The sequence below is a fragment of the Magnolia sinica genome, chromosome 1 (assembly GCF_029962835.1).
Source record: "Magnolia sinica isolate HGM2019 chromosome 1, MsV1, whole genome shotgun sequence".
Taxonomy (NCBI): Eukaryota; Viridiplantae; Streptophyta; class Magnoliopsida; order Magnoliales; family Magnoliaceae; genus Magnolia; species Magnolia sinica.
The window spans coordinates 25,994,680-26,138,858 of NC_080573.1; the positions used below are offsets into that span (position 1 = coordinate 25,994,680).

The 144,179-nt window shown below is 39.7% G+C and overlaps 1 protein-coding gene and 1 non-coding gene across 2 annotated transcripts; one reads left to right on the forward strand and one right to left on the reverse strand.

Annotated features, from left to right (window-relative positions):
* Window positions 1–41,198: 41,198 nt before the first annotated feature.
* On the forward strand, window positions 41,199–41,272 carry TRNAR-UCG (transfer RNA arginine (anticodon UCG)). The gene has a single exon. It is a non-coding gene; the product is annotated as a tRNA-Arg (tRNA).
* A 13,352-nt stretch (window positions 41,273–54,624) lies between these two features.
* Window positions 54,625–105,362, reverse strand: LOC131243404 (glutamine-dependent NAD(+) synthetase). The gene is made up of 14 exons (XM_058242755.1): window positions 105,254–105,362; window positions 96,011–96,228; window positions 94,813–95,118; window positions 93,518–93,741; window positions 91,649–91,752; window positions 83,966–84,100; window positions 83,613–83,781; window positions 82,627–82,762; window positions 68,334–68,472; window positions 66,734–66,910; window positions 66,155–66,322; window positions 64,336–64,431; window positions 55,565–55,693; window positions 54,625–55,075 (listed from the first exon to the last, which is right to left on the reverse strand). The coding sequence occupies exons 2-14, from the start codon at window positions 96,202–96,204 to the stop codon at window positions 54,851–54,853; spliced, it is 2,202 nt and encodes a 733-aa protein (XP_058098738.1). The 5' UTR covers window positions 96,205–96,228; window positions 105,254–105,362; the 3' UTR covers window positions 54,625–54,850.
* Window positions 105,363–144,179: the final 38,817 nt, after the last annotated feature.

Below are 144,179 nucleotides of genomic sequence, written 5' to 3' on the forward strand. Positions count from 1 at the left end.
ATGCCGTGTCTCGCGCGCCGAGACAATACCCATGCAAGGAGATATGGGCCCGCGTTCAGTTCGAGGAAAATGCCGCGCGTTGCAAAAACCCAAGAGAATCTCTACCGAATGTCACATCCATCAATCAATCAATCCCATCAAGGGTCAAGTACATGTCAAGTACACATCACCTCACACCCATCCCCAAGCAACCCTAAAAGTCAAAAAGTTCTTACACACTCCATACTTTTCTTACACCATCTACCCCTAAAGTCAAAAGTTTCTTACACAGCCATCATTCACCACATCCATCACCCATCTCTTTCTCTCTCTTTACAACCCTCTCTCTCTCTCTTGTTTTTCAAACTTATTTCCAAGCAAGAAAAATATCACACGTCCAAGCATTTCTAACCTCCAAGAGAGCTTTGTGTGTGGCCCACTTCCTACCCTCTCATCTCTCATCTCAACCATCCAAACTCCATCTCCTCCCTTAGGATCAAAGTTAAGGAGCAAAGGAAGTCAAGGGAGCAAGAAGAAGATGGTGGGTGATCTTGGATCTCCATTTCTTTATTCTTTTGTGATGTAAGGGCCCACTTATGGTGGGACCTATCTTGATGTAGGCTTTGTATCAAAGAGGGGCCCATAGTGGCGGGGCCCCTCCATCCTCGCCGATGTCTCTCACTCTCTCTCATGTATTGTGGACCCCATTATGATGTATGATCCACGCTGTCCCATCCATAGGGCCCACCTTGCTGACCATCTTTGGGTGGGCCTGGATGTAGCAGAAACACAAATATTAGATTGATCTAAATCTGGTGGGCCACGTCCAAGTGGGACCCACCATGATGCTTGTGTTGTATGCACACTGTCCAACGTCCAGGGACGCTGGACGTGCACTGACAAGTGAAGTGTGGACTGACAGTGGGTGCACTAACAGTGGAGTGTGGGCTGAAAGTGGAGTCCATGGGACCCATCCACGCCCTCTAGCCCTTTCTGTGGGCCACACCATGGTGTATGGGTTTTATCCAGACCGTCCGCTACCCCTGGACAGTGGGACCCACGTCCGTGTGGGGCCCTCCTTGATGCGTCTGTCCACAGCCAGATCCATAGCTCCAGTGGTAGGCTGAGTGAAAGATACCTCTTTTCAATGCTAGGGTCTTAGCATTGATTCCTTACTGGGAGTGGCTAGCAGTGAAGTGTGATCTGACGTGGGACCCATCCACGCCATCCATCCATTGGGGTGGGCCACACCATCATATATGTGTGGTGTCCACCGTCCTTGGATGGTGAGACCCACCCCACGTGTGGGGCCCTCCTTGATGTATGTGACCGTCCAGGCCGTCCAAGGGCCTGAACGTTGCATTAATATAATATATATATTATTATATTATATATTATATATATTGTATATATATATGCATGAGGGTGGGCCCTACGTGGGACCCACCTCTGCTTTCCTTTATAGCAGCAATAGCTGCATGTATTGACGTCTGCAACTTGTGGGTCCCACCAGGTATGTGTTATATCTAACCCTCCATCCATCTGCCATACCTCATGCGCCCCACCTTGATGTATTGTTCTACCCACACCGTCCATCCACTCATCTAGCGAGCTGTCTTAGGTGGGCCACGTGGGTAGACCCCACCCCTGTTGTATTTTCACATCCATGTCGTCCGTCCGTTTTGGATGAGGACGCCACCTTGATGTATGAGTTTCATTCCATGCCGTCCAACTATTTTCCATCTCAACCGTCCATCTTTTTAGCAAGCTCATTTTATGGCTTGGGGCAAAAATAAGACAGATCCACTTATCAAGGGGCCACCACTGAAAACAGTGGAGCATTGAATGCCTACCATTGAAATCCCCTTGGTATCACAGAAAATCTGGATCAACATGAAATTTGTCTTTTTTTTTAAGGTCTATGTGACCTTATGATCAGATTGGATGGAAAATAAATGTTATGGTGGGCCTTGGGAATTTCAACGGTGAAAATCATTATTACCACTGTTATTTAGAGTGCGGTCCAAATAATCTAGCGTTATGATTTATTTGAAATGCTCTTAAATGATCCCTAAGGTTAGATGGATGGGGAGATGGTGCAACTCACTTGATGTATGTTAGGCCCCTCTTTGTGAGGTGTATTAAGCCATTGGTGCAGCCCATTTGATCGGCCCATTCGATTCGGCCCATTTGATCGGCCCATTCGATTCGGCCCATTTGATTTGGCCAATTCGATCGGCCCATTTGAATTGGCCTATTCGATTCAACCCATTTGATTCGGCCTATTCGATCCGGTTATCCCTTGGGAGCAATGATGGTTTAACATCCACATTGTGGAGTAATGATGGTTAAATGTTTGCATTGTAACTCTTCCGAGGGCCCATTGTTAGGCCCATACTTATAGTGTGTAGGCCGTCTAGGCCCATCTTCGTTACGAACAAGAATCCATCACCATATAACATATTTAGTATAGTTCCATGATTCATTATCATACACATCATATGTATGCTTGATATGAGAAGTGACTGATCATAGCATATGTCTTCGGGTAGATTGTTTATGGGCTCCCGGATAGGCGGTGTTGCCCACATGAGAGCGTGGTACGCGCATGATTGTTGTATGACTGGATAGTGTGATTCATGCATTTCGTATCGTGTAACATGATTACTGTACGCCCTAGCGACATCAAGGCCGTAGCCACCATAAGCGTATCGTGGTTGGCAGGATTGGATACCAAAAATTTTGTTCTACATAGGGTGCTATAGATATCCCTGAGTGAAAGTCCCTAAACCCTTATGTTACCAAGAGGTTGCTTTAACGTCTAGATCGAGTGGATGTATGAGCGTCGAGTGCCGATTATCAGAAGGCCCCGCTTTTCACTATGTCGTGGTTGGTTGGAAGGGGGTGCGGCCTTACCTGCTAGAGATGAGGGGGCAAAGCTAGGCTGAGTCTGACTAGCTCGAGGAATGGGTCCGCTATCAACGATCCGAGCCCGATATTGGTAGGCGAATAGTGAGGTCTCTTCCATTTATCTTATTGCGCACGATGGGGCGGTAATCTGGTTTGGAGTGTACTAGGCCCCGGTTATATTCTAGAGTTGAACTGTATTGATATGTAGACTCAGATGAGGATTTGTATGCTTGAGTTGCATCTTGCATTGCATAACCTTGGTATGACCGACATCATTCATGCCTTGCATTCCATAGCCTTGATACAACTAATGGTATTCATGGATTTATCAGCATATTTCGCATTACTCTGATACTGGATAATTGTATTACTACCTTGCGCACACACTTTCACCACCCTCTAAGCTTTCCATAAGCTTATGCACGACCGTTGCGTGCAGGTGATGTTGGATCGTAGCAGTGCTGAGGCTAGAGCACGTGACAATCATTTTGGAGCTTTTGTCTATCATCATTGTATTTCCCTTTATGTGCTTTGTACTTGTAAATTTTGATCATAGTGAAAATGTGATGAAGTTTTTGGTTGTTGTTTATGGGTTATGCCTTTGGTTATATTTATTACGAATCAAACTGATGTTGAAAATCCTCCTCGTAGCATTCCAGGATTGGAACTTGGCGAATGGGCGCTGGTAGGAGAGAATGGGGTACTACAGAGGCTGTTGGCACTGAATTCGGTGATCGAAAATTTAGTGAACTCGGTCTCCAAGTTTGGGGCGTGACATTAAACTTATATGTATTTATGCGTGAATAAATGTGATGTGGATAAGATTGTTTGTGTTTGGATGAATGTAGTTTATGTTTGGATGGATTTACTAGTTTGGGTTTAGATGGATGTGAATGTGAATATGATGAAATATATTATATAACAGGTGTATATCAGGAAGAATATAATGGAATATTGTAACAGGTGTATATCAGGAATTTTATGCTGGAATTTTTTTTAAAAAGAGACTTTTACCTACGAAAATTGTCGTAGCTAAAAGTCTTGTAATTATTTTTAGCGACGAAAACTATCGCCGCTACAAGTTTAACATTTATTTTCTAGTGACGAAAATATTCGTTGCTAAAAATTTTGTAATTATTTTTAGCGACGATAACTATCGTCGCTAAAAGTTTTCGCGTATTTTTTTAGTGACGAAAATATTCGTTGCTAAACATCTTGTAATTATTTTTAGTGACGAAAACTATTGTCGTTAAAAGTTTAACATTTATTTTTTATTGACGAAAATAGTCGTTGCTAAAAGATTTGTAATTATTTTATAGCGATGAAAATATTCGTCGCTAAAAGTTTAACATTTATTTTTTACCGACGAAAATAGTCGTCGCTAAAAGATTTGTAATTATTTTTTAGCGACGAAAATATTCGTCGCTAAAAATCTTGTAATTATTTTTAGTGACGAAAACTATCGTCGCTAAAAGTTTAACATTTATTTTGTACCGACGAAAATACTTGTCGCTAAAAGTTTAGTAATTATTTTTAGCGATGAAACTATCATCGCTAAAACTTTAACATTTATATTTTATCGATGAAAATATTCGTCACTAAAAGTTGCTAAAAGTTTGTAATGATTTTTTTATCGCTAAAAGTTTAACATTTATTTATATTAAAATTTTTTTAGTGACGAAACAATTCGTCGGTAAAGTTTGCCTATGCTGCTTGCCTATGCCGATGATTCAAATTTTTCGTCAACAAAAACCATTTGCGTCGGTCATTTCGCGACGAATTTAGCGATGAAAATTTTCGTCGCTAAAACTTTTTAACTACGAAAAGTTCGCTTTTAGAGATGAAAATGTTCGTCGGTAATGGTGGGATTTCTTGTAGTGTGTGTGTGTGTGTGTGTGTGTGTGTGTGTGTGTGTGTGTTCAAAACCCTATCGGTCCCTTTCCCCTTTACCCTTCTAGGACAGTTCACCACCCATCTTTGAAGTAACAGTGACTCATCCACCTCACAGACATATAACTTGAACGGCCTAGATTCATCCAAATACAAAAAAGAATTATAATGTCCTGAATAATTAGATTTTTTGTGGAGTCTATAGTTCAACTATCTAAACCGTTGATCGAGGGCCTTTTAATGGGACACGGATTACTTGCTAAAGCCCTTCCCATGAACTTGTTGTAAGGTCCGAAATTGTCTCGAACTTGCTCGATTGTTGATCGGGCCAAGTTCAGGCTGGACAAGTTGGTCCGGTGACCGGGCTAGGCTGGGTGTGGCTAGTGACCGGGCCGGGCCGGGTTGAGCCCAGTTTGACCCGGATTGACTCGTGTACACCCCTACACTTCACTGTTAGCCACCCCACTAGGGATCGATACCAAGACCTCAGTGTAACAACCCATTTTTTTGTGGGAACTAACCCCACCGTCCACTTGCGTGTGGCCCACCTGAGTTTTGGATCAACTTCATTTTTGGCCTTATATCTTCTCTTGGCCAGACTGAGATGATGGACGGAGTAGATTCATATTATCGTTAGTGGGACCCACCATATCTTTAAAAAATAATAATAAAATAAAAATTAAAATTATATCTTCCGCATGCCGACTAAACCACTTTCTCCATTCTTTCTTCCTTTTCGTACGGTAATGAGTGCCGAATCCTCCCACTAAATGAAACCGTCCCATAATCCCCACTCCTCCATTCTATTACGCACCACTTTATAAAAATTTAAAAAAAAAAGAGAGAGAAAGAAATGAAGGAAACAATCAAATAAAAAATAGAGAGAGGGAGAGAGAGAGCTCTGTAGATCAAGAGAGAGAGATTAGAATGGGGCCGGATCATCAGACTTTTAAGGTAGGTGATCTTATCTTAAGATTTATGATTTTCAGTTAATTATTATGCCTATTATTCCAAAATTTTTATAGGAATATTATGGTCAGTTGATTATTATGTTGGGAATCCTACTTATTTATGAATTGCTATTTTATAAATTTCTAATATTTAATGTTGAAATAATTTATATATATATATATGTATATATAAATAAAATAAAATAAATTTATAGAAAAAAATTAATAATTTATCTAAGTTTATATTTTAATTTATTAATTCTTAAATTTTTTTTGTTAAGATTAAAAATTAAATATGAATTATTCCTAAAATTTTAAAATTAATTAATATGAAAGTAAATCATTAAAAATAGATTAAATTAAAATTAATTTATGAATTTATTTAAATTAGTAAATTTAAATTAATTTTAAAATATTTTTAATTAATGAGTATGTTAGTTATTAAATTTAATCGTTTAATTAATCCAAATTATATATATATATATATATATATATATATATATATATGTGTATATATAAAATTTAAGTTAAAAGTAAACCAAAAATTTTAATTCCAATAATTTATAATACTTAGAATTAATTTTATATATATAAATATATAATTAAAATTTGAATGTAAAAAAAAAAAAAAAAAACAATAGTATCCAAAGTTCAAATTAATAACTTCCTTAAACTTATTAAATTTAGATATAAAAATAAATAATAATAAAATTCTGAATTTATATTTAAAATAATTAGATAATTTTTTTTAAAGATGGATTAAATTAAATTATTAAATAATAATTTAATTACATTATTAATGTTATATTATAGAAATCAGTGTAATATTTTTATTTATATAAAGATTAAAATTCAAATTTTAATTCTAAAATTTTAAAGAGTTAATTAATTTAAATTTAAATGAACTTAAGTTTAGGAAATTTTTTAAAAATTTTGGAATTGAAACTAAAATTTCTTGTACATTATTTCACACTAATTCCTAAATTAAATAATAGTAAAATAATATTTTATTTAAGTATTTGAATTATTAAAGTTTTGACAAAATTATATCTAGTATTATTAATTAGAAATAAAAAAATTATATTATTGATATTTTTTATTGTGAAATACTGATTCATCTTACATGTATATTTATCATTCATTGAGCATCGATTTTAACATGTTGGATGTAACCTAAGTAAGTAGGGCAATCATGTCCCTTAGGTGAGAGACCCTAAAGCCAGCAAGTAGGACATTCGTGTCCCTTGGGTGAGAGACCCTAACGCAAGCAAGTAGAGCAATTGTGTCCCTTGGATGAAAGACTCTAGAACCCACTGGATCCTTTGGAGTATCCTTTGTGTACGGCGTATGAGTACAATTATATGCGCGGACATACATCAGAGGTACAACGGAACTGTAGTCTGACCAGCTAACATATAAATGGGTCTATCATCATGAGGTATCAGTGCGTGGGCGTTAATGCAACGTGACCATCCACTTGGGTACTTTGTTGTAAGAAATGATATATATAAATGTTATGAGTATTCATGGAAATTATTACATTCATCGTATTTTCACATTTCTGTTGCTTAAATTCATTATCTGTATTCTATTTTCCTCAATTGTTTAAAATTTTTTTATATTATCTGAACATGTTAAATTTTGAGTAAGAAATGACCCTACTGGGCTGTTATGCTCATCCTACTAAAAAAATGCACGGGTGCAGAGCTGGAATACTAGGAGCAGGTGGACCTCTACTATTAGTTTTATTTTCTAGAAAATTAGGTTTAGTTTTAATTCAATTCAATTTTTTTTTTGTTATTTAGGTTTAGTTTATGTTCAAATTTCGATGTAGAAAAGGAAAGCTATTAAGAGAGTTGAATTTAATGAACATTTCAGTTGTATTTTCTTTTAGATGACGTTGAATATTTATTGAATTTGATTGAATCATGTGGATTGTAATAAATATCATTATATTATAACTCATGAACCTTGGGATTCGGGTCCTGAAGACTTTATTCGGGTACCTGAATTTCGAGGCGTGATATTTGGTATCAGACCCAAGTTAGATTAAAAATTGTGGACCTAGAGTTGTCTTTAGAATTAGTGACCCAAACATAAATCCATTTGCTTTTATGATAGGAAAAATAGAAATACAAATTTAGGAATCATTGCATTATGTTGACATCATATATAATCTTATTTAGACTTGACATTGAACTAATAACCCAAATCTGGACCCTAAGAAAATTTTGGAGTTTTTTGCATACTACGGTAAATTATACATTTATAGTAAGCAGAAAATACTTAACTTACAAAAGTCATAACTAATTAATTAAAACTTTTTTTAAGTTGATTCAAAATCCTAGTCGTAGATTAACAAGTTTAGTTTAAGTAAAAAATAATTCAAAAATATAAATATAGGTTTATCCTTTACAATATTAAGTTATGTGTATACTAGTTAGAAATTATTTTTTTCTGGACAAACCTAATTATCCGAATTTTAGAATTTTCTGTAAAATTGTATTAGGCTGAAATTTTATAAAATTATAGTAAACTCATATATGTATCCTCATAAAAATTTTTAGATCAATCCGACACTTATAAGTATAAAAAATATTAGTGGGAATAGTATCCTAAGAATCTGAATTTTCTGCACTACAACCTTGATACATGTCACTGCCTGAATTCTGTTAATCTTGATGTGTTAGTCTTTTAGATCATCAAATATTTCTTACAATCCAATAAAATTTTCATGCTTCTATAAACCTTAAATAGTATGCACTCCATTAATGATACTTAGAATTCAATTTAGTTACTACAACCTACCTTGGTTGTCACACACTACGCTTACATGTTTAATTAATCATAGATTATGGCGGATCAAAACATTGATGTCGGAGCCACATCAGGAGCTTCTGGTCCCTATACCACTGAAAATGGGTCACTTATGGGTAGAATTATTAGGGCCATAGGTGACCTTACGGCTCTTGTGGGCTATCAGATAAGACAGACTCAAGTGCAAGGTCAAACTCAAACTGTTCACGTAGCTAACGAAGGGATAAGAAATTTATTGGAAATGTTCAAAAGACAGAGACTGCCTATATTTAAGGGTGGGCCTAACCTATCTGAGGTTGAGGTTTGGCAGAAACAGATTGATAAGCTATTCACGGTTATGAAGTGCGATGAATACCAGAAAGTAGAATTGGCTATTTACATGCTAGAAGGGGAGGCGGATCATTGGTGGGACTCAGTCGTTAGGATGAACCCAAGAGTTGAAGTTTAGACCTGGGCCCAGTTTTGTGAGAAGTTTGACAATAAATACTTTCCTTTGTATGTGAAAAATCAAAAGGCATGAGAATTCATGAAATTAGAACAGGGTAATATGACAGTGCGCCAGTATGGTGTTAAGTTCACGGAGCTATCGCGATTTGTAACTTTTTTGGTGTCCGATGAAACTTGTAAGGCACAAAAATTTGAAGAAGGTCTGAGAGCCTGTATTCGTAGCCGATTAGCCCCTTCGTATAGAAGACTTATGCCAAAGTATTGGAGCGTGCCTTAGCGGTGGAGAAAGATATCAACGAATATTGGAAGAATCGTGATAAGAGGAAGGACGTAAAGAGTCGTACTAGAACTACTATACATATATCTCCAGCCCAGCAAGATGCAGCTAAGAGATAGAGAACAACATCGACATCGATGACTAAACCGACGACAACACTTCTTACACCACGATTTTTGAAATTTTGCTATAATTGTGGACTCGAGGGCCACACTTCTCATTTTTGTTCCAGACCACAGCGCACTCAATATCCACAAAAGTCAGAACCTTTGTATCAGTCTTTCATGCCTCCCCAGCATCAGGTGTCGTCGTCTATGTCACATCGACCTCCACTATATCCTTTCGCCTCACAGCCATCCTCGAGACCACCTCATCCATATCCACAGAGGTCGCTACAGTCATACTCGAGGCCACCACAGCAGGGACCTTCATCGATATATCAGAGACCACCTTAGCAGCCGCCGCCATAGGTTAGACCTCAGCAGTACCAGCAGTCGAGGTCGGGAGTTAAGGCATCACGACCACAAGCTCAAGGCCAAGTCTACACCCTAGTACAGTCAGGAGATGACACAGTGCAGCCATACGAGAACTTGGCGCAACAATACGAGGGCCCAATTCAAAGTATGATGTTCTAGCACAGTCTTAGGATGGAACGACCTAGACTTATGATGATGCCGCACCCTTATATAAGGATCTAATACCGCCAACAGATGATATTATTCAGCCTGACATTGAGGCTAGCAACGATGTAGTTAAAGGTACCATCGTCATTTATTCATCTTTAGCTAGAGCGTTATTTGACTCTGGAGCATCGCATTCATTTATTTCTTATTGTCTTTTATGCTCGTTTGGGTTATCTCCTATTCCCTTAGATAAAAGTTAACGGTAGCAAACCCCCTTGGTAATTCAGTGGACTTAAGTCAGATTTGTAAATCCTGTCCGATCATGATCGAGAACGTAAATTTACCAGCTAATCTTATAGTTATGCCGATGCAAGAATACGATATTATATTGGAGATGGATTGGTTATCTTTATATCGGACAAAAATTGATTGTTTTAGGAAGATGGTCATATTAAATATCGATGGGAGAGAGACGCGAAGGAAGGGAGCACCGGTTAGTTTGTCAGCCATCTCGAAAGTTGAACCTCAAGGAGTGGAACAAATTTCGATTGTTAATGAATTTTCAGAAGTATTTCATGATATCCCTGGATTACCGCCAAAGAGAGATGTGGATTTCACAATCGATTTGGTACCTGGGACTGCACCAATCTCCAGAGCATCATACCATATGATACCTGTTAAATTAAGAAGAACCCCATTCTCGGCTCCTAGCGCCCATTCGCCAGGTTCCGATCCTGGGATGCTACAAGGAGGATTTTTAACATCAGTTTGATTCGTAATAAGCATAACCAAAGGCATAACCCACAAACAACAACCAAAAACTCCATCACATTTTCACTATAATAAAAAAACTTTACAAGTACAATGAGCATAAGAGAAATACAATAATGATAGACCAAAAGCTCCAAAAGATCAGCTACGCGCCCAAGCCTCAGCGCTGCTGCGATCCTACGTCACCTGCACGCAACGGTCGTGCATAAGCTTATAGAAAGCTTAGAGGGTGGTGAAAGTGTATGCTCAAGGTGGTAATGTAGCTATGCAGTATCAGAGTAATGCGGAACATGCTGATGAATGCCAAGAATCCCATTAGCCGTACCAAGGCCATGCGGTGCAAAGAATGATGTCGGCCATACCAAGGCCATGCAATGCGAAATGCAAGTCAAGCATACAAATCCTCATCTAAGTCCACATGTCAATACGGCTCAAATCTGGAATATCACCGGGGTCTAGTACACTCCAAGCCAGATTGTCGCCCCATCGCGCGCAATAAGGTGAGTGGAAAAGACCTCACTATCCGCCTGCCAATATCGGGCTCGGCTCGTCAATAGCGGACCCATTCCTCAAGCTGGTCAGACTCAGCCTAGCATTGCCCCCTACTCTCGGGCGGGTAAGGCCGCACCCCCTTCCAACCGACCACGACACAGTGGAAAGCGCAACCGTCTGGTAATCGGCACTCAGCGCTCATGCATCCACTCGGTTTAGACGTTGGAGCAACCTCCTGGTACCATAAGGGTTTAGGGACTTTCACCCAGGGATATCTATCGCACCCCATGTAGAACAGTATTTCCGGTATCCAATCCTGCCAACCACGGTGTGTCTGTGGAGGCTACGGCCCTGATGTCGCTAGGGCGTATAGTAACCATATCACACAATGCAAATGCATGAATCACACTATCCAGTCATACAGCAATCCTGCGCGTATTGTGCGCTCATGCAGGGCAACACCCCCTGTACGGAAGCCCCTAAACAATCTGCCCAAAGGCATATGCTATGATCAGTCATTTCTCATATCAAGCATACGTATGATGCATATGATCATAAATCATGGAATTAAACATGTTATATGGGATGGATAATGTTCCTGATGAAGATGGGCCTAGACGGCCTACACATTACACGTATGGGCCCCAGGGATAATCATAATGCAGACATTTAACCACACTACACTTGCAATGTGGACGTCAAACCAACATTGCTCCCAAGGCACGACTGCCACAAATATCATTACATAAATCATATTAGGATTACACATTGCAATGGACCTTAGGTATATCCCATTGGGCCTTCAATATATCAAATGGGCCGTATCATATGGGCCTCATATTTATCAAGTGGGCCACATCAATGGGCCGCACCAATGGGCCTTATGTGCATTGCAATGGGCCATAACCCGTGGGCCTTAGAATGCATCAGATGGGCCTAATCTTATGGGCCTTATGTGTATCAAATGGGCCACACCAATGGGGCCCCAAATGCCCATCAAGTGGGCCTCAACCCATAGGCCCCAATACGTCTTAACGGGCCTTAACCCATGGGCCCCTAACACATCAAATGGGCCTCGACCCATGGGCTTCTAATACATTAAATGGGCCTCGACCCATGGGCCTTACATATATACCAAGGTGGGCCTCAATCATAGGCCACAAGCAAATTGAGGTGGGCCTTACCTATACCAGTAAATATATATATATATATATATATATATATATATATATATAATATAGTATATAATATATGTATACACAATACATATAATATTATATATAATATAATATTATATATATATATGCATATATATATACCTATATATATAAATATATATACACACGCACACACCACACACGCACGCACGCACACACATACTCACGCACACCACACGCCCACCGTCCCTGGACGGTGGGGAAAACACAAACATCATTGCTGGCCCCATCGTCCGCCTGGACGGTGGCCAAAAACACATACATCACTGTGGGCTCCATGTGGGGCCCACCACAATGTTTCTATGCCATCCAACCCGTTGATAAGGCCACGTGGGCCCAGATGAAGGGTGAAAACAAATTTCACCTTGATCCCAAACTTCTGTGGGCCCAAAAAAGGTTTCAATGGTAAAGTCCAATTCACACTGTTTCCTTTGATGTGGGCCACCCGAATCTTGGATGAACCTCAACTTTGGAGGGTGGTCCACTGACCTCAAGGTCCACCACATGAATGGATTGGATGACACATAAACATCAAGGTGGGGCCCACGGCTACAGCCGTGGGTGACTGTCCGCCAGCCCGTCCGTCCGGACGCTGGTGCGGAGGTTATTTTTTTTATTTTTATTTTTTTGAAAAACCGAGGATTTTACAGGTGGGGTCCACATTCAGTGGATCCACTCCGTCCAGTGGCGTCCCATGGCTCAACACGAGCAAAATAAGTCCAATATTGGACATATTTTGGCATATAAATAATCAGGGAGGGTTTCAATGGTGAAAACCACCATTTGCTATGGTATGGCCCGCCCGAAGGTCTGATTGATCCCATCTTTCGGGTCAACGCCTAAAAGGAGCTTAGAAAAGGAATGGATGGTGTGGATTGGAGACATGCATCAAGGTGGGGCCTACATGAATGGGCCTCCTCCATTAGATTGAACCAAGCTTTTATTTGTGTTTTCAGCAAACGTCCAGCGTCCCTGGACGCTGGACTCTCTGGCCGAGCAAGGTGGGCCTACTCATGAGGGTCACCACTGATGGATGGCGTGGGTACAATACACGCAAAGTGGGCCCCACAGGTAAATGGTTTGGATAACCTACTAACTTCATGGTGGGGCCCATTCAAGTGGGCCACACAATCTCATTAACATCACAAAAATAAAATAAAATAAAACAAAGGAGCGAGAGATAGAGAGTGAGACCGTGTGATGGAGGGACCCCGGCACTATGGGCCCTCCCTTGCACTAAATCATACATCAAGTGGGTCCCATTACATGTGGGCCCATTAAATTAAAATTCAACGGTAGAGATCCCTTCTCCACTAAATTAGACGGTCTAGATGACCCTAAATATGCAAGAAAGTAAACATCATGATGGGGTCCATGGAGAATGGCCCCATCATGGAATGATCATGATGATCCAAGTGGGCCATCGGCCACATCTTAGGGTCCAAAGCGAGATCCAAACCATTGATCGGTTGGCCTCACTTGGCCCATCTCAAAAATAGCAAAATCTACCCTATCAAGACACCCACCGCTTGATCTTCTTGCTCCCTTGGCTTCCTTAGCTCCTTGTGCTCCTCTTTGATGGAGGAAGATGAGAAATGGATGGTTGAGATGAGAGATGAAGGGGTGGGAAAGGTGGGCCTCACAAATGCAATTTTCTCACCATGGGAGGACCATACGTGTGAATTTTTGCTATGGGAGAGTTTGAATGAGAGAGAGACTTGTAAGGGAGAGAGAGAGAGAGAATGATGGGTGATGGAGTGATGGATGGGAGAGAGGGATGGGGGTGTAAGAACTTTTTGACTTTTTTGGCTAATGGTGTAAGAAAAGCATGGGTTGTGTAAGATCTTTTTGACTTTGGGGGTTGCTTGGGAAAGGGTGAAAGTTGATGTGTACTTGACATGATGGGATTGATGGGATTGATTGATTGATGTGATACATTGTAGAGATTCCATCGAAATTCGCACGCGCGGCGTTTCCTCGCACCGAACACTGGCCCACAACTCCTGACCAGAGTATCGCATCAGCGCGCGAGTCGCGGCATTGGAACCGCGGCGACGACGCGGTCGCTAAGGTACAAGCCCTAGGTTGAGTCGACTCGGGTTGACAATACGAGAATCCAGGTCGCGCGCAAATACCGGATAAGGGTCGAAGGTTACCGAAATCAGATCGGGAAGACCGCGGAAGCCTATGGTGGTACGGTCTAGGATACGGGGCTTACAACACCAATCTCCAGAGCACCAAACCGTATGACACCTGTTGAATTGAGAGAATTAAAGAGCAACTTCAGTAACTCTAAGACCAAGGCTTCATTACAGCTAGTATGTCGCCGTGGGGCGCACCGATATTATTTGTAAGAAAGAAAGATGCGTCTTTGAAGCTATGCATCGAGTACCGTCAATTTAATAAGGAGACTATCAAGAACAAGTACCTGCTGCCGAGGATAAATGATTTATTCGATCAGTTGAAAGGAACTAAATATTTTTCAAATATAGACCTATGGTCTGGATATCATCAGTTGAGGATTAGAGATGAAGATATACCTAAGACCACCTTTAGGACTCGGTATGGCCATTATGAATTTCTAATGATGCCCTTCGGACTAACAACGCTCTAGCAGTATTTATGGATCTCATGAACAGGGTCTTCAAATCATATTTGGACTGATTCGTGATATTGTTCATAGATAATATTTTAATTTACTCCAGGACACAAGAGGATCATGCTGAACACCTTCGAATAGCTCTTCAAACTCTAAAGGACAATCAGTTATATGCCAAAGCTTCAAAATGTGACTTTTGGAAGAATGAAGTAAAATTTTTGAGACACGTGGTATTGGAAAAAGGAGTGTCAGTAGATCCATCGAAAGTCGAAGCAATGTTAAATTGGGAGCAGCCCACCAATGTGATAGAAGTGCGCAGTTTTTTCAGATTAGCTGGTTATTATAGAAGGATCATTGAGGGATTCTCTAAGTTAGTAAGGCCATTGACTAACTTGACCAAGATTGACACTTCTTTTAGATGGAATGAAAATTGCGAGCAGGCTTTCTCTGAATTGAAGAAGTGATTAACAGAAGCCCCAGTACTTTCTTTACCAGCAGAAGGGGAAAGATTTATGATATATACTGATGCATCTTATCAAGGGTTGGGATGTGTGCTGATGCAAAATGGTAAAGCAATAACATTCGCGTCAATACAGTTGAAACCTCATGAGCAGAATTATCCCACTCACGACTTAGAGCTTGCAGTTTTAGTGTTTGCCTTAAAAATTTGGAGGCATTATCTTTATGGTGAGCAGTTTGAACTGTACTCGGATCACAAGAGTTTAAAGTATCTTTTTGATCAAAATGACCTAAATATGCGGCAGAGGAGATGGATAAAATTCTTGAAGGATTATCATTTCGACATCTCCTATCATCCAGGTAAGGCGAATGTCGTAGCCAACGGGTAAAGCAGGAAGACGCGCAAGCTGGTGGCGAGTTTAATGATTAAAGAATGAGAGATGCTTGATATAGTTAAAGATTTTGAAGTCAGACTTTGTATCGATGAACCTCGGGCTTATATCGGTAATTTAGTGGTGCAACCCACTCTGGTTAGTAATTTCTTAATTATCCATTTAGATTAGCCCTTTAATTCTTATATTAGGCTGTAATTATTCATGATTTTTCTTTTCTAGGAGCGACGAATAATAGAAGCGCAGAAGAATGATGCATGGCTACAAGAGAAAATAGAAGAAGCGGGAAAGGATGACTCGGAGTGGCGAATAGGCTCTGATGGTGGGGTCAGATTTCAAGGGAGGTTATGTGTTTTAGACATATCTTAATTGAAGCAAGAAGTTTTAGATGAGGCGCACCACACAAAATTCACCATCCACCCAGGAGGAACCAAGATGTACCATGATGTACAACGTCAATATTGGTAGAGTAATATGAAGATGGAGATAGCCAACTACGTTGCAAGGTGTCTTACTTATCAGCAGGTTAAAACGGAGCATTAGAAGTTGTCGGGACTTTTACAACCGTTATAGGTCACAGAGTGGAAGTGGGAGCACATATCGATGGATTTTATTGTCGGACTACCGAAAAGAAGCTGTCATCATGATGCGATATGGGTGATTGTGGATAGGCTAACAAAGTCAGCACATTTCCTTCCTATACGTATTTCTTCATCCCTATACGAGTTAAACAAACAGTATATTAAGGAGATCGTTAGGCTTCACGGCATTCCTGTGTCCATAGTATCCGATTGAGATCTCAGGTTTACAGCACGCTTTTGGGAGAGTCTTCAAAAGGCATTGGAAACGACGCTAAACTACGACACGGCTTTTCATCCACAGATTGACGGGCAAACGGAGCGGGTAAATCAAATCCTAGAAGACATGCTTCGCAGCTGCATTTTTGACTTCAAGGAAAATTAGGACGACCATCTCTATTTAGTAGAATTCGCCTACAATAAAAGTTTTTAGTCCAGTATTGGCATAGCGCCATTCGAAGCTTTACACGGAAGACCTTGCAGATCACCAATTTGTTGGACCGAAGTGGGTGAAAGAACATTATTGGGACGGGAATTAGTGTAAGAGACATCTGAAAAGATTGCCTTCATCAAAGAATGTCTACGTACTGGTCAGAGTCGCTAGAAGAGCTACGTCGACAATCGCCGAAAGAACTCGGAGTTCGCCATAGAAGACCATGTGTTCCTGAAGGTATCCCCGATGAAAGGAGTTATGCGATTTGGGAAGAAAGAAAAATTGACACCACGCTACATTGGACCATTAAAGATCTTACAGAGAGTAGGCCTCGTAGCCTACAGACTAGCCTTACCTCCTCAACTTTTTGGCGTCCACGATGTATTTCATGTATCTATGCTTTGGAAGTACGAGAGAGATGCATCACATATCATTGATTGGGAGCCGCTGAAAATTAGGGAAGACGTTTCATATATAAAGTAACCGATTTGCATTCCCGATAGGAAGGAGCAAGTACTTCGAACAAGATCAATACCACTCGTGAAGGTTCAGTGGAGGCATCATGGCGAGGACGAAGCTTCGTGGGAGCGAGAGGATGAAATCTGCGAGAAGGACCCTCATCTCTTCATATGATAGGTATGTTAAATTTCGGGGATGAAATTTTTGTTAAGGGGAGTAGAATGTAACAACCCATTTTTTTGGTAGGAACTAACCCCACCGTCCACTTGCATGTGGCCCACCTGAGTTTTGGATCAGCCTCATTTTTGGCCTTACATCTTCTCTTGGCTAGGCCGAGATGATGGACGGAGTAGATTTATATTATCGTTAGTGAGACCCAACATATCTTAAAAAAATAATAATAAAATAAAAATAAAAATTATATCTTCTGCACGCCGACTAAATCACTTTCTCCATTCTTTCTTCCTTTTCGTACGGTAATGGGCGCCGAACCCTCTCACTAAATGAAACCGTCCCATAATCCCCACTCCTCCATTCCATTATGCACTCCTTTATAAAAAATTTTAAAAAAAAGAGAGAAAGAGAGAGAGAAAGAAATGAAGGAAACAATTAAATAAAAAATAGAGAGAGAGAGAGAGCTCTGTAGATCAAGGGAGAGAGATTAGAACGGGGCCGGATCATCAGACTTTTAAGGTAGGTGATCTTATCTTAAGATTTATCATTTTCAGTTAATTATCATACCTATTATTCCAAAATTTTGATAGGAATATTATTATCAGTTGATTATTATGTTGGGAATCCTACTTATTTATGAATTTCTATTTTATAAATTTCTAATATTTAATGTTGAAATAATTTATATATATATGTATATATACATAAAATAAAATAAATTTACCAAAAAAATAATTTATCTAAGTTTATATTTTAATTTATTAATTCTTAAATTTTTTTGTTAAGATTAAAAATTAAATATGAATTATTCTTAAAATTTTAAAATTAATTACTATGAAAGTAAATCATTAAAAATAGATTAAATTCAAATTAATTTATAAATTTATTTAAATTAGTAAATTTGAATTAATTTTAAAATATTTTTAATTAATGAGTATGTTAGTTATTAAATTTAATCGTTTAATTAATCCAATTTATATATATATATATATATATATATATATATATATATATATAATTCAAGTTAAAAGTAAACCAAAAATTTTAATTCCAATAATTTATAATACTTAGAATTAATTATAATAAAAAATAAAATTTGAATGTAAACAAAAAAATAATAGTATCCAAAGTCCAAATTAATAACTTCCTTAAACTTATTAAATTTAGATATAAAAATAAATAATAATAAAATTCTGAATTTAGATTTAAAATAATTAGATATTTTTTTTAAAAGATGGATTAAATTAAATTATTAAATAATAATTTAATTACATTATTAATATTATATTATAGAATTCAGTGTAATATTTTTGTTTCTGTAAAGATTAAAATTCAAATTTTAATTCTAAAATTTTAAAGAGTTAATTAATTTAAATTTAAATGAACTTAAGTTTAAGGAATTTTTCAAAAATTTTGGAATTGAAGCTAAAATTTCTTGTACATTATTTCACACTAATTCCTAAATTAAATAATAGTAAAATAATATTTTATTTAAGTATTTGAATTATTAAAATTTCGACAAAATTATATCTAGTATTATTAATTAGAAATAAAAAAATTATATTGTTGATATTTTTTATTGTGAAATAGTGATCCATCTTGCATGCATGTCTATCATTCATTGAGCATCGATTTTAATATGTTGGATGTAACCTAAGTAAGTAGGGCAATCATATCCCTTAGGTGAGAGACCATAAAGCTAGCAAGTAGGACAATTGTGTCCCTTGGGTGAAAGACTCTACAACCCACTGGATCTTTTAGAGTCTCCTTTGTGTACGACGTATGAATACAATTGTTTGCGTGGACATACGTCAGAGGTATAATTGGAGTAGTAGTCTGACCAACTAACGTATAAATGGGTCCATCACCATGAGATACTAGTGCGTGGGCGTTAATGCAACATGACCATCCACTTGGGTACGGTGTTGTAAGAAATGATATAAATGTTATGCGTATTCATGGAAATTATCACATGCATCGCATTTTCACATTTTTGTGGCTTAAATTCATTATCTGTATTCTATTTTCCTCAATTGTTTTTAAAAAATTGATATTATCTGAACATGTTAAATTTTGAGTAAGAAATGACCCTACTGGGCTGTTATGCTCATCCTACTAAAAAAATGCACAGGTGCAGAGCTGGAATACTACGAGCAAGCGGGCCTCTACTATTAGTTTTATTTTCTAGAAAATTAGGTTTACTTGTAATTCAATTCAATTTTTTTTTTTTGTTATTTAGGTTTAGTTTATGTTCAAATTTCGATGTAGAAAAAGAAAGCTATCAAGAGAGTTGAATTTAATAAACATTTCAGCTGTATTTTCTTTTAGATGACGTTGAATATTTATTGAATTTGATTGAATCACGTGGATTGTAATAAATATCATTATATTATAACTCACGAACCTTGGGATTTGGGTCCTGAAGACCTTATTCGGGTACCCGAATTTCGGGGCATGACACTCAGTGTTGAAAGAGGTATCTTTCACTTAGTCTACCACTTGAGCTATCGATCAGGGTGTTCCTCTTATTTAATTTTATTAAAATCAATGGGCCTAAGAGTACATGACTGGAATCATCCGCAACACCTGTTTTAAGTTGTTACCTAAGATTCTCATGCTTTATTAGCCACCATGTTTTGATCTTATATACAAAGATGTAACATCCTGAATTTTCACTGTTTTGGATTTCTGAAAATTCTTGAATTTTTTTATTAATTAACTTATAATATCACTTAATGACTATTAGCACTCAATGTTAGTTTATACAGGGGTGGTACCAGTAAAGAACCGCACAAGTCCGATTAATCAACCGTAGGAAGCCAACGAATCCGCCCGATCACTTGAACATCAGGTGTAGCCCCATGATTTACTCACATAGGACCCAAATCTAACCGACTCATCGCTAACTAATCAAGACAATCATGACTAAATTGAAGATCTAACCGAAGCCGAGTCAGATAAGGCCCGGATCTTGGGTAATAGACCAAATCAACCCTGTTACTCCTTTAGCCTAAAACCGACGGTTTAGAATAATCATGACCAAATCTCCATTTTCACTAGTTATCAATAGGCCACACTATGAACATAATCTAAACCCAAATCATTGCCCACGAGAAATCTCAATACCTAATTTATTCAAGAAATACCTCGATTTTCCGAACAAGCTCTAGACCGCTCGTTGGCGGGCCACTAGTTCCAAAACTATAGAGAAATGTCCGTCTTACTGGGCTTGACGTCCATCGCGGGAGTCGGACCTGGGTACTGTCCAGAACCGCTCAACTTAAGCCAAAAGATGAGTGCATGAGAAGTGCAAATACCCTAAAGGAAGAAGCTGAGACTTAAGTGAATTAGGTCGTCCACTCTTATGCAAAGTTGAGGATTTTAGACCATTGGTTTGTGACCAAACTTCACACATGGGGTAAGGATATTTTCCTGCTCATATCCGTATAGTCGCGGCCCCGATCGACTATTGGTGACAGTTGAATAGACTTCTAATCATATTTATCGATTGATGTATCCAAATAGCGGGCCGATCATATCCATACGCAGATCATCACTAGGGCCAACTATCTAACGGTGGGTATCGACTCCTACACCCTATAGTGGGCCCTAGAGGCTAGAAAAACCCTCCCATAGGGTTAGTATAGTAAAAATCCAACACTTGGGGCCATTGGCACCAAATCTGGCATTATAAAAGGGCCTCATTTGGGGCACCCCTCTTCCCATACGATTTTTCATTTTCAAAGGGGAGAAAGAGAGGAAGAGAGAGAGAGTAAAGAGAGAAGAGAGAGAGAGCTAGGGAGAGTGAAGGTGAGAGCAAGGGTGAACCATAGATCGAGGTGGGCCCAAGGAACCCGATTCTTGCAACTCCTCACATCTTCCTCAACAAATCCTTCACCCACAACCGAAAGAGCCCCTCTCCACCGATTGAGCAGGTAAAACCCTCATCTCTTAGAAATCTCTTATGTTGAGGGTGGATTCACATGAGATTTTAACATGCAAGTACATTGTCTTAGTATTCCGGTTGATCGACACCGAGTTCAGCGTTCTTAGGTCGTTTTCCAAGTCTTCAACGATCCATAGGTGCAGACTATTATGCTTAGGTGGCCTAGCACCAATTTTAGCATGAATATCATGATTATGAGTGTTTGGGTGGAATATTTGAGTAACATAGGGAGAACCTAGTCAAAACCTCACATGATAAATCATCCGAATGATATGAATGATTTTGTATTGCTTGTTGTTCCTCAAACATGTTTGGGCATGAATTTGGTGAGTGCATGTTCATCTCATATATGTATTCTTGTTCCATGTTTCCATGTAGTAGGTATGATACGTTTACCCTTGTTATATTTTTTTGCTATGAAATATATAATTCTTGATCTCTCCGCTAACCCCTCACAATACACACGCACATTCATTTCATAATATTGCTAGTACTTATATTTATAGAAAAATTTGGATTCCTATGTTGATGTATGAGTGCATGCTATTATTTGAGTTTAGATGGTAAACCATGAATTGTTGAAGTGTTACTGAATACCATTAAATCTCTAGGTTGGTCAAAAAAACTGAGGTGAGAGAAGGTGGCCCCATTGGTAGGATTGCCTTGAAGCTAGGCCGATGGATTTGGGCGAGTATGGATGGGCGACAGTAGTTGGACTACATGGGTCGTTGTGCCCGACGTCGTCCGTCTTGTACACACCTGGACTTGTAAAGTCTAGTCCACGTACTGACCAATCATGTTTGTTAACCATGTTTGCCCACACCTGTATGGAACTTGGAACACCCTTCAACCATTGGACCCCATTGCCAACCATTTGAAATCGATCCACTAACTTGAGAGCCGGGCTTAGTGGAATGGGACATTGTGTCTGAGCTGTCGTCCTACGCTGGGGTGACGCGCCTCCCCGTAGTGACCGGGAGCGATCCCACATTTTAGCACTCCCCATGTGCTTGAAGTTGGGGATGAGGGAAACCTGACGGAATCAAGGATCACGGGGTCTCGGCCTCACACGTTGGGGGGCCTTGGCCTCGCAACCAGTTTAGGGCATTGATACGTGGGGTGTACCAGTTTTTCCAATCTGCTGGATGAACTGAACTAACTAAATACCCAGTTAACATTTCTCATGCATTGCATTAGTTAGGATTTGACGACTCGGCAGTCGAGGTCACAATGAGGGAGTGTTGGTCATATGCGATTGTTAAACGGAGTCGCTCGAGGGAGTGTTGTTGTGAGGGCATGCATCATATCATTTCTTATGCACATGTATTAACAAGATTAGTTAGGTGCTCATGAATGTATTGCCTTTCATTAAATTCATAGTATAATTGATGTTTAAGTAACTTAAGACTAATAGCACCCACTGAGTTGATCACTCACTCCCACTCTGGGATGGTATTTTAAAACACCAACCAGACTCTTCAGTAGTCGCAGGTGGTGCAGAGTATGAGGAGCCTGACAGCGTGAGCCTTGAGGAGGAGGACAAGCTGTCCTATTTCTAGCTGATGGACGGTTCCCCGTCAGCCCAGTAGATAGGATTTGGATCGCTGAGTAGTGGACTCAGATCTATTCTTTTGAACATAACATTCTTTTTTGTGATTTGTTGGGCAACGCCTTGTGCGACCCATATATATTCTTTTGGACTTGTATATATTTGATCTCTGTCATTTCAGTAGACTAGTTGTGATTGTGCTTCATGTTCCAAGTAATTCCATGCTACGCATTTAAAACTGATTAAGCGTAAATTAATAAAAATCGTTATAAGTGATACTCGGGAACTTGGGAGTCGAGTGTGTGCACGACCCCCAATTTCCAAGGCGTTACAAAAGATAATCTCAAACAATTATGATGGGCTACAATGATGGGGATTGTGTCATGAGCTCAAAATTGAGGCAGATATAATGTTTAAGTGGACTATACAACAAGGATTGAACAATCACCATTAAAAACTTCTTAAGGGCCACAATTTTTGGATTAAGCTGACATTTGGGTATTCCCTTCATCCATATCGATGTCTATGTGATATTAAGAATAGGTTGGATGGCAAATAAACATTAATGGAGGCCCTAAGAAGGTTTCAATGGTAGGTTTCATTATCACTGCTACGTCACTTGGTGTGGTCCACTTAAACCTTGGATCCATAACTTAAAATGATCCATAAAAATGGATTAATGGTGTGGATAAAACCCATATGCTATAGTAAGCCCCACAGAACTCATGTGTGTACTGATTGCAATCCGCTTTTAATGACCAATGTTAGCAATACTAAAACCTCTAGGTAGAGGTGGGAGGACCCTACTCGACTCGGCCGATCCGACTCGTCCAACTCGACTCGAACAAAAAGGCAGAGTTAGGTTCGAATCAAGTAGCCTCATCCGAATCCCGACCGAGTCGAGTTCGAGTTTCATAGTAACTTGACCCAACTTGAACCGAAACTTTATCCAATCGGACTCGACCAGATCCGAAACCCGACTTGATCCGATATCGGGTAGTATATAAGGTAACTTTTTTACTTTTCATCTCTACCCTAACCTTACTCGCGCCGCACCCGATCGGAACCCAGCAGTCATCTCGTCCCTCCTCTCTCTCTCTCTCTCTCTCTCTCTCTCTCTCTCTCCTCTCCAGTCCACTTCCTCCACCCATCTGGCGGCAGCAATCCACTCGTCTGGCAACATAACAATCTACCAGTTCGGCAGCAGTAATCCACCCATCCGGCAGCAATCCGCCCATTTAGGTAAAATGAAAATTTTATTTTAATTTTTTTATTTCTCTATGGTGGTCCGGCCTTGGTATAGTGTTCCGGGCGCTTGTCATTGACTCGATCCGAATCGTAGCCAACTCGATCCGACTTGGTATCTCTGACCGAGTTAGACTCGGTTCAGGTCAACCTAGTCAAGATCAAGTTCGGATCGAGTCAAGCCTGCTGGACTCAGCCTCGAGTCAAATCGAGTTCAAGTTAGGGATTCGACGAAACTGGATCGAGTCGAGTGGGACCTAACTGGGTCCAACTTAACTCGTTGCCCATCTCTACCTCTAGGTTCACATGATGTGGCTGCCTCATATTTGCATATGGATGGCTTTATATTTTCACTTCATCCCTATCGGATACAACTGATTACACCATGATGTCTCCACCACACAATAAACCTATGGTTGGCATCCATCCTCGTTATTTCCCATGGTGTGGCCCACCTGAGTTGTGAATCTAGCTTATTGTTTGCTCTGGGCGAAGAGCCGAGGATGGAGCATGATGAATGAAGTGGATTTTAAATATACAATATTTTGGGCCTACAACCTTGGGTGTTTGTATGCTATGCTTGAAACGGAATTGCAGTCCTGGGGGTTGGTGCACAAAAACCATTTCTAACCAATCACCTACACGCAACCTTAGGATAGCAAGTGGTGCCGTACAATCTTCCCATGTTGAGAAATGGTACGACATCAGTGCCATAAAAAATGGTAGGCCACACCATAAATATATATCAACCTTCACGGCAATAAGGAGGATCCAATTAGGTGGGTCACACCTGTACGTCGATTCAGACACTGTCCTTTGATTCCAACGGTGCGTGGCACATCTGATGAGTGGACCAGCTTATGTTTTCATGCCGGGCGATCACGTGGTGGGGTCTACTGTTTCAATGGTACACAGGCAAGTTGCATTTTGCTGGGATGGATGGTACAGTACCACAAGGTGTGGGCCCAGGTAAGAGGTCTTTTCGCATTCAGCTGCCTGTATTTTTACTTGTATGAAAGTTTTACCCAAATGGCACATTTGGGGGAGTAGATGGATGAATGACGAATGTTTCGTATGTATACTGTCCATTCATTTTGCAATACCATTTTATGAAATAGGCCCAAAAATAAGGGAGGCGGGATTCCTAAAAGCTTTCCTTTACTAAAATGCTACGTGGAGTTAATATGATGTTTGCCAGGAATTCACTCACTGTTGAAAAATTCATATGGCCACAAAAGCTTTATGTTAAACTTTTTTATTTTTATTTTTTTTTTACTTTATCCTAATAGAAATGATCTTATAAATAGTTTGGATGACATGTAAATATCAAGTAAAGCTTAGGGTTTAGGTTTCAATGTTAGGAAACTCTTTCCACACTTTCCCCTCTCACATGGCTCACTTGAGTTTTAAATATCCTCATTTTTAATCATATGCAAAGATATCACAACATGGATGAATGGCTAGATTTCTCTTAAACATCACTGTAGACCCTACCTAGCATCCCAGTGCTAGAACTACCTGCGAAAGCCTTTCGTAGAAACTGAGGTAAAAAAAAATGAGGTAGCTGCAGACCACGCCAAAGAAAGCAGTGGGGACAATGAAGATAGCTGTTCAAACCTTCGAGGAGTCTACTATGATGTTTATTTGCCTTTCAACCTGTTTATAAGGTCACACAAACATGAATGAAAGGAAAACACAAATACCAGCCAAAACTTCTGTAGCCCCTGAGAAGTTTTCATTGGTAGATATTCAATCTCTATTGCTTACTGTAATGTGGTCCACTTGAGCTTTGGTTCTGCCTCAATTTTGGGCCTATGTCCTATAATGATCTCACAAAATGGATAAATGGCATGAATATAATATATACATCATGATAGGCCTTACAAAACTTGGTGACATCAACACACTACTACTGAGCTATGCAGTGTGTGGCACACACACAATCCTTCCGCTGTCATCAGCTTGTAATCAGTTCTCTATTTTTCGAGGTCTGATCTGCTACAAACGTCAGTAAAAAGAAATTTATTCTGTAACCCTAAAATGTCATTTGGAAATTAAACCATTGTAGATATAACACATGTGAAAATTTTGCACACATGGGCCACAGTTAATCCAGTCATCAATCTAATCAAATGATGTATAGCTTATATTTGAGAGTGGTAGTTGATTAAGTGATGAAGCGGGCCACGGTTGATCTTTTAATCTGAACGCTTCTTAAATAAATAAAAATCAACTAGAACTTGTGAGTCAACCAAATATGGGCATTATGGTTTCTAGGAATCACAATGTGGTAGGTTACCCAAATACAGAAATATAAATAGCAGAAATTAGAATAATCAAGCATTGCGATCATTCACAATTGAAATATCTAGGGCATTTAAATGCCCCCAATTCTAAGGGCCCGTTTGGATGCCATCACGTAAGTTACCTTTTTTACTTACATCAGTAGATACATAACTTATTTGAGATTAATAAGTTTGGTTTAAGATCAATTATAAATAACTCTTTTACTAAAATTTAATCATTTTAACTTAATAAGTAGAAATCAAGATAAGCTACTTAAGGCATAAGTAATTTATCTTAAGTAACACCCCCTGTAGGTCGACAGTATTGCGTGCATGCCATTCAACTGGTGCAATAAGTGAATCCTACTATAATGGCAGTCTACCCTAAAATCAAGTCTAAGCAATTATTAGGTGGGCTGCACTTTAGAAAATAATAGAGTATGAACATTCACTTAAATATTTAAATTTACATGGAGGCCCAAGTGATGGCTGGGTCAACCTTATTTTTTGGGTGTCCCACTTTCATGGTGGGAGACAATGGCCCCACAAGTAAGTTGTAGTACAATTATATCTTTCTCCCATCTTCATGTGGAGAAGTGGAAACAAATATTCAAGGAGTTTAAATCCTTTGCTGGTCACAAATAGAGATATTCTATTTGTTGCAATTAGATTGGGCCACATTATCATTGACTGTATTTAATGCAACAGTACCAGCAATATTAGTGATGATGTGGACCAATCACACTACAAGAAAATAGAAAATTTCTATTTATAGCAAGCAAATCTAATTCATATTCAAAAAGGCACACAAGGATCAGTAGCGACCTACTCATAAGTGACAGCTCATGAGAGATGTATGGCAAGAATCCCCATGACTTTTAAAAATTGAATTCTCAGGAGTCTATATCTAAAACATATGGATGTTATACTTTCCACCTACCACCTACAAAGGGTTTAATGAATCCAATTTCAAAATACACTTTTATAGTATTCAGATTTTAAGAGGTTCGGAATTTTGCTGGAAAGTGAAGCTCCTGTAGTGAACTCCTATGATTCCCAACTCATGTCCTGTTGTAAAATCCCTTGTGCTATCCTTAGGTGGATTGACAGGCGATCTTGGTGAATTTCTGTAGTAACTAAAACCATAATCATGATTATGGGTGCCCAAAAAGGTGGAACGTGTTAAAAAGATCACCATCGGCAAAAACCAAGATGGCCCATTCATATAATCATTAGGCGGGATACACTGCCAAAATCAATGGGACCCAATGGTTTGGGCTAGTATATGCGTGTGGCCTGCCTATTGAGTGGATTGTCTGGTTCACCTTTTACATGTTTCCATCAAGTGGCACATTAGAGGACCTTGCACATGTGAACATTTTGTAGTTATGTATATGAGTGATGTGTGCTGTCCAACATATCTTGTAGGGGTAAATCTATCTCTAAGATAATGACAATGACATGTCTCAACTCTCCTAATTTTCTTTCTTTTGTTTAGTCTCTATTTTTATTTCTACTATATTTCTGTCATTTCAATTGAAAATGTTTGTTCTTTTTTGTTCTTTAACTTTTATAGTTTGCCCAAAAATTAAGAGGCTGCAGTTCTATTAGGGAATTTTGGGGGCCTGGTCCACCCACGTTCGAGGAACCACCTAGTGGCCTAGACAATTACACCATGGGTTCCACTTATCAGAAAGGAAATATTAGTATAAAAAAAATTCAATAATGTTGTGTGCAACTGCCATACATTAAGCATGGAAGCAGCTTTAGAACGAATCAAATATGCAATTAGATAAATTAAAATCAAGCAATCACACAAAAACACAATGATTTTACGTGAAAAAATTCTTATGGAAAAAAACCATGGCAACAAGTGACAAATAATTCACTATGAATAGATAATTACAAGAGATCAACAACTTACAAATTCAAAACCCTCACTTGTACAAGTGAATTTCCCTTATCAAAACTCCAGTTTTCTCTCTAGCACAACTTTTGAATCCTCTAATCATGCATATAACAAGGTTTATATAACCTGGTTCCAAAATTAAAAACAAAACCACACACTTATGCAGAACTTGTACGCACCGTCGATCGAATCCGATCAATGGTCTTCGATCGAGCGATACCGATCAAACATGCAAAAAAGTGTGCAAACACCTAACTTGATTTTTTTTCTCTTTTTTTTGAACTATTTCGATCTACCAAGTTTTGAGATTGAGTAATCGAACATGTCCAAAACTACCAAGAAACTAAACTGATTTATTTGAGATTTTCTTGATCAATCAACCAAGCACTCGATCAATTGAAAACCCTAAATTTCACCAGATTAAAGGCACCTTGATCAACAAATAATAATAACCAAAATAATAATAATAATAAATTTGCTCATAATATTTTAATTAAAGGTACATTTATTTGCACAAAATATCATGAAAATTTGGTGCAACCAAATACACCTAAACAAAATTAATTTCACCAATATCATTCCCATCAAATCAAAAGGCAGAAGTGATAAATCAACTGCAATACAACTGACCAAAATTCTCATTAGATTAACATACCTGAACTTTGCTAGGCCCACCCATGTATACAACCCAGCTAATGACCCACCACATGCTACCATTGTGTCACACAGATGAAATATCCAAGCCATCCATCATCCAGACCTAAACGTGTATATGCCGTTGCCGAAATATAAAGGTAGTCCACCTGACCAGTGGCCCACCTGATTGTTGAGACAGGGAATCTACATAGCGGCACCCTTCAGATGGATAGCTTGGATATTTCACCTTTCTCCCACGTTGGCATGTGGCATGTGCATTAGCAGACTGGTACATGCATGCGGGCTTATCCAAGCTTTAAGTTAGGTATATAACAACATAGTTATAATCTTCCGGATTAACGGATCTGTCCAACGGTAAATGATAACAGAATCATAGGTAGAAATCGGATTGCCTGCTGAGTAAACTCTGTTGGCCCCAATGTGAATTTATGTGATTTATCCACGCCGTCCATACGTTTTAACATCTCATTTTAGTGGTTGAAACCTAATTTTAAGCATATTCAAAGCTCAAGCGGACCACACCAAAAGAAACAGTGAAAATAATGATTTCCACCGTTGAAACCTTCGTAAGGTCCAAAGTGATTTTTATTTGTCATATAAACTGTTCGTAAGATTAAAAAAAAAGACATGGATGAAGGAAAAAACAAAATATCAGCTTGATTCAAAACTTCTGCAAGATTTTTCAATGGTATAAGTTCAATTCAGACAGTTTCAGTGGTGTGGCCCACTGGAGTTTTGTATATGCTTCATGTTTTGAATAAAGCCCTAAAATTATATGTTAAAATGGATGGATGGAGTGGATGAAATGCATAATTCACGGTGGGCCCAACAGATTTTACTCAGTACGCAAGCACATGGTGGAGACGTGCGCATCCACTCTCAGTATGCACTGTGCACATGCCATTCATTCCAAAGCACGTCATATATTTCCAAGGGAAAAATCATTGAAAGGTGAGTTGCAATTAACCGTAGGTGATCAATCCTAGTCTCTGGACATTACTTGCAAGGAACTTTTCTTCACCAATATGCAGCTTGTAGATTACATCCAAACCATTTAAACAGTGGGCCCCACTATGAAGATCACCTGATTCAAAAAGGGGCTGACTGCCACTAATTGGGCGGCCACAGCATCAAAATCAAACGATGGATCAATTAATGCAGCTTTCAACGGTTTGGATTTGGTGAGAAATCTCATTTCCTCCGTTTAGATTTCCATGCACTGCCCATCTACGAATGGTTATTAAAGATCATGCCCTTTCTGTCACAACGATCTCAATGGACCACAAGGTTGCCGTCCATTTGAGTAAATATAACCAACTTAGTATGGGTGGGCCCCACCTTGATGAACGTTGGGCACGCAAAAAAAAAAAAAAAATCATTTAGATATTTAGGTGGTATGGGTGGGCCCCACTCAAGTAATCATAACCTTATGTGGCATTTAAGTAGATATGAGCATTTTCCTCTATTTAGAAAGGCCTTATTTTGATCTCTATAAGGTTGGTGGTGGCTCACCTTGTATTATAACTTCCCCATTTTGGAACTGAAATCCTCTACAATACTTGTTTTACATGGTGCATAAATGGGACCCACCATGTTGTGTAGTAAAATCCACTCGGTCTATTGTATTGTGTCCCCTATGTTAGACCCTAAGGCTTAAAATAACCTATATCCATAACTCAGATTGGCCACACTACGTGAAACAATGAGGATGGATTACCAACCATAGGTTTGTTTGTAGGGCCATTACATTGTATATATTTCATTAAATCCATTAATCAGGTGTAACTCACTAGGATGAAGGGAAGGGAAGAAAATTATTTAGATACAAAACTCAGGCGGACCACACCATGTTAGCATAGTGGTTTTGGCATAAATATTACATTGTTTCCATTGGTGTGGCCCATATGAATTTTTAATAGGACTCATGTTCTATATGTAATGTCTATATAATGGTTCTCGACTGATGGACGGAATGATTTTACATATACAACATAGTGGACCTTGGAGAGCTTGGGTGTAGACCATTGGGGTACCCCATCTTGGGTCCACGACTCCCTTCTTGGATTGGGACCGTTTAGCAAAACCTACCATTTGTATTGGGTCCAAGACTCCCTTCTATGGGTTTATTGTGGGTCCCAGTATGTTGTTTTATTAAGTTATTTATTATTGCTAAAAATTTAAATTATTGTGTGTGTGTGTGTGTGTGTGTATTGTCATCGCATGGGCCATTGTTGGAAATTTATGACTTTGTAGTCATTGTTGGACGATGTGACCATGGCTGAAATTTTAAACTATTGTTTATATTAAGTTGTTTAAACTTGTATTTATTTTAAATTAAGGTATTTATTGTTGCTGAAAATTTGAACTATTGTTTATATATATAAAATTGTTGGGACTTACAAAAGCACACACAGAAGAATCAAGCAAAGTAATTATAATCACATAAATAAATCTAATAAGAAGGCGATCCGAATTTTATGTGTAAAAATCCTTACGGGAAAAACCACGGCACAAAGGGACATATAATGGATTATGAAAGCAATATTACAAGAGATAAATGATCTGACGGATTTGAACAACTCCCGAATCTCTATTGAATCCCTAGTTATGACCTTGAACACTTTACAACAACTTAAAAAGCCATAATCCCCTCCCTAATCCTGATTACACATGGTATATATACTACCCAACCGGAATAGGAAAAAAATAGTGCACTTATGCACTTCTATGCGCGTCTTTGAGTGGTCCTTCGATGGGATCAACAACCATCGAGGATCGGTCGATGAAAATGAAAATCCTTTGATACCATCAAGTACCAACCTCCAAAATTGTCCAACAATCAACTAGGATTTTTATTTTTTTTTTAATTTTTAAATTTTCTCGATGGGATCGGACATCTATTAATGACATTGACATCTGATCGATGAGATCGAGTGGTCTGTTGATGACATCGATAGACTTTGTTATAGACAGATTTTAGGCATTAGACAATAGTTCGTAGCATTCACAGGTCGGATTCCAAGCTCGTTATGGTCTTTTAGTTTAGTGAGAATTCTCCTGTTAACATGGTAAACTTCCTCATTATCTTAGTAATTCAAATGGAAATTCTTTTTTCACTTTGTCAATGATTTTAGCTAAGAGCTTGGCAATGACCATTCTGTAGACTTAATGAGAGGGTAACACAGCAGGAGAGAAAAGTCTGCTTTTCAACCTTGGACTTAGTTTTATAACATTTCTAGCTCCTTTGGGGCCCATTCTCTCTTGATGATCTTGGAGCAGTCAGGATGCTCCATCCACATGGCCTTCGGATGGTTTGATGATCTTGAGCCTACTATTATGGAAAATATTTTGCTTAAAAAATATTTTAAATTTTATATATATATATATATATATATATATATATATATATATATGTATGTATGTATGTATGTATAACTGTTTGTAAAAGACTTGGTTTTTACCTTTAGGAATAGTCCTATATCAGATAGGAGAGAAGAAAAAATTATCTTAATAAGTAAGGTGTTGAGTATCTTAATATTTGCTTGGTGAGATAGAAGAGTATTGAGACTCGAGTGTTCCAGTTTGCACTGAAACACACGCACATGGGCTCGGGCTTAGTGCGAAGGTGTGGGTATGTGAGGTAGTGTGGTTGTAGAAGCGCTAGTGGCTCACTTCGCATGTGTGTATTGTGTCGCAAATGGGTCACTCCCTCATGACCTTACACAAAGCAGTGTGAGGTAGGTAAGATTCGTGGCACGACAGTTGCTAAGAGAGACGAGTTAGGTGGCTAGGTTTGAATTGTTGTGGGTAAGAGGTCAGAGAGAGACTTCTTTGCCTTATATAGGAGTTAAAACTAGTCGTTTAAGAGGCCTGATATAACTGATCATGAAGTAATAAACTAGACCATGTATAAATTGTTGTATATGGCTTTCCCAACAATCATAAACGGCTAGCATGTAGTTGGTCTCCCATATGCAAAACTGTCAGAAACTGCCAAACAATGGCTTCTCACCAACAGTTATAAACAGTCCATTGTAATATTGATCCTATACCAAAACGTCCAGCCACCCTTGCCTATATAAACCGAGCTTGACTGGTTGATTCCATCATCTTAAGCAAACCAATTCATTCTCTCATCTGAACCTGCAAACTCTGCCTATTCTCTGATCAGGCCAACAGGTTCAATACAAACCTAAGACTACTAAGACTAATAGGTCCACAAGAACCGGACCAATGTAGTGGTCTAATTCAGTAAAGTTAAACTTCATTTTTTATTTCTCTTTTCGATTTGAGAAATTTTCTTTTAGTCTTCCTTTACTAGCAAAATTATGTTTACAAAGTTCTATTAGTGGCTCCTTCGTACTTACTTGTAACGCTCCAAAAATCGGCATCCGAGTAAATAGACTCTAATATCGAGTTTTGGGTGTTAACTAAATGAAAATGTACGTGTAACTTATTTTATATTCATATTCATTTCACACACGAGCAATCAGAGTAGCACAATTCAAATTAGTAGATCCAAAACAAGGTAGATATAACAATAGTCAATAAATATAGTACTAAGAGCAAAAATACAATTCTAATAGTAGTGATTACCCAAAATGAGGATTATACAAGTCACAATATACATACCCAAAATGATTAAAGCGTCAAGTTTTCCATTTTCGTCATATCCTTCAAAACATAATGATGGTGGCACAAGTCGATCTATGCCTACCCGTCTGAGGGCTCGCCAGTACTTGCATTAATAATATTACTTAGTTATTGTTTTAAAACATCGTTCCTGGTAGGATTGAGTAGCTAAATCAATGGTTTTATTAGTTTTAAGTTACACATGTTATCAACTCAATCAACGCAGTTAATGATAAATAAGACATCAAGCATTTTTTAGATACTCTTGTTAAATGTATGAATGAGATTATGGAATGATGTATGCACCTCACAATCCAACACTTCCTCACAAGCGACTTCAACGCATATTTTGTAAATGCCAACACTGCCTCATCATGCAACTCTAACACCAAATCATTATATCATATCTAATGCAATGTGATTGATGCGTATGTTAGCTGAGTAATTATTAAGTTCCATTCATCCAGCATATTGGTGAAGCTAGGATACCGAGGTCATATCACTAGTCCTTATCTGGATCACGTGACTCGTCGCGGCACGTAGCGGCTCCTCACCAGTGTCCATTGATCCAAATTTAGGTGTCACCCATTTATCTCACAAATCAACTATTTCAAAGGTATGACATGATATTTAAATGTATGAGGATCAACTCGATATAAGTTGTCACCTAAACCCTGAGTATGATCACTCAGTTCCGAGGTGTGGGCTAATCACATGAAACCAGATTACCATAAGGAAAGGGCTCATCACCCAATTTCATTCATGCCCAGGTCGTTCGAACGGTACTCGGGCACGAAACCATCGGCTGAGTAATTTGATGAGGGCCTTTCGAACAATAATTTCTTACCTTCATCAATGCTCATTGGTCACTACGGGGAGGCTTGTCATCCCAGCATAAGCCAACAATTCGGACACAGTGTCCCATACTACCATGCTTGGCTCATGAGTTTTAGTGGGATTGTATCACACTTACGATTATGAATGAACCCATCCGCTAGGAACGTGGTATCTTAGATTTAATTTGATTGTGTTATATATTATTGTAACGCCCTGAAATTTGGGGGTCGAGCATAACTCAGCTCCCGAGTTCCAAAATATCACTTATGTAACATATGTAATGATGGATGTATGTTATCTGTATGAGTGCATAAAATATGGATTAGATTAAGCCAAACTGCAAACATAATCCAGGGATAAGTGAAAAACGCAAGCGGAAGACTTAAAGAAATATATGTGTACATGTGTAAGTCCCTGTGGTATGTATGCTCTGCCAGGTCATAATACAAGTGTTTATCTTCAAAATACAAGTATCAAAATAAAATTCATCTATTCCCAAAAGAAAATCCAGAATCTCCGTCGATCAGGACACGACTCACATGAACCGGCCTGAGAACTACATAATAGAAAATGCGTCCTCATCATCCTCGAACTCCTGCTCTGCCTCAGGGGTCACGTCATCATCTGCATCTAAGACAGATTTTGGTTGGTGATGGAACACCATCCCAAAATGCGGGAGTGAGTGATCAACTCAGTGGAACTATACAGTAAAAGTTAACATGATATCAAATCAATCAAGCAGTAATGATAAGGCAATACAATTAAACACATCTAAAGTACTCTTGTTAATGCAAGGATGTATGTATAAATGATGCATGCCCTCGCCTGCACTCCCTCAGCGTTTTCATCTTACGGTACGCATGACAACCTCTCGCAGTGCCAACAACTGCTACGCACATGTAATGCGGTGCATGAACATGATTACCAAGTTGTGATTAGTCCTTTTTATACAGCGGGATTGGGAAGCTAAGGTACCTTACTCGTATCAGTTTCCACACAGTGATCCATTCTAGGGTCGTCAGTCCTAGACAATCTCATACGATCATTTGGTTATAGGTCCCTGCAAAGGGCTCGTCACCAATCAATGCACGCCTATCATACCTTAGTTACTACTCTAAGTCTCATCGCCTTAATGCAGTATCATGGTATGCTCGAGGTCACTACAAAGGGCTCGTCACCAATCAATGTAGGCCGACAGCGCGAATATAGTGTCCCATACCACCATAATCGGCTCACGAGTCTGGTGTGCTCACTAGTCACTACGGGGAGGCTCGTCACTCCAGCGTAGGCCGACAGCTCGACCACGGTGTCCCATACCACCATGTCCGACTCATGAGTCTTAGTGGATCAAGGTACAACGGTTAACGGGATTTTATTGGTAAGTTTGATACCCTAGATTCAAGCAATAGTGTCCATACATGGTTAACATACGTCGGGACAATCGGGTTACTTGACGAACTCGACTAGCACGAGCGCACGTTGAGTTGAACGACATAGGGTGCGCAAACACTCCGTGTGGCCAAACCACTGTCGACAACCCTAATACGACTTGGGTTCGTCAAATACGTCCCACGTGGTGAAAGCAACCTCGGCCATGAGCTCACGGTCGATTACCGATTTCCTGGACTATCTCATAGTCCCAAACACATTCAATTATCACAGATATTCATATTAACAATTTAGAACAGTAATGGAACAACAATTCAACTCATACAGTATGTGAGCATTTGAAGAATATCAACTTAACATGGATTTACACATAAGTAATACTTGAAGTTAAACAACAAATAATGTAAATTGCATGTAGGAAATCTTACACACCAATAGGAGAGTTGAGAATCTCTTCTCAATGCCCGTAAATAGGATAATATATTACACTTAATCATTCAGACATTTTTACAAACACTTAGACTACATATTCCAACATACATGATGTATGTTGGTAATACACGCATTTGGACAATTCCTTTTGCCAAGGAGTCGACACACATACAACTAGCACAAATACACGACAGTTAATCATGGCAAGCACAAGTTCGTATTTTATACGTATACGATACTTTATACATACACAAGGAATACACAAATCTCAACATAGTGCATATAGATCATGAACGCAATATAAATATAGCATTTGGCATGTGAAATTACACCCACAACAATAATAAATCATTATCTGATATTGAAAGCCTTAAAAACCATAACCTATACGAATATAGTCTGCACCTTAAACCAGAAAGAACGCACTAAACTGATTCAGATGATATGTCTTCGTCAACGGCGACTAGATAACATAAGGCATGAATAGAAATGAACTACATCAACACATAGACTATTCTAAGCTCTAAAACATATTAGGGTTTGATTGACTTACCCAAGAATGAACTTAGAATCGCCAGAATAACGATTCAGAAGCGATGGTTTAGGGATGTAAAGCAACAAGGAAGAATCTCAAGATGATTCACCAACTTCTCTCTCACTTACTCTCTCTTTTCCTCTCTCTCTTAGATAAGGTTTAGGAAATTCGTATGGAATAGAGAGTGAGGGTTTTAAGGTCTATATATAGGCCTAACATTGATGAAAATAGCCCCAGGGCCAAGGTATACTTAGGTTATAACCAAATCAGGCCTCCCTCGATCCAATGGAGCACTTCCGGTGGTCCTTCTTCCACGAGCGGTCGAACTTAAGCTCACTGACCATGGATCTAGGTCAGACTGAGTTTTCGTACCGATCGGATTTACAGATCAGCCGTGGCGGACCAATCTCAATTCAACGGTCACTGAAACTCGATCAGGTCTACAAGCACTATGACATGCCCGGGCCATCTTCCCTGATCCGAGGGTGAAATTGGGTCAGAATCCAACGGTCAGTTTGCTTAAAATCGTCGCGCAAGCGACATGACTCAGATTTTATAAATTATACTTAATTTCTCACCGTTCTCACACTCTTTACTCCGGACTCAAATAAATCGACCTAGGACATCATCTGGACTTGATTTTTGAGGTGATGGTCAAGCCCAACAAGGTGACCATAACTGTCTAAGATCATCGCTATCGGACTTTCGACGCACAGTCCAGGTCCGATCCAAAGATTCTAAAAATTTCCGAGAGCAACTGGACTTAGCGTTAAATTCCATATTTCAGGATAACATAGCGCTAACGATTCTACAGGTTTTGAGTCCTGCAGATCAAATTTAAAGTGATTGATGCTAATTTCACAAGCAATCAAGCTTAGCGCTAATTAACCCACAATTAACTTCTCAAGAATTAGAGGTAGTACTCGGGTCTTTGTGCGAAATTTTCCGAGTCATTACAATTATAAACATACATGATCAGTCGCCTAGTTGACTAATTTGATTAACTTGGGAGAACCTCGATGCAACCGGCATTGGGTGCAAGCACCCCGTGTAGTCGAGCTACTGTCGATCATCCATGTTCGGCATAAGTCGATCGAACAAGCTTACGGTGGCCGACCTAACTTGGGCTACCCCTTGATTTGGGCGATTTACTGAATGACCTAACATCGTAGAAATCCTAAGTATCGCTATGAATTAAACAGTACATCATGCAATTATAGCATACATTCTACTAGGCAATGACCTATGCATTTCATCGAATATGTAAGCATCAACATAGTCCTGCATCCACTAAAGCATTAAATCAAACATATAAGCATGCATAAGGTAACACAACCACTTAAGCATTTCATTATCGATTAAGCAACACATTCCACTACTTAGACATTTCATCAAACATATGAGCATTCATATCCAACCAATAACATATATTATAGATAAATTAAAATATTAACATATTAGCATGCGTAAATTCATCTATAAGCATCCAATCATTAATTGAAATCCTCAAGGGTCGATAAATGATAACCTAGAAATAATGGTCCACACCTTATGACGATTCGTTCGACTCATGGTGCTCGAAGGGTACGGTGTTAGGGAAAGATCATCGAGAACCTAAACATGCAAGCTTGTAAGGAATTATATACAAGACCTAAACTCACAAACATGACTCAATACTTACCTTCAATTATCGTTGAATCGATACCAATGAAGGGCAATATTGCTATAGAGGAGATGAAAGAGTGAGGGTGTACAAATCCTCACACTTTCAAGCTCTCTCTCTCTCTCTCTCTCTCTCTCTCTCTCTCTCTCTTTTCTCGTTTGTCCTCTTTCTCTCTCTTCAAAGCTAGGCTTAAAATTCGTATGGGGAGAGGGAACATGAAATGAATGGGAGAGGGAACATGAAATGAATGGGTATTTATAATATCAAAAGTGACGCAAATGGCCCTAAAGACCTTTTATTCATTATATTAACTCTTGAGGGGGGTAGTCTCCCACTAATGGGATCCAACGGAAGGCATATGGGTCAATCTAAGTCATGAGATAGGTGTCCCACAAGGCGATCTACGTTTGGACATAACCATCCAATGATCGGACGTGCCGATCAATCAAAAAGGCCCTAACCTAGATCGATAGTCATCGAGCGTCAATCGGGTCTATAACTATACGGATATGTTTAGAAAAATATCTTTAGTCAGTACCTCGACTTTGGCCATGAATTAGTGATCCGAAAGTTACAACTTTACGAAAGAGTAAAGGGCCTAGTTTAACTTAAGTTCTAAATTTTTATCTAAGGTATTCGCACAACTCAAGCACCCTCCCTACAAGTTTAAGTTGAACGATTCGAGATACGATATCGGCTCAATGTCCCGCAATGGACATCAAGCCCACTAAGACGAACATATTTCTATAGCATCGGGTTTAGTGGCCCACTAACGAGCGGTTTAGAGCTTGTTCAGATAATTAGGGCATTTCTGGAATGAATTGGGTAGCAAGATTTTTTGTGCGCAATGATTATGGTTTAGATTAGCTAAGTTTATAGTGTGACCTATCGCAACTAGCGGAAATAATGATTCGATTATAATCACTATAAACCGTCGGTTCTTAGGTTAAAAGGATACTGGGTCAGTTTGATTTATTAATTAAGATCGAACCCTTAGTTGTCTCAGCTTTAACTAGATCTTTATTTAGTCGTGGTTGTCTTGATTAGTCAGTGATAGGTCGCCTAGATCTGGGCTCTACGTGAACAAATCACGTGGCTAAGCCCAAATTTAAATGATAGGGCAGATTCGTTGACTTCCTACAGTTGATTATTTGGATTTGGACGGTTCCTTATTGGTATCACCCACGTGTGGGCTCACTTCGAGCGTTAAGGATCAATTAGTGACAATGTAGGCTAGTTATATCGAAAGTTTTTAAGAATTTTTGAAAATTCAAAATAGCAAAAATTCAGGATATTACATTACTAAACATAGAACGATACACAGACTCATTGTATCTTGGAAGAGATTTGTCAGCAACCTATCAGTAGTCTCAATTATTTTGAAAATGGACGAATGATGCTTTAAGGACAACGAATAATACAACCTGTCCTTGATATTATATTTTTTGATTTTCTATTTCCTCCTATATTGCGGTAATTATAAATTTGTAATAAGAGATTATCAAATTCTCAACGGCTACCACCGGACACCTTGAGCTTAATGAACTCTAGAGAACCCGAGGCCCGCCTGCCAGCCACTCTGAAGCAAGATCTGGCCTATCATGCATGACAAATGAGGGGAAAAAAAAGCATGGCATACATGGACTAGATCAGAACCGCTCAATCGATGGGGAAATAATGAAATATGAGATGGACTAAAAATCATACTAGTCGCAATTTTGTTTTTACGTGTGGTTTACGTGATGGAAAGCTCAAATCTCACACAATTGGTACGGTGTGGCACGTGCCTGCGAGGAACGTGGTTGGCTCCCAGGTAGGTGGGGAATTAGAAATCCTTTAAATGGGAGTTATTTCATGCTCTGGCTGTGTGTGATGCTTGATACGCATGCATTTAGAAATGGTAGATATTAACTCAAATTAAAACGACTTTCTAAACCCACTTCTTACAAGTGAAGAGTCTAAAAATTATATCAATTGAACCGTCTTAACTGGCAGATTGAATGGAGATAACTCGTTTCAACACTTGAGTTCTTAGTATCGATCCCCAGCAGGGGTGGCTAACATGGAGTGTGTGTACTAACAAGCTAACCCAAAAAAACAACAAAAAAAAACATAGTGTGGCCCACCTTTATATATATATATATATATATATATATATATATATATATATATATATATATATATATATATATATATATATTGTATATCCACTCCGTCCATTTGTTTTTCCGGATCATTTTAGGGTATAATCCAAAAAAATGAAGCTGATTAAAATTTCAAATGGACCACACCATGAGAAGCAGTGTTGATTGACTCTTAAAAAATTCTTGTAAACCACGAAAGTTTTGAACTTTCTTTTTCCTCGATGGTTTGTATGATCTTATCAATAGCTTTGATGGAAATTAAACATTACAGTGGTCCTAGTAACTTTTTAACGTGGGGCGTTCAATCACCACCCCTTCTTATGGTATGGTCCACCTGCGATTTTGATCTACTTCACTTCATGCCCTCAAATGATATGAAAAAACAGATGATATACAACACACACATCAAGGTGCACCCAGGGTCAGGAATACACTTAATCCATGTGCATACGTTTGTCAAAATAAGACCATTAGATATATTTGATTTTAACCGCCCAACATACGCGACGACCGCATAGCGCAGTGGATTAGCGCGTTTGACTTCGGATCAAAAGGTCGTGGGTTCGACTCCCACTGTGGTCGACTCAAACTGTATGTTTTATTTTTATTTTTTATTTTTATTTTTTAATTTTAAAATAAGAAGAGAACGCAAACCATACATCCAAACTAATCTTTTAAAAGACTATCAAAGTGACGTCACTATTGGTTGGTGCTCCATGGCCCCCACAAAGATGTATGAGTTTTATCCACGCCGTCCATCCATTTTGGATTATTATTTCAGCGCATGATATCAAAATTGAGATACGTTCAAATATCAGTTAGAACACACCACAGGAAAACATGGTGATTGAACGGCCACCATTAAAAACTTCCTTAGGCCTACCGTAATGTTTATTTGCCACCTAATCTATTAATTAGGTGACAAAGACGTAGATGAAGGGAAAAAAAAAAATCAGCTTGATCCAAAACTTTTGTGACCCTCAAGAAGTTTTTAACGGTGACGTTCAATCACCACTTTTTCCTGTGGTGTGATCTCTCTGAGAATTGGATCTGCCTCATTTCTGATATTATTCCCTAAAATAAGATGAAAAAATGGATGGACGGCGTGGATAAAATTTATATATTATGATGGGTCTCACATTGCCCCGTTTAGGCAGCGTCAGTATGCAATATGCGTCCTTATAGGAAGAACCATGGAGTACGGTGATAGGTTAATCGCTAGGTAACATTGGCTTTATCAGAGCCACATGGGTGGAACTTTAATAAGATCCACCCCGTCCATCAGCTACGTTGCCTCATATTCACCATGGCAGCCAAAGCTTATGATGATCCTTAGGTGGGCCACAATATAGGAAACAGAAGAGATGGACGCCCAATAGGTCCACTGTCGTGTTTACATGCCATCCCATCCATTCATTTTATGTGTCTCATTAGGATGAAGAACTACCCGAAAATGACAGTGTTATTGAACTCTAGTGGGTCATATCATGTGAATTTGACGGTTTTAGATACAATTTATCAGGTGGCCAACCTGATCATGAGTTTTCCAATCAAGACCGAAAAAGGAATGGATGGCGTGGATTCCATGCACGTTAATTCCTTCACCTTAACCCAGACAAAGTACGCAGGCGTCTTCTTTTAATTAAGAGCTCAACGCTCATTTTGCCTCAGTCGCCACTGATGATCCACTGACTATCATCAGTCATCACCTAATGGGGCCCACATGATTAGATGGTTGGATGATTCAAACCACCTGATTTCTTTTTACTCCGTGAATAGCTCATAGACACATTTCATTGATTATCTTATCTTGAGTTGAATAATAGCCATCGAAAATCCTCCTTGTAATGCTCTAAATTCAAACATTGACAGGGATGGTGACAATATCTATTTATCATGACTTAAAAGTGGCCCCTTGGCATACAGTGAGGGGTGTTTCATATCTACATCTGTACCCACGTGATGGTGTAAAGCTCTACGCTTGTGTGGAATTCATCTGGTCTTTGGTTGTTGTGGGAATCCATTTTAATGTTTTTATGTTTCTTAAAGAATGTTTGAGTCACATTCTTATATCATGAGAAATTAATTTTATTTGGTTATGCACTATGTCTTTTTTGAGAAAATCTATAAAAAGTTTAGGTTTCTATTAAATTAAAAGCTGAATCAAGTTTTTTGCAATAGCTAAATAATAAAATTCTTAAGAATATAAAAACTAAAAAAAATGTAAACCCAACATGTAAAAGAATAACTAGACTGAGAAATACAAAAACCAATAATCAAACACCAAAATAGTGATTTTCCGTGGCGACTTTTGTGATAGTTAAGACATGAAAGGTCAATAGATTAGCGGAATGGAAATACAATGAGGTATATTTTGCTAAAAAAAATTTTACAAGGTTCGTATGTTTTAGAAATTTTTGATGTTGGGATTTTTCCTAAAAAATTCCCCCAAATGTTGATTCATCGATAATGCTTCCATGAATCAAATTTACCGGGTAATGGTATTTGGGGAATGGAATTACTAAATTATTCTCATATATATATATAGATTCCCTTAAAGAGATAAAGATGAGAATTATAGGGCCCACGTGGTATGACATCCAACACATCCAACATATGCACCCGCCATGATGATCACTTGAACTAAAAACCGCGTAGATTGAATCATCAAATGAGCTACATGTGAATTTCATTGTTTCGGGTAGTATGTATTATTTCCTATGGTGTGGCCTACCTTTTGGTTGGATCCGTGGGAATTTTTGTTCATCTGATATTCATGATAGGATTCATTTGTTAGATATATTAGATAGGTTGCATGTCATATACATACAACGTGGGCCTCATAATTCTCAACTTTATCACATTTCAAAGAAAAAACAAATAAGCACAAGTTTTTGATTTCATCCCTGACACTCCACTATATTTTTTAATTCTTGGAAGCATTATTTCATAAAATTTAAACTCCCTAGGATGAAGAACTACTCGAAAATGATAATGTTATTGAACTTGAGTGAGTCATATCATGTAAATTTAATAGTTTTAGATACATTTTATCAGGTGGCCAACCTGATCATGATTTTTCCAATCAAGATCGAAAAAGGGATGGATGGTGTGGATTTCTTTTAAGAGCTCAATGCTCATTTTTTCTCTATCATAACTGATGATCTACCGACTATCGTAGCCCAATGGGGCCCTGTAGACACCCATACTTTAGGCTGATAAGTTGATAAAGTTTGAACGGATGGATGAACGACCGAATCTCAATCCTAAAACCTTAACCGTAAAAGCCTAAATCCTAAGAACCCTAGTCCTAAACCTTAAACTCAACCCAGTCAGCATAACCCTAAACCCTAGGAACCTAAAACCCTAGAGCCTTAAGTCAAATCACCCGGTCAACTTACCCAACCTCACAAATTAGTCAACTCACCTAATTAAGCCCAAAACCAATCCTAACTGGAGAAATGGCCAAAACCTCAAAGCAGCAACCCTCACAACCGAGCCTCAACACACTTAGAGGATGTTGCTTGCCAAAGCAGGGACTCCAAGTGGGCTCCGGCGGCTGCCAGGTTGCCACTGGCCATGGCACCCCCATTCTTTCAGGCAGCATTCCTCAAGCATGTGAGTTTATCCTTTTCGAACCTTAAGTGTGCGGTTGATGTGCATTTACTCTGATGCCCATCTTCTTACCCAAAATTATAATTTTACTACATCTAGCTCGTAAGATGATGTCAGGTGGCAATCTCCAATCCCATCCATTCAACCATATTTTTCCCCTATGATCACCAGGAATTACCTAAAAATTAGAGTTGGACACTATAAATAGCCCCCTCCCCTTCTCATTTCAAGTATCCAGAAAACCTAGAAGGACTCTCATCCCCATTCAAGAGATCCAGAAGAGATCTCTTAGCCTTAACTTTAGACATTTAGCCATGTCTCCACCAAGGAGAGTGAGAGTAAGAGAGAAAGCCCAAACTTGGTCCACTCTAGTCTAGCCTAGCCAAAGTCCAAGCCTCTTGAGCCACCTAAGCTCAAATTTGAGCCACTTAAATTTGCCTTGCGACACTACCGTTCATCCTACCATCTAAGTCTCTATCAGTTTCATTGGATCAACGCATCAGCATCGTGCAACACTCATTCCCTTCTCAACCCCTTTGCTCCTCATATACAGCAACATCATAACGCATTTTCATCATTTTCACGCATCTGACTGACAGGTGTATGCTTTGTGACTTGCCAATATAATCGGATCTTGTCCATCAGAAACTTTAGCCAGTTAGTTGTTGTTTTAGCACATACATTGCATCCCGTCATTTTCACCGTATTTGACTGTTGTGCGTATGCTTTGAGACTTGCCGATATAATCACAGCGGGTCCATCAGAAACCTTACGCAGTTGGCCATCGTTTCATCATAAGCATTTATACGGCATCAAGTATCCTTTGCACCCTGCACTTGATCATTTTGAATGTATGCTCTGTGGCTTTCCGATATAATCGACACTTTCCCATTAGAAATTCGGATGGATTAAACACCTCCACTATTAAATCACATTACATTTTTTGCACACAAGAACTGCCCTGATTCTATAGAAATTAGTAAGATCTTGTGAAGTAAAGAGTGTACTTCTGTATGGGCAGAGTGGGTGCCTAACACCTCCCATTTTTGTAAGCATGGTCCCTTACTTGGAATCTTTGCAACGCAAACTCACAAGCCATTTTAGGGTTAAAGATCTTCGGGTTCTTAATCTTAAGCGTTTATACGGGCTCTAACCAACTGTAGAATCATAATAATTGGTTAGTGGCAACTCTTATCAAATATAACATCCTTTACTCCCAACACAAAAAGCCCTTAAGTGAGGCAACCAGTTGAAAGAAGAAAGTAGATCTCCTGTACCTTCAGAGAATTTGCGCTCCAGTGTTCACGTGCCGACATGATTAGATGGTTCAATGATTCAAACCATCTTCTTTCTTTTTACTACGATAAATAAGCCATTAGCATATAATCATACTTTATTGATTATCATATCCTTTGATTTTTCGAGTTAAATAATAGCCATCGAAAATTTTCTTTTTACTGTTCTAAATTCATCAACAGATAGTGATGGTCACAATATCTATTTATCATGACTTAAAAGTGGCCCCTTGGCATACATTACATGGTGTTTAATATTTGCATATGCATCCACTGAAAATTTACCTGTGGTGTAATGAGATTACCACGGTTGGGCATGCAAAAGATTGGTTGAGCTAAGGAATGAAGGCTATGTCCGAGGGGATGATTAGGACCAATTATAATTTTCATCTTTTAAACCATGATTACCTATTTAAACTAATATGCAAGTTAAGCTAAGGAAGACAAGTAACTCTATGGCTTCCAAGCCAATAGTGGGTCTAATCACATAGACTATAAATGATATGCTAATTAAGCAACTAGTCTATAAACATGATAGTGTATATGTGTGTGTGTGATGTGCTAACTATCGATTCATATCATTTATCTAATCATGCGTACATAGAATTAAACATTCGATCACATAAGAATAATTAAATAAGTGTGCAAATATAATCTCAAACACGAGCATGTATAATGGTTCGGTTTCCCTACTCTACTCTCAGCGGACGCACTAACCCATGAGTGTACTGGATTTCATTATCGGATCTTTTAAATCAAGTTAACCTCTAACATTTACAATCCTACATAAGGAATGGCTCCCGTAAGAGACTTTATGTGATTTTATATTGGCTCGCCACAAACCTTGGTCCTACACAAGAACCTATTAACGTACACTCCCGTCGAAGGCTACCATAAGAGACTTCAGTTATTTTTCCTTAGGCTAACCAACAACCACAGTCCTAAACCAATGACTTATGTTTACTCCTGTCGAAGGCTCCCACAAAGACTAACACAAACTCACCCATGTCCAGTGGCCTACATAAGGACTTGATTTAGGCCCTACATAAGAACCGAGGTCCTATACAAGAACCCGAATTTAGACCCCACACAAGATCCAATATTCCACATAAGAACCTAGTCACGTTTGGGTCACAAACTCTTACCCTCAATTCTACACAAGGAAAGATGGTATATTGACTCTTACACTTGACAACTTGTCCGATTAATCTCATTTTATAATGCCTTCTTGGGTAGCTTGATCAATGCTTTCATGTGCTTTAAATAGCTCCTCTTTGCTCTCTCGATCGTGATACCAATTCTTTGTTAAGGCTTTAGCTCCAAGATCGATTACCTTGCATGTAGTACTCCGTTGCAGTGACCAAGGTAATGGGAGGTTACGAAAATCTTCTATAACTAATAGAAAGTTGTAATTCTCGTGGGATTCACCTAAATGGGTCTTTTAGAGGATTTAGATAATGGTATGACTGTAGAGGTTGAGTCTAATCTCTAGAAAATGAAGGAGTTCAATTACATCTTTAAGATGGAGGTTGGAATCCTCATTATAGTATTAATCTTAAGGAAGATAACTTAGAAATCATTGGTTTAGAGGCTTGGGATGAGGAATATGATTATGAAATAACCTAAGCTTCTATTTCACCAAAAATTCATAAAAATGTCCAGGAACATAATGCCTTTTATGTTCGAGTTCCAATAGTAAGAAAACAGGTAAATAATGGCTCTTTCGATGGGATTGAGCATGTCTTTGATTTGATCGAATAGGACTTTGATGCAAACGAGAAAATCAGATAAAATGATTAATTCTTACTGAACGCAACTGACTTACCTATTCGATGCCATCAAGTGATCTTCATTACCATCAAGATGACCCTTCGATGTCATTAAAAGGGACCTCGATGCCATCGAGAAAATCAAATAAAATGATCAATTCTTGCCAAATATATCTAATTTACTTATTTGTCTTCAATGCCATCGAAGACCCCTCGAGGTCTGCTTGATGGGATCGAGCAACACTTGAAAACTATTGTTTTGGCGTATGTTTTCACAGCAACTTCGTACATCTTTTAGCCTTACTTATCATGTTTCAATTAGGCTTCTAAGGCTAATGGATGATTAACAATATTTACCTATTAAGCCAAGATCATCTAGAGGTTCAACGGTTGTTTTAGTTCAAGGGTTAGAGTCACCATGACACCTCATTTATCTATTCTTTGTTCCTTAATGCTCTTATTCTCTTAGGTCTTTGGTCTTCAGCTTCCAAAGACTCAACTGACCATATGACACAAGGACTAGCGTGATTGAAAAATAAAATGCACAAATCAATGCACTAACACCCACATGATGGTATAAGGCTTTACACTCATATAGAATTCACCTACTGTTTGGTTGTTTGGGAATCCATTTCAAGGTTTTTATGTTTCTTGGAGAATGTTAGAGTCATCCTAGTGTTTCAAGAGAAATAAATTTTATTTGGTTATTCGTTAGGTTTTTTTTTTTTTTTTTACTTAGAAAATTTATAAAAACTTAAGTTTTTGTTAAATTAAAAATTGAATCAAGTTTTTTGAAAAAAGAAAAAAAAAGAAAAGAAAAAGTAAACCCAACATGTAAAAGAATAAATAGACTAAGAAATATAAAAACCTATAATCAAACACTGTCCTGCAAAGAGTGATTTTCGGCAGCGACTTCTGTGATAGTTAAGACATAAAAAGTCAATAGATAGTGGAATGGAAATATAATGAGGTATATTTTGCCAAATTTTTTTTTAAGGTTTGTTGTTTTAGGAATTTTTTATGTTGGAATTTTTCTAAAAAATATTCCTCCAAATGTTGATACCTCGATAATACCTCCATGAATTAAATCTATGAGGTAATGGTATCTGGAGAATAAAATTACTAAATTATTCTCATATACTGTTTTCCCTTAAAGAGATAAAGTTGAGAATTTTAGGGCCCACGTGATATGACATCCAACCCACCTAACATATGCACCCTACGATGATGATCACTTGAACTAAAAACCTACTCGATTGAATGTTCTAATGGACTAAATTAAAGTGAATTTCGTTGTTTTGTACTATATATATAGCGTGGCCTATGCCTTTTAGTTGGATCCACCATAATTTTTGGTCACCTGATCTTCATGATAGGATTCATCTGTTAGACATGTTATATAGGTTTCATGTCATATACATACAATGTGGGTCTCACAATTCTCAGACTTTATCACTTTTCAAAGAAAAAACAAATAACTATAAGATCTTAGTTTCATCCCTAACACTTCACTGTGTTTTTTATTCCTGGAAGGATTATTTCATAAAATTCAAACTCCCTAGGAATTTTGTGGTAAAATCCCTACGATATTTGAGTAGATTTTTAGAAAAATAAAATAAAATAAATAATTTTTCAATAATTTTCCTAAAAAAGACATCCAATCAGTTGGGTAAGGCTTACATAATGATGATGATTATTTCGGACAAAAGGAAAACACACAATCCAAAACTTCCATGTAAGCTGGTAAACCAGTCTTCAACCTCTCTTCTTCGGTTTGATCTTTGCAAACCAACATGCTTTTATCCCAAAATGAAATCCTGCTTCAGAATTCAGGTCCATGCCCCTTCCCCTAATGAACAGCTACTACGAACCCCAAGTAATCCCTTTTTGTATAAAATCAGTGGTCATCAAGGGTCCAACCGAAGATGTCAGTTCCCTCAAGTACTGCTTTATACATCCACATGTACTCACAGTCTTCCGTCCAAAAGATGGTATCACATTCATCTGGCTTCAGATAACTTAAGATATACACAGTTTCACAGTTATGTGTGGGCTTAGTAAACAGCTACTGCCTATAGTGTGTTAGTTCTAAAGAGTGTGGAAAGAGGTGCACATATATGGTGATCAACTGAGGATACGTACATTAAGCCCATGCAATGTTGTCAAAAGCAATCACATAATACTATCCATATGGCATATGTGATGGTCCCATATGTCATATGGATAGTATGTGATCGTTTGTTGCATAAAGCGATTTCATATGCGATTATGCAATCGCATAATGGCATATGCGATGGCATGCTTTTCGTTTTTTTCTTTTCTTTTTTTTTAAATTTTCAAAATAATAATAATTGTACAATTGTCTATATGATTGTGTGATTGTATAAGCGATGAGGAATAAGCAATTGTACAAGATCGCTTATGCCGTTTGACAACATTGGGCCCATGGTTAGTGTTTATATGATGGACTCCAATGTAGACGCCACACATACAAAAATCTCCCACACTAACAAGAAAGATCCTAACCATTAAATCTTTGGCCATTTTTAGTTGAATGTCATATCTATTCCATGACACCAATTGAAAGGTTAAGGTTTTCCCAGTTGGTAGATTTTGGTCTATGGTCTATTGGGGGAGTACAGAAGCACACAGAGATAAATATAGAAGAGTAATTCAATCGCACCAAGCAAACACAAAGATAATACAAAGATTTAAAGTGCAAAAACTCTTGCAGGAAAAAACCACAGCACAAAGCAACACATGATCACTATGAAAGTAGAAATTACAAAGAGAAAGAGCTAACCCAATTCAAACAATCTCGAATCTCACCCTTTCTACACCCTTTGAAACCCTTGGATGAATTAGAAACCTTACTCTTCCTCCCAATCCCACTTACACCCATATATATAGCCTATAGAAGGATCCTAAGCAAAATCGGAAACAAATTCTGCAAAATCGCAACTCCGTGTAAATCTGCGCGATTCGATCAATGTCATCGAACACGCTTCGATGTCATCGAAACTTATCATTCGATGGCATCAAAGCCACATCGATGGCATCGAACTAATACATAAACAGTTCAGAGAAAAAACATGAAAATCTGATTTTCTCCAAATGCATCGAGCCATCTTCAATGTCATCGAATACTCATCGATGTCATCGAGAAAGTGCCAAGTTAGTCCAGTGATCAGTAGGAGAAAATCTGAAAAATCTCAATAGGATCAATCACTGTTCAATGCCATCAAAGGTGGCATCAAACAGTCTGTCAATGTCATCGATAGACCCCGTATCTGACTCGATTTAAAACATCAAATACAACATGGACCAAAATAATGACAGTTTGGATTATTGGAGTAGGGTTCCCACTCATACAAACAGATAAAACTTTAGTAAACTGTATACATGCTCGGGTCCAGCATTGTGCAGAACCTCTTATATGAATTGCTTGTCCATCACCGCTTTCAGTTTTTGTTTTTTTTTTTTTTCCTACATCATGAAATTGTCCAAAAGAAATGGTAGAAACCTCATGGATGTTTCTTCTTCTTGTTTTCTTCCCCTAGTTTCCCTGAGTCAACAAGGGAAGGCCTTGTTAGCTACACTTCTCAAAATTCAAGCAATTCACGCCCTGTTATACTGATAAAGATGGAGGATTAAAGAAGTGGAAGAAGAAAATTTGGTGAAGCCAGAGTTCAGCTGCCGATGCAGCCACTTGCATGCACCTCTCAAACTGGCAAACATGTGAGACAATGGAGAGGGTAGATAACTTCACTTATCAGGTGGGAATCACAAGTTGACTGGTCTGATATTTTTCCAGGAAACCACAGTGGGCCCCACTTGATGAATGACTCAGTCGTGCCAGACGAGCCAAGGGCCCAAGAGTCTTTGTGTGATTATACAAGAAAAAAACAAAAGTTGTAATATGAATCTGGAAGATGGCCAGCAAATAAGCGTACAACACACATTCACCGACTTTTTAGAAAAGTGGTCCTTGCGCCGTATTTTTTCCAACCGTTGAAAGTTTCATGGGGCCCACCGTGATGTTTATTTGCCATCAAATCTGTTCATAAGATCAAACAGACTTGGATGAAGGGAAAACACAAATATCAGCTCGATCCGAAACTTCTGTGGCCCTTATAAGAAGTTTTCAATAGTAGGCGTTCAATCTCCACTTCTTTCCTTCTTTTTTTTTTTTTTTTTTTCTGGGGTGTGGTCCACTTGAACTTTGAGTCTGCCTCATTTTTTGTTCATGTCTTCAAATGAGCCGAAAAGAAAAAAAAAAAAAAAGGATGGAGAGTCTAGATATAAGGCATACATCGTGGTGGGGCCCACAGAACCTTGCCATGTGAACATGGTACCTACTTAAATGTCGTGTTCTTACGGCACGCAATCTGGTAGAATGGAGCGGACCACGTAACACGTTAGTGGGTGTTTCCCTGACTGTGGGCCCATCTTGTTGTATGTGCTGTATATCCAAGCCGTCCATCAGTTTTTCCGGATCAATTTAGGACATGTTTCCAAAAATGAAGCAGATCCAAATCTTAGGTGGACCATATCATAGGAATTAGGAAACAGTGGTGATTGAATGCCTACCATTAAAACTTTCTTCTTTTTTTTCTTTTTTCTTTTTTTTTTTTTTTGTCGTCTGGTCCACCAGAGCCTTAGATCTACCTCATTTTTAGGCAAAATGGATGGATGGTGTCGATATAATGGATACATTATGATGGGCCTACAGAACTTTCCCACGCCAACATACACTTCGCAATCCAGGAGCGGATTAGGTGAAACCCCTGATCCACCGAGGTGGGTGGGACCCCCTTGGGGCCCACTGTGATGTATGTGATTACATCCATGCCATTCATCCGTATTAAAAGCTCATTTTATGACATGATCCAAAAAATGAACAGTTTCAAATCCCAGATGGACCATAATACAGAAAACAGTGATGATTGACCATTAAAAACTTCTTGTGGGCCACAGAAGCTTTGGATCAAACAGATATTTGTGTGGTATCTTCATCCAGATGTTCGTGACCTTATCAACAGGTTGGATGGCAAATAAACATTCCGGTGGAATCCTTAAGGTTTGCAATGGTGTGGATTAAATCACAACTGTTTCTAGTGGCACGGTCCACCTAGTATTTGATTCAGCTTCATTTTTTAGATCATGCCCTAAAATGAGCTTTCAAAATGGTTGGACGGTGTGGATTTAAGGCACATACATCACTGTGAGCCCCACAGTCAGTGGTCTCACCTAATCCGCTCCCTGTTTAGGTGTTACCGGATAACAGGATAGTGGGGCTTGCCGTCGATGTGCGTACAGTATATCCAAGCCGTCCATCAGCTTTTTGTAGATCATTCTAAGGCATGTCCCAAAAATGTAAGTAGAGCCAAATCTCAGGTGGACCACACCATAGTAAAACAGTGTTGGTTGAACGCCTATAGTTAAAAACTCCCTAGGACCCTCTGTAATGTTTATTTGCCATCCAACCTGTTGAGTAGGTTGCACAGACATGGATCAAAGGAAAACACAAACATCGGCTTAATCCAAATACTTAAAACTTTTATGGACCAGCAAAGTTTTTAATGGTGAGCGTTCAACTGCCACTATTTCCTGTGGTGTGGTCCACCTAAGATTTAGATCTACCCAATTTTTGGGCTTATGCCCTACATTAAACTGGCAAAATAGTGGGGCAACGAGGATTTCACACATACAACAAGATGGGCCACCTCATTTTGAGAAGATTTTCCTGTCTTGGTTTTGACACATTTGGCATTATTTCTAACATTGGCATAATTAATTCTCTCACCAAATATTTGTTGATGCTCCATCTCAGTATGTGTCATATCTCGATAATTTGATGCTCGATCTAAGTATGGGTCACATGGGCCCATTGGTTTCATGATCAATAATACTATCAACATGGAGGCTCACTGTGAATAGCACATGGAAAAAAGAGTAATAAATAAATATTAAATAATCATAACCATAATATCTGCTTTTATTAGTTAAATATGAGATGTTGAGTTTCTCTCATTAGTTGTCCAATTCAAAGAAACTATCTAAGGATTATGATTATTCCATTAAAAATAATATGATACATATTCCATCAATCAAAAGATTTTTTTATTTTTTATTTCGAAGACACAGGGTGTCCCCACCTCTTTTTTTGAAGTGAGACTAATCCCTACGCAATCACCGACAACCACATGTATCGGGTAAAGCCAAGGAGGGGAATCGAACCCTCGCCTATAGGAAGCAAACCTACGGTGAAGGCCATTCGCCCAAAAGATTATGTTTGAAAGATGTATGTAAATTGGACATAGGTATACCAAATTTGGTGGCATAACAATAACACTTTTTGTCTCGTACACTACATACAGTATGGGCAATATGAAAAATTGCCAAGTTTCAAACGTTTATGGTTTGTGTTTACCAAACATTTTTTTGTAAAAAAATTACTTAATTTCATATATCAAGACGTTTTTCAGATAAATTACCAAACAGATTTTTCAGTACTTAAATAAGTACTAAAATTTAGCACTTAAATTAATTTTCAGACAGAAGCCAAGTTTTTATTAAAAGAGAGAGAGAGAGAGAGAGAGAGAGAGAGAGAGACCATTTGGAGCGTACACACATATATATTACACACACGCGTGCACGCGCGCCCCCACACACACATATATATATAGAAATGGTTCTATGCGGTCGAGCTCATGGGAACTTCCCATGAGGTCAAGCTGTGTGGGCCCCACTGTGATGTGTGTCGAACATCTACCCCATCAGTCAGATGTACCATTCCATGGTGGACCTCAGGCTTAAAAATCAAGTCAATACATTACTTGTGTGGGCCACACCACATACAAAAGTTGAGAGACATTCATAATCATTTGTTAGGCCCACCGAGATGTAGTTTACAAATCTAGCCCATCCATTATGTGTGTCCCACTTGGATGAGGGGTCAGACCAAGTTTCAGATGCATCCAAATTTTAGGTGGGCCCCACAAAGTGCTTTTATATGTTTTATGCATGTCTTCACATGATTTTAGATGGTATGGCCCACCTGAGTTCCGTATATGGCTGATTTTTGGGATATCCCATAATTTAAAGGGGACGCATCAAATGCATGGGGTAGATGTTCGACACACATCACGGTGAGGCCCACACAGCTCGACCTCATGGGAAGTTCCCATGAGCTCGACCGCATAGAACCATTTCCCTATACACACACACACACACTTGCAAGTGGGAAAAGCGGGTAGGGTAGTCAAATCTAATTAGGGAAACGTTACATCCTCAGAGTCTCAGACCTTCTTATTCCATGGTCTACATGGACCAATCACAGTGCATGCATGCTACTTTACATGCACACAGAGAAGGGGAATTGACAAGAATAGTTAAATCAAATTTCAAATGAACTAGACAAGGGGATAAAACCATCAACAACTTAATATCACCTTTATTCATATGCTTATCTTTCAATTTTAAAGGCCAGCTTTTGGATTTCCAGAGCCTGCAGCCACAACTCCCAAACCTCTCCCATGGCCGGAGGCAATCTCCCCATTTTCCTGTCCATTCGATTCCCAAGCAGCAACCTTGTCACCATCAACCTCACTCACAAGTTCATCAATCTTGCGGAACTGATACGGCCATGTTGTGTTATATAGGAACTGGCGTAGGTCGAATCTGTTATCCTCTGGTGAGTAACTCTGTAGACACCAAATGGGTGTTATTATTATTAATTATTTTTTAATATGAAATTATTTTCCAACAGCATTACTGTTTCCAAAAACATATAGTTATTCAGCTACATGAAGTGCAGATCAAAACATCTCTACTGTACACATGGCACTTGCTTACAGTACACAACCATTTATCTGGTGAGCCATCGTGCTACAGCAAAAAAATCAAGGCATCTGAAACACGTTGTGGCCATTGATCACTTGCCCAAGAAACAATGTTTGACTCAAAAAAAGAACCAATGATCCACATTCATTGGGCAGAGTCACAGCAATGCGATGGTCAGATTTATCCAGCCACTACAATTTTTATGGCCTGCCTGGATGGTGGCCCACCAGATCAACAGCCGAAGAGCATATTATTGAATGATGCGGTACAATATAATAGCATTTATCTGTTCAATAAACTCAATTTTCCCCCATGGTTGCAACTTGCAGAGGATCAAGAGAGTTGAATACCTCAGCATGGTAGGAAGGTGTTAAGACGGTCATCTTATGCCGATTGATTGAATAGTACTTGAAGAAGTACTTCACTTTAGCAGCTACCTCTGATGGAGTTAATTTTCCACCCCACTTGTAGCAGAGATTCTACAAGAAGAAAAATAGTTAGGGAAAGAAAATGAAAATAAATCATTCTCACCAACACTTCTTTTCAAGGGGCAAAATGCAGTATGGGGTTTTCACATTCGACCTTGTTTGAGCGATATCCTTTGTTGGAATCTTAAAACTTTGGTCCAAGACGAGAAAGGTGATACTATTCATGAGTATAAATTACTGAATTAAAATCTAGAATGTTCATTACAACTATCACGGTTAATGCTACATGCATTAATCCAACATATTTTGATAACTATATCATAGTAGAAAAACATCATGTGGGCATTTTATGCCAAACAAAAATGTTAAGATTTTATATGGCTTGGTTTAAAAAATGAGAAGAGAAAACTAAAAGTAGTTTTATGTTTAAAACATATAACTAAGAACTTTATATTAGTTGTTGAGTATACAGATTCTTCTAAACCACTCTTATGAAATTAAAAGATTAAAAAATAATCATAATAAAAAGCTAAGGAGAGAAGTTTTGAGGGGGAAAAAAAGACCTTTGGATGATGTTTGCCAAGCCTTCTTCATAGAAACTTATATCGTAAAGGACAGTTTCACAAGTGGACCATTACTCATAATTGAGGTAATGTCCCTTTCACAACCATTGGTCAGAATCTGTATATAATTATAGTGCACAGGATGTAACCATGTGAAGAAGGGGTGGCTTTGACGAGATTCCAGGGTTGAAGATTCCAGCAAGCAGGAAGACGATATTGGATCAAGATTGCCAGAACAGGGGTTTGCTGCCCGCGCAACGGCACATAACTGCCGGCTGAAAACGAGGAGGGTCTGCTGGCCAGGACTCGGTACAGTAACTTGCTTGTTACAGGCATACTAGGACTGGTAGAAGATGGAAGGGAGCTCGTGCAGATGGTCGGATCAGCCATCACAAGAGATAGAGAAAGGAGAAAAATGGAAAGTCGTATCGAGGAAGAAAGGTTCTGTACTACAGAAAGGAAAGGATGCAACCTTCTATCCAACCCTTTTCGTAAGAGATTTTCCGGAAGGATGGGCTCCAGTTAACTTCGAAAGGGTGTTCGAAAGGGCAGGCTCCGTTATGGATGTTGTTAGGCTGAGACATAAGCAAACTGGAGCTTACAGGGGATTCACGCTGGTTAGGATGAGGTCCATCGACGAACTCAATAGGGCGATTCAGTTGCTGAATGGCGAAGGTTTTGGAGGTGTAAAGCTAAAGGTTCAAAAGGCTAGATTTGGCCCAGAGTTCAAATACTCTAACAGAAATGGCACTTTCCATACTCAAAGAAAATCGAAGTTCATCTCCCCCCCTTGGCGAGGACAACAGTGGGTCAGATAACAGAGGAAGATTCTCATTCAAGGATGCTCTTCTGGGCTCGAAAGAGGTAGATTTGCAACATCGATCGATCAGAGAGGCAGCAATCTACCAAGCGTGGGGTCAGGGAAGGAAGAAAAAAAAAGGGGGGGGGGGGGGAGGGAAACTTGATCCGAATTAGCATGGATGTGGTGGAGAAATCCAAACAGGCCCTGTTGGACTCGGTGGTAGCTACCATGATCCCAGGTGATTCCATTCCTCAAATGAGACTCTGGTTGGAAGAATGTTGTAACATTCCGCCAGAACATTACAACAAAAAGCTGATAGGGTACAATAAGCTATGGATCCAACTGACGCCGGGGGCTAATCCAGATGTTCTGATCATGGCGGTAGTGATTCACAAAGACAGGCCGATTGGCAAGATCCAGAGATGGGAGGAGTTCTCTCAGTTCAGGATGGAAGAGGTATGGATTCGATTCTGATATGGTTAGTACCACTAGAGTTCTGGAATGAAGATTTTTTCCATGACGCAGCTACTTGCGTGGGCCAAATGATTCAAATAGACCTGAAAACGATATCGGGGGAGGAGATGGGGGTGATTAGGGCCATGGTTAGGCGGCGGAAGGAAGATGTTATGCCCCATTTCGTTCAGGTATCGATTCTAGACAGGATGTTCTATCTGCCAGTCCAAAGGGATGATTCAAATGTCCCAATCCCGCGATGGGAAGATCTTTGGAGGGCGAAGGACTCTTCACACCTGGTGGAGAGAGCAGGGATAGCTATGGACAGGGAAAAAGGAGCACCGTCTTCATACCCATCAGAAGCAACGAACAACTTTGCAATTACGTGTCAAGCGCAAGTGGGAGAGGGCAGTGCGGTAGTCAGAAGTCAGATGAATCGAGCGACACGTGTCCAACTTGACACATGTCCACTTCGGATTCAAGCCTTGGCAGAGGGTAGGCAGGATAATAATGACTCCATCTGTAGCGTGCAGACCTCGGGCAACAGAAACAAAGACTTTTCAACACTCGGCAGTCTCGGGCCTCGCTCGAGGGCTACGGGCATTAGAGTCAAGGCGATCCATACACGCGGCAGCTTCGGACGAGGGTTTGATGCTTCGGACAGAGGCATGGATGGCGTATCGACACGTGGCAAAATCCCGAGGCTAGATGAATCCGATCGGGAGGTTCGGAAAGGCGATTTGACCTCAGATTGTCCGACCCTTCTCAGATCATAGTTGCCAAAGCATGCGAGTCTGCCAATGCACCTACAACAGCTTCCAACTAACTCAAATCCCTCATCCAACAGTCGACTAATTTTAACAATTGTAGCCGCGGAATGTCCTTCTATTACACAGTTCAGTGAGGACGGCCCACCAAATCCACACCGTTCTTTCGAGCCCCGATCAATTTGGACATCAATTCCGCACGTGTTAGGTAGATCCTCAAGTGACAACATTTTATCTAACCATTTGGATGTTTGTTGCCCCTCATTCGAAGGCAATTCTTCCCCTTTGTTATTAGAGGGTGAAGAATGCAGCGATTTTGAGAACGACGCTCGTTCCTGGACATCCGAAAATGCTGCATCTGTAGTATCTCTGTCTTCCCATCCTATATTTTCTTCAGATCCGATGTCAGATCTTGTGTTAGCAGAACTCTTTGAGGAAGGAATAACCAAAGGAATAATAGAGCTGGAACCTCCACAGGTCAGGCTGGGTTTATCGCATGAAGAGCAGGGAGGTGATCTCATGGAAAGAATGGAAAAAGCAAATCAAAGGGCGAAGCTGGTTGAAACTATTCAGAAGAAGAAATGGATAAGGGACGCAATAGGTCATGTTGGTAGATCAATAGGAGTCTCATTTGGCGATCTTCCAGAAGACTACCTAGTTTTATTCCAATGCATCGAGGAGCGTGGCCGACCATTACAACATACAAGATCTCCCAGGAAACCCCCTCTAAGGTGCAACAGCAATAAGGAATTACACAGCCTAATAAAAAGCCCCTTCTCTACTTCCTCGTCCGAGCATCTAGAAGGAACTCAGGTCCTACAGGGAAGATCAATTCCAAAATGAAAGTCTTCAGCTGGAATATCAGAGGTCTGGGTCCAAAGCAGAAGCGAAGATTAATCAAAGACATCATCGGAAGAAGTAATGCAGAGGTGATCTGTCTTCAGGAAACTAAGGTGACTACATTCAGTGACAAGCTGATGAGCTCCCTCTGGAGTGTAAAAGATGTTAGTTGGAAAGCATTAGATTCAATTGGCAGTTCCAGAGGTATTCTGATTGCTTGGAAATCCTCTCGCTGGTCTCTAAATGATAGCTGGAATGGAATGTTTTCTGTTTCAGTTATTCTGAAAGATGTCTCCTTCGATTTCTAATGTCTCATCACTTCTGTCTATGGGTCCAACCAGGAAACTAAAAGAGTTGAGTTCTGGGAGGATCTAAATTCTTCCAGGCAGAGGTTTGCTGGGCCGTGGTGTATTGGAGGGGATTTCAACATCACGCGATACGCCTTCAAAAGATCTCAGGTAGGTGGGATGTCGGCTGGTATGCGCCGTTTTTCTTCATGGATCGAAGATCAGGAACTGGTGGATCTTCCTCTGCTATGCACAAGATTTACCTGGTCTAATGGTAGGGAGAATCCATCTATGTCCAGGTTAGACAGATTTTTGATCTTGCCAGAATAGTTGGAAATGTTCCCGCTGCTCTCGCAGTCTATCCTTCCAAATCCTGTGTCGGACCACAACCCTCTTATCCTGGCAGTGGATGAACAGAATTGGGGTCTAAAACCGTTCAGATTTGATATTTCATGGCTGAAAATTGAAGGGTTCCATCAGAAAATATCAGATTGATGGAAAGGTTTCAAAGTTGAAGGCTAAGCTGGGTATAAACTGTGCAGAAAATTGAAATTACTAAAAGAAAAGATAAAGACTTGGAAAATATCAGACTTGCGTAAGAGAGAAGAGGAAACAAATTCGATCCTAAGAGACCTTCAGGCGATTGATCGCGAAGTGCAAGATGGAGTGTCATCAGCGGAATCCGGACAAAGAGGAATTGACTTAATTCAAAAATACTCGAAAAGGGTATTGGAAGACGAAATATTGTGGAGACAGAAATCGCGCTCCAACTGGATAAGGGAAGGGGATAAGAATACAAATTTTTTCCATGTCATAGCTAGTGTGCGTGCCAGGGTCAATAAAATTAGAAATATAGTGGTGGAGGGGGTTCCGCTTGAAGACAAGGATTCCATATCGAAAGAGGTTGTTCGATATTTCAGCAATTTGTTAACGAAAGAAGATTGGCATAGGCCAAAGTTGGACTATCTTCATGTAGAAAGATTATCCGAAGATGAAGCGGAAGCTATTGAATCCTCTTTTACACTAGAAGAGGTGAAAGGTGCGGTGATGGAGTTGAGAGGGGACAAGGCGCTTGGTCCAGATGGTTTCCCAATATTTTTCTTTCAAAGCTTTTGGGAATTGATAAAAGGAGATATTGTGGATTTCATGAATGAATTCTATGATAGAGGGCGGCTTTCGAAAGAATTAAGGGCCTCCTTTGTAGCGCTTATTCCTAAGAGTCCGGGAGCGGACTCCTTGAAGGACTTTCGGCCGATCAGCTTACTTGGTGGCCCGTACGAAATTTTGGCAAAAGTCTTGGCATCGCAACTAAAAAGTGTGATGGGTGCTCTTATCTCAGATAATCAAAGTGTTTTTATTCCGGGATGACAGATAGTGGACAGTGCGCTTATAGCCCTCGAATGTTTGGACTCAAATCATAGAGCGAAATCAAAGGGAATAATATGTAAATTGGATATTGAAAATGTGTATGATCATGTTGATTGGGGTTTTTTGCAATATATGCTAAAGCGGATGAGGTTTCGAGACACATGGAGAAGATGGATAGGAGGATGTCTGGGATCTACGTTTTTTTTTTTTCAATTCTCATAAATGGATCCCCAAAAGGTTTCTTCAAAAGCTCTAGGGGCTTACGTCAAGGAGATCCCCTATCCCCTTTTCTATCTCTTATAGTTGGGGAGGCCCTTTCAAGGATGTTGACCAAGGGTCAAAATAAAGGTCTATTTAGCCGGCTGAGAGTGAAAGGGATGGTTAATCCGATTTCCCATATTCCGTTTGCGGATGACACTCTCCTATTTTGTGAGGCAGACCAGAACAAAGTGAGTAATTTGCGGACCATCATCAAGTGCTTCGAAGCGGTTTCAGGTTTGAGAGTGAATATGACTAAATCTAAATTATTTGGAATTAATATGGAGGAAGAAGAAATCAAGAACTATGCTGATTTTTTTCGATGCTTGGCGGGCCGTCTCTCAACTTCTTTTGTCAATCTTCCTTTATGCATAGGAAAGCCCCCAAAGTTCCTGTGGGATAAGGTTATTGAAAGATTTGGAATGTATCTAACTAGATGGAAGTGTAGATACCTTTCCTTGGTTGGCCAATTAACTCTCATCAAGGCAGCACTATCAAATCTTCCCCTCTACTTTATATTTCTCTTTAAATGTCCGGCTTCAATTCTGACAACTTTAGAAAAACTTAGATGGGATTTTTTGTGGCATGGAAAGGAAGAGAAGAAAATTTTTCAATTTGGTCAGTTGGAAGAAGGTCTGCAATCATAACGAAAAAGGAGGGGCAGGTATGAAAGATCTCAAAAATATGAATCAGGCTCTCCTAAGCAAATGGACATGGAGACTTGGTAATGAGAGTGGTGCCCTTTGGAACAATCTAGTCAAAAGTAAATACGGTGCTTCGAGAGGGGGATGGTGGACAAAGGACTCCTCTAATTATAAAGCTTCGGCCCTTTGAAAAGGTATTTTATCGATGAAAGAAGAAGTCCTAAAGGGTATTTGTTTTGCAATTGGTAAAGGTAACCGTACCCGTTTTTGTGAGGATATTTGGGTGGGGGACGAGCCCCTTAGAAATGTTTTTCCGCAAATTTATAGTCTTGTCGTTAACAAGGCCATCACGGTGGAGGGGTGCTATTCAATCATTGGGGAAGAAGTGGTGTGGAATCCGGACTGTAGAAGTAATCTTCGAGACAGGGAGATTGGAGAGTTTGTAGCATTTCTCAATCGGATCCAAAGCAACAAATTGGACCTTCTTGGGGACGATAGGATTCTTTGGCAGGCAGATAAAACAGGGCTATTTTTGGTTGAATCGCTATACAACATCCTCTCCAGCGATAAGCAGACAACGGAAGATGACTCGTTCAAGCAAGTTTGGAAGATTCAAGTCCCTCCCAAGATAGTTGCTTTCGGTTGGTTGGTGGTAGGGGTGTACACGAACCGAGCTAGCTCGGTTAGCTCGCTCGACCCGACTCGAAAAAGCTCGATTCGACTCGGTTCGAAGCTGAGTTCGAGCCGAGTCCAGCTGATTTTTTGAGCTCGAAAATGAGTTCGAGTCGAGTTCGAGCAGGCCCCAGCTCGACTCAACTCGGATCGAATCCAGCTCGAATTGAACTCGGATCGAACCAGTTCGGTGACTCGGTTACTTTGCCATTGATGTTGCTCACCAACTGTTTGATAAAATGGCTCAACGAAAGGTGGCTGGTGGCAAGGAAGGTATGTACATGAAACAAATACCCATTTTCTCTTTGTTTTTCTTGGTTTTTATGTTGTAATGAGGTATTTTAGCCTCTCTTTTTACCCTTTTTTTTTTAGAAGGCTGTTTCACCTAGGGCTTGTATTGGTTGATGGAATTAGAGAAACAGAGAGGGGTAATAATGTCTTTTGAGTGGTAGATGTGGTGATGGGATGTGATGTGAGGATTTGAGGTTTTGTGGGAGTGATTTTAGAAGCTTTCCTGTGTAAAGTCAACTTGTTGGAGGAAAAAAGCACAAATACCTTTCTTCTTCTCCTTCTACTTGCCGTCCACGTCCATTTTTTTCTTTTTTAATTTTTTGTGTTTTCCCTTTGCCTTTTGAATTGATGGTGATATATTGATATATGGGATTTGGTTTTTAGGTGGCTTGTTTCTAACTTACATGTAAAACAGTGGGATTTTGAAGTTGCAGTTCAGGTGTTTGTGGAAATGCCTCAATGGCGAACTCAGCTCGATCTTGGCTCGACTCAGCCCGAGCTGCTGACCGAACTGAGCCAAGCAATCAGGCTCGAGGACCAAGCCAAGCCGAGTTCGAGCTGAGGTCAGCCAGTGGCCGAGCCGAGTCGAGCTAAGGCCGGCTCGACTCGATGTACACCCCTAGTTGATGGGTAAAAAGAAGGTACTCACGGTAGACAACCTCAGGAAAAGGGGAATGTGCCTCACCAATATTTGTCTCTGTTGTATGGCTGATGAAGAAACGGTGGATCATCTTTTTATCCACTGCTCTTTCTCCAATCAGATTTGGAATCACATCCTCTCCCGGTTTAACATCCCCTGGGTATCTCCAAGCTCAACCCACAGTTTCCTTCAAGCTTGGTATGGCCTTAGGTGTGGAAAGCAAAGATCTATTCTCTGGAGAATCTCGCTCTTGGCAGTTTGGTGGACGGTGTGGGAAGAAAGGAATGCAAGATATTTTAATGGAACCTCCAATCCGATGGAGAATATTGTGCTTAGGGTGATTTCTTTCATAGCAGATTGGAGTTCTTCCATTACTCAACTCCAGAATTGTAATTTTTCTTTTTTGGGACCTAGTCGATCCGCTATCTCAGCGGATTAGCTATCCTTTCTCTTTTTGTTTTCTTTCTTTACTTTTTCTAATAAAGTTATCATTATCTCTCCAAATAAAAAAGAAGTAAAGGACAGTTCAAATGAGAAAAAAGGATTAGAATCTTTTCGATAGATTTTTTAGGTTTAAGAATTGAAAGTGTGTTTTGATTTTGTAGAAAACAGAATTCGCCTTTTCTTTTCTCATTGCTTATAAAGAACCAGAAAATCTTGACAGACTGGAAATAGATCTCGTTTCACGCAGCTACGGTATGAAATGAGTTTATTGCCTGACATTTGGAAAGCGCAAAATCTCCTCTGGTTTCGAAAACATCAGAAAGAAGACACATATTTTTCCTTCTTTAAAAAAAGAAAAAAGAAAAATGAAACTACCTGGCATAAAAGGTTCAATGACATCTACTTGAAGAAGAAATGCTTCAGAAAACTCAAGCTTATCTCATTAAACAATAGCACTATTAATAGAGACCTAGCTGATTGACATGGAGCTTGGCCAATCTGATTCATTTCCAGCAGACTTAAAGAGTAAGGGTTCCAAACTCCAATTTATATAAATTGCTGGCTCACTTGAAGATTGACTTTTTTTGAGCAAAATCAAAAAAACAATTTCCAAGTAATGGGCAAGTTTCTGCAAATTGAATGAGACAGAGATCGTAAGACAAACCTGGAACATTGAAACAGGACCACAGCGGAAAATCTTACGCAACCTTCCATAGACGGATAACTCCTCATACGTCATGCCCATGTCCACTTCGTCCAACTAATTAATGTAGCACAAGTGTCAGGTGAGAAAACATCAGAAAGTACTCCAAAATGATTTGCTTTTATTCCGGTGAACGTGGATAATACAAAATGCATCATGAAGTTCATTTTGCTTTTATTCCGGTGAACGTGGATAATACAAAATGCATCATGAAGTTTCTGTTTGGAGCTTTGCTAAGTCCACACACGTGTGCAGTAAAGCTCACATAGATGCCACACATGTGCCAGCATGGCATTATATGTCCAAGATCCAATCCATCCGTCAGAATGGCACCACTATAGTGATTCCCTAGCCCAAGAATCAGGTTGATCCACTGGTCAGGTGGGTCTCATTTTGCAAAATAAACGTACAGCTCTGAAAAACTTGGCTGAAGTTTTCTAACTCATCCACCTGTTTCCAGTATTGGGGCCCACATGCTGAGGGGACAAGATTTACTTTTGAGAAAACAAGTTCAAGGCCGGACCAACTTGATGGATGGACTGGATCCACCTATGTGCCGTGTTGGCAGACGTGTGGAGTGTACATGAGCTTTATTGCACACATCTGTGTCCTTAGCAAAGCTCTTTTGACGTCTTGGACAAAGAAGGCTTCAAAGGTAGAAGGGTTGAGCTAATAATACCTTAATCGAGCCACAGAAAAGAGAAAAAAATCATGAGGAAACGTCAAGTCTCAGGAGTAGATTTAAAATCTAAATGTTTATTAGTGCTCAATGTGTGTATTACTCAGCCCATGTCAACCTGAAACAAGTGTTGAACATCCAATTGGTTCATCATCTGGCCCCCACAATGTAGATGCCCCACCTGGTCCACTTATCAGGTGGGCCATGGTATATGAAACAAATTGCCGGCAAAGAGAACTTGGCCAAGTTTTTTCTAAGCCATCCATTTGTTTCTAACACTGGCCAACCAGATGTGTTGCACAGTCAGCACACATTTGTACCAGGTTGGCAGATGTTTTGGCATGTAAAGTGGATGCATTATACAAGCCTGTGGGATTAGAAAACCTCTGAAATCTACATTTGAAAAGGGTTCATAACTCGAAATTGAAGAACAAGCACGAGAGAGGTTATGTTCATGAACTAAAAACAGAAAGGCTGACACTGTCGTGGGATGCAGAAATAGATGCTGAAGACACTTTTAGGATCTCTTTGGATATGGGAAAAGTTGTGTCCCGACTCCCTACGAGTCATCATGGACAACTGTACATCTGTAGTTTGTCAATAGCCTTCTACACGGGAACCAATGCACTCTTGGACAAGTAGTCATGGGCATGTGACCGTTAGACCATCGATTAGGTGGAACTACTTTGTCAATGACACTTTTTAGTTTCAGGGCACCTGAGGATCGTATTTATCTGTGCACATGAATCACATCTTTCAATGTGCCATATATGCAACTGTCCAAGTTCAAGCATCCTACAAGTGCATATATGCCACCATCAGTCTTCGAGCACTAAAAAAAGGCGGCACATGTTTCAATGTGCATGTGCACATGTTTAAGTGTGCCACCAACCAATCTTTAATTCCCCTACATGTGCCACTATCTCTCCTGTTCACAATCCAGGGTGTTTGACAAACGAGGGCCGGAACATCTACTCAGAAACAGCATGTCCATGATCAGCAAACCTTGACAGCACGCCATGGATTACTAGTTGTGACACAACCTTGCCCAAATCCAAACAGGCCTTAGATAAGCATTGAGAGGTAAATCTAGAGCAATACCTGGCTGTAATTGGAACGTATAGGCTCCAGTTCAGCAGTTGGAGGAGCTGCTTCAACATCTGCTAAAGATGCATAGCCAAGATGAATGGCTGCCCACCGCAAGAATGCCCGAAGATCCTGCTTGCTTACACTCCCAATGGGATTTATATCTGCTGAGCTGCAATCATACTGCCAAAAGACAAGTTATCATGAGATAATTTAACTAAATTATGTCAAAGATAATGCCTTTCAGATTGAAAGCCTCAAGAGTAATGCCCATACAGATCAATAGCATATACTTTCTACAACAGCCCATGTTTAAAACCTCGATTGAGTAGTCCAGAACTCACTGAGCCGACTCAATTTGATTAAAACCAGCTGAGTTAAAGCAGCAACTGGGTGCTTGAAATCTTTATCTAGTACTTGAAAAACTTTAGTATAAGTATTTGGAAAATCAAGCACAAGCTTTTTACAGTCAAGAAACTTAATCAAGTAGAAAAGTCTGAGTTCAGTTTTTCATTTTAAACCCAGATAACAGACAATAAAAGATATATAAAAGTATTAGAAGACATGAAATAGGTGGGAAGATATGATTTTTACCTTCGTTAAGTAACCCCGCAATCCTTCATCAACATTAGAGCTACCTAGCACAAGAAAGAATCCATGCTTGTTTTGAACCCAGGGCATGAGTGATGCTAACATAAATGCTAGCACCATTCTAATTCGAGCTTGAATGTTCTGCAACGCCAGGTTCTCAGCATGCAATCCACCATCAACCTATACAAAATGGGAAAAAATGGTTGAGCTACCATGCAACTTCTAATAGATTGTTGCACATTACAGTTGTTAGGACTAGGTCTATTAATACATTAAAATCGGTGCAATAGATGGAAATTCACCATCTACTTAACATTAGGGGTGGAAGTGGACGGGGCTGGCCCAGACCTGGCGACTGCCCAGCTTGTTTGGGCTCAAGCTAAATTCCCTGGGTTGGCCTTGCGCATGAGATTTGAGGCCAGATAATTAGATGGGGCAGGCCTGGGTTTGGATATGCACGTAAGGCCTGAATGCAACAGCTATGCCTGGCTATTTGATGCTATTGGAATAGGCACTTACCTAGCGTGCTGGGCCAGGCTCACTCTTAGATGTTAAGCTAGAGGAATGGATTGTGGCTGGGCCAGGCTCGGTCTTAGATGCTTAGCTAGAGGAATGGACTGTGGCTGGACCCAGGTATTTAGCTCATAGGTCGAGCTTGGGCAAGCCTCGACCTGGGCCATCTCAGCCCATTTATACACCTACTTAAGATATCTTTTGAATAACAACAAGTAGGTTGTGGATTCCAGCACCATGAACAATCTTAATACTCATACATGTGCCCGAATGTTGAACTTCACTGCTCGTAGATTAAAAACTGGATGTCTAGATACACAACATACAGCATAGCATGATGAAGAAATGGGTATTAACCTTAGCAGACACATCCCCCAAAAAAAGGGATAGCAAAACCATTGTCATTAGTTCAAGGGGGATGGCACATTCAATGCATGCAGAGGGAGAGTAGGGGAGACAGAGAGAGGGAAAGGGTATGGCCAGACAAAGGAAAGGAGGGATGTTTTCAACAGTGGATGATCCATCCCCACTTTCACTGATGTTATGACCCACTTAAAGAGTTTTAGATTTAACTTGTTTTCAACTGACGTACTAGCACGAGCTTGTGCAATAGATGTACAAAGTGGATTCATAAATTCATCAAGGTGGCCTTCACATGGCCTTTAATGCATGGCTCCCTAGTAGTACTGTTGGGGCGTGCGTTGAAGAGGAGAATGGACTACTAGCATGATGGCATCAGTTGCTTTTTGTGGGTAAAATCTAAGCCATTTAAAGGCATATTGCAGGTTAAATCTGAAATGTAAGACAGACAACAACCACATTTTCTAATTCCCAAAACACCCCCGACTTTATTTAAAATTTCTTCCCATGCCCTTTCAGTATTCAAGATTCTCTACCCTACGAAATCTATTTACAGGGGCAAAAATATCCAAAAGCTAGTTGCATTATATGTAGTATAGATATCCACAACAAATTTCAGAAAAAAAGGAGAATCAAAATGAATGTTGACAATTCATAATTTGACACAAACCTTGAAAATGTGTTAGAGTGGAAACTTGGGTAGGAGAAGGCATATAGCTATGAAAGTTACCTTATAATGTGGACGCTTCCCTGTAATAGTTTGGAACAAGGAAAGAAATGCAGAAATAATAGAATCTATCGGAACATTAAGGTGCCACGAACCAATCTCATCCGCCAATACTTTTGACCTCAACCTTGTGGCCTCAGAACTGCAAGGGATTATACAAATTGTTGTTATTGATCACTTAGAACACGTTAGACTTGACAGGTCAATTGTACATACTGGAAACAGACTAGTGAATATGATAAATGCATATATTCTAGTTAATGGAGAAGGTTTAATCGATCATAGTCCACCATAAATGAGGTGAGTCCCCTCCTTAAAATGTTAAAAAGGACTGTTCTTTCTCAGAAGAACTGGCTCTTCCCTCCATTTTGCTAGAGCCTTGTTTGGGCAAGGTTCCAAAGGTGCAATTGACTACATGGATCCTTTTGAACAAAAAATTGGGTTAAGCTCAACATGGATGGATCCTCGAGTGTGTGTGTGTGTGTGTGTGTGTGGTGGTGGTGGTGGTGGGGGGCATAACCATTATGGAGAGGTGTCTAATGTTGTGGCGGAGACTAGGGCCAATTTGGTTGCTGTTCGATATTGTGTGGGGCTTGGTTTCTATTTTATGGAGCTTGAAAGCAATTCAAAAGTTATTGTTGATGGCCTGATTTTGGGTGCTTTCCTTCCTCAGTCAACATGTTATTGTTGGGAGGCAATTATGGGGTTAGTTTAGCACCACAACGTGATCGTCCAGCAATTTTTTAGAGAAAGAAATGGATTAGCTGATGCTCCAGCAAAGAGAGCTAGCATGTCAATTTTGAATGTTTTTATTGCGGCTATAAATTAGCTCCCTCACAAAACCAAAGGGAAAATCCAAATGGACTAGGCACAAGTTGTAAATTTGAGAAGAAGATGACATATAAATTTATTGCAGCTAGGTGTGTTCTTGTTTTTTCATCTAATATACCCTCCACCAAAATTTTACTAAATTGGAAGATCCTATCCATCAAATCATTTGCCTTTCTTCAGTTGAATGTGGACCATTGGTGTACTTTTTTTAAGCATCTATTTGCGGGAAACTGATCTAAGGGTTAGAATTGTTCCACTGGGGAGATTTTTGGGGCAGAGGGCATCCATTCTAAGGGACGTGCCCCCCACCCAACTCAATAGGTTAGACCACCAACCCTTGGAAGTTGCTTGTACAAAAGACTTGATAATGCATGGGCATTTTCACATCGGGCTTGAGTGGGGTAGCCCGTGGGATGTGGGGACACACTCAGGGTGGGTGACCCATGTGATTCGGGGCCCATGGGGGAGGTCTCGTGTTCGAGACTCCTCACCGAGGGTGATTAATGCGCATTTCACAGTGGGGTAGCCCGTGGGATGCGGGGACACACTCGGGGTAGGCGGCCCATATGATTTAGGGCCCACGAGGGGGGTTCGGCCGAGGTCCTAACCCATGAGATGTGGGGCCTGGGCTATGAGATAAAGGGATTAATTCACCATACTGTAACAGTTCGAGCTTTTAGAGCAAGTGGTTAATTGTCCTGCATCAAATTGGTATCAGAGCGGGAGGTCTCATGTTCGAAACTCCTCACTGGAGGTGATTATGTAGGGGCATTTTCACATCGGACTCGAGTGGGGTAGCCCGTGGGATGTAGGGAGACACTCGGGGTGGGTGACCCATGTGATTTGGGGCCCACGGGGGAGGTCTCGTGTTCGAGACTCTTCACCGAGGGTGATTAATGTGCATTTCACACCGGGCTCGAGTGGGGTAGCATGTGGGATGCGGGGACACACTCGGGGTGGGCGGCCCGTGTGAAGCGGTACCCATGTGATTTGGGGCCCACGAGGGGGGTTCGCCCGAGCTTTTAACCCATGCGATGTAGGCCCTGGGCTATGAGATGAAGGGAATAATTCGCCATACTTTAACAGTTCGAGCTTTTAGAGCGAGGGGTTAATTGTCCTGCATCACTTGAAATACATGAGCCAAGAATCATACAATTCCTCGTTATTTCAATAATAAAATCTCATAAATAGAATTCAAGTTATTAGTACCAACTACAAAAGTGAGAAAAGAATACACACAAACTCTAGTAAAGTTCTGGGTCAAAGGATTAGGCATGTGATTCCTATTCTTGTTTGTTCTTTAATTGCCAATGAATGTTTGCATTCTTGCTATCAAGCTAAGAAATCTGGCATTATTTGTAAACTGGATTTAAAAAGCGCCTACGACCATGTCGATTGGGCTTTTCTCAACTTTATGCTCCAAAGGATAGGTTTCGAATTTAAATGGAGGGCTTGGATGAGAGTATGTATTTCCTCTCCGAAATTTTCTATGCTGATTAATTGGTCGCATGCTGGATTTTACAAATCCTCAAGAGGCCTTCATCTAGGAGATCCTCTATCTTTGTGACGAAGCTCTTAGCGGTATGCTTTTAAGGGGCCAAGAAATGGGCCTTTTTAGAGGTTTTCATATTGACACTCTTCCCTTTGGCATTTGTCATTTGCAATTTGTAGATGATACGCCCCTTTTCTGTGATGCTGATGAGCATATGGTGAATTTTTTAGGTATGCAACATGTTGGTTTGAAGTTGTTACAGAATAAAAGTTAATCTCTCGAAGAGTGAGTTGTTTGGGGTTAATTTGGATATATGGAGCTATCTCTAGCTGAATCTTTTGGTTGCAAGGTAAGCTCTCTTCCTACCTTGTATTTGGGATTACCTTTATGTATTGGGAAACTCCCATTATTTTTGTGGGATAGGATTTTAGAAAGAATGGAAAGAAAACTTTCTACATGGATGCTAAACCTTTTGTCTCTTGGTAGTAGACTGAATTTGATCAAGGCTTCTTTGTTGAATTTGCCTATTTATTACATCTATGTTTCAGTGCCCGAAATATGTGATTAATAAGATAAATAAACTTCGTAGAGATTTTCTATGGCAAGGAAGGGGTGGTTCCAGGAAGTTCCCCTTCTTAATTGGGCGGAAATCTGCTCTCCCTATGATGAAGGAGGAGAAGACATCAAAAATCTTGAATTAGCTAATAAAGCCCTTTTGCAGAAATGGGTTTGGAGATTTGGGATAGAAACAGATAGTTTATGGTGTCGAATTATTGTTGTTAAATATGGGACTGAGCATGAAGGGTGGTGGACTAAAAGTTACTCGCTATACAGAGCTGCCTACATTTGGAAAGGGATAAAGAGAGTAGGCCCATTAGTTAAAGATAAAGACTATTTTTCCCTTGGCAATGGTAGGAAGATCAGATTATGGCTAGATTCTTGGTGTAGTCTCCCTATTTTTGTGAAATCTTTCCCAAGCCTTTTTTTTTTTTTTTTTCAAAAAGTTACTTCTATATCTTTTATCAACAAAAATTCGCACCTATACAAATGAGGCACCCCTTTACTTAAAATAGGGGGCCAGCCATGAGAAGCACATAAAAAAATACAAAAGACTCTAAAAGCTGATTAGATCATCTTAATAGATCCTAATCCAACCTTATCAAGGAAAATGGAACCTCTGACCTGTGGAGGAAGCTCCGATAGACATTCGAACCATGCATTCGCTTGAGTAGCACTTCCTAACCAGGCCATCAAATCCGCAGGCGAGTTCCCTTCCCTTAGAACATGTGCAAATCTGATTTGACCTCTGCGTTGCAGCTGATGAATCCTATATAACCACATTTTCCATTTCCAACCCTGCTTAGCCACTCCAGTAAGCAAATCAACAACCAGTTTTGAATCCGATTCTAGAGTGATTTGGCTATAACCCCTTTGAATTCCGAGAAGGAGGCCATCATATACCGCACGCAATTCTGCAACCATGTTAGAACCGACCCCATAACCTGCAGAAAAAGCAAAAAGGAAATTACCCATCTCCCCTCTGCCGATACCACCTCCTCCCGAACTGCCCGGATTGCTTCCCAAGCCTATTTAATTTAACTTTGAACCTTAATATTCTGGTTAGTGATTGTTTCCAAAGGATAGGGGGTGGGGGTAGCTGAAACCCTCCATTTCGAAGAATTTTTCACGAGTTTGAAATTCAAGACCTTACTCTTCTTCTTATTCGTCTTCAGGTGTCCGTGCCCGTAGATGGTCAGGAGGAATCCATGCATTGGTCTTTGGTCGGGAATAGTCACTTCTCGGTTTGTTCGCTTTATAGAGCTGCCTTCTCGCCTGTGGTGTCGGGTGTTGCATCTCACATAGGCCCCGTTTAGTTTTATGGAGTGCCTCCGAAAGTTGTTGCTTTTGGATGGATGGTTGGGCAGAATAGAGTTCTAATGATTGACAACCTCTGGGAAAGAGGAATGTGTCTTTAAAATGTGTGTCTCCTTTGTTTAAGGGCAGAGGAGTCAGTGGACCATCTATTCATCCATTGTCCCTTCTCTTCTAACATATGGTGGAGTGTTCTCTGATTGGCTAGCATTTCTTGGGCTATGCCTAGCTCTGTCAACAGCCTGCTCTATTCCTGGCATGGTGAGCATGGTGGAGCCTTGGGAAAAAGAAGATGGTGCATTCTTCTCTTGGCGGTTCTATGGATTCTATAGGCTGAAAGAAACAAGCGTTGCTTTAGGAATGACGGGGTTTCTAAGGCTATTGTATTCTCTAGGATCCTTATTTGCTTTAGGGATTGGGCTTCGTAATCTTTTTGTTGTTTAGGTTGAGTCTTTGGTATGGGTTTTGGGTCCAAATGGGTGTCTGACATTGTAGGTTTTACTTTCTTCTTTTCTTTTCGTTGCCTTGTTTTTTTTTTTTTTTCCCTTGTTTCTTTGTTTCTTTCATTTCTTTCTTTTTAATAAAATTCTCAATTTCAAAAAAAAAAAAAAAAAGTTCATTTCATCTAAGTAGGATTCTGTGTAGAATATTTTGAGGAATGCACAATCAAAGTAATACAAATATGGTCAAAGAACATCCTTTTGATTTGCAATTATATTGAAGAATCATGAAAAAGTTGTTCAATACAATGATGGTAATGAAGGGCAGAGTAAACTTGAATTGAACTACCTGCTTTTGGGTGATCAAACCTCTCATAAACCACGCTTAGATGCAATCGAGTATTGTAGTTAAGCTCTGGTTTTCTGTGCAATGGTGATGGGTGAGTGGATTCCCATTACAAATTGGAAGAGGAGAAAGGGAGTTGTTGCTAACAGTGACATTAGCCAGAAGAAGAGCCCTTGTCGATGTTGTTCATGGAGGAGTTCCCGAAAGAATGATCTAAAGCGAATTTCTTCAGGTTTGTAGGGAGATTGGCAAGGTTATGGAGGTTGTTGTATCGAGGATGAAAGGATCGACATTAATTAAGGGCTTTGTATATGCTCACTTCGCCTACATCGAGGAAGTGGAGGCAGCCATTGCTAAAAAGAATGGCTTTCAATTTGCTAGCAGAAAGGTTGGTGGCCCACAGGGAAAAATATGACCCAGAACTTTGTTTGGGGAAAAGTTAAGGATAATAGAGTTTGTGCCTACCGGAATGTAGTCATGCAATATGGATTAGGAGGCTAGAAGCTATCGATATCATCTTGAGAAATGGTGGCAGGTTTTGATTAAGAGGATGTTAGGAAGGCAAAGGCAGAAACGGAACGGTTAGGTGGTCTCTCTGCTTGGATTGAAAGAAGCAATGGGAGTAGTGTTGTTAGGATTTTGTACGAGGCGCTGATTTCCTCTAGTAATGTGAGTGTGGTGGCTTCAATAGTAGATGGGACTTCTACCTCAAATGTAGTGGATCGGATGGAATTGAGATATTGACTTACTAAAAGGAGACCACATCATCAAAGAGATTAACAAGTTGTTGATTTCACTTTGACCAAGATAAGGGAAGCTTGGTCTATGTTGGTTGATTATGGTGTGACAGTCCAATTAGATCAAACATGCAATGGTCCGATTGGTCGAGATTTGGTTAGGAAGACTTCAGGGTTTTGATCTAGGGGCTTCCTTGGAAGTATGGATTCTTGAAGTCCTAAAGTCTATCCAATTGTGTATTGGAAAGGCGTTGTCCACCAATCCCAAGCTAGCAAGTGGGGAGTTCATTAACTATGCTCAAATGTTCATTGGGATGAGGAATGATCCCTCTCCTGAAGTTCATCGAATTCAAAATCAGCTAGCTCAATGTGTTGATTAACAATGCTAGGAACAAGAGTGGTAATATGTTGTTGAACTCGGAGCTTAGGTGTGCTGCAGGGTGGGCAGCTTGGGCCAGTTGCCAACCCGACCTCAAGAAGAACCAGCTCTAGGCAGGACCCAACCCGAGGTATTGAATACTCAACCCTAATGCAACTTGGGTTGAACGAGTAGGGTAGAGTTGGCTGAAAATTATCATTTATTTTGATTAAAAGCTCTTTACTAAGGTAAAGTCTTAACGTATGTTAAAACTATTTGGGCCAAAAAAAAAAAAAATTTGCCCTTGGCTACTCGCATTATATGGTAGAGATACAGGGTCGGGTTTGAGTCGGGTTGGATTGCCTGAGGCCTCGACCTAAGCTCAGGTCAATCTAGGGCCAAGTTGAGGATTTCCAGCTCGAGCCCAATCCGACCTCAACCCAACACAACACAACCTGACCTAAATCGGGTTGGGCTAGTTAGGTTTAGGTTGAGCCCAACCCAAGTTGCACCCTAATGGGTGATGGGCCAAGTTTTTAAGTTGCTTTATGTGGCAAAGGGTCCATTAATGATGATGGTGTACATAGCTAAGTGTTTCCCTATCAATTGTTTGAGGGGGGTAATGTGTGTCATGCTTGTCCTGGTGCAAAGGGCGATGATAAAGACCTAATGCTAGCAATTGTATATTCTGAGAAAGTAGTCAAGACTTCAAATTGAAAACCCTAGTATCTGATGAATGAGTCGCAAGAGTAGGTTCTCATTTTTTCCAAGTGTGATGTCAGATGGGATTTGGAAAGAGTTAGCGTGTTTGGGTGGGACCAACTGGGCCTCCATGCCTGCTTAGCCATCTAACATCCCTTTTGATGGGCTTTTTCTCTCAGATCCTAGAGTAGCTATGCAGGGCTTCTCCCCAACATATTTGATTGAAGCCCTTTCTTCTCAACATCTGCCCGAAAGAAATCTCATTACAAAATGGCATTAGGAGTTATGTGATATGATCTCCACCCATGAAGCTATTGTAATGTCATAATAGTCCTCAAAACCCTTTGCTACTTCCTCTGAACATTAGTTGGCTAGCAAAGTGCGACAAGTCTATTTTTTTAACTTTCCCCGTTATTCATCCATGTTGGGTCCTAGGGCCTATTTGATTTTCCAAATCCGCCATAAATACCTTGTAAATGGGTAATGATTATTTCCTTAAGCAATTAACACATGGTTCCCAATGCTTGATTTGACGGGCTACTTTTTGAACACAAACCGAGGAGGTGCGAAATATGTGGGGCCCATCGTGATGTGTGTGGCTTATCTATTATGCTAGCTGAATTTAGGGTGTGAGCCAAAAAAAATGAGGCAGATCCAAAGCTCAAGTAGACCGCACCACAGGAAAAAGGAAATTGAACACCTACTGTTAAAAACTTCTTGGGGCCACCGTTTCCTTTGGTGTGGGCCACTTGAGTGTTGGATCTGCCTCATTTTTCGGCTCATGCCTCAAAATGTTCTAGTAAAATGGATGGATGGCACGGATATGTCATATATATCATAGGTGGGGCGCACGAATTTAAACCATTCCTTTTGGACCGGTTTTCAAAACAAAAATACTAGTTAATTTTCAAATAGGGTGAAAATGTAATAATTTCTTATTTACTAGGTATTTACCAAGGATTTAGAAAATCAAACAGGACCTTATAGTGATGTTAGGGATACTTTTCAGGTTTCTGGCAGAGATAGAATCCCTAGCTATGGAGGATTAGATGCTATTGGGGATCAATTCGTTATGGTTCTCATTGAGACCTTTAAGGCGTTTCCTATTGCAATTCAGTCACTTTAAGTAGTGGATTGGAATCTAGAAAAATCTCCTAGTAAGTTGGCTCCGTTGTTCTTAGGGTTGTACATCGAGCCAAGTCGAGTCGAGGTGGGCCAAGTTTGGCTCGACTAATCCATGCTATACTCGAGTTTGAGCTCGAGCTCAATATTAAAGCTTGGCTTGTTTGCCAAAGCTTTCGAGTCGAGTCGAGTTTACCTCGAGTCAAGCTGCGTGGGTTGCTCGGAGAAATCAGGAGAATGAGAGAGAGAGAGAGAGAGAGAGAGAGAGAGAGAGAGGGGCAGTCGAGCAGAGAGTCTCGGGCTGTCGTGCTAGATGCGACCGTGCGGGCTGCGGCGTGCTAGGCCGCTGGCTACTCGTGCTCGGTAGGGTAAGGGAAGAAAGAAAGAGAGGCAATGCAGACAGGTAGGGTCGTGTAGGGTTTTTTAGTAAAAACTTTCAAGTTTTAACTTTTTTTAACTTAAATATATATATTATATATATTTAATATTAATATAATATATATATATAATATAATATTAAAATATATTAATCGAGCCGAGTCGAGCTCGAGCTTCGAGTCGAGTTGAAATGCACCATCGTCGGACTTGGCTCGAACTCAACTCGAGCTTTAGAAAACAAGCTTGACTCGCCCCGAGTCGACCTTTCAAGCCAAGTCAATCCAAGCTGACTCAAGCCGAGTCAAGCGAGCTTTTCGAGCTAGCTCGACTCGTGTACAGCCCTAGTTGTTGTCAATCTTCAAGTGATAGAGGTGTCACAGGTGTTCAATATTCAATCTCCCTTCCACCAAGACAATCATTTGTTGTACAGACTGGATTCCCAAGTTTGAAGATGTATTTTAACCTAGCTAGGAAAGTGGGAATGAAAATCGGCATGGCACGAGGGATGCAGTGGATCAAGTATGCCATGTGGGGAAGATGGTTGGGATCTCGTTTGGGAAATATGAGGAAGATTTTGTTGCATTATTCAAGCTCGCCAACAAGAGAGGAGCCAAAAACTAGCCAAATTGTTCGAAGTTTATCAAATAAAATCTCAAGAGGAAGGCAAGAGTTATTTGGGTTGGTCTCGTCGGTCAATCATGACAAAGGACGAGGTTGATCTGGGGGAGCTAGAAAGTGAAAGGGGTATCCAACGGTTCCACGTGAAGTTTTTCTTTTCTTTTCTTTTCTTTTTTTGTGTGTGGAATGTTAAGGGATTGGGTTGTCCCAAAAAACAAGCCCAAATAAAACAATTTTGTAGTAGTTAAAAGGCACATTTGGTTGCGTTTTTAGGAAACCAGCTTCAAGTTAAGGATATGGACTTAATTGAGTTTCTTGAGGGGTGGCGTAAGACACTAATTAGGTGGTTTTGAATGCTATGGGGGATGTAGGTAGTGGGTCATTACTTGGACCCTAGATATGTGGATTTGAGGAGATGGGTGGGCTGTTTTGTTTTCGATCCCTGTTCTCCTAAGGAATTCTAGTATCAGTTTGAAATGGATATTCTTTTAGTGTATGGTCCATCTCGTTCATGAAGAATGAAAGAATCAAAGAGGAGGAATGTGAGAGAGATGGGAGAAAAATGTGAGAGAACGTGGGACCTCTCTCATCTTATTCAATATTTATGTAGGGTTTTTTTTTCTCCTTTATTACATCATAACAACCCACTTTATACAATATTTGCAAATAAGCCCACTAATATCATATTTACAGAAATGACCCTACTAACTTAATATTCCAACACTCCCCCTCAAGTTGGTGTATGAATGTCTGTCGTACTCATACCCAACTTGCCAAAGATTTCTTGTAACATGGGAGAGCTGAGAACCTTTGTAAACATGTCTACCAGTTGTTCTATAGATTTGACAAATGGAGTAGCCAGTAATCTAGAGGATTTCTTCTCTCGAATGAAATGTATATCAAACTCAATGTGTTTAGTCCACTCATGAAAGATTGAGTTAGAGCAATATGGATGGCAGCCTAATTGTCACAATAGAGCGGACTAGTTGAGGTGATAGGGAAACCCAATTCCATCAAAATGGATCTCAGCCACAAGAGTTCACAAGCCCCATGAGTCATAACTCTATACTTTGCTTCTGCACTGGACTGAGATGCAACTACTTGCTTTTTACTTCTCCATATAACCAAGTTGCCACCAATGAATGTGCAATAGCCAGAAGAAGACTTTCCATCCGTTGAGCACCTTGCCCAATCAACATCAGAATAGCCAGCAACATTAACATGTCCATGATTCATATAAATCATACCACGTCCTGGACATGACTTTAGGTATCTCAATATGTGATGTACAACATCCAAATGAGGCACCTATGGGGAGCGCATGAATCGACTAACAATACTTACAACTTGAGCAATGTTCGGTCTTGTAATCGTCAAGTAGATCAGTCTTCCAACTAATCACTAATACATACCCAGATCTGTTAAAATCTCACCTTCAAATGCACAGAACGAGTGCTTCTGGTCCATAGGAGATGTAGCTAGACAAGCACCTAATTTTGCAATCTCACTCAGCAGATCAAGAGAATACTTTCTTTAGGATATGAAGATGCCTTTAGATGAACGAGCGACTTCAATCCCTAGAAAGTACAGCAATGGACCCAGATCTTTGATCTCAAATTCTTTGTTCAACTTGTGCTTAACTTGATCAATAAACTCCCAAGTCATCTCAAGTCATAACAATGTCATCCACATAGACAAGTATAATAGTTTTGCCTTATTGTCCAGTGTGAATGAAGACTGTATGATCTGCTTAACATCTTCTAAAGTCGAAGGAGAGAACAACAGCACTAAATCTAGCAAACCAAGCTCTGGGAGATTACTTTAGGCCATAACGAGCCTTTTTCAGCTTATAGACCTACCTAGACCACCGACCGACCCCTCCCCCCAAAGTTGAAAATCAAGGGGCATATACATATACACTTCTTCTACCAGATTGCTATGAAGGAATACATTTTTAACATCTAGCTAGAACAGAGGCCAATCAAGATTGGCAGCAGGAAATAATCAAGCGGACCGAATTCAACTTTCCCACAAGTGAGAAAGTTTCATTGTAATCAACCCCAAAATGTTGTGTAGCCATTAGCCACCAAACGAGCTTTGTAGCGCTCAATAGATCCATCGGCCCGATACTTTATGGAGAACATCCACTTGCACCCAACTGTACTCTTACCTGGAGGTAATGGAACAAGATCCCAGATGTCATTTTTATGAAGAGCAACCATTGTTGCTTCCATTGCTTGCTTCCAAGCAAGGACCGAAAGAGCCTCAAGCACTGACTTAGGAATAGTGGAAGAGGAAATGACGGCCAAGAACATACGATATGATGGTGAAATAGACTCATAAGAGAAAAAATTAGAAATACGATGATGTGGGATGATGACTAAGAGTGCGAGAAGCAACAAGGGATGAAGGACTAGCAATAGAGATGAGAGAAGATACCTGAGACTTGAAGAGGAGCTATTGATACATACGGTTCGTGTGATGCTCTCAATTGTCAGTGAACATACGTGAGGAGCCGCTTGGGTGCCGAGGGAGATGCAGAAGGAGAAGTATCAACAACTGGCAGTGGCAGAAAATGATGTCTCAACTACATTAGCATGTTTAGACGAAGGAGAGTAGAATGGGAGATCTTCAAAGGTCACATCCATAGACACAATATTTCCTTGTAGATAGATCATAACACCTATAACCCTTATGTTGAAGAGAATATCCAATAAAAATGCACTTAACAGACCAATTAGCAAATTTGTCCCTGGAGGGATCTAATGAATACACAAAACAGACATAGCCAAACACTTTAGGAGGGACAACAATAAAGGACAGGTAGGCTTCAATGGATATATTGGAATATCTCCATTGAGGACACGGGTAGGCATTCGATTAATCAAATAACATGATGTTAACAAGGCTGCAAATTAGAATGACTTAGGGACCTTCATTCCTATCAAAAGAGAGCGAGTAACCTCAAAAAGATGGCGATTCTTGCGTTCTGCCACTCCATTTTGTTGTGGAGTGTAGGTACGAGAAAGTTGATGATGAATGCCACACTCTTGGAGATATGATTTGAAGTTATTTGAGGTATACTCACCAGCATTATCAGAACGAAGGTTCTAAATGGCACAATCATACTGGGTCTGGATCATTTGATGAAATGATCGAAACAAGTTAAACAGTTTATCACGGCGACGCATCAAATACACCCAAGTCACACGAGAGAAATCATCAATAAAAGTAACAAAGTAAGAAAAACCATTCAGAGATGCAACAAGACTAGGTCCCAAGATATCAACATGTACCAATGCAAACATTTTATCAAAACGATCCTCAACAATAGGAAATGAACTTCTAACATGTTTATTCAACTGATACATTTCACACTTAGAGTAAGAATCACTAGTATCATATTTAAAGAAATGACCCTACTAACTTAATATTCCAACAGTTCAAGCCATCGTTCTGCCTTTTGAGTGGAGCTTGATGGCATTAGAAACGTGTGGTAGGCTCCATGGTGTGTCGGGGGGATTTCAAGTCATCTGATTTTCTTTTGAAAAGCTTCACAGTAGCCAAAATACTAGAAATATAAGGGACTTAGCTGATTGTGTTGACGAAAATGTTCCAATAACGAAAAGCATTTGGCAATATCTAACTATTCCTGGTTTCCGCAGAGTGGATGGAGGCATCTACATTGGTTAAGCAAAGGGGTCTACCTCAACCAATTTCCAATCATTGTCCTATTATCTCAGAGGTAGAGGATGACTGGGGCTCAATTCCCTCTTCCTTCGAGCTAATGTCGCTTGAGGAAGGATTTCGTCAACAAAGTCATTGACTGGTAGAGGTATTTCTGAGTTGAAGGTTTGACTAGTCATAGGCTGCTTTTAAAACTAAAGCTCCTTGAGGAAATTTTGAAAAATCGGAGGAAAGATCATTTAATAAGTTTGAAGAAGTAAATGGTAGGATTCTTCATGATGTTCAAATGCTCGATGTTAAAGAGGAATAAGAATTATCTAAAGGGGATAAGAACTTAAGGATCAGTTTAAACTTGAGTATATGAATAAGCTTAAGGAAATGAGACCAAATGGAGGTGATGTTCCAAGGCGGTTTGTCTAACGGAGGGGAACAAGATTACAAAATATGAGGTGGACGAAGGGGGCTGATACACTAAATCTTCTTCCTTGTATAGAGCACTAGGGGCTTAAAAAGCTCAGGGCATTATGGCTCTTGGGTACAATTATGGGAGGCCAAAGGGGGCTGATTCACTAAACCTTCTTCCTTGTATAGAGCATCAGGGACTCAGAAAGCTTGGTGCATAATGGCTCTCATGTTTGATTATGGGAGGATCCATATTGCAGTGATTCTCCGTTTTGTTTGGCCTTCCCAGGTTGGCTTGTATTATTGCGAATATGGAGATGACCATCTCCCACTATTTCTCAATATTAGGATGCCGAGTGGTTTGGGCTTCTCATTGGAGAAACTTGAGGATGAAATGGAATACATGGTGAGACTTCTTGTGTTGTTCCAGAGAAAGGTTGTCTGTGGCTGACAAGGATAGTCTGACAAGGAGATTGGAGAGGTCGGTGATCTATTCTATTAGCTCTTTCTATGCACTATTGGGCTCTTCTTCTCCCCAAGTTTTCCTTGATCTGACTGAGCATTTCTACCAGTCACTGCCTTCGCTTCCCTAGCAGTACAAACAAAGTTTTCATGATAGACAACATTTGAAAGTGACATATGGTTATTCCTAACTTGTGTATCATGCACCTCCGAGATGCTGAGTCTGGATCATGTATTCTTGCATTGTAACTTATAAGAGCAGTATGGGTAAGCTTCTTTTTTACCATAAAAAATAAAAAATCTTTCCAGTGTTGTTGGTGATGCCGGGTTCAATTGACACATTTTTCTTAATGTGGCATGGTGGTGGATTTGAAATCAAAAGGAAGACTTCGCAGAGGGTTCTGCTTCTTTCAGTTCTATGGTATAAATGAATCAACAGGTGCTTTTGCAATTGCTCTAGCAGCCCCGATAAAGACTTGAGGGTCAAAACTTATGTGGTTTCTTGGGCTTGGGTCCTTGAATAGTTTGTTAACTGCCCTCTTGAGTCTTTAGTTTTTTCATGATCAAGTTCTTTGTAATTTTCCAGGGTGTTAATCTCTCATCCTCACCCTGATTTCTTCTTTTAACAAAATTTATGAATTTTAGAAGGATAAAAAGAAGTAATGGTAACGTGCACAAATTAGCATCTTTAGCAAGAAACTTTAAAAAAAAAATCCTATGGAAATATAACAAATGTTGCAATTGCATGAGATCAATGCCAAAAAAGCAACAAAGAGAAAATGATGAAAACAATCCTATACTTAATTCCTAATTGAAAATCATGAACTAATTCTAAGTTCAAGTCCATACCTATTTTCAGATCCCATGTAAATGGTATAAAATATACGTCCAGCAAACTCTTTGCTGTCAGTGGGAAACTCTCCATTGGTGTACTGGCCGATGCGTATTGCATCAGCTTTGACTTGTTCGTCTCCATTCACTATCTCTGCATATATTTACCATTAACCAATGAATGGAACAGTGGTGATATCAGATGAAATCAAGAAAATGCAAGCACCACACCCAGATCCATATCTCAACTGGCAAACTGAGTGGAGATACCTCATTTCAACACTTGAGGTCTTGGTATTGATCCCTAGCGGGGGTGGCTAACATGGAGTGTGTGTACTGACATGGGTGTGTACTAACAAGCTAACCCAAAAAATAAAAAATATAAAAAAAAAATAAAAGGACCACCTCTCAATCGACATTACCAAACTTTGATTCAAGAGATATGCTCCAGTGCACCCACAGAACTAGAAGTTATAGTGCCTAGTTGCACAGATTCACTTGCTAAGTCTGATTGGTCAATCTGAACTGTCCATTGAGTCCAGAACACAGTTCACAGGTTAATATGCAAATATCGCACTGATCAAATGATCCAATCCATCCTTGATTTGACCTATTCTCCACATTCATCTATAAACCCATGGATGGGATGGTTACAATTGGCTAAGAAAAGTGATTCTCTAGGATCATAAGCAATTCTTGATGGCCCCTAACAAATGGATAAATGAAATTGTTCATTGGACCTATTTTGTGTAAATGATCCTGACCATCCATAGTAAATACCATTGATCGAACGGTTCATATATGTCAGATCAGTGTAATTGTCTGCATGGTAGCCCATGAAATGTGTGATGAAACTAATGAACAGTCTAGATCAATGGATTGGACTATCTCAGTGTTTCAATGCAACTAGGAGCACACATTTCTCTTCATTCACTCCAAGTGAAAGATCTAAAAATAATGATTCAGTATTGTGTAAAAATAATTCAGGGCCTCCCACAAACAACCTTTTATGACAAGTTGGCACATACAGCCAACAATAGCTGCTACAGAAGAGCTATCTGCTCCACCAGAAAGTGGAAGCAGAAATCCAGAAGCTCCACTTCTTCGTAAATAATCCCATAGCCAGCAACTGGGCCCGAAGGCTATCTCCTCTTCGGGAGAGTGGTACCTAATCTGTGTAAAATGAAAGGTCACCCAAAAAAAAAGAAGATCAGAATAAAATAAATGGACAGATTTTGAAGGTGTATTTAACATACAAAATGAGATACACAAATCAGGTAAAGCAAAATAATCATGAGACGATTTATAGAAGTGAATGTTAATAAAGTCAACTATCCTTTCCGGACCAAGAACTGACCTTAATAGGACTAGAAGGGAACATTTGGAGCTTGAAAGCTTGACAAAGCTTGTAAGGTGCTTTTACTGTTGAAACATTTGATAAGTAACTTGCTTGCTCCCCAAAACTACTCACAGATCCTCTATAACTGGCAACCTGCTATTCAGCAAACAAAAGTAGGGTATTTGGAGAAGAGAAAGCATGAGAAAACAAACTACGAAAGTCATTTGTTAGTCTTAGAATATAAGGACGTTTATGAATAACATGTTCATGAATTGCAAATTTGGTTCTTGTTATTAATCAGCAAGTTACTAGTATCATGCATCTTGGGAACCATCCAAAGTGCAATATTGATATAATTTACTAATCACCACCACATCTATAAAAAATATTACACTATCGTGTGATTAAAATTATGAGCCCTAAATAAATCTTTGGTAAAGAGTGATTGAGCAAAGACCAAGGCATGAGAAGAATGTATGAGAAAATCAGTCGGTTATGGAGCAGTAACAAATATGAGGACTGTTAAATAGAAAAGTGAGTTCCAAATTACTGTAGACTTGCATCAAGGGTCGGCATTGAGCTTGTACCTTTTTTGCATAGGTTATGGACGAGTTAACAAGGCATTTGTAGGAAAAGATCCCATGGTGTATGTTCTTTGCAGGTGACATAGTTTTAATTGAGAAGACGAGGGAGGCCATAAACGCAAAGATAGATTTATGGGGGGATGCTTTAGAATCTAACGGATTTAATATCAGTCAGACTAAAACAAAGTATATGGAGTGAAGTTTTAGTAAGAAAAGGAGTGAAAATGAGGATTCAATTAATATTGTTGACCAAGAAGTTCGCTAAAATGACCACTTTTGATACCTTGGGTCAATAATCGATGAGAGTGGAGAGATTGATAAGGACATTGCCTATAGAATTCAAGTTGGGTGGAAGAAATGGAGATGTGCCTCTAGAGTTTTAAATGTGCCTCTAGAGGTTTATGTGATCGTCATTTACCACTCAAACTAAAAGGGAATAAAGGGTGGCTATAAGACTAGCCATGCTTTATGGGGCAGAATGTTGGGTAGTTAAGGAACAACATGTCCATAGGATGAGCGAAGTTGAAATGAGGATGTTAAAATGGATGAGTGGCAAGCCAAGGATAGAATCAGAAATGAGTGAATTCGAGAGAATTTAGGAGTAGCACCAATAGGTAACGAGATGAAAGAGTAGACTTAGCTGGTTTGGTCATGCACAACGGAGACCGAGAACTACTCTAGTTAGAAGTGGTGAGTTCATACAAGTTGAAGGCTCTAAAAGGGCAAGGGAAGGTCCAAAAGGACATAGGTGGAGGTAGTAAGAAAAGACTTGATAACCTATAGTCTAACTAAAGTTATGGTCTTTCAAAGAGTGGAATAGTGGAAAAGGATTCAGGTAGCCGATCCCAATTAGTTGGGATAAGGATTAGATGTTGACGCTGACTAACATACTGTTAGGTAAATAGATAATAGAAAGACGACAGAAAGTATAACTCCATCGAGCGTCTTTCATGATGATAAGCAAGGAACTATGAGTTTCAATGTTTGGTTTGGATGAGTTGAAATCACATTTCAAGGTAAAAGATGTCAAGTTCTTTTCCATCGACAGGCATTATATGCACAGGACAGGCCTGTGGCTGTTGGCATACTGCTTGCATGAAATATGCCAAAAATATCGGTCCAATACAACACAATTGGATTTTTGGATGTATAATACAGAAAAATAATTATCTCTCCCATGTTGCCACATTGTATTGTTACATATAACCATATATTTATATCATATTCAGATTATTTACAGAAAAACAAGTATCTCCCATGTTGCCACATTGTCTTGTTACATATAAATATATATTGATATCATATTCAGATTATATATACCACATTACTACTTACTCCTGAAGGGATGCATTTATTAGATATAAGGTTGATGAGTGCTTGGCCCGTCGCTCTAATTATTCATGATAACTCGATGCATCACACAGCCTTCATGCTAGCAGCACACAACTCAAACTTTTGCTCTATCAATTTCTGATGGTAGAATGGTGCAGTGTTGGGCATGATTGTGTGGGCATATGAGTAGCTCGGTTAAAATTATTAGTGGGCTCTGTGCTATTCCTGTGGCCAACTATGTCAGAGTCCTTTCTATTTCCTGTCCAATAGCGGTACATTTATGTACCTTCGCATTAAGCGGCAGCTGCCCTCCATGACCCTACTTTGCATGTTCACCCTTTGTGATGTGCTTGTAATACTTGGGCTGGAGGTCGATACTGGGCAGGACCAAGATGGCAAGGGAGTGGTGTGAGAGCCTATTCCATGCCTGGTTCTAAGATCATAAAATTGTTGTTAATCTACAATTTAAAAGACAAACCAAAATTGTTGGGAGAAGGGCTGAGATGACGGATGACTTACATGTTCTTTTGACAAAAAAGTTCACATCCCATCATCAAATGCATGTTGCGACAGTTTCTGGGCAGCAAATATGTGCTCTCATACCCAGATTTCCATTGTTTCTCTTTAAATTACAGATACGGTAGTGACATGAAGATTGAAATGGAGGGATGTGAAGTATTAATTACATTAAATGAGAGAAGATTGTATACTTTGCCAACTACGGGTGCCAATGGTTTGGGTTCAGGCAGGAATAGGGTCAGGGTCATCCTGAGCCCGACCCATTAACTAAATGTGCCCAAAATCCAGGCTCAAGCATGACCAGTTACCAGAAATGAAATGAACAGGCTCAAGCATTGAGAAGGCTCAAACCCAAGACCTTCCCCACATGTCCACATAGCTCTGACACGAAAGCAACCACATGCGTGTATCACCTATTGATTTATATACAAGTGAGTCGCTAACAGATTAAAAAACAATATATAATTATATTATAGCTCGGGTCAGGCCAACGTCATCCGAAGCGCGACCTGTTTGCCTAAATGGGTGATATCTTCTTACCAGAGCACGACCTGAAAGCCTATAAATTCATCCCAAGCCTTCTTTAATCTGAGTTCGATTAGTTGGCCCGCATGCTGTCTAAGCCATTCATTGCATGAGAAGAACCGCAACAGTAATGCTTTAGTATACTAAAATACACCCTGCATATGAATTTTTGTTCAATATACACCAATCAGACCTCCAGACCTTATAAGCATGTATACGTGCCTGAACACAGCCCCATATGCACCGTGCATAAGGGTTTCCACTCCAATTCAGTATTTTAGTTCCGTTGAAGTCTTATTTCTAGGAGAGAACAAGCTTTTTAGTTGTCGGACAAGATTTAGACTGCTATTGCTGATGTGTTTGCACCTATAGGATCAAGTTTATGTTCCAATAGGATTGTACTAGGTTTATAAATACACGTGCATAATATAAAGAATATACAGATTTTATGATTATTTGAATAAGGCTCACTTCTTTCTTGATTGCCTCATCAATAATTCATCTCTGGTGGCGCCATGCCCTGGAAATCCCTATTGGTGGGATGCCACAGGGACACAAGGAGTGATTCTGTTTGATTAACCCTTTTATTTACTGGCTTTTTTTTTTAATTGTTGCTGAGATTGGTGTGATTAGAGTTGATCTGTGGCATAGAAGGAATTTCATGCTCCTATTTCTTATGTATTCAATAAATTCAGTAACTTTCAAATTCCTTTCACTTTAGCTGCACCAACGATCCATTGCCAGCCTTATCCCTAACAAGCCCAACCTTCCTAAGCTCACTTATTGAATTAACACTGGACCGTAAAAAACTCTCTTACTGCAAGTAGAGGAGCTTTATGACAGGCTTAGATCCCCAATAAATGCAATGGGCATCAACAAATTCAGAACTACCAATTCAGTATCCAAAGTCACAAAATCATATCATAGACCTTAACATGAGGCATGCATATGTTAAATAAAGGCATGAAGGCATAGGAGGCCATCAAAGCTATGGGCCAAGGTTCATTTGAGAGCGCCTTTCTACAACTAACCTTTAGAAAGCTTAGGGATCAGAAGTAGCATTTAGTATGCATGCATGTCCTACAGGTTTTGGAGCAGAAACAAAGGAGCTGAATTTAGTAGTGATCCAAAATTTTGAAAATCTATAGTTACTAAAGTCGAAATTTCTTCTCTGTCACCACGAAACCTTGACAAAGACACCACTTTTTCCTATTCTTTCCACCTCAACATCATAGGGGATCAGTTACGTTGTTTACCAAAGCTTGACTATCCGCTTAAGGATTAGTAGGCCTGCAATCAATGGGCTTATGCATGCCAACTCACCAAGAACTAAGAGTTGAAGTCAAGGAAGTTGTGGACTCTTTGGGAAGAGATAAAAGTGTCGGGGCCAGATGGTTTCCCTTTAGCTTTTTTCCAGATCTTTTGGGAAAGCATGAAAGGGGATGTGATAGATTTTGTGAGAGAGTTTCATAGTCAGAGAAAACTCTCAGTAGACATAGGGGGGCCTCCTTCATTGTGTTGATTCCTAAGGTGTTGGGTGCAGAAAATTTGAAAGATTATAGACACATTAGCCTCATCGGAAGCATCTACAAAATCCCTGCAAAGGTTCTAGCAACTAGATTAAGAGGAAAGCTAGCAGGCGTAATCTCCAAGTTCCAAGGAGCTTTTGTTAAGGGTCCGCAAGTCTTGGATAGTGCTCTATTAGCTCATGAGTGCATTGACTCTAGATACGAGGAAAGGTTAATTAGTGTTGTTTGTAAGTTAGACATTGAGAAAGCTTATGACAATGTGCATTGGGGTTTTTTTGGACTACATGTTGGGCAGACTCGGATGCGAAACGAAATGGAGAAGTTGGTGAAGGAGTGCATGAGCTCGGTCAAATTCTCAGTGCTGGTTAACAGTTCGCCTAAAGGTTTTTTCTAGAGTTCAAGGGGGTTGAGGCAAGGGGACCCGCTATCTCTCCTTTTTGTGGTACTAGATGAAGTGCTTGGAAGAATATTGGAATGGGGGCAACAAAATGATCACTTTTGGGGCTTCTGTGCTGGAGGGCGAGCACTCCGATATCTCATCTTCAGTTTGTGGATGTCACACTTCTTTTTTTGTGAGGCAAGGAGTGAAGGTGGAAGCCTTAAGAAGAATTATTCGATGGTTTGAAGTTGTCTTAAGGCTGAAGGGCAATGTCGCGAAAAGTATCATGATGAGTATTCAATTGTCTAGGGAAGATCTTTTGAAGCGAGCATGTTTGGGTGTGAGGTGGGCTCTTTTCCATCCTCCTACCTTGGGTTGCCGTTGTGTATCAGTAAACCAGTGAAAAACTTTGGGATGTTGTTGTGAAAAGGTTCAAAAGAAAACTAGCGAGATGGAAGAGCCGATATGTTTCCCTTGGGAGGGTCATATAACTTTTAATTAAAGCGGCTCTTTCAAATTTTCCAATCTACTTCATGTCTTTCTTTCAATGTCCAAAGTCAATGCTAGTTAGGCTAGATAGATTGCAGCACAACTTATGGCAAGGTGTGGAAGGAGCTTCTAAGTTCCATCTATTAAAGTGGAAGTGTGTATGCCTTATGATGAGGGTGGGGTTGGCATTAGGGATTTGGAGGTGATGAATATAGTGTTATTGTGTAAATGGTTGTGGAGGTTCGGATCAAAAGAAGATGCTTTATGGAGGGCTACGATTACATCCAAATATATGGTTTTCTTGATGGTGGGTGGGGTACTAAGAAGTCTTCCTTGTATAGAGCTTCAGCAATATGGAAAGGAGTCCTTTCCACAAAATCAAGCTTCAATAGTGGAGTTGGCCTTAGTCTTAGGGATTAGGAGTGGATTCGACTTTGGGAAGATCTGTGGGTGAGCTCTACTCCATTGCAAATTTTGTTTCTAAAAATTGCTCACCTATCACCAAATCGTAACACTCTTATTGCACAATGTGTCTTGACTTGTGGTGGTTCAGTGGTGTGGCTCCTCCTTGTCGCCTGCTCCTTTTGGACAAAGAGGAGATTGAATTGGTTTCGCTTCTTACTCTCATTCAGCTATATCATCTGATTAGAGGAGAAAGGGACCATATGGTGTGGAGAGGGCAGTCAATAGGGAACTTCTTAGTCAAATCTTTCTATTTTATGCTCGTCAAGTCCAAAGTGAATGGAGTAGTCAAGAATACCAAGTATCTGTAGTCCTATGCAGCTCCGCCAAAAGCCAGAATTTTTTGTTAGCTTGTTGGGAGAGAAAGGATATTAACTGTGGATAATCTTATAAAAAGAGGGATGATTTTACCCAATATATGTTTGTTATGTAGAGCCGATTCAGAATTAGTCAATCACCTCTTCATTTGTTGCCCATTTGCGTCCAAGGTGTGGTATGGTGCCCTCTCTAGGTTCAACGTCTTTTGGGTCATGCCAAGTTCTATAGGCGAATTGCTTATGGCCTGGCATGGTATGAATGTTGGGAGGCGAAGAAGGCTTCATGGCAATGGCGGGTCTTTGGGCAATTTGGGAAGAGAGACACAAAAGATGCTTCCATAATGTTAGCCACAACGTTGAGTGGGTTGTAGGGAGGGTTTGGGGTATTGTTCGGGAGTGGATCTGCTGTAATAGTGGGGAGAAAGGGTGTGTTGTGCATATGTAGTAGGGTGGGCTGGTTGGTTGTTTTTGTGGTTTGTATTCTTTATCACCTATCGGTGCTGTTTTAATAAAATTTCCATCAACTTTCCAAAAAAAAAAGATCTGTGGAAGGTAGAGGAAGCTATGTGTCACCACATCTCTAATATAACAATGGAATAGATGGAAGCTAATCAAATAGACGTAAATGACGCCATCCAGCAAACCTAGAATTCAAGATATTTTATACTTATTTTAGAATTCTCACCAAAACTTAGGAAAGTTTAATGGTTGAAAAACATAAGACCATTTTGGTTTTGTATTCATTATTTTCTCAAGCCCTATGCCAGGTGGGTCCTTACTCATGCCTCAGTGATAGACACACAACAATTTCAACACGAGGTCATGGGTTCGAGTACCCATTGTGGTGAACTCCCACTGTGGTGTGAGTGCATGGGTGTGTGTGGGGTGTGAGTGCGTGTGTAAAATAAAAGGAAAAAAAAAAAAAAAAAATGCCATATACCAGGAAAAAATGAAGTAAACATTGCGTGGTTATTTGTACCTCAATACATTTATTATTTGGTATATTACATATCAGCAATTTTTGAAAACCTGTTTTCAACCCCCTCTATTAAATATGTTTGCCATTGGTCTCTTATCAGTTTATGTATTTCTACTCATGCACTTGTGTTCGTAAGTCATATTCATGCCCCATGTGTATTAGAAGAGAGAGAGAGAGAGAGGAGGAAATAGCATACATACAATTGAATTTTTGGAAACCTGTTTTCAGCCCCCTCTGTTAAATATGTTTGTCATTGGTCTCTTATCAGTTCATGTATTTCTACTCATGCACTTGTGTTCCCAAGTCATATTCATGCCCCATGTGTATTAGAAAAGAGAGAGAGAGAGAGAGAGAGAGAGAGAGAGAGAGAAGAGGAAACAGCATACATACAATTCGATAAATCTAACTCTTATTTTGCTTTCCCAATAAAAAAATCTAACTCTTATTTATGGTTACTCTCCACCATCCACCCATGATTTAGATGAAATTCAGAATGGAAATCATCTACTTAGAAAAAGGCAAATGGCCCTTCAAATACTCATCAACACCAAGAATACAAGATCAAGGGTAAGGAAATATAGCTTACCGCATCTAGGTCAATCTGAGCAGTCAAGACTTCAACATCCTTCAAGGAAAACTGGGATCCTTGAGCAACCACATCCCCATTTATAGCAATACAAGAACATCCATCTATACCAAATAAACAGTGAACAGTGTACAAGGCACGATAACCATTAACCACTGAACGTGGCCGCCTCCACAAAATTGAATATTACAGGTATCATAGATATGTACAAATATAATATAAAAGCACGCGCACATACATGTTAACATCCACTGGCATCCAATATAAGGAAACCTACCAATGATCCAAAGGATTTGTTGCCCATCGAAGCCATATAATTAGGCAAACCATTAATCATCCCCAGAGAGAGATGCCTCCACCAACTGGTGCCGTATATTTGGTGTGGCAACCTGTCAACTGTCCCAAGGGGATGTCTCGGTTGATCAAGGACATTACAATATGGTTGTAGTGATCTGCCATTATGATCGACTTTGTTGTTAATTAGCAACCCGTCAATCATCCTAAGAGAGATATTCCACAACTATCGGGGCTGTATGTTTGGAGTGGGAACCTGTCAACTGCCCCAAGGGACATCTTGGTTGATCAAGGCCATCATGATGTGTATTGATGTCTTCTAATATGACATTATGATATGGATATAGTTTATGGGGGTAACAATCTCCTCTGATCTGTTGTTATGATATGGGTTTAGTGATCTCCTTTGGCTTCTTCTACTTCGCCTCTCCCACTCTTACCTTATGTAGCTCTGTAATTCCCGAACATCAGTCCATTGACATTAAGTCTGAATGTCTAGCATGATATTTAAAAATAGTTAGGTAAAGGCCATTACAGTTGTTACATAACGGCAACGGTGGTGCCCATTATGTGATACTAGGCTGCAACACCTGATTTGGAGGGGGAAAAAAATGTCTCGTAAAAAGGTTTGTAATGGCTGTTACAAGCCCATAACAAGCCTAAACGAGGCCAATTCATTTTTCCTTTAAAAAAATTTCACCATTGCAAAGCCATAACGGTCATTATGAACCATATCATAACAACCATAAGGTTGGCCACTACGACCACCATTACTGTTAGTGAATACCTTGTTGTCCTAGACAATCACAAATATTAGATCATCTTGAACCTGACTTATAAAGATTGAGGGGATCAAAGCTAAGTCTAGCTCGATTCCAATCCAAAGATATCACGAGAAACATAGCTTTTTAAAATTTAAGCAAATTCCAATAGCTCGAACAAATTAGAATATCACCTTTCACCTCTCCAAATTACATGTAGGAACAAAATGGCACTAACAAAAACAGGTGATAAGAGTATAATCTTTGGTGTATGTGAATTGTGAGGTGCATTGAAGATGTATTGAACATATTATTTTGTGGTTCCTTACAGCACCTTAACTTAGGAGATTCTGATGCATATTTCATCTCTAGCAACCCAAAATCATTAAAAATAAAAGGAATGATGCTTCGTAGAGGAGGATTATCAAAACCTCGAATCCCACCCTTTCTCCCTCCCTCTGTGTGTGTGGGCGCATGTGTCTATGTGCGTGAAAAAAGGTGATGGTTTATGGAGTCTCACCAGAAGAAAAAGAAAATAATCGCATCCCTATATTGTAGTAGAAATCTCACTTCTAGAGGAATGTTCCAATATCAAGAAATAAAGAAAAATATTTACTCAATGGTAGACAAGGCATTTTTCAACATGAGTCAGTAACAAACTCATCATGACCTCAATGTTGAAAGGCAGCCACTATCTCATCCCTGGAGAAGCAATTGGAAAGTCAATAGCTTCAACATGTCCAGTAAAAACAATCGGGAAATAAATTTGAAATTAAAATCATGGATAACAGCCAAACAGGGAGTAATTGAATACCATAATAAAGCCGGCCACCATCGCAGCCTTGGTGATTGCTGTACATGTAAACTCCTCCACAAATAAGGGTAGCATTTTGAATAACACCAAGGCGAAGGTCAAGCTTTCTCAGTTGATGATGACTTCCACTGGCATTCATAAAAACTTCGACACCGTTTAGTGCAAGCTCAGTATGGGGAGCATTAGGAGTATAAAGCTCTTCACAGATTTCAGCAGCGACAGCCCTGCACGTGACAAGAAAATAACCATCCAAGAATGAAGGTTTCCCAATACAACACAACTGAAAAGGAACCATAACCATGAACAAGTTCATTTAGAAATGTAACTCCTGTGAGATCTTGCACAAACTGAGAGCCTCAAGCTTGAGTCACAGCTGACGGGTACACCCCACTTGCACAAACTGAAAGCCACAAAAATACTGAACGACCTCTTGGCCTGAGCATTTTACAATACCTCTATGAAGACTTAGTGAAAGAGATTCGCTCCAGTGGCAGCAGATGTGGGGCCCATGTGGTGTAACCATGTAAATCCATCGGATGCTTCCCCTCAGGCTACCTGCAGGGCCTGAAAATAAGCTCCATCCAAAAATTTAGTGGACCACAGCAAAGGGAACAAGGTGGGAGGGGATGTCCACCCTTGATTCTCACCGGGGCCCACCTGAGTTGTAGAACAGCCTGACTCCCCCCCCCACACACACACACACGTAAATCAAGGGTGAGTGGGTGTTCTTCTCAACTTGTCCACTTAGCTGTGGCCCACCTGAGTTCCTCTTTGGCATGATTTTTGGTGCCTGGGGTAACGTGAGGCAATGCATCTGACGGACAGGTTGGATGTCGTGAATACATCATGTGGGCCCCACTTCTGCCCGGTACCCTAGCTTACTAGTACCACTGAAACTTAGTAAAATACACACAACCCAAGGATCATAACCTGTTTCTGATTCTGGAAGCTTTAATTGCATTGTGAAATTTCTTTTTTTATGTTAGTAACAACATGGTAAACATGGATTACAGCTAAACTTAAGGAGAAAGGATGAAAGTACCCATGTAGGTGACAGAGTGACAAAAAAGAAGATAAAAAATAGATGATGACTATATAATTCATGAATTTGTAAGATTTGTATGAATAAAGATCACAAGCAGTATCCTAACAGGTATAGTTCAATGTCAAGGTAAAGATAGTTCTCCTTTTTACAATATAACCGAAGAAAAATCCGTGGATATCAAACAACTATTCCTGATATAAGAACATCATTACAATTACACTAAAATGACTCTCATTTACTTGGTACTTACGTGTCTAAAAACTGGATGTATCCATATCCAAATGGCACCGATTTCTGTGATAGAGCCTCAGAAATGTCATGAGGCAGCTGGAAATCTACAAGCTGATCTTTATGCTTCCAAGCTGAAAACCATCGAAGTTCCCTATAGTTTCCATCATTGGCAAGACTCATCTTCGGACGGATCATAAGAATCTTTCGGTTGAAACAAAAAACCTGGCAGTTGTAGCGCACACTCCCTTGAATGACGGGCATGCCGATGCTGCATAATATGCCATCAGTCCAGTCACCCAGTAGAATATCTTTCAAGCACTCCCATCTGCATGCAAATTGTTCCAAGTGTTAAAGAAAACAATTATGGACATTAAGACAAGTGCAGGATGCCATATAATGAAATAATTAAGCTTTTAATACAAGTAGCTCAAAAAGCAAAATAAGGTCTGTGAATGCCTGCCTTTATGACTATCAGGGTTTAAGAAAAACATCATTAATATGCTCTTAAAAAGGGGTAGACTGTAATTACTAGAGAAATGAGTCAAAAGACCACAATGTAACAAAATAGACAATTGTCTTTATGAATGCAGAAGATGAAGCAGCTATCCCTAGCCATGACCTTTGACAATAAAAACAAACAGCATAAACACCAACCTTCTGTGAAATAAGCAGAGAGAAGCAACATTTTGAAGGCACCTCTCTTCTTTCATTCTTTTATTTATTTATTTTTTGATTGATGAAAACGCCTCTTGATCTTGGGAAGTAATGACACAATTAAATGTTATTCATGAACATGGATCTAGAGTTATGACAATATAGAAGGGAGCGGCATATCCATAATTCCATACTAAACCAGTATCACACACCCCACTTGTAAAGAACTAAAGTTCAAAACTTACTAAGATAAAATTCATTTCACACTAGTATAAATTCTCTTAAATTCTAACCTGAACTATAGTCTTATGAATATTCAAATGAAGAATTAAATGTTCATGTCCTCATTGACATGGTTTTCATCAAGAATTAATGAACTCAAAACTCCAACAACCCAAACCAAAAACCCAAAACTTTCGTTTTGAATGGTAACTTAACTTCAAAAGAAAAGGAGAAAAAACACTCGTGACCAAGACACCTAGGAGTAATCATCACAATGCAAGTCAAATGCCAAAACATATTAACAATTAGTAACTAGGAAAATAAAATTAGTAATAACTTACGAGTGAGTTATAGTGTCCAGCTCCAAGAAATGGTCTTCACAACCATATCCCGAAATCTCAAGCTCCGGCCCAAGTCTAATAGTGGCTCCAGCTGATTTTGCCCTCAATATGGATTCCTTGATGTTCCGCAGATTGCAATCAAAATCCATAGCCCATTGATTTAGGTTACACGTCGCCACATTCAACAACCTCATCTCCAATTCTTATCTGCACTTAAACTATACAATAAACAGTTTGATTAAGATTTATAGTCTTGAAATAATAGCATTGGTTAAACAAAAACACAATCATTTAAAGTAAGCTGAAATACATCATTACATGAAATGCCTCTTGGTTAAAAGTTACAACATCATACCCAACCATCAGCCAAAAACACTCGTAATGAAGTTAGCCAGAGAGAATCTTATCCCCATTTTCATAAATAAAAAACTATAAAAATAAATAAATAAAACTGGGTGTTTAAATTGTCCGCGAAATTATCGAATTATTGCCGATAATTTCGTTGTCGTCGGCCAAACGAAACCAAAACCCACAAGTATCATTTCTCTTTTAGACATCGGCGCCAATATTTTCGAAATTTCGACATTTTCATCAATTATCGACGATAAAATCGAGTCAGGCTTCATGAAAATTGTTATGGGTAAATCCGAACCGAGTTGCACCAGGTTAACTTTGGCATCGATGAAGAAAACCTCGAATGGGTAACGACCGAGCCTAGGAAAACATCCGGCTCGGGGGGTTCTGGTAGAACTATGCTCCGACCCGATCTTCTCGTCATCTCGTGAGTACAACCTCGGCTTGGAGTAGTAGCAATACGTCCGAGCCGACCCGTCCTTCACATCCAAGCCAGATCATACTCCACGCTTGACCGACCTGATCTTCTACTTGAACTTGAACGTAGTCTTACCCGTGGGCTCGGCTCAGGTCACTGAGTAGGATCCGAGCCGGGAGGTCGGTTCGGATGGGATTCTGATCAACTACATTTAATGAGTCACTCCAATAATGTACGATTAGAATTATACCCAGCGCACGTTCTCTAGGTAACAACCGACTATCGTGCCCGCATAATCCTCTCATGATGGCTATGACCGTGCCGAGATTGTCGGACACATTCACTACGACCCTCAAGTATAAATACAAGTCATTTCTACGGTAGAAGGTGCGCAATCTCTCGCACCCTCACCCATACTCTACTCTACTTAGACCCAGTTCCTTAGCCTGACTTAGGCATCGAAGGGTCCCCTGCTTGAGCCAGGGTCTCCTTCGTATGTTCCTTTGTGCAGGACCAGGGTTCGCTCAGACCACTGAAGACTCAGCGGAGGGTAATACAAATTTTTGCATCAACAAAAATAAAATAAAATTTTTTTAAAAAAAAATACCTTCTTTCTGCAGATGGGAAGTATGAAATAACCTTAAAAAATCTTCAAGGTGATGGATTTCTAGGATTTTGTTGGATTTTCCCTCCTCCAATTGATATTTTACCGGAAAGAATCGCTAGATTTTGCGTTTCCATGGAGAATATGATTCCGATGATCATTTTAGGGTTTTAAAAAAGTCACAAGTTTCATTCCCCATTCCCATTTTGTTTTTACGTGAGTGGATTTGGTGAGACCCAACACGTTTTTTTAAAAAAAAGTCTCGAGTTTCACCCAAGACGTGTGCGGCCCTTACCATCGCGCCCACCTTGATGTATGTATTCTTTATCCACGCCGTCCATCAGTTTTTCAATATCATTTAAGGGCATTTTCCAAAAAAAAAAAGAGGCAGATCCAATTATCAGGTGGACCATAACATTGGAAACAGTGGTGATTGACCATTAGTGGGCCACAAAAGTTTTGGATCAAGCTGATACTTGTTTGTTTTTTTTTTTTTAATGGTAAATAAACACTATGGAAACATCAAGGCGCTTCCCTAAGAAGTTTTTAATGGCAGGGAGTTCAATCACCACTGTTTCCTATGGTGTGGTCCACTAGGTGTTTGGATCTACTTCATTTTTGGGATAATGTCATAAAATAATCTGGAAAAACATATGGACAGCGTGGATACAAAATACATAGATCAAGGTGGGACCCACAGTAAGGAGGGTCTCACCAAAATGGCTCCTTGCGGTCGCACCTCTTTTGATTCATGTGGGATGTGTCATGTGTGACTCTGTGACTCACTTCAATGCATGTGTTGTATATCTAGGCCGTCCATTTGTTTTTCCATGTCATTTTAGGGCATGGGATGAATAGAAAAGTAGATCCGTATGTAAGGTGGACCACACCAAAAAAAACAATGGGTATTGAACATCCACCGTGTCCACACTAATGTTTATTTGCCATCTAAGTTGTTCATAAAGTCACATAGACCTTGATGAAGGGAAAAACACATATCAGCTTGATCCAAAACTTTTGTGGCCCAACAAAAGTTTTAATAGTCGGTGACTATTGTTTCTTGTGGTGTGGTCTGTGGTCCACCTAAGATTTGGATCTGCTTCATTTTTCAACCCATGCACTAAAATGAGCTAACCAAATAGATGGACTGCGTAGATATACAACACATTCGTTGAGGTAGGCCCAAGGTCGCACCCACTTCGCTGGTTGATGGGGCAATGCAAAGCCTGCGAAAGCCTTTGGCATGAACTTACTTGGACAGTAAGCTAGGTGGGGGCATGGGCCCACCATGATGTTTTGTCAAAAATCCACCCATTCATCCGTTTTACTAGATCATATTAAGAAATGGGCCTAAAATATGTAAGCGGAGTTCCTACCAAAGCCTTTGGCAGAAGTTCCTGTGCAGGGATGCTACATGGGGCCTACCATGATGTTTCTGAAACATTCATCCCATTCATCCGTTTTTTCAGATCATTTTAGGACATTGGACAAAAAATCACGTGGATCCAAAACTCAAGTGGGCCGTACAAAAGGAAATAGTGGAGATTTAGTGACCACCGTTTAAACATTTATATTGCCACAAAAGTTTATTATAAGGCTAATAGTTGTGATTTTTCACTTCATTCCAGTGGGAATGAACTTATAAACAATTTGGATGGCCTTCTTGAGTTTTTGATCCACGTGATTTTTTATCTCATCCTTTAAAATGATCTGAAAAAACAGATGAACAGGGTGGATTTTTCAGAAACACATTGTGGGCTATAAGTTTGGATCCCCTTCTTGAGTTTTTGATCCACGTGATTTTTTATCTCATCCTTTAAAATGATCTGAAAAAACAGATGAACAGGGTGGATTTTTCAAAAACACATTGTGGGCCTCATGTAGCATCCCAGCACAGGAACCTTTCTCAGAAATCCACATCACTAAAATATTTGCAGATTTATATGCTATCCAAACGGTTCAACAAGGTCATTCCTAGGATGAATTGCAAACACAATAATATTAGCTTCATCTAAAACTTTTGTGGCATGTGAATGTTTCAATGGTGGACGTTCCATCTCATTGTTCCCTATTGTGTGCCCCAGTTGAATTTTGGATTTGCTTCATTTTTGGTCTCATGTTCTAACATGATCTAGAAAAACAGATGGACGGGGTGGATTTCTCGTAAACATCATGGTAGGCCCACCTAACTTCCCGTGCTTTCATAAGCAATTTGCGTCCTACCTAATGGACGCCTTAGGAGAATCATGCTTATGCACTGGGAAGGCACTCATAAATTGTAAATTGTACATGTGATACGTCGCATATAAAATGTATTAATTTAAATTGTAGACATGAGCAGCCCTCCCTGACCAAGTCAATCCCAAGGGCAGGTTGATCGAACAATCATAACCTATGATTTGTGAATGTTGGTCTATGAAAATTGGACCATTAGATTTTTTTATTTTAACCGTCCAATTTGTGTCCACCAATCTGATACTTAAACCTTAGATTTATGATATAATTATACCAAGTATCATAAATTCATAATTAGGACAGTTTAATTTGCTATTTGTGTGCATGTGCAATTTCTAAGTGCCTGCATATAAAATCCATTTTTTTAATTTTTTTTAAATAAAAATAAATTTAGTTTTTGGGATATAATAAATTACTCATTTCTTTCTTTAAATGGGACCCATTTTTTTATATGACGAGGATGGGCTGACCGAAAAGGGTCCATTAGGATCCATTAAAAATAAACTAATAATTTAACAAAAAAATGGTTAAATATCTATTTGTATGGATTATGTAATGAATAGTTGGATGGATGGGTAGAAGGGATGGTTGGATGGATTGGACAATTGGATGGATGGATGGATGGTTGGATGGATGGAAACTTATTATGTATACATTCTTATATATATATATATATATAATTCCTAAATATGCAAAAATGTGTATTCATGGATCTCCAGAAATTTCACTGAAAAATTCCAACATTTTTTCCATGTTTCCTTCGCATTTTCGGTTATCAACGACATTATCTGCAATAACGATATTGTTTCTTTATCTCCGGCCAGTAAAACTTATAATGATACTGACAACTCAAACACTCAAGATGTGGTTCATGGGTTTCTTAGACCTTTTAACGGGCAATGTGACCAGGTCAATTCCAATAATTGTCAATCTTAGCCAGATGAAGATAGGATTTGCCTATGGAGACCTTCAGTTCTTGGTCTCCAAATCAAGCAATGCAAACGCACAAGTTGATCATATCTTACCTATGAAAAAATCATCAATAGGTCATGGACTTTCTAATTCCCCAGCCCATTTGTCCATGTGGCAATTCCAAAATGCCCCAATGCAACTCAAGTTCGCCTTCCAAAAAATGCAATTGCATTCCCAACAACCTGAATACTTCCATATAAAACCAGCCCATGAATCCAGACTCCCTACCCCTCACTATAACCTCAGGTACAGCCAAGTACTTCACAGGATTCTTGATGAAGTGCTGTGTTGCCCTTCTGTTGTGTAGTTCATTAGTGCCTTGATAAAAGTTGCATACTTGGAGAATCAATCTACCATCACCATGATTGACATAAGGCTACCCACCTTAGGCAACATGGAGATGAAGCCCATATATAGCCTTAGGCCTCTATGGTATCAGTAATGGCTCAAACAAGCTATCTTGCTTATTGTATTCTAACTTGTCTTGATGGCAATGTCATAGAAGACTTCTACTCACTCCGCACACAGATTTCGACATTGCTCCTCATGTTTAGCTAAAATACAATTCGATGTTGGTTAGGATGACCTACCCATCATGTGTCATTCCACTCCGTAAGTAGTTATCTCCTAAGAATGCCCCACTTAGGCATGCAGAGACGATCTTCCTCTATGATTCAAATACCATCCCTCACCTAGAATCTCTTAATCCTCCCTTCATAGGCCAATTCCATCAAGCTCTATGCTGGGACCGTGCCTTTAGTTGGCTAACTATAACCACCTCCTCTGACTTAAGTGAAGCCAATTCCGCATCATCCACCCACCATATGGCCCATCAAATCAAAGGTCTAAACACAAAAACATGGGCCCACACTGAACTTAAGAGCCTAAGAAAAATGTACATTTTCTGACCTTCCAGACCTTATAATTCTTCTCTAATGTTGCAACTTGGAAGCAAAACTAGGTAGAAATCTGTTCCTTTGACATCAGGGCATCATCTCTCCTCTGACTTTCAAAGCAGTTGCTGCAGAACTTCCTACATAGTAAGGGTTTTCGGTCCTTCCTATATATGATAATAAGAATATCTAAACAATCTTATACTGTGAGAAACTTACATAATCACAGATGTTAGTGTCATTTGGGAAAGCAAGATGGCTAGGAAACTTTATAGGGAGGCTTTTAAAAAGTTTCCGATGAGATGTTCCTAAATGAGTAAAATGCACTTTAAAATACGTTGTATACACATTTAAACTAAGAAGATGCATGTCTTATACACCAATACACATCTAAATTAAGAAGCCACTATCCAATATTTACAGCAACCTTTTCATTAGAATTTCAGCAACACGAGAAAAGCTACCTCTAAGTTCTAACTATTTCCACCCACCCTTTAGAGAAAAATAATTGTAGATCAGTACATCAATTTTCATATCAGGTGCACTGCACTCAAATTGGCCACATGGCATAACAGTCCGTGACCTACCCTTTCATTGATTCTCCCCCCATGGATGGACGAACTTAAACTGCTGGATTGGATAATGCTACCTATCCAGCTTGTAGACCCACCAACTTCAATTCTAACTGTGGCCAATATTCTTCCCTTCCATCCATTTTTAGCTCACTAATTAGAGCATTTAGATATTCCACCCTGTGAGATTTCCATGTATGGACTGACCAGATGAATAGTCCATATGATGGACCTCCCGGCCACATGTCCAATCTAAGCAAGCCACACCAGAAAATGAAATTGGTGAAATGCACTCCCCATTTGGATGCCAGTCCAGAAATCATTTGCTGGGAACAAATTCTGTGTAATGCCTCACACAATGAACAGTCCAGAAGATGGACCTCCTCACTACATGTATGATCTAAGCAAAAAGTGGTGCAATGTGCTCATATTAGGTCCCATTTATATGCGGTCCAGAAATCATTGGCTGGGAACTAATTTCTGTGGAGATAAGTAATTGGAAATCAGGTTCTGACAATGAACTCTTATGGAAATTTTATTTGGATGACACTACATTTTTCATCATCATCATCTAACCCTCGTCCCAATTAATTGGAGTTGGCTGCATAAACTCTCTTTTTTTCATGTTATAAAATGCTGTTTTTTGGGTTACATCATCATCGTCGTCATCAAAATCTTATGTCAACTAACTGGGGTCCGCTATGCTAATCTTATTAGTCTGTTACCATTCCACTCTATAACAAACTATATATGGGTCCTCAAGTCTTTTCTTACTAGCTCCGCCCATGTCCCTTTAACCTTCCCCCTGCCTTTTAGAGCCTTCAACTTGCTCCAACTCACTCCCAACTAATGTAGGTCTTGGTCTCCATTGCATATGGCCAAACAATCTAAGCCCACTTTCTCTCGACTTATTATCAATTGGTGCTACTCCCAAGTTCACGTGAATTCATTCATTCCTAATTCCATCTTTCCTTGTCTTGCCACTTATCTATCTTAAGGCTCATCCTATAAACATGTTGTTCCTTAACTACCCAATATTCAGTCCCATAAAGAATGGCTATTCTTATAGCTATCCTATAAAAATTGCCCTTCTATTTGATTGGGTATGTGGCGATCGCATGAAACTCCAGAAGCACATCTCCATTTCAGCCACCCAGCTCTATTTCTATGAGCAACATCCTTCTCAATCTCTCCACCCTCCTGTTTGGGTGACACATCTTTGGAAATTCATTTCTTGGAAATGGTGAGTTACACCCAATAATTACATAACAGGACAACATTCAACATACACATACCACCAAACAAGCATAGATATAAACATAACCAGTCTCCATAAACAGAAACCACCAAATGAGGACCAATCTCCACAACCAATACAAATCAATAAAAAAGAAAAAAGGGGGCTTGAACCACCAAATGGAGCATATGTTGCTCCACTGGACCCACATGCTGAGATGGCCCAATGATCGGAACTGTCCATGATCCATATTCTACTCTATATGGGCCACCCTATGAAACATGCGCAGAAAAGGACAATCCAAACCATCACCCTCTGTACCAAAGTAGATGAGCTTACAACATTGAAAAGAAAATTTTCAACAGCTACCACTCATCTCCAAAATTCAACAGCTAGGATCATCATGAAGTGTGGTTATTTGACCATAGATTGGTTGTGTTACTACTGATAATATGAATGGTTCCTATCTCTGAAACATTACAGATTGCGAGCCCCAGCGGGGCACCAGATAGGCAAAACAAACTCCATCCATAACCAAAATTCACCCAAATGTTCCCCAATTACAACTACCAAATTCGAAAAAAGAAACAAATTATATTTTTTAAAAAAAAATCATATAAATCAATTCCTAAGAACACGGTTTTTTTTTTTTTTTTTTGAAAGATGATGGAAACCATAATCGTTAGGAAAAGAAAAACCCAACAATCAACCAATCCTAACAACCCAAATCCCAATTATCGATATTTTTCCAAACCTAAATAATTAAAAAACTATTATTTCATTAATCTGATTTTAGGAGTTTTCTTCTTCTTTTTTCTCACAAACAAGATTATTTTTATCCCAGAATTTCAGATTTCCCGCTCGAATTCAATGCAAAAACACTCAGTTACAGGTTCCAAAATTCAAAAAAAAATGAAGAGAAAAAGGAGAAAAAAGAGGTAGAGATGGTGAGAAACTCACAGATTCAGAGGAATATGGAGAGAGAGAGAGAGAGAGAGAGAGAGAGAGAGAGAGCGCGCGCGCCGGTGGCACTGAAGGTGGGGACTGAGAATAAACAGTGCCTCTCGCGCCTATCTCGAACCAGGGGAGCGGATTAGGTGTTACCTGGGGAACACTTTAGTGGGTCTCACAGTAGGCCCCACTGAGGCTTCGAGCGAAGGAGCTTACTGCCAAAGGCAGGAAATCCGCGTCCGTTTGACGCACGCAGAGTGTAAAACACGTCCGTCCATCCGTGAAGACCACTCCATCGGGTGAGACCCTGGCCTAATTTTCACCGTGCCTTGAAACTCAAAGTTCCCCTAGTGTGGCCCATCCGATTTTTGGATAATGCTAAATTTTATATATGCACTTTATCCTTATGGGTATGATGAAAGATACATACGACGGTGGACCACACCACGGGAAACCGTAGTGATTGAACGCCCACCATTAATTTCTGAGACAACGTCCTAAAATGGTCTCCAAAAACGGATGGACGGCGTGGATATATGAAAAATCATCAAGGTGGCCCCACGTTAACACCTAATCCACTCTCCTTCGAGCAAGTCTTAAACACATGTTACATGTAGAAGTGCTGCCGAGATCGGCAGACGCTGATTTGAACACATGTTACATGTAAATACGTGCCCCTCGAGATTGGCGGACGCCGTTTGAACACGTGTTATATGTAGACACGTGCCAGCAGATTCGGGGACTCTGATTTGAACACGTGTCCCCGAGATTCGTGGACGCCAATTTCCTGATATCCAGGAATCTGGACCGGTCGGGCTAGGGCCAGGGCCAGGCCACGGTCTGTCCAGACCCGGCCCTTATTGTTCAACATAGGCCTGATCCGGCCTAGGCCGGTTCAACAAAACAGTACAGCTGAAGCTCAGCCCCAAAAACTTTCTTTTGGACCCGAACGCGAACCCAAGGCCAAGTCTTTCTATGATAGGGGAGAGAGAAAGAGAGAGACGAACCTCTTTAAAGCTGCGAGAATAACGAGAAGAGAGAAAAGGTTGGAAGGTACGTTAGAGAGGAAGATATCGGAGATGAGAGCGATGGGACGCTGAGAAAGAATAAGATTTGGGAGAGATGAGGGTGCTGAGAAAGTGGAAGATTTTGGAGATGAGAGGGAAATATGAGGGGTGGGAATTGGGTATGGACGAAGATTTTATGCTGAAGATGTTTGCATAAAGCTACTATTCTAAGGATGTTGGGTGGAGCCCACCAGGATGTCCGTGAGAATTACACCTATTCATCTATTTCGAGAGCTCATCTTAACATGCCACCAAAAAATAAAGTGATACAAAACTCAAGTGCGTCACACGAATAAAAATTGGAAAAGAAATGCTACTGTTGAAACTTTCTTGGGCTCCACCTTTATGTTCATATGTCATCCAAACCTTTTATAAGGTTATTCCCACAGCTATGAGGTGAAAAAAATAAAAAAATAAAAACAACAGTGCTCCTTCAATCCCCACTATTTCCTCTCGTGTGGTCCCTTTGATTTTTAGATCCACTTTATTTTTAGGCGTATGTCCTAAAATGGGCTCTCAAAATAGATGGCCAAGGTCGATTTCTCACAAACAACACAATGAGCGCCACTGGAAAATTTGCATACCCGTCAAGACCTAGCTAGCGACGGATGGTCCAATCAAGAACTCTAATGGACCCACCAGGATGTATATATTTGATCAAGCTGTCCGTTCATTTTTACGACATAAACCCAAAAAAGAGCTAGATTGATAGCTTAAGTGGACCACATCACATAAAGTAGTAGAGATTGAAGGCTTACAATTGAAAACTTTTTTGAGCCACATAAAGTTTGGATCAAGCTGATATTCGTGATATCTACCATGCAACCTATTAACGGATTGGATGGCTAATAAACATTATGATGGGCCCTAGTAAGTTTCCAACCGTAAAAGCTTAAACCCATTGCTTCCTATAGTGTGGTTCATTTGAGCCTTTGTTCTATCTCCTTTTTTTACTTGTGCCATGAAATAATACGTAAAAATGGATGAACAGCCTGGATAAAACATATACAACTTGGTAGGCCACACGGAGCTCCTAACACGACTCTTTGTCGCTAGCTAGGTCTCGGTGGGGGCATTATCCACGCCCCGCCCCAAAATGGAAGACACATTTTGGCTGGTGACCCAACATCATCCAACTAGCCCATGTATCCCATGTAGCCCATGGTATACATATTTCGTTGTCCACTCATTTGTCTAACTCATTTTAGTGCATAAGCCCACAAAATGATATAGATGAAAAGCATAAGTAAACCACATCACATAAAACAACCGAGATTGAATTCTTAACATTGAAAATTTCCCAATGACAATAAAAGTTTTGGGTCAAGATGATATTTGTGTTTTCCTTTCATCCAGAGTCACATGACATAATCACCAGGTTGGATGGCATGTAAATATTATAGTAGGCAATAAAAAGATTTTAAAAATAACCATTATTTCCGCTAGTATGATTGACCTCACATTCAGAAAATTAAGTACAAGGTGGTATGTTTTGACCTGTGGAGCTTTAGTGAGCCCCACCGTGATGTATGTGTTAGATCTAACCTTAATGTATATGTAAAATCTAGTCTGACCATTACATAAACAAATTAGGCTGACTGACTCGTGATTTATGTGGGCTGGCTCAAAGGAAACAATGGTAAAGATGTCCACCCTCAATGTTTAAAGAGCTAGCTCACTGCGATGATTATATAAAATCTACTCCAACCTTTAAATGCTATACAAAAATTTAGGCACAAGCCTCAAAATTCAGGCTCAAAGCTGATTAAGGTGATTCAAACCAAGGGAAATAGTTTAGAGGGTAAGCTTTGTCTGATATTTGAGACCTGTTTTGAATCGTATGGTCCACCAAAGTCAAAGATGTTACTGATATTTAGAAGTGTACATGAACTGAGCTAGCTTGGTTAGCTTGCTCGACTAACTTGAAAAAGCTCGATTCAACTTGGTTCGAAGCCGAGTTTGAGCCAAGTCGAGCTGATTTTTTGAGCTCGAAAATGAGTTCGAGCTGGCCCTAGATCTACTCAACTCGGATCGAACCTGGCTCGCATCTGACCAGTTCGGTGAACCAATTACTTTGATATTAATGTTGCTCACCAAGTGTTTGATGAAATGACCCAATGAAGTGTGGCGGGTGGCAAGGAAGGTATGTATGTGAAATCAATACCTATTTTTTCTTGATTTTTATATTGCTTAGAAGGTGTTTGATAAAATACCTGTAAAACCATTACTGCTATCTTAAAACAATGATATTTTGAAGGCACAGTCCAAGTGTTTGTGAAAATGTTGCACAGGCTAACTCGGCTCGATCGTGGCTTGAACTTGGTTTAAACTGGCTCGAGCTACTGACCGAACTAAGCCAAGTTGGTCAGTTAGGCTTGAGGACCGAGCCGAGTCGAGTTCGAGCTAAGGTCAGCTGGTGGCCGACCCAAGTTGAGCTGAGGCTAGCTCGACTCGATGTACCCTTACTGATATTGGAGACCTGAGCCTAAAACGAGGTCATGCATCTAGTGGTCAATTTGGATTTAACATAAATATTATAATGAGATCCAACTGAGCCACTGACTCTTTTTTATTTTTCTCCCTTCATCGAAGCTGCAACCCACGCCCTCATCAAAGCAGATTAGGTGCGCCTCCTGCCACTGCCAACACGGTGAGGCCCTAACAGTGGGGCCTGCCTTGATGTATTTATTATATATTTATGTGGTTTATCTATTCTACAGGCTCATTTTGAGGCAATATTCCAAAACTAAAAGGATATCAAAAGTTCAGGTGATCCACACCACATAAAGTAGTGGGGATTGAGTGTCTACCATTGAAAACTTCTTGGGGCTGTAGAAGTTTTGGATTAAGTTAATTCTTGTGTTTTCCTTCATCCATGTGTTTATGATCTTATGAATAAGTTGGATGTAAAATAAATATCATTTTGGGCCTTATGGAGGTTTTATCATTAGGCATCATTATCCCACCCTTTTCTGTGAGCTGGTGAACTTGAGATTTGGATCTACTTCATTTTTTGGCTCAAGCCCTAAAATGATCTTGCCAAATGGACGTACAGTGTGGATATAACTAATATTTCAAGGTGGGGCTTATATAAGTTGGCCATGTCAGCATGTACCTTGCTACCTTTTATACTACGCAATCGGGTCAAGGGAGAAAAAAGTGGGCCACCATGATAGAATGTGAAAAGACTCTTTCTCCTTTTTTATTTTCCTTGTCTAAGTTGGACCCTTTGATTTTTGACCGACCCACTGTGATACGTATTTGAAATTCGCTTTGAACATTACGTCATAGTGAGATGTAATTCATGTGGGCCATGATAAAGGAGACAGTTGGGAGAGAGACATCTACTCTTGATTCATACAAATCATACAAAGGCTATGATTTAGGCGAGCCAAACTAATGGAAATGGTTTGAATGTAAGAGTTTCCTATACATTATTTTCAATTGTGTGGTCCACCTAAATCATGTATCGAGCTGATATTGAAGATCTCGGCTTAAAATGAAATGACACACTTGATAATCAAGATGGATTTTATGTAAACATTACATTGGGGCCCACCTGAGTCACCAATAATTTATCTAGTGATTTTATGAGACTCAGGCGGGCGATGAGATGTTATACACGGTCATTCTGCCCCGATTGATAAGCTGGTTTGAATTTTAAGCCTGAGTCTAGCACTCGTGCTTGACACTCCATCTCAAGTCTGGTCCATGGCAGCCCTACTGCCGTGGAGTCCAGCTAATGTACCCATAAAAAGTTGTGGGGCCACTATGATGTCTGTATTATATCCACTTTCTCTATTTCTTGTGTCTGGTCTTGTTAGTTTGTGATCTAAAAAGAAGGCAAATTGAATATTCAAGTGGGCCACCAGAAGAACTGATGGAGATTGAACGCTCACCATTGAAACCCTTTTTAGGCCTACAAAAGTTTTGAACCATACTGATATTTGTGTTTTCCCTTCATCTCGGTGGAAATTACCTTAAGAAGGAGCTGGATAGCGTATAAACATCTAGGTGGGCCTTGGGGCCTGGATACGATATCTATGATTTGGTGGGACTTGGATTCGGTACTGACCCTTCCAGTACCAAGATAGGTAGTGATCAGTGCTGCACAAATTTCTGTTGGGCCACTATGTTATGTGTCTTTTATCCATGCCGACCATCCATTTTTTAGATCATTTTATCGCATGGACAAAAATGAGACAGACCCGAATCTAAGGTGGACCACATTGTAGAAAACGGTAGTAATTGAACTCTCACCATTAAAAACTTATGGGGGACTAAATAGTTTTGGATCAAGCTGATAATTGTATTTTCCCCTTCATCCAAGTCTGTGTGACCTAATCAACAGGTTGGATGGAAAATAAAAATTGCAGTGAGCCGTAGGAAGTTTTAATGGTGGGCGTTCAATCACCACTATTCCCAGTAGTGTGGGTCACCCGAGAATTTGATCTACCTCGTGTTTTGGCTCGTTTTCTAAAATTAGCTCGCAGACTGAATGGAGGGTATGGATAAGACACATACATCATAGTGAGGCCCACAGATCTTTTCCAGCACCGACTGGTACTGGAGGGGTCCCCACCGAAACCGAGTCCGATATAGTAGGCACCATATCTCATCAGAACCGCCATTCGTAAGGGGCGCTTTTGATACTCCGAATGCGTATGATGCTTGATACGCAGCACTTAGAGATGGTATAGGTGGAATATATTACCCTAAATTAAACTGGTTAAACTGCGGAAGCCACTGTCGTGAAGTTATACAAATCATATTGGTTGAATAATCCTAACCTCTGATTGGTGGACCCTTTTTTCTGACATTAGACCATTGAATATTTTCATTTATAACCGTCTAAAAGCTGTCCACCAGTATAATTTTTTTATAACAAAAAAAAAAAAAAAAAGTGATTTTTGGTTCATGATACATCTAGCCGGTGTCCATAAGTTGTAGGGCTTAGTTTGAATAATTTGTATGCCACGTAATCAATTTACGAGTAATTCTAAGTGCCCGAGTATCATCCATAGCATGCTGCCAGAGCATCAAAGTGTTTCATTATTCCTACTGCCGCGCATTAAAAAAGAAAAAAGAAAAAGTGAGAGCGGATTACGTGTGCCTCATATATACCTGTGCCCGGGGCTGTGTGGGCTACAGAGACGTCTCTGACAAATCCACTCCGTTCATCGGTTTTTAAAGACAGCAATAAGATGGGAATCTAAAAATCAGGCATATCCAACACTCATGTGGGCCACACCACATGAAAAAAATGGGTTTTGAACGTCTGGGCTGACGGAAGTCTTGTATCATTTGTTTCTACAGTTTATCTGAGTGGTAATAAGCATATGAACGGTTTGGATGGCATATAAACATCATGGTCATCTCCAGGAAGGTTTCAACGGTGGACGTTTCCGTTCCCACTGTTTCATTTGTGGTGGCCCACCTGAGTTTTGGATCTACCTAATTTTTAGAATAGCATCCTCTATTGTTGTCTTTAAAAATAGATGGATGGAGTGGATTTATCACGGACTTCTCTGTGGGCCCTACACAGCCCCGGGCACGGTATATCTCTATGCTCGGGGCCGCACAAAAAAGTTCGTTTTTGTCTGTTCCGACTCATGATCAAACAACTGTTGATACCCACCATTGGGGCCCACATGCGGAGTTTTCTAATGATCTGAACCGTCAATGTTGCAGAGTAGAATATATTCTACTCGGATCACCAAGTGAATTTTTATCTCAGAGGATGATTGGTAATTTGTCACCAACACTTTGTAGATGAATTTAAAAGGATGAGAAGAAATTTTCCAACGGCTCTCATTAAACTCTAAAAATCAAGCGTGGAATTATCAGTAAAGCATGATTATTGGAAAATATATTAATTATGATAATTAAGATAATATGGACGGTCAGTTCAAAGCTTATGATATCTGATCTGTGCATTTGGTGGCCCTACACCCATATCCAGGTCTTGGTATCGATACCTAGTGGGGGTGGCTAACACGGAGTGTGTGTACTGACACGGGTGTGTGGTAACAGGCTAACCCTTATAATAATAAACTAAAATAAAAAACAAACCTAATATGCAATGGCTGATATATATATATATGGAAAAGGTTCTATGCGGTCGAGCTCAAAGTGGACGAGGGGTTAGACCAAGTTTCAAAAGCATCCAAATTTCAGGTGGGCACCATCGAGTGATTTTATATGTTTTGGGCATGTCTTCACATGATTTTAGATGGTATGGCCCACCTGAGTTTCATATACGGCTGATTTTTGGGATATCCCATAATTTAAATAGGACCCATCAAATGAACGGTGTTGATATTCGACAAACATCATGGTGGGGCCCACACAGTTCAACCTCATGGGAAGTTCTCATGAGGTCGATAGCGTAGAACCTTTTCTCATATACATGTATATATGGATGCCTTTGGCAAGAAGTTCCTGTGAAAAGATTCCGAGTGGGGCTATTGTGTTGTTTGTGAGAAATCAAACCTGTCCATCCATTTTTTTGACCTCGTTTTAAGACATGATACCAAAGATGAGGAGGATCCAAAACTCAAGTATGCTATAGGAGATGAAACATAGTGGAAAGGAATGCCTACAGTTGAAACCTTCCTAGGCTCCACCTTGTTGTTCATATGTCATCTAAACCCTTTATAAGGTCATTTTCACCGGGTAAGGTGAAAACACAAAAAATTAGAGCGTCACAAAACTTTTATGGCCATATAAATGTTTCAACGGTGGTCATTAAATTTCCACTGTTTCCTCTCGTGTGGCCCTCTTGAGTTTTGGATCCTCTTCATTTTTATCTTACATCATAAAATGAGCTTAAAAAATGAATAGAAGGGTTAGTTTCTCACAAACATCTAAGTGGGCCCCACATAGAATCCTTGCATAGGAACTTCATGAGACTGGCTTTATTTAAGCTCCCATGAGGTCGAGCTGTGTGGGCTCCACCGTGATGCGTGTCGACCATCAACACCGTGCATTTGATGGGTCCCCTTTAAATTATGGGATATCCCAAAAATCAGCCGTATACGGAACTCAGGTGGGCCATACCATCTAAAATCATGTGAAGATACCGTTAAAACATATAAAAGCACTTGGTGGGGCCCACCTGAAATTTGCATGCGTTTGAAACTTGGTCTGAACCTTCATCCAAGTGGGACATACATAATGGATGGGCTGGATTTGCAAACCATATCTCGGTGGGCCCAAAAAATGGTTATGAATGTTTTAATGGTGCACGACCCCTCTCCACTTCTGTATGTGGTGTGGCCCACACAAGTCATGGATTGACTTGATTTTTGAGACCTAGGCCCAAGATGGAATGGTGCATCTGACTGATGGGGTAGATGTTCGAAACGCATCACGGTGGGGCCCACACAGCTCGATCTCATGGGACAGACTCATGAGGTGGCGCGCGTAGTACCTTTTTCGTACCTTTTTCATATATATATATATGGAAATGATTCTATGCGTCCACTTCATATGAAATTCCCATGAGGTCGAGCTGTGTGGGCCACACCGTGATGTGTGTCGAACATCAACACCATCAGTCAAGTGCACTGTTCCATGTTGGTCCACATGCTTAAAAATCAAGTCAATACATGACTTGGGTGGGCCACACCACATACAATAGTTGAAAGGGTTACCCTCTCATTAAAACATTCATAATAATTTATTGGGCCCAACGAAATGTGGTTTACAAATCTAGACCATTCATTGTATGTGTCCCACTTGGATGAGGGGTCATACCTAGTTTCATCCGCATACAAAACTCAGGAGAGCCCCACCAAATACTTTTATAAGTTTTAGGTGTGTCTTCACATGGTTCACGGTTTTAGATTGTATGGCCCACCTGAGTTCCATATACGAGTGATTTTTAGGATATCCTAAAATAAAGGGGACCCATCAAATGCACAGTGTTGATGTTCAACACACATCACAGTGACCCCCCTATATATATATATATATAATAAGAACTTTTAAAAATGAGAAACTCAACTCGTCTGGGTTGCAGGGTAGGGCGGGTCTTACCAGGGTTTTAGGTGAAATCTACCATATAAGCATCACCGTTGGGCCTTTTAAATATCAAAGGTAAATGTATTTTTTTCATTTGTTTTCCATTTATGTAGCCCACTTGAATCACTAATTAATTTGATTGTTTTGCCATAAGCATAAAGTAGTATCACAAATCTAATGGTTGGACTGGATTTCAGTTAAGTCATTACAGTAGGCCAGTAAAAATCAAGTTTGTGTTCGTCACCTAAATGTGGAAAAGCTTTAAAAAAAAATGTGAAGGCGCGCTTATAGTTTTTAATGTGGCCAACTGTGATGTGTTAGTGAGATCTATTATAATCATTATATGTATAATCACACTTTAAGCCAAGGGTAAAATTTTTGAACTGATTTTATGATAGAGGTGGGCCACGTAAAAAGAATAGAGTTGAAAGAGACAAATCTACCCTTGATTCTTATAGGGATGACCACCCTGATGATCATATAAAATCCACTCTGACCATTAGATTACACACCCAAATTTAGACAAAGGGCCTAAAGATTAGGACCATCCATGATTTATGTTGGCCATGACAAGGGAAACAGGATGAAGGGTGACTATTATCTTGTATGCTGTTTACTGTTGTGTGGCCCACATGAATTAAGGATGAAACTGATTGTTGGGCCATGGGCTTGATACGGTGTGATACAACTGATGGTCAGGATGGATTTAAAATCAACACCAAGTGGAGCCCACCTAAGCTGCAACCCACTTTTCCAAAAATATATTAAAAAAAACCTCCCTCGGCAATGCCAGCCACGTTATATAGTGTAAACCGTGTAAGAAAACGAACCCCCCTCGGTAAGGCCAGTTACGTGATACATCACGAATACATCCATTATAAATCACACTAAAATTTATGCATGGGTCCTAAATATCATCTGTATAAATTTCTCATTCGGGCCATACTAAGGGAAATAATTTAGAGGGTATGTGTTGCCCTGTATAATTGTGTGGTCCACCAGAAACACAGACAAGGCTGATATTTGGGTTTACGAATTAAAATTGGGTGACACACCTTTTGGTCCGGGTGGATCTCATGTAAACATAATGGTGGGGTCCACTCTATACCACAAACCCCTTTCCAAAAGTAACTTTTCCCTCCGGTGAACTAACGAAAAGAAACGGAATGCGTACTGAGTTACTCGGTATGTTAAGCGTAGTGAGTAAATTTTGTAAGGCCCACCATGATTAATGTATTTAATCCACTACATCCATTCATTTTATCAGATAATTTTAGGTTTAATCCCAAAGCTGAAGTATATCTGAAGCTCAAGTGGACCACACCAAAGGAAACAGTGTGAATTGAATGTTTACCGTTCAAAAAATCATGGGAGCCACAGAAGTTTTGGATCAAGATGATATTTGTATTTTCCTTTCATCCATGTCTGTGTGATCTTGCGAACATGTTGGATGACAAATTAACAACACTTTGCACCTTAGGAAGGTTTCAACGATGAAAATCATTATTCCCATTGTTTCCTATGGCGTGATCCATTCAAACTTTGAATATGCTTCAATTTTCGGCTCAACTCCTAAGATAATCTGGAAAAACATATGAACGGCATGGATAAACGATACAAATTCAAGGTGGGCCCAATAAAATTTACTAAGTACCATAAAAGCGAACGGAGTTACTCACTCAGTCCGGTTTCCAGATAAACCATTTCAACCATGTTTGAAATTCCTTTTACCCAGCGGTTTTTATGTTGGAATACAAACTTAAGTTACCAACTTAGACTAGCACGTGCGGACAGCGACGTTGAGGACGAAACTACCCCTCCTTTTGACTTTCACTGCGAAGACGAGCGCTGACGCTCCTCCAACTGAGAGTTGTGCGAGCGGCTTAAAAGTGATCAAAGTTACATGGCCCCACAGCTATGTATTTATTATATCCACAACGTTCATCCATATTTCTAGATCATTTCGGAGCGTTATGAAACAAAAGAAAATCATATCCAAAGATCATCTGGGCCACACCACAAAGCAGCAGAAAATTGATTTTCATAGTTGAAACTTTTGTAGGGCCCACCGTAACATTTGTTTTCCATCCAATCTATTCATAAGGTCACAAAGACCTGGATGAATAGGAAAAACAAATTTCATAATGATCCAAAACTTGTGTGGCCCCTAAAAGGGTTTCACTGGTAGACGTTCAAGCAGAATGGTAATGGCATATGCACAGGGATATGGATATAGCTACGGTTATAATCCATAGCCATACCTTGGCGATCAATCCTAAATCCCGTGATTCCACCGCAAGTCGCTGTCCCTATTGGCGATTAATCGCGGATTTCGCGATTCCACCCCCGATCTATGGCTACGGATTATAACCGTAGCTATAACTGTATCCCTATGCACTTTCTTTTTTCTTTTTTATTATTTTTTATTTTTTTCATTTTTTACATGGAGAATTTTATTCTACCTACATTTTTTTTCTAACACATATTTATATAAATATGTAAATATAAGCATATAAAAAAAAATTTCTCTTTTTTTCATTTCTTTCTTTATTCATATAACAAAAATATTTTCTAAATCAAAATTAGTTATTTGACGTACCATATATAATTTTAGGGCTGAAAGTTGGGTGGGCTCAACTCGACCAACCTGTGACCAACCCGACATTGGGTTGGGCTTGGTCAGGATGAATCGGGTTTGGTCTTAAGGTTGGGCCATACAAACAACAACTCGATAAAACTTGAGTTGGGCTTGGGTTGAGGTCTCGAAAATTGCTAGGAAATGCATGGAAATGACCGTGAAATAAAGGAAAATGACCGTAAAATGCATGGAAATGACCATGAAATGTATGGAAATGATCGTGAAATGAAGGGAAATGACCGTGAAATGCATGGAAATGACCGTGAAATGAAATGGAATCGCCAGGATTGACTGTGAAATACATGGAAATGACCGTGAAGTGAAGGGAAATGACCGTGAAATGCATGGAAATAATCTTCTAAATAGCATTAATTGCTAGTATTTATCATAAAAGCTAACTTTTTACAAATTTCTAAGAAGAGTCTGATGGAAGACTGAGAAAACTACAAATTTCTAGTCTTTTAATAACTACAAAAACCAAAAACTAATCAGTAGTAAAAATTATAACCATTCTTAGTCTTGCTTGGATTATCAGAGAACAAAATCAAACCACCTCTTCAGGATGAGTTCTTTCGGTTGGTGTAGTACATTTCCACTAATTTACAGCCTTCCTTTTCTTCATTTTAGTATTCATGAACCAGCACAACACAAAAGTATTCATGGACCATCACATGCAATATTAAACAGATGTGAGCGCTGGATCCCTTTTTCAAGGGCTAACCTATGGGTCAACTGCTTTGACGACTTCGTTTGGTAGAGGTTTGAAACCAAGCATCCAACCTTCGAACAATACGACCTAAAAAACCGCAACACAATCAAAATATTGAACATTGATCATCGTATATACCATACATAGAATCAAAAGGTTATTTTGGGTGTTCTTGAGTGCACTCCCAAATTCACGGTTGGCAGGGCTTCTATGGCAGACGTGTAAGTGTTGGGTGGGGCGGCAGAGAAAACAGAACAACATTATGAGGGACATGTTTTCATGATTTTTCAGTTATTTGCATCTGGAGAACTTGTAGCATGGAGGAATTTCGGAAAGTAGAAATTGAGCGGGCCAAACTGGAAAATGAGCGAGACAAACTGAAAATTGAGCGGGCCAAACTGGAAATTGAGCGGGCCAAACTGGAAATTGAGTGGACCTAACTGGAAATTGAGCGGGCCAAACTAGAATTTGAGCGAGACAAACTGGAAATTGAGCGGGCCTAACTGGAAATTGAGCGGGACAAACTGGAAATTGAGCGGGTCAAACTGAAAATTGGGAAATTGAGCGGGACAAACTGGAAATTGAGCATCATTCAAAGCATTCCTCAGAAGATCCATAAAATATTCTTTTGGGACACCTCCATAGTTTAGTAGTGAAATTAAAGTCTTATTTAGGTACGTTTTCCTTGGCTGGTTGCTAAAAAAGGAAGACAAGTAATTTGGATCAACTCTTCACATCACATTTGTAGATAACCCATAACTGTTACATACGAGCACTAAAAGCAAACAAGGTATTGTACTATTATTCACACAATCAATTCGAAGATGGAGAACCCCAACTTCTCACCCTAATAAAATTTCAAATACTCCCAACAAGGATGGAATTTATTTATAAAAGGATTGAAATTCTTCCTACAACATATGATGTATAATCCTAAGAAAAGGTCGGAAACAACATTGACAAATGAGCCAAGGAGTCTTATTAGGACATGGGAGATCGTCAATGTATATAAAATAATCCTCCACGGGTGATGCTACAACCAATTTACTACACAATTAATAAAGAAGTTATCACAGATTTATCTATGAACCAATAGGGTTGGTTCATAATGAAGTATCCCAATATTATTCTAATTTTTCATCTGAAAGGATTTGAATCAGAAAAGGTTAGATGTTTGGTCCCTCCAAGACATCCAGCACCAAACTGAGAGACCATTCAAAACTGGTTTCTCAGCAATCAGGAGATATTTTTGGCATTCTGGAGGTATGCAGCCCCAAGAGGATAAGCTAGGTTGTTCGCTTTATTAACATTTTCATAAAAATTGAGTAATCTGGTAGATATACCCTGGGTTGTTAGAAACTTATATTAGGCGCATTCCCTATAACTGATGAAGAATCTTGGATATAGCCTGGCACTATAAATGTAGGATCCACCTTAGGTGGTCTAAATAGTTCACATTTTGGCTTCATTGTGCATAGAACATCCCCACAATGTTCAATGTCTTCTACTACAAGTTTTATGTGTTTATATCGAATAGCCATTATTTTTTGTTATGTTTGCAGCTTTTCAGCTTTTCATTGTTTTATGTTCAATTGCCAGCAGTAACACCATCCAGGCATTGCAATGCCTGGTAATTGAAATATCCAATGCATCTAGATGCCCCCAATTCAAATGACCCTGAAGTAATCTCACATAGTTTTGTTTCTTAAAATTCTAAAGACTTACCATTTATAATTGGTAAAATTGGAGAAGCTATATTGGTGGGTATTTTGAAAGTGGCTTATTTTTCAGGGTATTCATTATGTCAAAGCACCGTTCTAATGTACCTAAAAAAATGCTATAGCCAGTTTGATATTTGTCATGTTTCAGGACTTGCACATTTGTGTAAGGACAATGGATTTTCAATCTTTTAGAGTTTATTAACTACTCCCAAGAGCAGTTGAAGTTGGCAAAGCTAGCCCTTCTCTCCTTGTTCAGGTCTGTTCATGGCACTAGAGGTGGATGGTTTCTTTTCTCGCTCAATTTTCGGTTTGGCCCACTCAATTTCCAGTTTGTCCCGCTCATTTCGATTTGGCCGCTCATTTCCATGTTTGCCCACCCAATTTCCAGTTTGGCCATGAAATTCTAGTTTGTGCTGCTCATTTCCATGTTTGCCCGCTCAATTTTCAGCGTTTGTCCCGCTCAATTTCCCATTTGGCTGCTCATTTTCTAGTTTGGCCCGCTCATTTTCGAGTTCTCGCTCAATTTTCAATTTGGCCGGCTCAATTTCCAGTTTGTCCTGCTCAATTTTTAGTTTGTCCCGCTCATTTTCATGTTTGCCCGCTCAATTTCCAGTTTGGCCCACTGAAATTATAGTTTGTCCCGCTCATTTTCATGTTTGGCCGCTCAATTTCCAGTTTGTCCCGCTCAATTTCCAGTTTATCCCATTCAATTTCCAGTTTGGCCCGCTCATTTTTCATAAATTTTAATCAAGGGAGCAAGATTTGATTGACAAAGCTAACCTTGGCCTCAGAATAGAGGGTTTGTATGTTTCTTGTTGCCTTCTAAAGCTCTTTGATCTGTGGAAATTTACAACAGTAGGAGGTATGCATTAATTTGCTTGTTTGAACCGAATAAATCATCACTAACCAGCAAAAGCTAAAGAGCATCTTACCATTTTCTTAAGTTGCAAAGCAGATCAGCCAGCTACTTTCTAGTTTTATGGAGTAGAGATAATACTTTACCATAGAGCCACAACACTTTCCGTTTGGTAACAATAGCTCTATTCACATAATCACAGGAGAAACAGAGAAATCAACATATTACGTACAAAAGGAGAAATTGTCCCAAGAGTCAAAAGTGGCATCTTTAGTTGGCATTTGTTAAAGTTGGATGGCATGGTCATGAATGCCTAATAAGAGTGATCCGTTGGAATCATATATAGGGGTTAAAGATGAACAGTCTACATCAATGGATTGGACTAATTATCCTAAAGCAACTACGTGCACTATAACTTACATTACTCTGAAAGCAATGGAGCATCTCTCCATCTCCTCCACTTTCTCTTCTTTCTTAGCCTCAGCAGCTCCAATTCCCCATTGCCTTTTACAATGTTGTTGTCTACTTGATAGTTAGATCTATCTTATTTTCGTCTCAAGCCTTAATATGAGCTCGTCAAATAGATGGACGGTTTGGATATAACACGTACCTTATAATGGGACCCACAAAATGCCGTAGGAATTATAACGAAAAAAGAAAAAAAAAAAAAGAAGCTAATGAATTAGGGTCAGTGGGACCTCTATGGCTACGGATTATAACCATAGCCATACCCATAGATCGGCAATCCATCGCAGCTCCCGTGATTCCACCGCAAGTCGTTGTCCCAATCGGTGATCAATCGCAGATTCGGCGATTCGACCCCCGATCTATGGCTATGGATTATAACCGTAGCTATAACCACATCCATATCCTTTTTTTTTTACATGGAGAATTTTATTCTACCTACATTTTTCTCTAACACATATTTATATAAATTTGTATATATAAGCATATAAAAAAATTTATCTCTTTTTTTCATTTCTTTCTTTATTCATATAATAGGAATATCTTCTAAACCAAAATTAGTTACTTGACGTACCGTATATGATTTTAGGGCTAAAAGTTCGGGTTGGGCTTGGGCAGGATGTATCGATCGAGTTTGGTCTTGGGGTTGGGCCATATAAACACCAACCCAATAAAACTTGGGTTGGGCTCGGGTTGAGGTCTCGGGTTGCCTGACTCAACATGAACCCGATTAATATATAAGTTCCTTATAAATTAATTATAATTGAGTGCAGATCATTTGTGTTGAAGGCAAAGGAAATTCCAATGCCTCCCCTCAAGCTAACAAGATATGCCGGATTTTTCTCTCCCAAATAAAATGCTTGATACAAAATACGACTTGTAATGGAGTAGTTGTCCTATATTTTAGCTTATTTGTTTAGAAAAAAATGCATGAAAATGATCGTGAAGTGAAGGAAATTGACCGTGAAATGAAACAGAATCACCAGAATTGAACGTGAAATGCATGGAAATGACCGTGAAGTGAAGGGAATTGATAGTCTCTCAAAAAAGTCGTTCTCATCTTTGTTAATGATTTAACTAGCGCTCAATCCGTTGGTTGCCTCGCTGAATTTGTACGTTGCCTTGCTGAATTTCTAGGTTCCCTCGCCCAATTTCTAGCTTCCCTCGCTCAATTCTTAAGTTGCCTCGCTAAATTTCTACGTTGTCTCGTTCAATTCCTAGGTTCCCTCGCTCAATTTCTAGGTTGCCTCGCTCAACTTCTAGCTTCCCTCGCTTAGTTCCTAGATTGCCTCGTTCAATTTATAGGTTACCTCACTCAATTTCTAGGTTCCTTCTCTCAATTTCTAGCCTCCCTCGCTTAATTTCCTCGCTCATTTCCTAGGTTTCCTTGCTCAATTCTTACGTTGCCTCACTCAAATCCTAGGTTTCCTCGCTCAATTTCTAGGTTCCCTCGCACAATTTGTAGCTTCCCTCGCTCAAATCCTAGGTTCCCTCGCTCAAATTCTAGCTTCCCTCGCTCAATTTCTAACTTCCCTCACTCAATTCCTAGGTTGCCTTGCTCAAATCCTAGGTTTCCTTGTTGAATTTCTAGGTTCTCTCACTCAATTCCTAGGTTACCTCGCTCCAATTTCTACGTTGCCTTGCTCAATTTCTAGGTTCTCGCTCAATTTCTAGGTTCCCTCACTCAATTTGTAGCTTTCTTCGTCAATTCCTAGGTTCCCTCAATTGCCTCGCTCAAATCCTACATTGCCTCTCTGAATTCTTACGTTGCCTCGCTCAAATCAGAGGTTGCCTCACTCAATTCCTAGGTTCCCTCACTCAATTTCTAGGTTGCCTTGCTCGATTTCTAGCTTTCCTCGCTCAATTCCTAGGTTGCCTCGCTCAATTCCTACCTTGCCTAGCTCAATTCCTACCTTCCCTCTCTCAATTCCTAGGTTGCCTCGCTCAATTCCTAGGTTACCTCGCCGAATTCCTACCTCGCCTTGCTCAATTTCTAGGTTGTTTCGCTCAATTTCTAGGTTCCCTCGCTCAATTTCTAGCTTCCCTCACTCAAATCCTAGGTCGCCTCATTCAATTTCTAGCTTCCCTCGTTCAATTCCTAGGTTGCCTCACTCAAATCCTAGGTTGCCTCGCTTAATTTCTAGCTTCCCCCGTTCAATTCCTAGGTTGCCTCGCTCAAATCCTAGGTTACCTCGCTCAATTTCTAGGTTCCCACACACAATTTGTAGCTTCCCTCGCCTCGATCAAATCCTAGGTTGCCTCACTGAATTTCTAGGTTCCCTCGCTTAATTTCTAGTTTCCCTCGCTCAATTCCTAAGATTCCTCGCTGAATTTCTACGTTGCCTCGCTCAATTCCTAGATTGTCTCGCTTTCTCTCGCTGAATTTCTAGGTTCCCTCGCTCAATTCCTAGGATTCCTCGCTAAATTTCTATGTTGCCTCGCTCAATTCCTAGGTTGCCTCGCTCAAATCCTAGCTTCCCTCGCTCAATTCCTAGGATTCCTTGCTAAATTTCTACATTGCCTCGCCCAATTCCTAGGTTGCCTCGCTCAATTCCTAGGTTGCCTCGCTCAAATCCTAGGTTGCCTCACTCAATTTCTAGGTTCCCTCGCTCAATTTGTAGCTTCCCTCGCTCAAATCCTAGGTTACCTCGCTGAATTTCTAGGTTCCCTCGCTCAATTCCTACGTTGCCTCGCTCAATTCCTAGGTTGCCTTGCTCAATTTCTAGCTTCTCTCGCTCAATTTCTAGGTTACCTCGCTCAATTCCTAGGTTCCCTCGCTCAATTTCTAGCTTCCCTCGCTCAATTCCTAGGTTTTCTCGCTCAATTGATAGGTTGCCTGTAAAAATTCACTATACATTGGAGGAAGTTGATAGCGTATGATTGTTTGTCTGTAACCTGTAAATGATACTTGTCGTAGGCATGAGATGAAAAGGATAATTTTGTGGAATGTTGTATTGAAAGAAAGGCCGAAGCCAAAAGAATACAAACATAAAAGAAAACACATTACAGTTGAGGTGTGAATGCCATTTCCACCCGGTCGACCCCGAACCGCTGTCCAACCAACCCGGTCGACCCCGAACCCCTGTCCAGCCTACCCGGTCGACCCCGAACCCCGCATTCAAATCTTTGGGTGGTTGGTTTGTAATTGTTTTGGTTGTGAGAGTATTGAATTTGGGAGTGGAAAAGTTGTTGCTAGTAGTGGTCATGGGGGTTTTTGAGGCCATTGTACTTTCAAAGATTTGAACTTGTAACTGTTTGTAAGTTTTGGGAGATGGTTCTTGTTGGCATTGTTGTGTCATTTGTGTGGTGGTGAGAGTATCGGATTAAACAAAAATGGAATCAATGTTGTTTTGTAGTTTAATACTGAACGCGAGAATTGTTTGAGACTTTTGAGTTGGTAGTTATTTTGTTTTTGAATGATTTCTTTTAGAAATTGGAAATCAGCATTTTCTTGGACGTTTTTTTTTTAAATTTTTCTGAGAGATGGGATTTTAACATTCGTTGTTTAATTTGTTTGGGAGTGAGTCTTGGATTTAAGGAATGGGATTTGAAGTTGTTGGTGATTTAATGTTGACCATGGGGATTGTATGTGGTAATTTGTTATCTTGCTTAATCATCGGTGTGAATTGGAATGACTGGAAGAATGTGGTTGAAACCTGCATGTTGGTGTCTTTTAGAAGATTTGGGGATAGATTATGGTCTATAATTGGTCAGCAATGAGTCTTGGGTTTGAGAATGGAACTTGAAGTTGTTAGTGGTTAAGTACTAAACTTGAACTTTCCGAGAAGTGTAAGAAAGTTGTTAGTTGAATTGCTGGAAGTTGGTATTGGTTTGGTGCTTTTTCTTGGAAGTTTTCAAAGAGGGACTTTTAGCCATTTAATGTGTAATTAGTGTCGTACTGAGAAGGATTCATGTTTTTATAAATATCCTATGTGAGTAAGGCACAAAGAATTTTAATTTTAATAAAGCAAAAACTTTACAAGCGTCGACCGACTTAGAGCTGGAAGTCCAACCTGCTAAATCAATCTTGATTCTCCTTACAACTATACTAACTGAACTATGGAGGTTACGAAAGCAACAATTGTTCCTTTCCCCCCAAATAGCCCAAAGTGAAGCCATTGTACCAACCTCACCTAACCTGACCAGAATTCCTACTGTGTTGTGATTGTGGAAGTTGCAACTTGCTCATTGTCAAATTGCCCTGGGTATACTTCTAAATTCAAATCAGCCATTTGAAACCAGTGAGGTACTAACAGCAACTAGGTTACAGTGCTGAGTTGTAGTCAATGAGTAATAGGAAGTGCAGTAATGTGATTGTTCTAGTATGCTTCCCATATCCACCGATTCATCCTTTTTTTGTTACACTTTTCTTTTTTCTTATATAGGTGCAGTTTCTACCAAAGAAAGTAGCTGCTGTACAGGCCATTTATATCTCAAATTATCATGCCTAAAAATTCAGCGAGGGAAACCTAAAAATTCAGCGAGGAAACCTCGGAATAGAGCGAGGGAATGTAGTAATTGAGTGAGGCAACCTATAAATTGAGCAAGGGAACTGAGGAATTGAGCGAGGGAACCTAGAAAATGAGCGAGGAAACCTAGGAATTCAGCGAGGGAACCTAGAAATTTAGCGAGGGAACTTGGGAGTTTTCAATTTGTTCCGCTCAATTTCCAATTTGGCCCGCAGAAATTCTAGTTTGTCCCACTCAATTTTCAGTTTGGCCCGCTCAATTTTTAGTTTATCCGACTCAATTTTCAGTTTGGCCCGCTCAATTTCCAATTTGGCCCACTGAAATTCTAGTTTGTCTTGCTCATTTCCATATTTGCCCGCTCAATTTCCAGTTTGGCCTGCTCAATTTCAAGTTTATCCCGCTAAATTTCTAGTTTGTCCCGCTCAATTTTTAGTTTGGCCCGCTCAATTTCCAATTTGTCCCGCTCAATTTCCAATTTGGCCCACTGAAATTCTAGTTTGTCCCGCTCATTTCCATGTTTGCTGCTCATTTTTCGATTTGGCCCTCTCCATTTTCCGGTTTGTTCTCGCTAATTTCCAATATGGCATGAAATTCTAGTTTGTCCGCTCATTTCCATATTTGCCCACTCAATTTTCGTTTGGCCCTCTCCAATTTCAAGTTTGTCGCTCAATTTTCAATTTGGCCCCCTGAAATTCTAGTTTGTCCGCTCATTTCCATGTTTGCCGCTCAATTTCGGTTTGCACTCGCTCAATTTCCAGTTTGGCCTGCTCAATTTCCAATTTATCCCGCTCAATTTCCAGTTTGGCCTGCTCAATTTTCAGTTTGGCCCGCTCAATTTTCAATTTGGCCCGCTGAAATTCTAGTTTGTCCCGCTCATTTTCATGTTTGCCCGCTCAATTTTCAGTTTGGCCCTCTCCAATTTTCAGTTTGTTCCGCTCAATTTTCAATTTGGCCCGCTGAAATTCTAGTTTGTCTCGCTCATTTCCATGTTTGCCGCTCAATTTCAAGTTTGGCCCCCTCAATTTTTAATTTGGCCTACTGAAATTCTAGTTTGTCCCGCTCATTTCCATGTTTGCTCGCTCAATTTTCAGTTTAGCCCTCTCAATTTTCAGTTTGTTCCACTCAATTTTCAATTTGGTCCGCTGAAATTCTAGTTTGTCCCGCTCATTTTCATGTTTGCCCACTCAATTTCCAATTTGGCCCGCTCAAATTCTAGTTTGTCCCGCTCAATTTCCATCTTAGCCCGCTCAATTCCTAGGTTGCCTCGCTCTAATTTTTACATTGCCTCGCTCAATTCCTAGGTTGCCTCGCTCAATTCCTAGCTTCCCTCGCTTAATTCCTAGGTTGTCTCGCTTAATTTCTAGGTTCCCTCGCTTAATTTGTAGCTTTCCTCGTCAATTCCTAGGTTCACTCGGTTGCCTCGCTCAAATCCTATGTTGCCCGCTGAATTCCTATGTTGTCTTGGTCAATTCCTAGGATTCCTCATTGAATTTCTATGTTGCCTTGCTCAATTTCTAGTTTTCCTCGCTCAATTTCTAGTTTCCCTCGCTTAATTTCTAGCTTTCCTCGCTCAAATCCTAGGTTGTCTTGCTCAATTCCTACGTTGTCTCGCTCAATTTTTAGGTTCCCTCGCTCAATTCCTAGGTTACCTCGCTGAATTCCTACGTTGATTCGCTCAATTCCTACGTTGCCTCGCTCAATTACTATGTTCCCTTGCTTAATTTCTAGCTTCCCTCGCTCAATTCCTAGCTTCCCTCGCTCAATTGATAGGTTGCCTCGCTCATTTTCTAGCTTCCCTTGCTCAATTTCTAACTTCCCTCGCTCAATTCCTAGGTTACCTCGCTGAATTCCTCCGTTGCCTCGCTCAATTCCTACCTTGCCTCGGTCAATTCCTAGGTTCCCTCGCTCAATTTCTACCTTCCTTCGCTCAATTCCTAGGTTACCTCGCTGAATTCCTACATTGCCTCGCTAAATTCCTACATTGTCTTGCTCAATTTCTACCTTTCCTCGCTCAATTTCTACCTTCCCTCGCTCAAATGCTAGGTTGCCTCGCTCAACTCTTAGGTTGCCTCGCTCAATTTCTAGCTTCCCTCGCTCAATTTCTACCTTCCCTCGCTTAATTCCTAGGTTACCTCGTTGAATTCCTACGTTCCCTCGCTCAATTTCTAGCTTCCCTCGCTCAATTTCTACCTTCCTTCGCTGAATTCTTACATTGCCTCGCTCAATTCGTAGGTTCCTTCTACCTTCCCTCACTCAATTCCTAGGTTACCTCGCTGAATTCCTACGTTACCTCGCTCAATTTCCTAAGTTGCCTCACTCAATTTCTAGGTTCCTTCGCTCAATTCCTAGGTTACCTCGCTGAATTCCTACATTGCCTCGCTCAATTTATAGGTTGCCTCGCTCAATTTCTAGGTTCCCTCGCTCAAATCCTAGGTTGCCTCGCTGAATTTCTAGCTTCCCTCGCTTAATTTCTACCTTCCCTCATTGAATTCTTACATTGCCTCGCTCAATTACTACGTTGCCTCGCTCAATTTCTAGGATCCTTCTACCTTCTCTCATTTAATTCATAGGTTACCTCGCTGAATTTCTACGTTCCCTCGCTCAATTTCTAGCTTCCCTCGCTCAATTCCTACGTTGCCTCGCTCAATTCCTAGGTTCCCTCACTCAATTTCTAGCTCCCCTTCCTCAATTCCTATGTTGCCTCGCTTAATTGATAGGTAGCTGCGCTCAAATTCTAGGTTGCCTCGCTCAATTTTTAGCTTTCCTTGCTCAATTCCTAGGTTGCCTCGCTAAAATCTTAGGTTCCCTCGCTCATTGTCTCGGTTCCGTCGCTGAATTTCTTGGTTGCCTCGCTTAATTTCTAGGTTTTCCACTCAATTTCACCTTGGCTCGCTCAATTTTTTAGGTTGCCTAGCTCGGTTTTATCTTGCCTCGCTAAATTTAATGTTTGCCTTGTTGCATTTCAAGTTTCCCTCACTCATTTTGTAATTTGTCTCGCTCAATTTTTAGTTTGCTTCTCTCGATTTCAACTATGTTTAATTTTTTGCTGAAATTTAATGTTTGCCTCGCTCAAATTTAATGTTTGCCTCGCTGAATTTGTACGTTGCCTCACTCAATTGCTAGGATCCCTCACTCAATGTTTAGTTTTCCTCGCTCAATTCTTAAGTTGCCTTGCTCAATTCATAAGTTGTCTCGCTGAATTTCTAGGTTGACTCGCTCAATTTATAGGTTGCTTCGCTTGTTTTCTACATTGGCTCTAGGAACGGTGACTATTAATTGCAAATCGGAATCTTGCGATAAATCCTCACATCCGTTTTAGTTTAAACATTGGACAGTCCCTTATCTGACGATGGGGCACCCATTGCATAACTCAGATGGGCCAGGGGCCATCAGGGCAGCTCGATTTACCATATATGAGCCCAAAGGGCCATCTCAGCTAATAAGTGGCACTGGGGCCAACTGAACTAAGCTGCAGGGTATATATAAACCTTTAAACCCTCTCTCCCTAACTCTCATAGCAAATTTACAGTAGCTGAGAGAGAGAAAATAGAGAAGGATGGGTTTGAAAGAGAGAGAGGATTGGGGAAAGGGTGTGAGTGCTTGGGGAGCAGGAAATTGAAATTCCCACACTCCTACATCCGTCATTCGCTGGAGACTGCGGCCCTACCGCCGTAAATGCGAATTGTGGCTGATAAAAGGTAACAAATTCGAGCTCTCTTCCATTTTTTTTAGCTATGGCCGCATGCATGTGTCCTGACATGCGATTCCTTAGGCACATGGCCCTTGCAAAAAGAACCCTAGGACAAAGAGGTGAGATCCGACCCTTGACCCAAACCCTAGGCTAGTCGGGTTTTCTCTTTCCAAATATCCTTATAAACTCCATATGTTGGATAGGTTCAGACGACCCAAAAATCAAACCATATGTTAATCAGGTTTTCTCTTTCATAATTCCTTTATAAATGTTATACATATGTTAAATTTGATGATTATATAAATGCGCAAACCCACCGATGTGTTTTATGTTCGACGAAATCCCTGTGTGGGCCCGACAATAACATTATGCTAGTATCGCAGCGGTTGTCAAGCCACGGAGACACATAATTTTCAAAAATTTCATGGGAATCTCAACTAACCACCTGAATTAAGGAGCGGCCTGATCCGAGCTGGCCACAATTGGCTTGTTTAATCCACTTTAGTTGAACTTGATTGACTTGTTTGACTCCATTTCCAGATAAGAAAAAGAGGAGTACCAGGTGGCATAAGAAGCCTGGAATAAGAAAAGAATCCTCGGTAAGTCTTAATCCATACTCATTTGTTTGACCTCACTCACATCATGCATAAGCCACCAATAAAATGAGAAATTAAATCTTCCAGTTCTGACACAGTTGCATCTCGAAGAGGCACACATGTGAAAGCAAAAAATCAACATGCTAATTTGTAGCAGTGTAAATAATATAAAAAAGAATTGATTTTCTTGAGGTTTTAGGCAAGTGAAACACAAAACTCATACTACTAACCCATTCACTAGGGCTACCTACAGGATTTCTTAACTCAACGATGACATTCAACAACCCTTGCTCCTAAATTCCCGGATCAAGCTATCCTTTTCTTATCAGTTGTAGCAGCCACAAGCCACTTCAAGCATAATTCCTCGTAAATCATTCAAAACGTCAAAACTCCCAACATTTATGCTTATCAATAGCCCTTGACCTTGAGTAAAAAATTGAAATACGAAAAGATTTCACATACACTAAAGTTGATTTTTGCCTTATTTTAAAAACTTGTTTCTCCAGTTTCAATTATTAGAGGAATAAAAAACGATCTCAAATGTTTGGGGTGTGAATGCCATTTGCGGGGTCGATCGGGTTTCCTTGCTCATTTCCTAGGTTGCCTCACTTAATTTGTACATTGCCTCGCTCAATTTCTAGCTTCCCTTGCTTAATTCCTAGGTTCCCTCGCTCAATTTTTAGGTTGCCTTGCTCAATTCGTAGGTTCCCTCGCTCAATTTCTAACTTCCCTCGCTCCATTCGTAGGTTGCCTCGCTCAATCCGTAGGTTCCCTCGCTGAATTTCTAGCTTCCCTTGCTCAAATCCTATGTTCCCTTGGTCATTTCTTAGGTTTCCTCGCTGAATTTCTAGCTTCCCTCGCTCAATTCGTAGGTTGCCTTGCTCAATTTCTAGCTTCCTTTGCTCAATTCCTAGGTTGCCTCGCTTAATTTTTAGGTTGCCGTACTGAATTTCTAGCTTCCCTCACTCAAATCCTATGTTCCCTCACTCAATTCGTAGGTTGCCTCGCTCAATTTCTAACTTTCCTTGCTTAATTCGTAGGTTGCCTCACTCAATTTTTAGGTTGCCTCGCTCAATTCCTAGCTTCCCTCGCTTAATTCCTAAGTTTCCTCGCTCAATTTTTAGGTTGCCTTGCTGAATTTCTAGTTTCCCTCGCTCAAATCCTATGTTCCCTCACTCAATTCGTAGGTTGCCTCGCTCAATTTCTAGGGTTCTTTGCTCAATTCGTAGGTTGCCTCACTCAATTTTTAGGTTGCCTCGCTGAATTTCTAGCTTCCCTCACTCACGGTCAATTCGCTTCACTTCACGGTCATTTTCATGCATTTAACGGTCAATCCTGGCGATTCCGTTTTGATTCACGGTCATTTCCATGCATTTCACGGTCAATTTCCTTCACTTCACGGTCATTTCCATGCATTTCACGATAATCCCAAAAATTCCGTTTTGATTCACGATCATTTCCATGCATTTCATGGTCAATTTCCTTCACTTCACGGTCATTTCCATGCATTTCACAGTCAATCCCCGCGATTTCGTTTCATTTCACGGTCATTTCCATGCATTTCACGATCAATCCCGGCGATTCCGTTTCGTTTCACGGTCATTTTCATGCATTTCACGGTCATTTCCTTTCACTTCATGGTCATTTCCTTTCACTTCATGGTCATTTCTATGCATTTCACGGTCAATACTAGCGATTCCATTTCATTTCACGGTCATTTCCATGCATTTCAAGGTCATTTCCCTTCATTTCACGGTCATTTCCATACATTTCATGGTCATTTACATGCATTTTATGGTCATTTTCCTTCATATCACGGTCATTTCCATGCATTTCTTGGCAATTCCCGATACTTCAACCCAAGTCCAACCTAAGTTTTATTGAGTTGCTGTTTGTATGGCACAACCTCAAGACCAAACCCGATACATCTTGACCAAGCCCAACCCAATGTCGGGTCAGTCACAGGTTGGTCGGGTTGAGCCCGCCCAACTTTCAGCCCTAAAATTATATATGGTACGTTAAGTAACTAATTTTGGTTTAGAAAATATTCTTATTATATGAATAAAGAAAGAAATGAAAAAAAAGGAATTTTTTTATATGCTTATATTTACATATTTATATAAATGTGTTAGAAAAAAATGTAGGTAGAATAAAATTCTCCATGTTAAAAAAAAAAAAAAAAAAAAAGAGAAAGAAAGAAAAAAAGAAAGGAAGTGCATTGGGATACAGTTATAGCTACGGTAATAGCTATGGTTATAATCCGTAGCCATAGGTCGTCACGGAGTTTACGATTAATCGCCGATGGGGAAAAAAAGAAAGAAAGAAAGTGCATTGGGATACAGTTATAGCTACGGTGATAGCTACGGTTATAATCCGTAGCCATAGATCGCGGTGGCATCGCGAGGCGGACAGCAACTTGCGGTGGAATCATGGAATCCATGATTGATCGCCGACTTACTGTTATAGCTACGGATTATAACCGTAGCTATATCCGTATCCCTGTCCCCATGCCATTACCATTCTACTTGAACGTCTACCGTTGAAACCCTTTTAGGGGCCACACAAGTTTTGGATCATTATGAAAATCGTTTTTCCTCTTCATCCAGGTCTTTGTGGCCTTATGAATTGATTGGATGGAAAATAAATGTTATGGTGGGCCCTACAAAAGTTTTAACGATGAAAATCAATTTTCCGCTGCTCTGTGTGGTGTGGCCCAGTTGATCATTGGATATGATTTTCTTTTTTTGGATAATGCTCCGAAATGATCTAGAAATATGGATGAACGTTGTGGATATAATAAATACATAGCTGTGGGGCCATGTAACTTTGATCTCTTTTAAGCCGTTCGTACAACTGTCAGTTGGAGGAGCGTCACCGCTCGTCTTCGCAGTGAAAAGGAGGGGTAGTTTCGTCCTCAAAGTCGCTGTCCGCACGTGCTAGTCTAAGTTGGTAACTTAAGTTTGTATTCCTTCATAAAAACCGCTGGGTAAAAGGTTTTGTCGACAGTGGTCGGTTTCCAGATAAACCATTTCAACCATGTTTGAAATTTGAATCTTCCTTGGAGTCAAACGGTCCAGTGGGCTGTTGGGATTTTGGATGTTTTAGTTGAAACGCGGACCAATATAGAAACGGGCATGGGATTGAAGCCCGAGCCTGCACGGGCCTGAAATCACTCAAGGCCCGGCCTGAGTGGACCAGGCCTAAAAGCCCAACAGGTTAACCCAGCCCATTGACAACCCTACGCCATAGAAACCAAGCATAGTCATGACGTTGGAAGCGGATTGCGTGAGACCTGGGCACGGAGATAGTCCTGTGCCCAGGATTGTGTGGGACCCACTGAGATTTCCATGACAAATCCACTCTGTCCATCTGTTTTGCGAGACCATAATATGAGAGGACCCTAAACATCAGACGGATCCAAAACTCATGTGGGTCATACCACACTAAACAGTGGGGATTGAATGCATGGGGTGACAGAAGTTTTGTACGAGGATGATATTTGTGCCTACGGTTTATCTGATTGTTAATAACCCTATGAACGGTTTGGATTTCATATAAACCTCATGGTCAGATCCAGGGAGGTTTCAACGGTGTAAGTTTCCGTTCCCACTGTTTCATTGGTGTGTCTCACCTGAGTTTCAAATCTGTCTTATTTTATTTCCTTAAAGTCTAATGGTTTTTCAAAACAGATGGACAGAGTGGATTTGACACAGACATCTTTGAAGACCCCACACAGCCCCGGTCGGGCAATCCACGAGTTGATGCTCCAGCTGCGTATGCGACTTGATACGCAGGCACTCATAACTTGTACATAAGGCACACAATAAATCACACTGAACCGATCAAATTGTCGGACACACTGTGTCTAATCCTTTTTTTTTTTTGCCAAAAATCAGATGGTTTCGAACCATCGTAACCTTTGATTAGTGGACATTTGTTTATTTAAGCAGGACAGTTGGATATTTTCATATTTTTTATTATTATATAGTAGTGAGAAATGGCCCACTGCTTTCGGAGCACTCTAACTTATAGTGCTTCTAATTGCATCGGTCCACTTGGACAGTCTAATTAAATCTAAATTATCTATCCATATCGATCATTAGGTTCAAACAATTTTTCATGGGCTACCATCCAAATGTTGTACCAATCCAACAAATATAAGCCATTGATCAATGGCCTTTACTATAGACGGTCAGGATTTTTTACACGAAACTAGGTAAAATCAACAATTTAATCGATCTATTTATTAAGGACGATGATGGATTGCTCAAATTATGACAAATAATTTTGATAGGCCATGGCGACTCACACCTGTTTCCCCACACACACCTACAAATTTGCACCCCAATGGATACTCGAACTCATGACCTTATCTTAAAACTCTTGCGAGCAGATACACTCTGTTCAAATGGACTTATCAAACTAAGAGCATTATAATTTTTTTTGGTGCTCTGGAAGCCGGAGCATTTCTTGTGAGTAATATACATGTAAGGTATTATTAGGGGGTCAATAGGCCGTGGTGGTCCGTCGGGCTTTCCGACCAGGCGTATCCTGCCTGAGACTAGGCTTAGGCTGGAGTATTAGGACCGAGGGTTAGACTTGGGCTTAAAAGTCAAGCCCATTACAAAATGGGCTGAGATTACACATAAATATCCAAAAGCCCGTAAGCCCAACCATCTCTCTTTTCCCTCCTGGCAGTGGCACACCACAAAACTATGGACAAGTTCTTGTGATAGGAAGCTAGGTGGAGCCCATCACGATGTTAGTTATAAATTAACCAGTCCACTTGTTTTGGTAGCTCATTTTAAGACATATGACCAAAAATGAGAAGGATCCAAAATGAAAAAAAGTAAGGGAAATAAATGACAGTAGTTGAAACCTTCTTGGGATCCACATTTATCTACATATGCTATCCAAACCATATTTATAAGCTCATCCCCACTAGGAAGGACTGATAAAGCAAAAAACTTAGCCTGATACAAACCTTCAGTGCCCATATGAATGCTTCAACAGTGGTCGTTCAATCCCAACTGTTTCCTCTCCTAAAGCGCACTTGGATTTCTGATCTGCATTATTTTTGGTCTCACATTCTGGAAGGAGCTAGAAAAATGGATAGACTGGTTGAATTCCTCATAAATATCCGTGAAGGGTCCTGCTTAGCTTTTCAGCACAATAACTTCCTCCGAAAGCTTTTCAAAAGCAATCCAATCCACCTCCTAAAACTCCAACCTATGAGTGGCTTATTATGTGTCCTCTAGGGGCCGTTTGGACGGGAGTAGATGGGTGGAATTAGGAGTAAATAAAGATAAATGGCATTTGAAGTGTATTTAGAAGATCATAAACGTATGAAAATGAAATTAAATGAGAGTAAATGGGTGTATAAATGAAATCATCTTTTCATAAAGAATTTGAAAGTAAATGAGGGTGAAATGCCTTTTTTAAATGGGAGTTGAAAGTAAATGGAGTAAACAAAGGTGGCACCATGCACACGTTCATTATACACATGGCACACTAATGCTACTATGAATAATCCAATCATCAGCTACATCACTAAAATCACACCAATAGAATAATCTAAATTATTTAAAGGTTGGCTATCTAAATGAATAGTTAAAACACATTGACAAGTTGCTTGTTTGGGGCCCACCCAAGGCTTGAAATTTACTCATTTTAAAAATAAAAATATATATTTCAATGGGCTTACTATTACCATTCTCTTAAAGGTTGTATATGTACACTCATTTGGGATATTAACATTGATCTGACATATCACATATGTTCTTTTGAATATGTTGAAAATTACAAATGCATTCTAATTCCTCCCATTTTCTCCGATGACATAGAACATTTGGATTTCAATTGTATTTCATTTACTCTACCCATTGAGTTAGTCATTTTCTCCCCTTTTCATTTACCTTCAATTATGTTTTCATTTACTTTCATTTACAAGCTACCAGCAGGATGTGATTGTGCATGAGGAAACTCTATGAGGCCCAATGTGATGTATCTTATCCACATGGTCTATGTGTTTTAGCAGTTCGTCATAGGGCGTGATCTCAAAATTGAAGCATATCGAAATCTCAAGTGGGCCATACCACAGGAAACAGTGGGAATAATGGCAAACACCGCGGAAACCTTTGTAGGGCCCACAGTGATGTTGATTTGTAATCCAAGTTGCTAATAAGGTCATACAAACATGGATGAAACACAGATCAGTTTCATCCAAAATTTATGTGGCCCACATGCACTGTTTAAAGGTAGGCATTCAATTCACTGTTTCCTGTGATGTGGTCCACTGGATCTTTGGATGTGATTCAATTTAGGCCAATGCCCTAACATTAGATGATAAAATGGATGGATGGTGTGGATAATACAAATACATCAGGCCCCACAGAATGAGTTGCTTATACGCAAGCCCTTCCCTTTACAGGACCTCCTGTTGGTACACGGATTGCTAGCGTACTGAGTAAACTCTGTGGGGGCCACATTGTGGGGGCCACAGTGACGTATGTATCTAATCCATACTGGCCATCCATTTCTTCAGCTCATTTTAAGCCATGAGCTCAAAATAGAAGTATAATCAATGCTCAAATGGCCCACACGAAGAGAAACAGTGGAGGATAATGGTGGACCCACCAAAAAATATGTGGGCATTGAATGCCTACCACCGAAAACTTCCTTTATTTTTCATTCAACTTGTTCATAAGGTCAAGTAGACCTGGATGGAGGGAAAATATATACAAATACAAGCTTGATTCAAAACTTTTGAGGCCCAAGAAGTTTTCATGGGTTGGCATTTCAATCACCACTGTTCTGTGATGTGGTCCCCTTGAGCTTTGGATCTATATCATTTTGGGCTCATGCTCTAAAATAAGCTAGCAAAATAAATGGATGGCATAGATAAAACACATACAATACATCACGGTGGCCCTTATAGAGCTTGGGCCATGCACGTCCTGTCACAGGGAAATCCCTGTGGCACCCACTTCCTAAATAGTGGATGGGTTTGGATTGGGTCGGGTTACCAGTCACCTACATCCCAAGCCCACCCAGTCGGGCTCAGGTTGAAAACTTTTAGTGAGTCCGACTCGGGCCAAAATCTTGGGTTGGACCTCTTGGCTTGCTGCCCAAATCCCAATATATCCAAATCCCAATATATCATGGAGATTTTTTTTTTTTACACGCACACACCCCCTACACACTCACGCTAGTGGAATTTCACCACCCATGGATACTGGAACCCTTGACCGAGTGTTGAAACTCCCGAGGGTCTACCAACCGAGCAAGAGTAAGGATCCTTTATATCAAGAAGATTAGGAATGATCAATGGGCCCAATTGGCGAAGCCACTTCGTAGCAGCAGTCTTTTTAAAACAGGTACAGTAGGAAACCAGACCGGTGGCCTATCTAGGTTGGTTCACTACAAGACCATCATGCCAGTTTTTGGTCCAACGGTTAAACTATTTAAAATAAGCAGTTTGGATAAGAATAAGAATCACTACCCATTATTTTTCTGGTCTTTTTGAGTAATCTTGTATTTGGTTAAATTAAATAATATTTTTAAAAATTAAAGTTAAAATTCAAAATAATATATTTATATTTTTTTAAGTTGTGAAAATATTGATTTTGCTTTGTCCCATATCACTTAAAGATGGGAATATGTTGGGTTTATAAATGATCTTGAGTATTGCTTACTTGAAGAAGAGGGAGAGAGATAACTTGGGGTTACACATTGGAATGCGCATGCACTGTCGTGGGCAGTGTGGCTGAGTGTCCATAGAGATGCTAATAGCATACTTTGCATTTTGCGTGTGAGATGGTACGATCGAGGTGCAAAGTGAGGAGACGACTTACACTTTTAGTACAAAGTATATTATACGTGCCTCAGTCTGGTGCAAAATAATTTTTTTGATTTAATTTTTCGATATCTAAATTCTTTATTTCGAAATATTTTTTCAACAATCTTAAAGCGTAATTTTCATGGATACCAAAAGTGTTGTATTAATTAAGCTGATGAACCAGGACCTAATATGACTAAACTGGTTCAACGACTCTAATTTCAACAGGTGGTAAGACAAGTTGAAATTTCTTCTCATTGCCCTGAATATCTTTTACATCCTGAACCCAAACTTGCAACCACTTCCAGAGGCAACTAATAACGATACCACTGAACAGATTGCTGCCAGAACCAAGCATCAAGAAGAGAAATTGCTGTGTTTTAGTCACATCCTAAATGCCCTCTGACTGCCTATATGACTTGTATACAGGAACATCTTCAGTTAAAGAAATTTGGAACGAGCTGGAATTCAAGTACAAGGTTGGAGAAGAGGAAATGAAGAAATTCCTAATTGTCAAGTACTATGATTTCACGATGATAGACAATAAACCTTTAATAGCACAAAATCAAGAATTGCAATTGATTGTTAATAAAATAAAGGCCTTAAAAATAGACCATCATATATCCTTCTAGGTTGGAGCCATAATAGCTAAGCTGCCTCCAAGTTAGAAAAATTATATGAAGAAACTACTGCATAAATATGAAGAATTTACCTTGAAATTGTTAGTGCACTTATTTGTGCACCTTGTTTGTCAATCGCGTGAGTCATTGTATTAGAGAGTCGCTTGAGCCCTTAGAAACTGAAGATCGAAGACACAAGTGGACATGAGCATCAATGAGCAAAAAATATGTATATGAGGTGCTTTAGTGGCCTTAACCCTTGACAAAAAACAACCCTAAACCTGTAGATGATCATGACTTAATAAGTAAACAGTGTTTAATCATCACTTAGCCTTAGGAGCCTAATTGGAATATGATAAGTAATGCTAGAAGAGGTGCAAAGATGTTATAAAATCATATGCTCAAAATAATAGCTTTTGAGTGGTCCTCGATTCCATCAACAGGCTGTTGATGAGACTCGATGGAATCAAAGGACCATTCAATCTGATTGATGAATGAGTCCAATAACCCATTAGATATAATTCTGGAATTTCTCGATAGGATCGATGGACTGTTCGATTCGAAGGACCTTCAATCCCATTGAATGACCTTTCGATCCTATCAATAGAGCCATTAATTAGCTTGGAAAATTGATTTCTTAATAAAAGGGTATTTAGTTCTTGGGTAAAAAAATGAAGTTTTAGTGTAATAGAAGGCTAAGTTATTCTCCATTGATATCCCACATTATAAACCTTTAATCTCATGAGTTTTAAGTCATCTTCACGATCTTTAATACTTTAATAAGAATTCTAATCTCATGAGTTTTAAGTCATCTTCACGATCTTAATACTTTAATAAGAATTCTAATATCTTATGAGAAGATGAATTTGGACTCCACCATTTTCTAGATATTGGATCCAATCTTCTTAGCATATCATTTGTCTAAATCCTCTAGAAAACCCATTTCGGTGAATCCCTTAGGATTACAACCTTTCATTAGTTGTAGGAGATTTCACCATCCTCGTATCACATTGGTCACCTCAATGGAGCATCGCATACAATGTATTTGATCTTGGACTTGAAGCATTAGCGAAGCATCAACCTCAATGATTGGGGAGCTCAAGTAGAGCTGATTAAAACATGTGAGAGCATTGATCAAGCAACCCGAGAAGACACTACAAAAGGGGCTCAACCTGACAAGCCAATTATCAAATTGTAAGAGTTCTCACTAATTCCTTATATAACATTAAGTGTAGAGTTTGTAACTCAAACTTGTGTAGGTTCTCATGTATGTGGGTAAGTCCTTGTATAGCCATCGACACGGGTGTGTATGTGATAGGTTCTTATATAGGCCATCGACAAAGATGAGTATGTGAGTAAATCTTTGTGCAGGCCTCCGGCATGAGTGTACGCTTGTATATGTTAGAGGTGAACCTGATTTAAAACCTTTGATAATGAATACTGGTACACTAAGGGGGAGTGCGCCTATTGAGAGTGTAGTAGGAAAATTGAACCATCATATATACTTGTGTTTATGATTGTAAATTATATATATTATTATTCATACTTATGTGTTTAACTATGTAAATCATATGAATGCTTGAATTGAATTGTGCGGTAGGCACTTAACTTGTAATGCACATAAAAGCTTACTATCAATTATAAACTAGTTGCATAATTGACATATTTTTAGTAGTTTATGTGTTTGGACTCTTTATTGGCTTAGAAGCTTTATAGTTAATTTTCTTAGTTTAAATTGACATATTCGTTTAAGTAAACAATTGTGAATTTAAAAGACATAATTTTTAATTAGTCATAATCACCATTCTTTAGGATATAACCTTCATTCATTAGCTCTGCCAAGCTTTTATGTATAGTCATGGCATCCTATTGCATATGCAATTTGAAAAATAAATTTAAAAGAATCTTCGAATTGAGGAAGAATCTCGCAATTGAGATGAGAAAGATGATACTAATGGTATATCCTCGTCTAAGGTGAATGCAGTAAAAAGGCTATCCTAAAAAAACTTAAAAAGTGTGAATTCCTAAAATCTAATAAAGATAATGAAAATTTTAAAAAGTTACAAAAGAAGAAGAATGAAAAACCCACAGGGTCTTGCTATGTCTGTAGAAAGATCAGATATTTTGCTCCAGTCTGTAAGAAACGCAAGAAGCCTAAGAAAGAGGCTAATGTAGTGAAGATAACGGAATCATAATAATCACCGAAGTGAACACGGTTCAAGGAAAAATCTCCAGTTGGTGGTACGATACAGTTATCATAGTCCATGTATGCTACGATAGATCTGCCTTTAAGACTTATAAAAATGTGACAAATTGTCAAGAGATCTTAATGGGGGAACGAAGGTCGGTCGAAGGTCTCATTGGTAAAGGAATCGTGAAACTTGTGTTCACCTTTGAAAAGAAGGTAATCGTGAACAATGTGCTACATGTCCCAAATATAAGAAGAAACTTAATTTTAGGGGATCTTTTGGACAAACCTAGAATTAGGGTTATATATGAATCTAGCAAGTTGACATTGTCCAGGAATGAAAATTTTGTTGGGAAAAGGTATGCTTACAATGACATGATTAAGTTTTCACTAAATGAAAATAATTTATTTGCTTATATGTTTAAGGTTATATCCTTGTGGCATGGTAGATTAACATATGTAAGCTATATTACCATAAAAGTTATGGCTAAGAATAACTCAATCTCATAAAATGAAAGTGAGAATGATAAATGTGAAGTATGCATATGGTCTAAGATAACTAAGAAACTATTCCCTAGTGTTGAGAGATCATCTAAAATATTAGACTCGGTGCACACTGACATATGCGAGTTAAATGACAATGTTATCTAAGGAGGCAAAAGGTAGTTCATATATATATTACTCTAAATATATATGTGTACCTATTAAAATTAAAAGATAATACATTTAATGTGTTTAAGATCTACAAATTCAAAGTAAAAAATCAATTGAATGAGAAGATAAAGATTCTCCTTAGTGATCGAGGAGGAGAATACTTTTCTAATGATTTTTTTACCTATTGTGAAGAATATGCCATAGTTCACAAGTGCACAATACCTTATACACTATAACAAAATGGTGTGGCTGAGAGGACAAACATAAATTTAGTTGAAATGATAAACTTAATGCTACTACAAGCAAAGTTGTCATTTATTTTGTGGGGAGAAATGCTACTAGTAACGTGCCATGTCTTAAATAAGATTCAGCCTAAGAAGATCAAGATCTTTCAATATGGGATATGGAAAGGAATAAACCAAACGTAGGATATCTTAGAGTGTGGGGGTGTCTCGCATATTGCAGAATACTCGATCTTATAAGAACCAAGTTGAGTCCTAAGGCTCTTAAGTGCGCGCGCGCCTTTGTGAGTTATGTACAAAGTAGTAAAGCTTATAGAATCTTAAACTTAGAATCTAATGTGATAATAGAATCTAAAAATGTATAATTCTTTGATAACACACTCTCTATGGAGACTAGGGATGCTAAGATCCAAACTCCTAGTAGTTGTTGGAGTATAAAATTGAGAAGAAAGAGAGTAGTCCGAATGAGAGAATTCGAGAAGAAAAGAAGAAATACTGGTTTCCACACAATACAGTGTCATTGCGCAACACATGACAGAAAAAGTATAATATATGATAAGGATCCATTGCGTGGGGCGCAATGTATATTTTGTATATGCGCAATTAAGAGAAGTTGAGAGGAAATAGGGTTTCACATGTGTTGAGGTCTATAAAAATCCCTTTCCTGTAACGCTCCGACTCTTCAGGACCCAAGTATACGACCCGTTTCCTAAAAACCTGAGTGTTAACTTATAAAGAGCCAAAGTCCATATATTTTTTTCTTGCATTAGAGTAAGTAGATTAGTGTAGTATGGACAAATCAAACATAAAGGAAAGTTTATATTTTTATTTAAATATACAAGAGCTGTCCATAATAACTTCTACAACCAATCTCTCAATATAATAAATACAAGAATTTCATAACTTAATACATGAGAAAGTATTGAAATGCATATAAACAAAAGCCGCAAGACCGCGTAACTCCTCTTAGCAATATAGTCGTACATCTTCGGCACTTGTACACTGCTCCTCATCAAGTCTGAACATACATAACATCTAGGCCGCCTATGCTACCTATACAGTTATACATTTGATGGATGAGTGGCCAACTCAGTGTGAATTCCCCTTAAGATTACACACCACCGCATTAGGTAAGCATAGTTATGAAAATATAAAAGGCATACAAAACAAGACATGATGCTGTCTTATTAAATGTAGGGATGTATGAGTGCACATCAACTGGGGATGCTCATCCAGTTGGCTTTTGGGCAAAATCCATACAATGTGGCCGGTCACCAATGAAAGTACATAGTACATGTGTAGTGCTAAACTCACCAAAAGTGGATTGATAGTCGATGGTCTGGGAGCTAGCGGAACGATACCCTAACTAAATCCTATTAGGCACGTGCTACAACATCCAGAATTAGCCATCCGTCATCGCCTGAATGCTATGAATGCATGATTAGCCCAACTGTTATTAATTCGTCTACAACTAGCAGGTTTAATAAGCTCAAAGGTCACTACGGGGAGCTCGGAGCCCAGTGTAGGCCGACAGCTCAGGCATAGTGTCTCATTCCACCATCCTTGGCTCATGAGGCTACCACCTTAGGATGTTTAATGAAACCCAATCGACTAGTGGCCAATCATATTCAGTATATGGGGCTTACCATTGCATGGTTGCACAAAATAAAAGATCGAACCCATATAGGGAAAATATCCAAAATAAAGTCACGTAGGGCCAATATCAAAACAAGCCACATATGACAAATATCAAAATAAACCATATAGGGCGAGTATTAAAACCATGTGATAAAAGACCATTCTTAAAAATCACTTAGACACAATAACCCTGGATGGTAGGCCCACATCAACGATCCATCTAGACCACCATTCAATAACCACTAGATCAAAGGTCCATTGCAATCACCATCAATCGAGTTACATCCCAAGTATGGGTGTACATTTATAAGTGGAGATTTTCCACTGATGTACCAATTTAAGTTTCTTAAGCAATCCACAAATAATCCACAAGCATGAAATAAGTATGCAGGATAAGACATTAAGTATATAATATAGCAATTCAACTCCAACAATTAACACATGTGATTATAAAATGGAAATATCAATTATAAACTAAAATAAAAACTATAACTTAAGCTAATGGGAAAATGAAAAGTTCAAGGGGAAGAATCATCACCTTACGACCCAGTCCGCTAACTAATGTTGTTAGGGAGCGCGCACACCTTAAGAATCAAATCCTACCATGAATTGCAAACCGCATGGTTAGATCGAAGTTTACAAACTATCTACAATTACGTTTAATGTCAAGATCTTACTTATGCTACCTAGTGGGCCTTTACCTACCATTTAACCTAAGGTTTGGATTTCTTATTCTTAGGCTTTTGATATAAAACTAGGTTTTTATCTTAGAGTTTAGTTCTAGGAGTAGAACTATAAAATACAATATAATAATAATATGGTTAGTCACAATTCCACGTTAATGATATAACTAATATTTGTGACCATGGTAATAGTTAGTATTATAATTGTAATAAAATAGTATAATCTATTATTAAAGATAATATTTTCAAGTGACGGATACTATGCTAATATCATTAGTGGTAGTTTCATTTATAGTACTAACATTAGTGTAACATGTTAATAGTAGTCATTAATATTATGATCTACTTTCACTCTAGCAGCAATCCAAATGCAGTGGGCGTCCCACTAGGGGTGGGCGGTCCATGGGCCTGGATGGCTACCCAAACCAAGCCTAAGGTGGGCCCCACCATGGACATCCCTCTGAGGGTGGGCCACGTCCAAGTGGGCCACACCAGATGGGTGAATGGATGGATGAAACATTACATCATGGTGGCCTCAAGGAGGGTGGGACGGCTAGCCCATGCTGGACGTCAACCACCATGGGACATCTAGCATGGCTGTTGGTCAGCCATATTCCCTCAAGATCTGATGGTCCACATGGTCCCCAATCAAGAGTGATGGGTCCCAGCAAGGTGGGCCACAGTGGAGAGAAATTTTGAGGCCAATAGACATGCCAATTAATTTATACAATTTATGGACAGCAAGGTATATCTGAAAAATCTGCTGCTGTCCTCAACTTTGGCACCTAATGAGGTGGGCCTAGGCCTGCCAAATCAAAGGGAAAATGGGTGGATTTGATGCTCCTATATATGGACAACAAGTGGAGTCCACTGGAGTGGCCCACTTTCCCAAAAATCAAGGTGGAATAGGTCCATTTTTTCCATGTAGGACTACTGGACAGTCTAGAAAATTCTGGACAGTCCAGCCCTCTTGGGCCCACTCCATGGGTCTCAAATCAGGGATATGTGGTGTGGGCTCTATCCTACATCAAGGTGGGGTCCACACCTTAGAAAACCCCAAAAGAAATCAGGGAGAAAAGTCTTGCATACAGGCCTAAAACAATGCCCAAAATCATACATCCAATGGGTTTGAAATTTGGATAGCAACATATGTTGTCCATTTCTAGCCCATAAAAAAATATCCAAGGGGATTAATACACAAATAATACAAGTGGGGTCCACCTAGATGGACCACAAAAAATTCCAAATCCATTCCCTATCAAAGATCTCCAAGAAAATCAAGCATTTGGGTCATCCAACCCATACATGCAACATGCATAGGGACGTCCAACCTAGTGGGCCTTGACATCCCAAAAATCTGAGGGTCTAGGACGTTTGTGGTACATCAGTGAGCCACCGATCATTAAAAGAAAAATAAAGAAAAGAAATAGAGAGAAAGAGAGAGAGAGGGAGAGAGATCAACGACCATAGGGGAGGATTCCGGTACTATGAATCCTCCACCATTATAATCACACATACATCTTTCATAGATCATGTATGCTTGTGATCTTATAATCCAAAGAAGTTGCTGATGCTATCCTTAACATGCATGCTGTGGTCTAGATGACCAAACAAGATCCTAGATCAAAGAAATCCATCATGGTGGGTCCATGGAGAATGTCCCACCATTGAAACGTGCATCCATGAAATAGGCCTTTGGCCTCTCATCATGGAGTAATGTAGGACCTCCACCATTGATTGGTGGGTCCTACATACTACCAAATGTTCTAAAAAAGAAACGCAAGAAGAAAAGGAGGAAGAAGCTCCATATACATCACCCATCTTTAAGATCTTC

Bases quoted from the DNA above. Each gene is read 5' to 3' on its own strand.
- LOC131243404 (XM_058242755.1), bottom strand. From the start codon at position 96,204: ATGAGGTTGTTGAATGTGGCGACGTGTAACCTAAATCAATGGGCTATG. The intron at 82,763-83,612 runs GTTGTTTGTGGG...AAATATATGCAG, and splicing joins GTGCCAACTTGTCATAAAAG to AGATAGTGAATGGAGACGAA. The intron at 66,911-68,333 runs GTAACTTTCATA...CATTTTGTATAG, and splicing joins GGAAGCGTCCACATTATAAG to GTTGATGGTGGATTGCATGC.